This window comes from Colossoma macropomum, unplaced genomic scaffold (assembly GCF_904425465.1).
Source record: "Colossoma macropomum unplaced genomic scaffold, Colossoma_macropomum, whole genome shotgun sequence".
NCBI lineage: Eukaryota > Metazoa > Chordata > Actinopteri > Characiformes > Serrasalmidae > Colossoma > Colossoma macropomum.
In genome coordinates this window covers 31,263,552-31,376,913 of record NW_023494795.1, presented here as the reverse complement: position 1 = coordinate 31,376,913, position 113,362 = coordinate 31,263,552, and the positions used below count along the sequence as shown (strand labels likewise).

Below are 113,362 nucleotides of genomic sequence, written 5' to 3'. Positions count from 1 at the left end.
TGCATGCTTTGTTAGCCCCCTTTTACCCTGTTCTTCAGTGGTCAGGACCCCCATGGACCCTCACAGAGCAGGTACTATGTGAGTGGTGGATCATTCTCAGCACTGCAGTAACACTGACGTGGTGGTGGTGTGTTAGTGTGTGTGGATCAGACACAGCAGTGCTGCTGGAGTTTTTAAATACCTCAGTGTCACTGCTGGACTGAGAATAGTCCACCAACCAAAAATATCCAGCCAACAGCGTCCTGTGACCACTGATGAAGGACTAGAGGATGACCAACACAGCAGCAGCAGATGAGCTATCATCTCTGACTTTACATCTACAAGGTGGACTGACAAGGTAGGAGTGTCTAATAGAGTGGACAGTCAGTGGACACAGTGTTTAAGAACTCCAGCAGCACTGCTGTGTCTGATCCACTCAGACCAGCGCAACACACACTAACACACCACCACATCAGTGTTACTGCAGTGCTGAGAATGATCCACCACCAAAGTAATACATGCTCTGTGGTGGTCCTGAGGGTGTCCTGACCACTGAAGAACAGGGTAAAAGGGGGCTAACAAAGTATGCAGAGAAACAGATGGACTACAGTCTGTAACTGTAGAACTACAAAGTGCTCCTATATGGTCAGTGGAGCTGATAAAATGGACAATGGGTGTAAATAAAAGGTATTTAATAAAGTGGCTGGTCAGTGGATGTGTGTATATTTGGATCATTCTACCAAATTAGTCCAAAGTATCACAAAGTATCAAAGTATTTCAGACTTTTAACTGACTTGGAAATTAGATTAAAATCATTTTGATTTGAGTGACCCTGTACATTAATAATGTTTATGTTATTAAAATAAATAATTGAACATTCCATTTTGAGACTAACAAAATAATCATAACACTAGCAAAACTTTACCAAATGTTTCAGTAGTGACAATATTAGCTCATTTTGAGCAGAACTCAAAAAACACCAGTCAGTACATGACTAGTAAACACAGCTTTTAACAGCTGTACACACATAAAATCATAATCTTTTTTATTAAAATACAAAAAAAAGTTTGCAGAAAATATGGGGCAATTCTTATTGTTACACACTGACTTTCAGACTTTGGGACACATTTACTTGTAATTGTGCATTAAAAAAGTGCAGAGGTGTGTTCTCTGTAGAGGGTGTGTTAACTTCTTTTCACTTTGTAAGTTCAGACCATGCCTTGAACATGGTGGTGGTAGTATGAGGGAAGAATAATTAAGGGAGGGGGGTAAACTCTGAGAACTTGGGCTGGAGTTCTGGGCAGCTTCTGCCTGTAGCTAGAAGGCCAGATCCCCCTCATAGCTTTGGTAGGACTGATGTAGGACTGAAGAGGATTGTGAATACTTGCAAATGGAAACAGATGGTGAGGATGTGAATTTATAGTCGTTACATATGTATATATGGAAAAACATTCTTAACTTTTAGTGGAACTAAGTGGAGAAATATATTTTTCAAGCAATTTTGGACATTTTTTTTGGTCAGTTCATCATGAAATTTTGACACAAACATAATGGTCAACTGCCTTTTTCAAATTATGTCAAAAACTAAAAAATTACAAACTTGGAAATACGAGGTTTTGTTCCAACAACAGCTACATATATATATATATATATATATATATATATACACAAACACATGTGAGTGTGTGAGTGTGTGTGTGTGTGTGTGTGCGTGTCTGCCTGCTCTGTCCTGTTTCGTGTCTGCTGGGTTTTGGTCTCACACTCCTGTGCAGTGTACAGAGGCCATCCCTATTAAAGCGCTGTATTAATAGACCGCTTTGCCATAATGAACTCAATTCCCATCGTTGAGCTTTTAATTGCTTGCCCTGTTCAATTAAGTGTTGATGACATTCTGGCTAATGGAAAATCACACTCTCCAGCGCCACACCATCACAAAGCAGACACACCTGGGCGCTGAGGGCAGGATAACCTGTGGCCTGAAGATGATGAGCGTGTAACAGAGGTCAAAGCTAACGGTTCACACCAGCAGTTCACCTCCAGAGTCTGGAGCTTTACATACTGAACCTGAATCAGCGCTCAGGCCTCTTTCATAGACCTAGGCCTGCCATTATGAATGTTATGTAAATGGCAAACACACTACAGGCCAAAAATATGGAAGCAAGCAGTGACCTTAAAGATTATTTTTAGAATGACATAAATTTGCCAGCAGAAATCACAACATGTTAACTGGCATCTAGTTTCACCAAAGACGTTTTTTCCACCGGGCTGCAGTGATGCGTTATACAGGGAAAACTTTCACAGTGTTTGCTTGTAACAGTTCCTGACAGCAAACCGTTTTGAAGGAGCTGTATCACAGAAAACTTAATTTGACTTTTTACATTTATTTTTATGTTAAAATGATGATGTAAACATTAGAAAAGTTTCAAAACCTACTGTTCACTCTTCAGTCCATATATGGAAAAAAAAACTACAAAAACAGCTAAAATTAATTAAAATTTTTCATGGTTGTGATGTCACAACCACACAACCATGAACAGTTTGATCAGTTTAGCCCCATCCATTAAATTTACAGCAGTTTAGCCCTGGTATTATTAATTTCCTATATCTCTGCAGTAAATGTGTAATTGTTTATTAGAATAAATACAATTAACAATCCATTCTGATTGTTCTGTTTGTGAATATGATTCACAAGAAGTCAACTTCTTATTCTTATTTCCTGTTCCACCTTAAATAATGTATCAGTTACATTTAGACGATTGTTCGGGCGCTAGCATGTAAATGCTGCACTATTTAAGATGGAACAAAAATTCAAATAGGAATCTAACATCAGCCTCGAGAGATTATCAGTTTAAGTGTGATGATGTAGTGCAGACTAACAGAGCAGACAGACAGAGCTCTAATGAGTTTATTACTGTTTTCGCTGCTCTTTCATATTTGAATTATGTGAAGAGGCAAGAACCACAGAAAATCGAGGTATTTAAAAAGCTAGTTAGGGAGGATGAGGACATATTCGAGCAGGTGGGCAGTGAGAAATGTTGACAGCATGTTAAGTTACTTTGCTAACATTAGCATCATTTGTAGCGCATTGACTGTCAGGACTGTCAAATACAAAAATACAAAAAAAGTTTTCATTTCTCCCAACAGAAACTCTGAAAGTTGTAATGAGTTAGCTTTGCGTTCTGGTTGTGGTTGTTGTGGTCATGGTGGGCCAAACAAACAAGTGTTTATCTGAACCCCCACTAGGCCATCTTATTTGAAGGCCTGTTAATGAAGCTCTTTCTTTCAAATTAATTTGATTCCCTCTTTTAAAGTGCAAATAGCATGTAAATGATGCATTCCATTAGGAATTTACACTGTCCACCAGTTACATCATGCAAAACAGAACTAAAAATCTGAAAAAGCTTTAAGATCTCAGTTACTGAACACTGTATGCGGACTAGTTTTGGTGAATTGATTTTTTTTATTGTTGTTGTTGTTGTTCTGCTCCAATCGAGTGATAGACTGATTCTTACATTCCAAATCTATAGATTTTACTGTTTTTACACCTAATTCAACTCTTCAGTGATTTAGTTCTGTTAGAAATCTTTGGGAAATGATTCAGTGCAACATAAATCTCAACTTTTACAGGATTTTAAAGTTTGATTATTTTGGTACGATACAGAATTATTTATGAAAATACACTGAATACATAAATTGTGAGTAAACAATATAAACAATACACAGAGCTTTTTTGAATTTCTATGCTTGAAAATTGCCCAAGAATATTATTTTGCCGAAAATGGGCAACTACTACTTTACATATTCTCTCTCTCTCTCTCTGTGGTGAATACTGGTGGTGTCTCTCTCTCTCTCTCTCTCTCTCTCTCTCTTTCTCTTTCTCTGTGTGGTGAATACTGGTGGTGTCTCTCTCTCTCTCTCTCTCTCTCTCTCTCTCTCTCTCTCTATGTGTGTGTGTGTGTGAGTGTGTGGTGAGTGGTGGTCTTTTCTCTGATGTGGGGGGGCAGAGGGGGGTGCAGAGTTGGAGTAAAGCTGGTTAAGCTCTGCCTGGCACAGACTCTGCTGTGTTAATCCGCTGATGCTGACAGTGTGCAGTCTGGACTGCTTGTGAATCTTTATTCACTTCGGTCCAAGTTTTTCTTCACATGTAAAAATCATAGTATGTGTGTTGTAGTGAAATTCAAACAGGATCCCAGGACTGTGAACAATACAGTTAAATAAAACAACAACATTCAACATTTGAAAATAATTTTAACTCATTATAACTCAAACTTAAATATTGTATTTTTTTTCTGCAAAGCTTAATGTACAATTTCTTTGTATTTGCAGAGTTTAACGTATTGTAACGTTTCTGCTAATGACCGAGGACACAGATCCCGCTCCAGCTGTAGGCTTTATTTAAGGCAGTCTCTGGCTGCAGCCTTGTCTCACAAAGAAGAAATATGCTAACAGTGTGCACCACCCTAAGTTACGTCAAGCTCACTTGGCTGTCAGCTGCAGACGAACTCTGATCTCCCTGAACTCAGCAAAACTCTATCAGAAGGCTTCACAATAAGAGTCCCTGGAAAGAAAAAACTGCTGCAGAAGAATCAGAATAAACAACTTCTGAGCTTGTTACAGTACTGTAAAAAATAAAATGTAAAATATGCCGCATCTTCTGCACACACTGCATTTTATGTTATGTTTTCAGAGTAATTGTAAATGTAATTGTATATTATAAAACTAAATAAAATAAAAGACAAGACACTCCACACAGTCAGTATAGTGTGAGATAAGCAGAGCAGGTCTGATCCCTGCTGTCACTTTAAAAGCCAGAGTTCCAGTCTGTCCATCACATGTTGCTTATCCTCACAGTGCAGATGTTCAGACATCACTACGTTTTCTATTTTTTGAGTGAAATATGATTTATGAAGAAATGCAAGTGTTAAGGATGTGAGGAGCACATCAAAACGCGTCCTCTGGCTGTAACATCATTGTGTTGAGAGATTTTTGACAGACGCTCCATCCCCCGATTCTTTGATCATTTTCTGCTTTTCCTCTGTGTCTGTTTGAGTGTCAGATCAGCCACAGGTTTGTAATGCACTGTTCTGTGTAAACGGCACAAGGCATCAAACCTCAGCAACTCCGGACAGAGAGAGAAGCTGCAGTAGATCAGGTAGATCTCACACATGTGGATGGCTGTTTTATGTGAGTTCTTGTGTGAGCACCTACAGCAGGGGAACATCTGTCGCAGCATGGGGTCTCATGGGGTCTCGGAGGAGCACTTCTGTTCTTTCTAAGGACTAACACACATCCAAACAAACGTGTACAAGCAAACATTCAGACTTACTAAGACGATAATGTAAATTTACACAACTGATCAGTGGGCATGAGAACAATCCTAATGTTTCATGCACTTTACAGGCTTGTAGCTCAGGATTAGTTGAGTAGTTTCTGTTTTTGAGACGTTTTTGAGCTGGGCATGTGTGTGTTTCGGCTATTTAGCCTGATGGTTAAGTTATTCATAGAAGAACAGGGTTCAGCCCCAGCGCAGAGAAGCTCTCATTAGGTTTTTGTTTTCAGACCATGCCTTGAACATGGTGGTTGTAGTGTGAGAGAAGACTATTTGAGAGATGGGAGAGAACTATGAGAACTTGGGCTGGAGTTCTGGGCAGCTTCTGCCTGTAGCTAGAATGCCAGATCCCCCCTCATAGCTATAGTAGGAATGATGTAGGACTGAGGAACAGGGAGGAGATGGGGTGGTGGTGGGGATTGCGAACACTTCATCATGGGAACGGGAGGTGAGGATGTGAAGTTATAGGGTCTGAGATTGGAAGAAGGAGGGGTTTCAGCCATGCTCCTCCCCCACACTTTAGTCATATCATAACTATATGTGCTGGCAATGATATGATACGGAGCCCCTGAAGGGACATGGTGAATTTTTTTCTAGGTAAAAATCTGGTGTGAACCAGATACTGTCCGGTGAGCACCCAGTACTATCAGGTGAGTGATACATACTATGTGGTGAGTACCCGATACTATCAAGTGAATACCAGTAACTATGTGGTGAGCACCAGAGACTATGTAGTGAGAACCCAATACTATGTGGTGAGCACCTGATAGTTTCGGGTGCGCATCACATAGTATCGGGTGCTCACCTGAAAGTATTGGGTGCTCATCTGATAGCATCTGCTGCTCACCACACCATATTGGGTGCTCACCACATAGTCTCTGGTGCTCACTTGATAGTATCTGTTGCTCACCACATAGTCTCTGGTGCTCGCCACATAGTATCTGGTGCTCACTTGATAGTATCTGGTGCTCACCACATAGTCTCTGGTGCTCACTTGATAGTATCTGGTGCTCACCACATAGTCTCTGGTGCTCACCACATAGTCTCTGGTGCTCACTTGATAGTATCTGGTTCTCACTACATAGTCTCTGGTGCTCACCACATAGTTACTGGTACTCACTTGATAGTATCGGGTACACACCACATAGTATGTATTGCTCACCTGATAGTATTGGGTGCTCACCGGACAGTATCTGGTTCACACCAGATTTTTACCTAGAAAAAAATACACCATGTTCCTTCAGGGGCTCCGTAATATGATGTCTCACAGGCTGTGATTTGACTGTTCTGTCATCACAGCTCTCAATAATGTGTTTATCACGCTAACAATACAAATACGACTTATTGTGCAGCCCTACTTGTTATCTACATTAGCCTCGTGACTCCAGTGCAAAAACACAGAAACAAACTTCAGACACCAAACATGTCTTGGGTGATCAACTACATTGGGGGAAAGGGTAAATCAAGGTAAATTGCATTTTTTGCTGAAAAAAAATTGCTATCTTTTTAATATCTAGATGCCCTGCTGTGTTTGGATGTCACAAACAGAACATACACAGGCAGGTCGGTCCCTGGGGAAGTGCTGAATTTACTCCTTGCAAAAGCTCTGACGTCGGCGTCAGCAGGATAAAATATTCATCATGAGCGTGGAGCACAGCAACGGCAGCACAGTGAGGTCTGTTTGTTCGTTTGGAGAGCAGAGAGAGAGTAAACAGCAGTAGGAGTTCAGCGCTGGATGCGTGCCAACACTCTTTTCTTTTCCTGTGCACTGCTAATGAACCCAAATTGGGACACAGGTTAGTACTGACCTGCTGCAGCTCAAAGACGCTGGACAAAAGCAAGGTTTAAAATCAAATTTGCACAGTTTTTCCACTTAGCACAAATACAATCAGCCGAGACCTCTATATGTTTGTATGTAGCTTTCAAGTACTGTAAGCTTAGACTTAAGTATCACTGAATGAACTTCATGCCTAAACATCACAACCTCAAATCGCATTGAGCTCAAACAGACACGCTAATGTGAGTTCTGATACTGTGTGATGTACTACTATCTAGAAAAATGCTGCCTAGCTAAGAACATGCTTGGCTCTCATCTTATCTTCATGAATCAATCCTGTGGAACGTTCTCTCTCAGCCCTCCACAGCCTCACTACTGGAGTCCCCCAGGGCTCAATTCTTGGTCCACTTCTGTTCTCCTTCTATATAAAAACACTGAGACAGGGGATAAGCTCACATAGCTCATCACTGCTGCACTGAGGACACCCTGCTGCGCTTTTTGTGTAAAAACTAGTGGTATTCAAGTTAACGCTTTGATAAAGTGTTAACGATGCCACTAATTGTTTTAACACTGTTAAAGCATTTTCCTAGCTTGAACCTTTGAGCCACCCGTAGTTCCAACCTGAAGCCCAGCTGTTTGCACGCTGCTATAACTCTGTGACTGTACTCTTCACATTCAAATGTAGCTTTTACACATTAAGTTCTGTTAATGGCTCTCCTGAAAAATATGATTTCCAGCTATTTCAGTGTCATGAATTTGTTTATCATTGAAGCACATCAAGTCTATAGCATTAGTGGTTGTACATAATGCTGCTGTTGCTCTCATTGAAGTCTTTTTTAGCAGAACATTAAAATTTCTGTACACTTAAGGCTGGCTTTACAAGGTGGAATTTTCATGCAACAAGCTGCATGCAACATAATTTCCATGCAACTTGACAGTTACATGAAGCAGTAAAACAACGTTGCATGCAAAACAACTAATAAATTCACTAGTTAACCAAGTTAGCAGCTCATATTTTTTATACATCACCCATGAGGTGTTATTTACATATTTGCAGCATCTTTGTACAATTTTTCCAGCTATCATTGCCGTTTTTTTTCAGTATCTATAGATGTCTTTTATCTATCTATGGTTGTTCACTATGTATTTGATTTTAATGTATATTAAGCCTTTGAAAATGAATGTTTCAGTAGCATCAAGGTTGTGCTTGATGTCTCGCTCATCTGGTCTTAGAAGCATTGCAAATTCAGCACAGAGCACATTGCTGTCTCCTCTTCTGTAACCATTTTTATCCTTTGGATCAGAAATAAATCTGAGCCCTATGTAAAATTAGGGGGGCATCAAGACAAGACAAAATGAATCAAGCTAAATAAATCATTTGTTTGTCGTCATGGCTCAGGAAACTGACAAAATGAAAAACTACCACTGTTTCATAAAGTCTTTTCATTAAGCCATCTACTGTTAGATATTATCCGTTGATGTGGTGAAATCACACGTTTGAAATTTTGTCATTTGATGTGGTCATGTGATCCGTTATCAACATTTTGATTGGCTGTTTCATGAAACCTATTCTGCAAAGTTGAGACCTTTTACAACTGTTGCGGCTGCGTTTCAAATGAGTTGCAGGACCCTTTACACCATGCAACTCAAGTGTAACTTAGTTTCCTGTAGGGTTCAAGTGGAAGTTTCACTGTGTAAACCAGCCTAAAGAAATGGAGCATGTGAAAGTAGACAGAAATGGACAGTTAACAAAACAGCCACTATACATTTTAGACTGAGCAGCACACAAATAACTTCATTATTTGGCTGACTGAGAAGGGAAAGAGGGGACAGAGAGCGAGGGAGAGAGAATGAGAGAGAGGGAGGGAGAAAGAGAATAACCTTTCTCTCTTGTCTTCCACAGAAGCTCATCGAGACAGATTGCAAAGGTTATCCCCGAGAAGAGCAGTGAGTCCTCCGAGTTCATTTTTCCCAAACTGACAGCTTCGTGCTGATAGAGACACCGGCCAAATAAACAGCTCTAAATAAGCAGGAGTCCAGTGGAGAGATTCAGGAAGAAGAAAAGGCCTCTTTCTCTGCTGCCTATTGTTTGCACTTTATTATATGCAACATGCAAAGAGTAAAGGGGTGGGTTCAGTTAGATAAACAGATAGATGGATATGTAAAGATCTAGATACAGGTGGGGTGAGGGGATCTGGGGGCTACCTGAAGTGTAGTCTATGTGATTCTGAGGTATTTACTGTATATCTACTAATCATGCATTCACACCATGTAGAGGAAAAAAAATTTGTCACAGCAGTATGTCAAATATGAACTTGAAATATGATCTTGAAATAATCACAAATTCACAAAATATTGACTTAGTGTCTCACAATAATTACTTGTTTTCTTGGGATTTGGAGATAATATTTTGAAGTAATATTACAAATATTTCAAAACAGTAATTATTTTAGGATAATCTGTTTTAAGATAGTAAGTCAATATCTTGAGTAAATAAGATATTATTACTAATGTAATATATTATTGCAAAGTCAATATGTTATTAAAATATTATACCGCAACCCTAGCTGGACTAAGCGGTTAATAATGATGATGATTAATTGCTATTAAATTTGCCTCAAATTAGAGGTGGACTCTACAACTGAATAGAGGTGGCCTCTGCACCCAAATAGAAGTGGACTCTACAGACAAATAGAGGTGGACTTTACAGACAAATAGAAGTGAACTCTACAGTCAAATAGAGGTGGACTCTACAGACAAATAGAGGTGGACTTTACAGCTGAATAGATATGGACTCTACAGTCAAACAGGTGGACTTCACAGTCTTTTTTATTGTAAACTTTACAGTTTTTTACAATCGTGGTTATTACTTTCAGGAATCATGGACTGTGCTAAATAGAACTATAGAAATCTTTCCTGTTATCATGCAAGAAATCTAACTGTGTTCGATTTACAGTGCACATCAAATCATGATCCCATATCAAAAAATGAATATTAACATGTACATTGTGATGCCCCTAATGTACATAGAGTAAATACACAAAGTTACACATTATTTACACAGACACATCAGTGTAAAAAAGAAAGAGCAGAACATTAAACTGAAGCATTCATATTCAGTGGTCTGCCAGATGTGAGTTATGCATTATTCATGAGTTATTAAAAACAGTGTGTAGAGTACTAGAAATATTTCCACCATTCATAAACAAAATATAGATTAAATGAACTGTTACAACCCAGTGCGCCACAGGTTAATCTTGAATTACTATTACTGTTGAAGGAGCAAAACATTAAAGCCAATGTTTTTGGTTTGGTTAACACAAAAGATGACATTTCCATTCTCAACATGATAAGCGTGATTATTTTAGCACTCTAGCTGAAGTGGAGTTTTGGATACTGGACTGTTCGTTTTAACACTGTGAAGTGTTTGTACATTACTTTCCACTCAATCATAAACCCACTCAGAATGCAGTCAGGCTGTCACAGCTTCCCAAAAATCAAACTCAACCAGGACTCCATCTGCATAACAATGTGGGAGAGAGAAAAAAAAAGCTAAAATGACAGCAGTGAGGACTAAAAAATATCTGTCTATGTTTTACAGTGGGCCACAGTGGGATCATTCTCAGCACTGCAGTAACACTAATGTGGTGGTAGTGTGTTAGTGTGTGTTGTGCTGGTCTGAGTGCATCAGACACAGCAGTGCTGCTGGAGTTTTTAAACACCTCAGTGTCACTGCTGGACTCAGAATAGACAACCAACCAAAAATATCCAGCCAACAGTGTCCTGTGGGCAGCGTCCTGTGACCACTGATGAAGGACTAGAGGATGACCAACACAAACTGTGCAGCAGCAGATGAGCTATCGTCTCTGACTTTACATCTACAGGTGGTCTGTCAAGGTAGGAGTGTCAAATACAGTGGACAGTGAGTGGACACAGTGTTTAAAAACTCCAGCAGCACTGCTGTGTCTGATCCACTCAGACCAGCGCAACACACACTAACACACCACCACCACATCAGTGTTACTGCGGTGCTGAGAATGATCCACCACTCACATAGTACCTGCTCTGTGAGGGTCTATGGGGGTCCTGACCACTGAAGAACAGGGTAAAAGGGGGCTAACAAAGTACAGAGAAACAGATGGACTACAGTCTGTAACTGTAGAACTACAAAGTGCACCTATATAGTAAGTGGAGCTGATAAAATGGACAGTGAGCGTAGAAACAAGGAGGTGGTCATAACGTTATGCCTGATCGGTGTATATTTATTTATACTAGCATGTACAATATGTGTGATGTTTTAAAAAATATGCACTAAGCATATTATAAAAGTGTCTTTTAAAGTGTTTCAATACATGCTGATAAACTCATTTATGCACCATAATTGCCAAAAGTATGTGGACACCTGAACATCACACCTATTTAAGCTTGGTGTACATCCCATTCATAAACCTTTGGCCTTAATTACCCCCAGCCCCTTTGTGGCTATAAGAGCCTCCACTGATCTGAGAGGGCTTTCCACAAGATTTTAGAGTGTCTGTTCAGCATTTGTGAAATAAGGCACTGATGTTGGAGAAGTTCATCCCAAAGGCGATAGAGATCCTGCACACCAAATTAATCAAGCCATGTCTTTATGGAGTTGGCTTTGTGCACAGGAGCACAGTCATGAACAGGAAAGGGTCTCCCCCAAAGTTGGAAGCATATAATAATCTAAAACATCTCGGTATGCTGAAGCATTAACCTTCACTGTAACTAAGGGGCCCAAACCCTGAAAAACAGCCCCAGCTCATTATCCCTCCTCCACCAAACTTTACTGTTGGCACTATGTGTTCAGGTAGGTAACGTTCTCCTGGCATCCACCCAGATTGTCCTTCACACTGTCAGATAGTGAAGCGTGATTCATCACTACAGAGAACATGTTTTCCTGTGGCGGCGTGATTTACACCACTCCAGTCGACGCTTGGCATTGCGCATGGTGATCTTAGGCTTGTGTGCAACTGCTCAGCCATTTTATGAAGGTCCTGACTCAAAGTTCTTGTGCTGATGTTGCTTCCAGAGGCAGTTTGGAACTCTGTAGTGAGTGATGCAACAGAGGACAGGCAATTTTTACACACTTCAGCCCCACTTGGCGGCCCCACTCTAAAATAGCACTTACAGCTGCCTGCTGCAAATCTATTACAGTGGAACATTTAAACTCACTGAGCTCTTCAGTATGACCCATTCTACTGCCAGTGTTTGTCTATGGAGACTACATAACCATGTGCTTGATTTTATACACCTATTAGCAATTAGTATGGCTGAATCACCTGAACTCTACATTTAGGTCCACATACTTTTGGCCATGTAGTGTGCGTCAGTATTTTGAAATGTTAACATATATATAGATTACATATGTGCCATTTTTAATATATATATGTTTAATAACATTTTACAAGCTTAACAAATTATGAAAAATATATGGAAAGATATTTTCTCTGTACATGACTCTTTCATTGATAAGAACTTCAGGAGTTGAACTGAAGGCCTGACACGTTAGATGAACCACTAACAAGAAGATGAGAAAAAAACATCACTGTAGGTCTTCTGGATGTTCTGGAACATCAGTTCTAGACTGTGAATATGAGTCATAGGCTAACCAGGTTTTAGATAGTTGTTAGGAATGAAAAACAGTAGCAGAAGCTCTATGCCAGGACTGAGTCACTGTAAAGCTGATACAAGGTAAAATGTTCATGTGGATATTTTCAGCCTAGTGTTAACATACTAATAGAATCCCATAGGTTTGCAGGTGGACATTAGCATGACTTGAGACTAGCATGAGATGATTCAGGCATGTAGTTAGCCCCATACTAATTGGTGGGATTTAAGCTTCTATTACTTGGTACATTAGCCTCGCAGCTCCAGTGCAAGACTAAAGAAGCAAACTTCAGACACCAAACACGTCTTGGTTGATTGACTACATTTAGGTTAAAGGCGGGGGGGGTAAACTGTCAATTTGCGGTAATACTTTATTTTGAGTGGTACTTTGTAGATGATTAATAAACTCGTAATAGATTATCAGTAACACATCAAAAACATATCAGTGAAGTAGCAGTAGTGAAGCATCTGAATACACTGAGGTAAAATATCTTGAAGACGTACTGTTGATACATTGCTGACATTACGTAGCTGTACTGTTGACCTAACCATAAATCTAACCTTAACCTCAACCCAAAACCTAATCCTAACCCTCATATGGTTTAGACCTGTAACTGAGAGTCTGTTTAATGTTTGCTTCATCTAAAAAGACCACTCAAAATAAAGCATCACCAAATTGCTTTTTCCCTAAACTACTCCTTTAATGACCTGTCTGAAATAGGTCATGTTATATTCTCTCTGAATACTGAAATGCTGCACTTTTAAGCTCTAAACAGCTGTAACTTCTCAAAGCAAGGGCTTCTGCAAATCCCTACCGTGCCTCGATCGCACAGCTCTTTGGCATAATGATCCTGCGGAATATTAGTTTAAACACCTTTGTAACTTTGCGGAACACCTGTTCATCTGAGGGGATAATTCTCAGAAGTTCAGTGGCATTTAACAGTCATGGACGTTTCACACGCTTGTGCAGAATAAAAAAGACAGCTGGCCTCTTCAAGCAGGCTTCATTTGAAACCGAGGGAAATGCAATATAAATGAGCCCATTTTCTGCTTCTGTGATGCTCCAGTAAGCTCCAAAGTCATTCTCTACAAGCGTGAGCGTGTATAACGCTGATTTTTATACTACACCCCAGTGATGAGCTCTGTAAAAAAGTACAACTCACAAAATTTCAAATGTTTCCTGGGTAACATTTTGGCTACATTGCAAAAAATGATCCTGGCAAGAAAAATGATCTTAAATTGACGTAATACTGTACATCATTGCTGTGGCACAAAATGATTTTTTTTAATCAATTAACCTGTTTATTTTTGGTATAATTTGAAAATGTGTTAAAATTCCATAATGACTGGACCAACAGAATGTTTTTCCTCCTCCTGTGATATTATATTCTTCAACACTCCTGTACTGAGAAATACTACATATCCTCACCAGAGCCATTTCTAGCTATCAGCAGCATAAGCAGTCACATGTGGCCACAGAGCCACTAGGGGGGCCAATATGTATATATGTATTTATGTATGTATTTATATAAAAATGCAGTCCACTGACTTTCTAATAACACTTCTGTTCTGTTCTTCCACACAGAAGAATATGCCTGGGTTGGGTGGATGTCGCTTAGGGCTCCCCAGTGTTCAGAAATGGCCCTAATCATCACTGTTGCAGCCTCACAGCCTCGTGTCTCTATTTATTTAACTTTATTTTTTTACTCTGTTTGGAGACACTTGCTGCTCTTTACATTGTGTAAATGTTTCATGACTAGACAACAGAATAGGACAGAAATGGTCCACAGTTACCCTGAATAAATGCACTTCACATTAACATGCATCCTCTATAGAGAACAGTTAAATATGGCATATTTCTACTAATTTTATTGCACACTTTATATTTATTTCCTGAATTTACCATACTGGAATGCTTCAAAAACATGACATGTGACAAGCTTTTGCACAGCCTACATTTTATAGCTATAATCTTTCCAATTTGCTAAATTATTAAAAAAAACAGACATAAAACTTTGTGGAATTGTGTTCCCTATAGAGAACATTTTAACTTATTTTCACTTAGAAAACCAACAAACTAGAGGTGGCCAAAACTTTTGCATGAGTCAAAGACCACACTTCATTTGTTTTATTTCCAATCATAATGGCCATAAAATACAAATTGTTCAGTTCTGAGGAGATTCAAAGTTTCCATATTGGAAATACCTAATCTTCTGACAACACTGCGTACATTTCAGATGCTTTTCTTGTTAAGACATGATTTTTTGCAGTGTAATGAGATGAATTATGTATTCCTTTCACTGCAGATCAAATCACCAGGTCTCTCCAAACAATGGATGAACTGAATGAGCAGAGTGCACACAGTAGCAGACCTGATGAGTGGCAATGGTTCCTCTACAAGGTGTGAATTGATTTGGGAAAAATTCATTAGCATGAGTCACACAGCTCAACAGGCTCTCTGCATCAAAACACTTGGGGGTGCTGAAATTTTTAGCAAATGTGGCCAACACTGTGACATCATGCTTTTAGCATGTGTTAACTCAGGTACTCAAGTATGGATGTCTCTGTTACTGTATAAGTGTGGTAGAACTCAGGTATGAATGTCTCTGTCACTGTATAAGTGTGGTAGAACTCAGGTATGAATGTCTCTGTTACTGTATAAGTGTGGTAGAACTCAGGTATGGATGTCTCTGTTACTGTATAAGTGTGGTAGAACTCAGGTATGAATGTCTGAAGTGTGAAGTGCAAAACTTCTATTATAGGTCACATTTGGAAAAGGCCATTATTTTTGACCTCGACACCATAGAGCCCTTCAGATTTTTCTGAAGGAGGTTATAGAGCGTAGGATGCAGGACATAGGCATGATCACTTCCGACTGGAACAGACTGATCTATTTCTGCTGACCTGGACCATGATTACAGCCCTCCCTCCCACCAAGCCAGCAGCTACAGCACTGCATGCAGTGTCATAATCCCCCCCATTCCAGGGCTCAGACCACCACAACCCTAATGCGTCTCAGGCTCCTCAGAGCTGACACTCAGCGCCAGTCACGAAGGGCCAGTTAGCAGCCGTGTAATACTCCGTCTGGACTGGACTCTGGAAAGGACAAAAATAGCACAATACCGTGGACAAAGTGACTGATGAGACGTCTTTAATATATCGTGTTCTGCATGTTCTTGTGAGCCGAAATGAGTGGCAGCTTGACTAATTCATCACAGGGTCACTTTCGACATCCAATATGAAACAAATCAACATCCAATATGAAACAAATTTGCAAATTTGCATTAAATTTACTCAAAGCAATGACGAGCCTCCTTTTTTTTTAAGTGGGACCATGAAGGGGCAACAGTTCTTGTTCAGGGCCCAATAAATACTTTAGGGGAAAATCTTTAGCTTAATGAAGCATCTATATGGCTAGGTAATGTGAAAGACATCTTCGGAGATGAGTGGCTGAGCCACATTTGCAATAAACACTGCCATATTATGATATGTTCTTTATTATTTGATAAAATGTTTGTGAAATTACTGCAATGTACAGCGATGTGTGACTGAACGTTCTGTCAACAGCCCGTGGTTGCTAAAGAATGATAACATATTCTAAAGAATATTTCTCAATGGAAGAATTGTATATCTAGATTATAATAACAACAAATTATTTCTTGAAAGATTTTGTATTTTTAGTCATATTTTGTCACAGGTAAGGGGGGTTTTACTCCACATTGTGCTTAATAACACCTAAAGCCTAAAGTGCCTAAAATCACTGTAACGTATGTCCGATTGTGGCTTATTGGTTTATTACGTCACAGTACAGAAGGGGAATGTGTTATTATGTCGAGTCACACACACATTTTTTTCATTGTTCTAAAGAAGCAAATCTCAGGCTGATCAACTACATTAAAGATAAAGAGTACCCTGAGTACACCGTCTTTCTAATGGACGAAAAAAACGTTTAAGTCTGAAAATGAACATATGCATATTAATGCCGTATTTCACATCGGATCCAAAACCTGACCAACTGTGATGCTGCGTAAAATTTTATTTAGAGCCTGCTTGATTATCTGCGTTGTACAGTTGCATTAAAAATTAAGCTGCCCAATCAGAGCCATGTTGTCATGGTTGCAGGCCAAACAAATGTGCACCATAATGAAGAAGGGGCAACTTGCTCGAAGGGCTTATATGAAAAGCTTAAACAACAAGCAACACTACTACTATAAAAATGCACATGATAAAGAAAATACACAGGTGTTTGCTAAAGTTTGGGAAACAATACTTCTGCAGAAAACCTTAATTAAATATATATATATATATATATATATATATATATATATATATGTATATATATACACACATATATATTTCATATTTTTTGGTAAATGTTAATGCAAAGTTTATAAATATTTTATGTTCAATAAAGTAAAAAATGCAGAGGTTACTTCTATTCACTTAAAAATCAACAAAATACTTCATTTGAAGCCCAAACTTTTGCAAACTGTGTGGCGGACAGTGGATGAAAGGCTGGGGAGTGACAGTGAGTACCTAAAGACAACTTAATGGCTGTTCACAGCCGTTTATTTGTATATCTTGGTGTGTCCTAGTTAAAGATGTGCATGGGCACTGCAGTATTCAATTAATCGCTTGACTGAAATCACTATTTATATATACTGACCAACAACTCAGTAAAACATTGATTTTATATTTTAACAGAACAGTAAAACATTAAAGTTTTGCTTGTACTTGTCAGTATGTTATGTTATGTTATACTTTGCTGTAAAAATGCTGTAGACGAACAGGTTAGCTGCCGTTTTAGCTCATTAGCCCGTCTGAGCCTGTTATGTTTCTCATCCGACAGGAAAACCTGCTAATTTCTTTCTGCTGATCTTGAATAATAAAACATGCTTCGAAATGTATTCATTTGCATGATGTTAAACTTGTGTGCACCACCAGTGCTGTCATCTAAAAAAGGTAAGCACAGATCTACACTGACCTTCTCTGTGGTTAGCGCATATCCCTAATCATAGTCTGTTCAAGTTCAGCCTCTCTGTAGAATGTTTTAGAGCAGTGTGTGCAGCTTTTGGCTGCAGTGTTTAAAAGAAAATAATCACTGCTACTTTTTGAGGAATCCGTATTTCCTTCCTCTTCTGTCATTTTCAGAGCGTTTAAAAACATCACATTGGACTTGATGTGAAGGTTCCACTGCGTTAAACATTGCATCCTTGCAATACTCGGTCTGTCCTTACTTTTGCACCATTTTGGCCTTAAGAGGAAAACTGTGTAAATTAGCTTTTTTGACTTTTCCGTTAACTAAGTGGGTGATGTCAGTGCATTTAGCACCATCTTCTCAAGTAATGACAGCTGAGCAGACACTTTTTCCTAAAGCCTTTACGAGGTTGAGCAGGATTAAGAAACACTGGTATATGGGGATCGCACTGTTAAGAGTCTAACTCTACAGGAGACTGTTTCACTCACACATACACCCACACACACACACACACACACACACACACACACACACACACTCCTGCCGACTCAGGAGTAATGTGTGTGTTAGCTGTGTGGTGGCAGCACCCCCCGCTGAGAGGGAAGATGCTAGGAGGGGATTTATTACCCCTGGCGAGGACACAGCAGGAGAAAACCACTGGAACAAGAATGTTCACATAAGACATGACACACAGACAACAAGAGGAAAAGGCAAAGGAAAAGTGTTTTGTACCCAAACTGCCATCATACCATGTGGTAATGAAATTCAAAGGGTCCAATTTTCTTGTATTTGTTTTCCTGAAGTCCACCTTGAATGTTTGAACATTTCCTCCCCACTAACACTTAATTACAGAGCCCATATGAAGTTACACTTGCTGCTGTGGAGGGCACTCCTAAAGAAGGAATATAAGAAGGGTATAAATACATGGGTGAACTGTGCCACTCTCCAGCAGAAGGTGGAAGCATGTCTATGGATTATTCAGACATTCAAGTCAGGGGAAGCTGCATCTTGCATTTCTTCATGTCAGCTTTGTCAAGTATGTTTTGGATCTTTGTCCTGTTGTAGACGCCAGTCTCTTCTCAGCTTCATTTCATTTTAGAATTTGATCAAGTTATGGAATAACTGAAGTTTAGTGTGAGGAACATGCCTGAAACCCCTCCTCCGTCCAATCTAAACTTCCAAATTTTCACCTTCCATTTCCATTTTTTTTTTTTTTGAAGTTCTTGTAATATCCACCACCACCCCATCTCTTTCCTGTTCTTCAGTCCGGTGACAGTCCTACCACAGTTACTCTGGGGTCTGGCCTTCTAGCTAGAGGCAGAAGTGACCCAGAATTCCAGCCCAAGTTCTCAGAGTTCTCTCCCTTCCCTCAATCAGTCTTCCCTCATACTACACATATTGAAGGCATGGTCCAAACTCACAAACTGATATTTAGTGGAGTCCATTCTTCTATCTACATGATCCACCCCCATGCTTAACAGTTAGCAAGGCGTGCTTTTCATCAAATGCTGCTCATTCTTTTCTCCAAATATAACTTTGGTGACTGTGGCCAAAGAGTTCAAATTTTTACTTCTTCAGTCCACAGCACTTGTTTCCAAATTTCCTCTGGATTACCCAGATGTTGTTTTGCATACTTCAGATGTTGACTTTTGTGATGAAGTTGCAGGTAAGCTCTCCTTCTGATAACTTGTCCCATGCAGATTATGTCTGTGCAAGCAACACTTTGCAATTGAATGGTGCACCACCACTTAGCTAAACCTCCCTGCAGGTCCTTTGTTGTCATATGGGGGTTTCGCTTTGCCTTTCTGGCCAGCATAAGAGCAGTTCTATCTGTGAGTTATCTTATTCTTCCAGATCTTGCCTTGATTTCCACAGTTCCCCTTAACTGCCATTAATTAATGACATTTCCAAGAGTGGAAATGTACACTAGAAACGCAGTGGTATCTTTTTATAGCTTTCCCCTCCTTTGTAGCTATCAGTTAGTTTCATTTTCATATCCTTTGCCAGCTGCTTGGAGGAGCCCATGGTTGTTGAGTATTAACACAAGGGTTGGTGAGTCAGAGAATTGATTACGCTAACCAGCTGACAGTTCTTTATAACAATTCTTGAGTCTTAAAGAGTAAGTTAAGGCCTAATGAGCGCTGGATCGCTAATATTTGGGAACAGCTGAGCAGCACTGACAATTCTAAAACACTGTGCTTCTGTCCAGAAAACAGGCACTGCTACACTTACAGCACTGCAGAGTTTAGCTCTTACTCTAATGAACTCATGGAGGGTGTCCTAATGAGCTGATGAACTGGATCAGGTTTGTAAAATAAAAAAAAACACTAAAGTCTGTCGTGCTTCCAGATTGCAGTCTAACAGCCCTGTGCTAGACCATATTATGGTCTACATAAATTGTCAGTTTAATGGAAATAAGATAAAACTCAAGGACCATTAACAGAATCAATTTATGAGTGACCACCGGTGTGCCATTATTTGATCTTCAAGGGATTCCTCAAATATCAGCTAATTGATTAATTCACTTTGTCATCATATGATTCGGGCCTTGTATTATGTAACTGAGCAGATGCCTCTTAGCCTGAAGCAACATACAGTCAAAACAGACAGCAGGCTAGAGTTTATCTGGTATAATTCCACATAGATGCAGCAAATCAATTTGTGCATTATTTTAGCATTGTAATATAGTCACTAATAACTAATAGTGTCCTGCAATAACAGAAACGTCTTGTGCTCGCTGAACCTTCACCTGGGAATAATATGCTCTTACAGCAAAAAAAAAAAAACAGATTAACAACAATTCCCATCACAATAATAACCATTCAATATTCATTCATTAACTGAATTGAAAACCTCCAACACAGATGGGTTCTGCTGATTTCCCTGCTTAAACATACCAGATTCAACTCATCAGCTAATGACCAGGTTTAGGAGTTGTGCTAAAACAGGAAAATCACCACACTGCTCTAGACTCAAAGTGACGAGGGTTGAATGTTCTATCTCAGTTGAGTAGAACATTCATCCAGGTTGGTCGCACACTAGAGGGCACTCTTGAGAGAGTCCAGAATGAATGGGTTTCTAAGGAGCTTTTGTGCCAAACTGTAATGTGTAATCATTTTTATACAGACAAATGCACTTGTTTTCTCAACATAGGAGAGCGTTGAATATTTCAACACTGCTGAAAATATAGGAATTTCTAACAGTGCCTGATTTACTTTTCTGACCCCTGTAAAACCACTTTACTCGGCCAATGAGCTGCCAGCCACTCAGCACTCAGCAGCAGTAATGCCATCATCACACTGCTCAAAACCTGCTTTGTGTAGAAAAACAGAAAGATACTGACATATTTTTACTTATTTCTTTAAAGCCTTTGTCGACTCATTTTTATAATTTTATTCTAGCAGTTATCTGTAGTTGTTGTGATGCTTTTATTGTGAACTAGTAGACAAAGACTGACGTTGGTATTTTCTGTTGAGAGATGTCTGAAAATACTTCTTTCTACTGTTTCTACCGGACAAAATTTAGTTTAGATGCAGTCTTTTTTGGTATAATTGGAAGAACAGGAGGTTGTGGCCACAACAATCAGGATTTTGCCAGTACATTCTGATCAGATATCCGCACGTCCATGTGTATCCACTCACTTAGAATGGTTTTTATCTGCCTGATGAGAAATACACTTTTGTAAGCATAGAGTATTTCAGAGTAAAATATAGTGTATAGTAAGAATATCTGCCAATGCATACATCAACGCTTTGATGCCTGTGGGTCTTTAGACAATCGCCTGCCTCTATACCTCAATCTAAACAGTAGTCTGTGATTGGTTATTCATGCCAGTCAGACGGCCCTTTCCTGTCAAACTGGGCAGTTCTTGGCTACGCTGAGAAATGAAACCCACAAGACTCTTGAGAAGTCTAGCTTATGAGATCAGCGCTCCCCTTACCCCAAATGCAAGACATTGTTTCATCATGTCTGGGGGTCTGGGGTAGGATGGTCCTCCTTTCTCCCTCCATCACTCAGCGCAGTGCTAGCTACCATGGGCACTTGTTAGCTCCTGTAGCAGAATTAGAAGTTAGTGTTCTCCTCCAAGCATGCTGAGATCCAGTGATGTGTTAGCGGCAGTGTGAAAAGATGCAGTGGAGCTTTACTTGTTTTGGAGGAAATGCATGCTAGCATTTGTCCTCCCAGCTTGGTAGCAGCGCATGAAATGGGGAGACTTAGCTAGCGGGTAGAACTGGACAAAACTAATTTGAAAATTGAGTGAAAATAATAATAATAATAAAAAAAAACTAATAAACTATCAAACATCAGTTATGTTTTGTCTGACATTTGCTTCTTTAGTCTCAAACTGGACCTACAAGGCTAGCTAACAAGTAATGGAATCTGCATAGCATGATGCTAACTGCATGTTAAATTTTTACAGTTACCTCAAACTGTGTGTTGTTCGGTGCTCTCTAATAGATTTAAATGTGGTTTATGAAACTGTATGACTCAGTTATCAATAAACACAGACAAAATTCAGGCGTTGAGAAGACTGTGGCTACTGTTTTCAGCTACACAATGTACTTTCTCCCATTTTTGAGGTAACAGTATGTCATACAGTGTTAACTACACTGTTTCTTAGCTACGTTAGTCTCACTGCTCCAGCGCAAAATGAAAGAAACAAACTTCAAACTTCAAACACCAGGTAAGGGGGAAAATTGTGTAAATGTAATATTTTGCCGATAGTTTCAGCAACTATCATTTTAAATAAGAATGCCGGCACGCATTATAATGACCTGGGTGAAGATTTTCTGCCATTCATACAGATAAATACCAGCGTTTTCTCACAGCTGTAAGCCATGCTGAGCATGTCCCACCAAGCTGTGGGGGTCAGAGTGACCCCCGCGCCCGAGGGCCATCTCTATGTCCACTGCACTCTTCAGCTCACAGCTGCCGTTTCCATTAAAACGGCGCTCCAGAGACAGAGTCAGCATTATGAAAGCTAAGAGGATTAGCCAGTGGACATTTCTGGCGCTACCAGTCAATTATCAAAATGAAAAGCAGCGTCTGGGCTCGGCGAACATCATGCTGTTTCACAGACGAATCCACACTTCTCCATCACAGAAAGGGTTACACAAGTTGACACGCAAAATAAAATAATATATATATATATATATATATATAAATGAAAATGGTGTGTATTTATGGTACGGGGCAGGGGTAGAGGCAGGACAATACTGCGGATTATTAAAAAAGACTTTAAAATTTAATGTCTCCAAAGTGCAAAAATGTATTATGCAAGTTGTCCAGACATGTGAACACTCACGCAATACGTGTGCTCACAGCGCCTGGACCAACTCAGAGCAGCAGCGGAGATGGGAGATCTGTGTACAGTGTTAGTTTGGTAAGAACAAAATGCACACTATTCTCCTCCTGATCTCCACTGGAGCTACATGGCTAATGTAGCTAATGTAGCAAACAGTGGAAGCGTGTGTACACCAATTAGCATGTAAACTGCACTGCTACACACTTAAAAATGATGGTTCTTCAGGGGTTCTTTAGTTAAGAATATGATTCTATATAGAACTATGAACGCTCAAAGAACACTTCACAAGAAAAGAGTTCTTTGCATCGTGAAAGCGTTCTTCAGATTGATGGAGAAAGTGCTGTAGATGTTTCTATATAGAGCCTTTTTGAAAATGGTTCTAAATAGCACCAAAAAGGGTAATTCTATTGTAACATGCTTGACATCGTAACAATAGAAGAACCCTTTTTGGTGCTATATAGAACCATTTTCAAAAAGCTTCTATATATTTAATCATGCAAAGGGTTCTTTGAGTGTTCATGGTTCTATATAGAACCATTTTCTTCTCTAAAGAACCCTTGAAGAACCTTTTTAAGAGTGTTAATCAGACACTTGCATCAAAGCTCAAATATATAGATCATTCTACTGAACCGGCTCAGAGTCAGAACTTAAAACTCATTCCGGACTTTTAAGTGACTTGAACCAAAATCCTTTTGTTTGAGTGATCCTGTCCCTTATTTATGTTAATTCTGTTAAAATAGATGATTTAACATTTCATTGTGTCAACTTTCCCGAATGTTAGTGTTTCAGTAATGACAATTTTACCTCATTTTGAGCAGAACTCAAAAACGCAAGCAAGTATCTGACTAGCAAACACAGTTTTAAACAGCTGTACACACATAAAATCATCATATTTTCCATTGAAACTCAAAAATGTTTACTTAATTGCAGAAAATGTTTCGGTAGTGACAATTCTTAGTGTTCCACACTGATTTTCACACATTTACCTCAAAACAATGAGATCTAACTGCTCACCATGTGGCCTTGAGGGACAGAGATGGATTCTTACTCCCTGCTCTAAAATGCAGGGGCGTGGCTAAAATAAGGCTCCGCCTATTGCCTAAAACTGTGTTTCGGTTATGATATGAAAACATGGGACAGAATTTTTCCAATAAAGTTTTTTATTTATGACATGAACTTATAATAAATCTAAATCTTTTAACTTCACTTTAAAAGAAATTAGATCCTGTAATAAAAAATGAAAAAATGTTTTTAAAAAATTTTAGTATTATTTTCACAAATGTAAATTTAGTTGTTAGGGTATTGTGACAGACCCCTCCCAATAGAAAGTACCCAATAAATGATGATTTTGTATGTGTTTAGCTTAGTACTGTCTCTAATGTCTTGAGTTTTCAGAATTCTTGATTGTTTTTTTAAATAGTTCATTTCACTGTTGAAGTGCAGTTTGAAGAGAAAAGGAGACTTTAGCTTAAGTCTCTCCTGCTACTCAGATGCTTTTTCTGAGCAAAAGAGCCCAGTAATCTCACGTCTCATCTTGAGTTTCAGCTGCGACTTCAGTAAAGCCCACACTATGCTCAGATTATCGATGTGCATTCCAACCAAATTTGATCATCGAGTATCCACAAGAGTTACTGAACAGATACCTGGTTAACTGTGGGTAGGAAAAAAAGTACCTCCGGCCAAAATTAGCTCAAGTGTTGAGAGTCAAAAGAGGTAAAAAACAGCACAACAATTTATAGGAATACATTTGAAAACATTTTTTTAAGTCAGGTTTTAGTGTTTTCATGTGATGAGTAACAGAGGCTGCCTCTTCAGATGAGCTAAACACAGCTAACTGGTACAACACTACGATGCTACGAGAACTCTTTGAGGTCTTTTCTTCTCAGTGGGTGACGTTCTAACATTAGTTTGTCAGAGAAATAAACATGCTTCCACTCATTTGTATGTAATTTCAAATCTGATTCAAACTGGCCAGAAATCTGATTTCTGGACATGCATTGCACTTGACCAGTGTTTTTTTTTCTCTTTTTTTTAATCAGAACAACAAGATTGAAATAAATTTTTATTTACATTACAAAATGGCAATTTTTATGAGAATATGAAGTGCTCTTATCATTTGTTTTAAGAGGTTTAGTTGTAACACTGTTTAAACTAACCCCGCCGTGTAGAGGCTGTGCTTTAGTCTAATTAGTTGTTTGTATGCTTTAAATTAATCCTATATTCCAGCCACAAATACCCCTACTTATGAAATGCCTTTACAACTTTTCTTTAATTTGTGCAATCTTGTATTAGTAATTTTAACTAAAGACTCTCATTATCAAATTCACACTTTGAGTAACAGAACCTACACAAAAAAATGTTTTAAGGCTGTTTCCACCATCAGTGACTGAATAACAGGGTTGAATGCAGAGCTCATATTCCCCATTAAGTTGATATTAGTGCAGTAAAAACATATACCGTATACAACACAGAGAAGAATGAAAGTTACAAAAATTGTTCTAATAAAAATTTCATTTCATTTCATTTCATTAAAACCTTCGTTTCAAGCCATTTTCATTTTATTTCTATCTACAAATAACAGGGCTGTGAATTTAACCTAAAATAAGTGAGCATTTAGGAGTGGTTAGCTTAACAGAGCACACATGTTGCACATGTTTATGGTAACACAAATTATATACATGTATGTACATACATGTGCACAAAATGTGGGACAAAGGCTTTAATTAACCCTTTAATTGTTTAAACTAACCAAATGGCACTGTAATTACAGTGTTACTGGAAGATTTAAATGATTATATTTCATGACAAATTTTAATGTCAGTGAGGTGGGACAGCCCAAAATCACCAAATTAAAGGTGGATACAGACATTTGAAGTGTTTTTGTGATCATTTAAATGCTAAATCTAATCATTTTAATAAGTTTAAGTTGAAGTACAGATCCCTAAATATAAAACAGCAGTCACTTTGTTTTAAAAAGGTAATAGGACATACACTGAATTCTATTCATGGAAAGGGCCATCTGTGCTCATTAGCCGAACTGTAGGTGACCAGACAACCCTGCTGAAAAAAACAGCACCGACCAGCACAAAGTCCATGCTGGTCTAAACAGGTTTGTGTTGGTTTAGCTGGTCACTCAGCATAGCCATGCTGGTTGACCAGCATAAGAGCATCCAAAACCCAACATATGTTGGTTTACGCTGTTTTTTTCTAGCAGGTAAGATGTGTTTGGTGTCTAAAGTCGGTTCCTTTACTTTAGCACTGGAGCTACAAGGCAAATTTAGCTACCATCGATTAGCACTGATAATCACTTTTAAATCGCCCTTCACTCTCCAAAAACACAAAAGTATATAGGTTTCCCAGAAATGCTATTTATAGCTTTGATGTAATTTTCGCGCTTTTGAAGAACAGCCTTTATTTTCATTGTAGTTATTTTTCCAGAGCTAGTTTTTATTAAATGTTAGTCACATTAGAAATTAAAATTACCTCAGAAAAATTCACTAAACAGAGAAGTTGATATGTGAATTGAGATGTGAATTGGGCTGGATTAGCTGGTGACAGTCGGTCAGCTCTGGACTGTTCGGTAGGTCAACACTGGTTTAGACCAGAGAAAGGGGTTTGGTGTAAAAAGAGCCATCTGAAGTTTAGATTCAATGCGTGTTTGTGTTGTGGGAAAACATCCTGTCATCTGTTGATATATTATCTGCTGAGTTTCTCTGTGAGCCATTAAGATGGTGTGATGTTTCAACGCTGGTCTCACTGCACACAAACATGGGGCCAGTGGAGACATCTGAAAAATGGCTCCATCTGCTGTTTGGACACAAACTAAGAACAAGATCAACAAAAAACCTCCCCCCAAGTCTCATCTGTCTCGACAGATGAGACAAACATGACATATACACGTGTTTCATTCCAAAAACTGATTTTTAATCAGACAAAAACAAAAGATAAAAAACAAAACATCCTTAAGTCCTCTTTTCTTAGAACAACAACAACAAAAATGTGTTCTCTACGATCTGGCCAGAGTTCAGAGCTCAGGAGAGGACCTCTGAGGACATCCAAGGTCCTACTGAGCGCGCTCAGGCCGCGAGCATCTGCCACGCACTGCGAGGTAAACAGACAGTAAAAAACTCAGAAAACTACAAAAATAAGAAATAAGGACGCGCCCAGGGCTCAGACAGCTGCAGAGGCCCAGGTTGGCCCCCATCAGAGGCGCTCTCTGCAGAAAACAGTGCTAAACCACAGCATACTGCTGATACAGCAGCTCACGGATCCTGTAGTAGTCCTCACACTGACATCCCTCCAGACCTATACGACCAGCCTCCGTCTGAGAGAGAGAGAGAGAGAGAGAGAGAGATGGAGAGAAGAAAGAGAGAGAGATGGAGAGGAAAGAGGGACAGATGGAGAGGAGAGAGACAAAAAAAGAACAGAAAGAGTGAGTGAGTGAATGAGTGAGAGAGAGAACAGAGAGAACAAAGATAGAAAAAGAGAACAGAGATAGAGGGAAAAAAGAACAAACAGACAAAGAGAGAAAAGGAGAGAACAGAGCAAGGGAGAGAACAAACAGAAACCGAGATAGAGGAAAGAGAGAGAGAGAGCGAGAGAGAGCGCGAGACAGAGTGAGAGGGAGAGGGAGAGAGAGAGAGAGAGAGAGAGAGAGAGAGAGAGAGAGGAGAGGGAGAGAGAGAGAGAGAGAGATGGAGGAAAAGAGAGAGAAAAAGAGAGTGAGAAAAGTAAAACACAAGAGAACGAACATGACATATTTAAAGAAGGAAAACATGTTAGAAAGAAAAGGAAAAAGAGAAGAGAAGAAAGGAAAAAAGAAAAACAGGAGAGAAGAGAGGAAAGAGACAGAGTGAAGAAGAAGAAAGAGAAAGATAGAGAAAAAAGAAAGAAAGATGGGAGACAATAACAGAGAAAGAAGAATAAAAAAAAGATGAAATAGTCGAAGAAAGACAGACGGAGAGACAAAGAGAGAAAGAGAGAGAAAGAAAGACAGAGACAGATAAAGAAAAGAAAGTGAAAGAAAAGGAAAGAGAAGCAAAAAATAAAGAAAGAGAGAAAAGATTTAAAAGAGATCAGCAAAGTCATCACAAACTCTGATCAGCTCTAATGACAGTGTTTCGTGTTTTTAGCTCCCAACAGAAACTCGTTCAGCTGCCGCAATCAGAAACACAAAGCAAGGCCCTCATTCATCTTCTGTACTTTAAATATAACATCAAGGCAAAGGTCATTTAATAAAAAATTAATTCCAAAAAAATTAACATAGTAATAATAAAACAACAGCTGATCAGGTGAGGCAGGAGACAGAAGTGATGACACCGAGGTGTGAACTTACTCTGCGTACGGCCACCAGGTTATTACAGACGAGGACTCCACCCACAAACTCAGCCTGGATGCCCTCCCGCAGCAGAACCTGCTTAAAGTCCGACAGCCGCGGCTCGTTGATGAAGACGGCCTGGTGACCTGGAGTCTGCAGGAACAAAGAACGCAAACAGTGAAAGGGGAATTGCACCAATTTTTCTAATTTTCTGCACAATTAAATGATTAAGATCTAAACGAAGTTATTCTGATTGATCTGATGTGAAATTCTCAGTTGTTCAGTGGTGATAGGAACCAGACGTCTGAAGAGTTTAATGCCTTCTTAAAAGCTCCCTCACAGAAAATTATCACATTAAATGGTTATGAACACACAACCTGATGCCCGAGACTTGTTTTATGATTGTTTTAAAAAGGTCTTGGAGAGGTACATGAAGGGCATTATCACTATTTTACTAACATCGACATTAAATACAAAAGACACATGTAGGTTCACTGGTGGTTTTGGAGAGTAAATAAAAGGTCTATATTTGTGTTTATAGTCATGGTGACCCCAGGTTCCTATCACCACCACTGTAAAGAAATCTGAGTCTCTACAATCAACCACTTCACACCAAACCACTCTGAATGACTTTGTTTACAACCCAACAACTGAACTGTGCAGAAATCTTTTTAAAAATCACTGGAATTCTCCTTTAAGTAATTATAGCTAAATGGGTTATCAAAGCTACCTCAAAGGACACAAAGAACCACCCTGGACAAACATGACTCTGAGATCTTTCAAAATATCTGCATAATCAAATGGTAAAGTTGTAAACAAAGGCTTTCCGAGTGTTGATGCGAAATGCTATGTTCTAGATTGACTTGCTGAGAAACTACCAGACGTCTGAAGAGTTTAATGCCTCTAAAAGCTCCCTCATAGAAATTTATTAAAATGGTTATGAAAACGCTGCCTGATGCCTGAGGCACAGTTTACGACAGTTTTGCAATAAGCTTTTGGCTACAAACGTATTTTTAATGTGTTTAGGCCCAAACAATGAGGTGCAAGTAATACTTCAAGATTTATTTACTGTGCCAAGACTTCTTTGAAGTAACATTTTAATGTAGCATGTTAACAATGTTAAAGTCTCAAAACATACCCTTCTGTCTATACAGTCCACATATGGAAATGAATCCACAGAAACAGCTCGCCTTGATTTTTTTGTTTTTGTGAAGTCACAAAAACCCATCAATTTACATACACTCACTTATTCGGCCTACAGCAGCTTAACCCCGTCCATTTAAGCTGCGGTTATAAGGAGCATTTCAGATCTGACTGCTTTTAGAATGAGGCATGATACAGTACAGCCAAACAGAACAGAGCTCCTTTACATATAGCAGTCTTAAAAGCACAGTAGCAAAAAAAAAGGTTTCTTTAATTCAAGGGTATAAACAAACAGAGGTCTCCTCGTCTACTCACAAACAAATGTTTTCCGGATATAAAGTTTAGAGTCTGCACTTTAAACACAGATCCAATAAATTAATCTGATGGGTAAAAATTAAAATGCAAGAAAAATGTAGTATCTGAGCCCTTTGATGGCTGCCTAGAGCCTAGAGTCTGCTAAGAACACTTTCCACTTCACACATCTCCTGGCTCAGTGTTGATGCACACAGCTCAGTGCAGAGGCAGTAACTGGCTGGATTTGGAGAGTACAGTAGTGAAGAGCCTTTAGCTTTGCAGCGTTTTATCCGCCCCACTCTGTGCTGCAGTCTCTGAGCGCCGTCCTACAGCTCAGAACGCTGCGTCTGTTCGCTGCTCTCTTAAGGTCAGCACATCTATTTTAATCTCTCCACAGTTCTGGCATCTCTCTCTCGTGCGCGCTTTTGTCTCTCGTTCACCCACGCTGTCCCAACGTAAACTCCACATTATCCTGCTTTCTCCTGAGGGGTCCACCTCCACCCCCTACACTTCTGTCACGAGTTCAGCACCCCCGCGCTCTTTCTCTCTGTTCTCCCTCTTTCCCCTCTCCATTCTCTCTACCTCTCCCTTTTTCCCCTCCTCCTCCTCTCCTTCTGTCGACTCTATTACCTCCATTTCTGCAGCTGCTCTATGCAAAAGCGTCTGTCTCTCTACATGTGTTCTGCTCCCTCCACTGACTACCTCAGGTTTCATCGCATCATCATTGTGGTAACAAAACCAGCTCCATCTGTAAAACTTTAACTTTACAGGAGATTCAAATCAGAACTTTTAATGCAAGTTCATGTAAAGAGATTTTGGACCTTTTCTATTGGCCCATTTATCCTTAAGTGTTCACACTATGTAAAGGGTGGCTGGTTTTACCAAATGGTGTTAAATAAATAAATAAATAAATAAATAAATAAATAAATGATAAATAAATAAAGAAGGTTTTGATTATGACACTAACATGAAAATGTTCAGTTGCATACAAGCACACATTTGTGTTGATCAGAGTTTAATTCTCAGGTAAGGTCATTTTTTGATAGTTTAAAATTATATACGTCATTTTTTGCCACTGTAACTCATTCCTGTGAATAACTTCCCTGTGCGAGTAGTTGACTTCCTTCCTTCCATCATTACTTCCTTCCTTTAATCCATCGTTCCTCCCATCCTTTTATCTACCCTTCCTTCCTTTGATCCTTCCTTCCTTTCTCCCATCCTTTTATCCTTCATTCTATCCTTCAAGCCTTTTATTCTTTCTTCCTTCCTTTCATTCCATTCTTTCTTTCTTCCTTCCTTTTATCCATCGTTCCTTCCTTCCTTTTATCCACCCTTTCCTGTATGTCTCCCTGTCCACCTGTCTTATGTTTATCTCTTTATCTGTCTGTCCTACCTCTCTATTCCTGTGAGTCTGTCAGTCTGTCCATCTGTCAGTCAATCTGTTTGCCTATCTCCATTTGCTATTGCTGTGACTTTGCAAATTCCTTTGTACAATAAACTGTCTATCTGTATCCATTTGTTACTGCTGCTACTCTGCAATTCCTTTTGAGTAATAAACCATCCATCCATCCATCCATCCATGCGCAAACATTTAAACACCCCCTGGTCAAATTACATCGTTTAGTTGTTTTCCTGAGTTATACATTACCACATCCTCTACAGGGAAGAAATAAATGTTTTTCTGCAAATTTTAGTGCAACATTTCTATTTGCCGAGTTTAACATAAAAATAAAACATAAAATATTCACAGATGCTGTGAATTTATCTTCAACAAAACATGTCATTTGACCAGGGGTGCCCAAACTTTTGCCTACAACTGTATATACATTTTTTTACTGCTGTTATTCTGCAGTTCCCTTTGAGTAAAAGATCTTTTTTCTGTATGTCTGTCTGTCTGTCTGTCTATCTATCCATCCACTACTCCCAGTCCCTCTTTTCTCTCTCTCACCTCAGTCAGAGGCAGGGGCTCCAGTGTGGGGATGACGTCACTCTCTTCTGAAATCTCCTTCTCGTCCTCTCCGAACAGAGTCTTCATGGCCCGCTGCGTTGCCATGGCGCTGGGCTCGGTCGCCAGGTCGGAGGTCACGTCCATGGCGAGTTCACTGTCCTCGGTCTCATCCTTGGTCTCACCTTCCTCTGGCAGCACTCCCGTGTCCACCTTTACCACCCGCATGTCCAGCACACCATCGATCCAGGCCAGCTCAGTGTCTCTGGCCTTACAGAACTGCAGAGAGCTGACCAGAGAGTCCTTCAACCTCACCTACAGAGGACAGCAAGCAATAACACTGGGGTGAGGACAGCTGCTTTACACATGCACAGTAACAAACAGGGCTGTCACTAACAATGGCATTAGCAGTTGACTAATCTACCAATTATTCTGACAATTAATCGAGTTACCAGAGCCTCAAAACGGTCAAACAAAATAAAAAAAACAGACTTAACTGAACAATAACAAACGATGCAGTGACTTAAAGATTCAACAATACACTATAGGAAACAGGAACTTTAAAAAGGTATTTAAGAATACTATGTAGCAAATAATATGCATATGAATGGGTGTGTCCATTAGGCTTAATTTCTTACTACATAAGAGAGCAGAAGGAGAAACTAAAATGTGCAATATAATAACTGCCAACTAATAACTGCTAATTCATCACATTCATGTTCTTAACACAACAATTGAGTTTATTGTCATGACAGCTGTACTGGCAACCAAGGTTTACTCTAATAGTAGATTAGTCTATAGATCACATTTGTCAGAATAACCGTTTGGATAATACTAACATTATAAAGCATTACGGCGTGAATTTGTATTCAGCCTTTTACTGCATAGTGTTGTCTACTGGCAACAAATAATTAATATGTTAATATGTGTTTTTCATGACTCATGCAGAAAAGGTTTAGGTAAATAACGTTTTTGCCATAACTGACATTGTCTTCAACTAACTGACTTTGCCAACCAAATGCTGCAGCCCTAATATCACCTATAATCAAAGAACTGCTGAAGGAAACAAGCAACTGTGTAAAAGCTTAGACAAAAGACAATTTCCATTAGAACTGTACGGCTCTCGGGGACAAAGAGACAAATATGAGTTCAGTTCCTCTATAGAAACATACTGAGGTCCTGAACAGAGAAATGGACATTTCAGCATTGAGCGAGATGAAAGGTGGGATTTAATGCCAAAGTGCTTTTCAGCCAATCAAATTTGAAGAATGTGTCCTGAATTACTCAATCAGATTCTCTATTCAAGTCTACGTTTAGGTTTCTTGGTTGCTGGGCATCACTGCAGATCTGCTGACATGCACAAAAAGTTGTACTTCCGATTTTTTTTCTTTAGAAAAGTTTTTCTTTAGGAAAAGTAAAAAGCCTTTATTCCTTATAAGGTACCTACTGTACATACCTCTTCTTTGCTCTACATTTAACATGAGCACTGGCCCAGAAACAGTCTTTACTTCTCTATAGGTTGAATCTCTTTCTCGCTGGGCAATACATCATAATGACAGAATCAATTCTACAGCCTGCATTCGTGACCTGCAGTGCTAAAAGCACCAGCAGCAGCAGGGAAGGAAGAAAGAAGACTGCAGTTACACCACATTCAGAGCAGATTTAAATACACATTCTGCTCCAACTGCTTTAACTCATTTGTTAACTTGACTGCACTTTTCAGTATCTGTACGTAACATTCTTAGTTCATAATTGTATTTTATACATTATTATTATTTGCTCAAGCATACAGAGATGAGATTTATAAGGGCTGCCGAATAACAGCATCACAGGAGCCATCATGAAGCTTCACTGACTGACAGCTGGGCTCTTTACCCAGAATAAGTTCGAGCTTGCCGTAAAAAGGGCACAGTCACTTCTTTGGTTCGTGTCGTCGGATTCTTTAAACTTTGCTTTCAGACTTTTAACTGTTCTTCGACACAGCAGCCCAAGTTCGGCCATATCTTTCAAAATCTCTTGAAACACGGAGGTGTTTTGGATAGGTCTCTTCTAATTTTTGTACAGAAACATCACCCCAGATGTTTATGAGGTCTCAGCAGCACAAGAAATGACAAATATCAAGTTGGAATGACATAAAAGTCACATGAATTCCAATCTGGCTGTTCAGACTGAGTCACATCGCCGCATATCAGGTGTGTATCGGATTTCAGTACCACAAATGAAAGCGTCTCAAAGCAGAATTGAAAATGTCAGATTCAGTGTGTTTTTTTGCTGTTCACACTGCCACACAGATGACACATCTGTTTCGCATATGAAGAAAAAGATTGAATTTGGGCCACTTTTAACTGCTGTGTAAACAAAGCCTTAGTTTGCCGCTTGTTTGTTTATCAATAGTTCTCCTGTAAGCACGGTCCAGGGCACTCTGCTGAAGGTGCTGCTTTAAAAGTCATTTAAATGCTATATTTGAATGAAAGGGCTGCAATCGTGGATTCTATCGTAGAACCATATAGCTGGGCTTCAGTCTACACTACTACAGATGAGTCAAAGAGTCAAACTGGAAAATTGTGTGGTGTTAATAACTGATTATGTTAACATATTATTAGCTATTATATTACTACTCATTCTTCAATGTTGTTATAAATATAATAAACAGTAACAAATACAATAATTATTACCTGGTAGATGTGTGTTTCACTGGTGGCATCCACAGTCTCCTGAAGCTTGGGAGTGTACACTTTGATGTCTTTCCCGCTAAAGGCCTTGCAGGACTCTGCCAGGTCCTGGCTGGCTTCTGGAGGCCCGTGCACTATGACCAGCTGCCTGGGCTTCATCTGGTTTATAATCTTCTTAATGGAGTCTCCATCTGAACGGCCCTCATAGTCTATGTATGTGACTCGAGCTCTGGTGATTGACAAATAAACAGTCCCATGAAAATCATTGGTAAAATGATTCCAACTAGGGTTATCTAAAATAGGGTTAAAATTAATAGTTTTTGTATGGCAATTAAGTGGCGATTTGAAAGAGTTTTTGCAAGAGCTGCAATTTTAATTATAGCCTACATAATCAACAAAGTTGTCTTAAGTTTTAAGGGGGAAACTTAACCTAATATCACAGAGCTTGTGAATCGCCTGGAAATGAGTTAGACCAATCAGAGGCAACCAAATACCCATGTTGTGACATCATAACCACAGCTAACTGGCAGTCTGTCAGTGTTCAAAAAAATAAATAAATAAATAAATAGTGTATGCCTTCTTGACAAAATAAAAGCTTAATTTATAGAAAGTAATCACAATTTAAATCACAGTCACAATACTGGTCAAAATAAATTGCGATTAGATATCTTCCCTCTATTGTTTAGCCCTAAGTCTAGTCAATTATTCACAGCTCTTTCAAATTTACATTAGGAAAACATTTCAAATGCTGCATTTTGACAAAGCTGTTTATAATTTGCCAATAATAACATTATAATGTGATATAACTGTTAATAGTTTGATTAAATGTTTTTAAAATGATATCAACTTTTCAAAAATCTAAAATATTGATATGATAAGATAAGAATGCTATTTTACAAAACTGGTTTATTATGTTGTGATTGTTTATGATATTTCATTCATTGTCCTGTTACTTTGTTATGTTCTTAGTTGTAAGCATAAATGTACCCATGAATAAAAACAGCAGTAAATGCCGACTCTTATCAATTACTTGTTTTTCTCTTTGAACTGTTTAGACTTTTTGACTTCCATTTTTTGTCGTTTTAACCTGGAAGATATTTTACACTAAAAAGAGAGGTGAAAGGATAAATACCTGATCTCCAGGGTCTCTGTGGTGCAAGTGCACTTGGTGGGTACGTCAGAAAGGTCCTGGTCCATCGGCTCATCTCCATTAGCCAAACCCGACTCCAGCTTACTCTTCTCCTCTTCTGTGGCCTGGAGCTCTGGAACCAGGAATTCCTCCGGCCTGAATGCAGTCACAAACACACATGAGCGATACGGATTATTACACACGCACACAAATAATAATAATAAATAAATAAATAAATAATAATAGGCAGACATTTTAAAAATGACATGGAAATTAGGAAAAGAATTTTAAATGAAAAAATTCAGAGCTTATTTAGCTTCCTTTTCAGTACCCAATATTGCAAGAGTTCTCCATAAGGCATTAAAACTCTTTAACAAACACCTCACACCTTGCTAACGACATCTTTAAACCACTTCACTCCAGCAGAGGATGAGTCCAAACTATTAAACAGGATCTGTTCTCATGCCATATGGCTCCTGAATGAAACCATGGCTGCTGTTAAAGAGTAGTAAGGATTAAAATGGGTCTGAGTGTGAATAGTTGAACAGAACTTTCTTTCCTATCTGTCTTACCTGATTTAGACATTTTTCAGTGTTGCAGTTGTGTTTAATTTATATATAAAAAAATGTGATCTAACAAACCCAAAACTTCTATATTTTTAATACCTTCTTGAATTTTCTGATTTAATGTTTTTACAGTGTTGCGCATCTCTTGCTTTTACGCATTTTATAAACTCAATATGTGTTGCTTCATATTTTGGGTTTATGTAACGTCTCTGTGAGCCGCAACGCAACAAATTAATCAGTTTCACTGATTTGGCAGTAAAGCATCCTGACTTCTTGTTTCTGGAGGGGAGTCTGTAGTTCTGATGGTAGCTTACCTGATGATTTCTCCATACTCGTCCCATTTGATCCTTTCCTCGTGTGTGGGGAACATGGGGTACGATTTTTTGGCCTGTTTGAAGAAGCTTCCCTTGCGGCTCCCCTCACCCTTCATCATCAGGTCATGGTGTTTGGTCTTCATCACAGCAGGCTGCTCCAGATCGTCCTCCATATCGCTCTCATCACTCGAGTCCACATCCACCCTGAGCAACAGCAAAGAGCAGCATTAAATTGCCTAAATCACCACACTTGCCTTAAACTCTACTGAGAACAAAGCCAGTAGAGGAAATATTCCAGATGGAAAAAATGTATTTTACATAGAAAATAGGAAAATTGGCAAAAATGGATGCTGCTGACGAATAAATATTTAACTCTAAAGGCCTTATTTATTTATTTTTCTTTTTTCTGTCTTCCCGGAAACCAATTAAACAACACAGTGATAAAAAAGAAACACTAACATTAAAATAAATGTGATAAATCCACTGTGATAGTTCTGTGCGTGAGTGTTAGTTAATTTTCAGATCTCATTTTCAGTATCTCGTTTGATACATCATCCAATAAGAAAAGCAATGACTCAAAAGAATTCAATAAATTAAGTAAAAGCAGCATCAGTCATGAATCAGAAGACTGTCTCACTTATTTGAATGAACTAAAACAAAAAAGGTTCTTGACTTTTGCGGTTTGCGCACCACTGCTGAAAAGTTCCTTGCCGCAGCGTATTGGTTATAATAAGTATTGCCAATAATGCAGAATGTACAGTCCTTGGAATACTTGTTTTGGTTTATGAATGCAGTTTCTCAAATTCATTTGTGACAAATGAGAAATCATGAAATCTTAGTCATACACTGCCTGACAAACAAACAGCAACAGCACAGTATGACTCACTCTTTTGCTTGTTCCAGTTTTTTAGCAGCTTCTTTCTTCATTTTCTCCTTCTCCAAGTAGTCCTCCAGCTCACGACCCTCCAGCTTGATCCTTTTCTTGATCTGGATTTCAATCAATGAAGGTATCAATAAAATTTTTTTGCAATCAAAAATATGCTTGAAACAAGCAAAGTTATCTGCCAAAACAGTAACTCTGACTAACAGTAAGTCTGACTTAATAAAATCACTTATAACAAGTACAAATGTCAAGAAATAAGTTAAATAATTTTATAATAAACTTACAACAATCTCAAAATGAGAAATATTAAGATCTATCCACTAGATTTAAGACACTTTCACTTGCCAAGATTCCATTTATTGCAGTGTAAGTCTCACCTCCAGGTCTATCATCTTCTCTCCAGGGTTGTCTATGAGGTAGCGGGCCAGTGTACCCGGGGTAGTGCGATAGGTGAGAATGATAGAGTTTTTGGAGTCCTGGCACCACTGGATGAAGAGTTCCCGGGAGAAACCCGACTCCAGATCAGGCTGACTGCACAGAACCACTTTTGGACTGGGCACCCGCGCCAGGTCAGCCAGGCTGTGGCACAGAGAGAGGTGGCGGAACTGGAACGGGTTGTTCCTCTTGTCTTCAAAGCATCGCATCAGCTTGTCACTCATCCACTCCACCTGTGAGGAAAAGAAGTGGCTGAGATGAGATAAAGCAGAAACTCATCATTACAGCCTGCTAATGACTGAATGAATCAAATTAAACTACACGCACAGTGCAAGAGTAGCATGATAAGATTGAAGTAAATGCAGCGTCTGGAGCTGGGACTTACAATGCACACTCATGCAGAGTGAGTGATTTAATCACTTGGCTATAGAGACGATTGCAAAACACAAAGACATGGGCACAGTTAAAAGAAACTCCATCCTAAACTAACCAACCCATGACTACCAAAGCCCTAAACGGCCATGGATTCAAAAGATTTTACTTAATTTTTCCTTTGTTGATGAGTTCATTTATTCATTCATTTATTATATTGAGATATCAAGATATTTATGCCATTATCAAAACACAATGAACTACACACACAATTTACCATTTTTGATATTGTTGATACAATTTAAGGACTGATATAAAAGTCAATATGATATAAATAATCTAAAGTTTAATTAATATAACATACAAGCTAACTTGCAAATATGAGCAAAAATACATAAAATGGTATTCTGCGTCAAAGAATGACCATGGCTGCAAAATAAAAGTGAGCAACTTAGAAGCACAAATGTGCAATAAAAGCGGCAGAAAGTTTCATTGATTTAGAAAAAATGAATGTTTCTATTTATACCCAAATGTACTGAACCATCTTGTTTAAATGGGCCACAGTGCATAAAACCTCACAAAGAGTGAACCCCAATTCTTCTCCTGGACAGTTTAACAACAACTCTGATATAAAACACACGACTTCTAATTCCTAGAGCTCTCTCAGTTGGATGTGCTACATTAGTACTAGAACTAAACTGCAGGGTGGCAGATGTCAAGCAGCAGTGAGCACAGAGCTACTGTTTTAAACGGTCAGACCTGTGACTTGGAGAACTCCACCACATTGTAGCTGACGTTGTTGAGCAGAGCGAGGGAATACACTCCCAGCCCTGCGTCTTTGGTCCTCCAAATTTGATCGAGCAGCTGGGCCAGCTCCAACACACGACCCGCCGTATCCACGGCGATCAGCACGTTACCATCACCACGGAGAGTCTCCATGATATTTGCTGTAGGGGGAATACAGTTCAAATTGCAGCAACAAAACACAGCAGATACCCTCAGAAACAAACAAACAGACCTCTATAAAGAAAAGCTATTATTATAATAAGTATTAATATACTCAATAATAAAATGTGAAGTATTGAGGAATTCGAATTAGGCCTGTTGAGAAAGAATGACATTTTCAGGGGGCTAAGACAAAAATAAATAAATAAAATAAATATAAATAAAATTAAAAAAACTAGAATCGCCCCAGTTACTCTGATTAAACAAATCAATATTAAGAGCTCACTGAACTGAACTGCACTCTGACAGAGTACAATCACATAAAAACAAAAAACCAAAACAAAAAAAAACAAAAATACAGCCAACAATAAAGGATACTTTGTGCATCTTTTATACATTGACAGGACAGGTTACACACAGAAAGATGATAATTAGTAAACAGTACAATTAGTAAGCTAGTAAAATTTTACCAGTCTGTATTTTTTGTCCATATAAAATTATATCAGCCAATATTATTGGTTATCACAATATTAGCACCCTTATATCGGCATCAGTGACAAAGTGTAATAACAGTTAGGCCCTAACAGACCTAACATACCCCTGTTAAAGGTTTCAGAAAAATCCTTTGTCTCCCTAAAAAGTTCACTATATGATAACGTTGTTTTGAATTTAGCTGGCTGAGAGGCTGGAGGATTGTGAGGATCACTGGAACTTACTGAGGAGTTGCTCATCACGCTGTTTTCTGCGAGGCTGAACGTAAGTGGCATTGAAGGAGTCGGTGATGAGCAGAGAGGGTCGGCTGATTGTCTCGAGGGAGCAACCGTTTAAATGACTGCAAGGGTCAAGAAAATGGCAGGTCATTTCATAAACAGAACTCAAATATCATTGGGTCAACCAAGGACCCTTTCAGAACTTTTCACCCACTTACATTTCTCTCTTGTGGTTAAAGTCCACAGCGTAAATAATCTCCTCTTCTCCGTCTTTCACTATTTTCCAAATGGTCCCACCGATCATATGACCAGCAGGAAGCGGAGTGATGGACAGACCATGTCCTTTCCCTGTGAAAATAATAAGACAAGAGATACAGCAAGTAATCAAACTGCTTGTCTACAGTGCTGTGAAAAAGTCAGAGAGCAGCCTTCATTTATTTAATATCCAGTTAAAATGGCTTTAAAGTACAAGTGACTCATTTTTCAGTGTCAGAGTAAAAAAACAAAAACCTATTTAATAGAAGCCTCAACAACTAAATATAAATGCTTATTTTTATTATAGCTTGCATTCTTTTTAGGAGACCATCTTTCAGTTTTCCAAAGAAATCTGAGGGATATTTTTCCCTACATGTCTTAGAAGTTGGTTGATCATTTTCTGAAGTAATCAAACACATTCAGTGATGTTGAGGTCTGGACTCTGGGGTGGTCAGTCCATTGTTCAGCTTCTTTGTTTGATGTGTCCGTCTCCTCTTCTCAGTAAGGTTCTTCTTGACAGCTACACATCCTTTCAGACCCATAGCGCTGAGTTGTCTTCTCACAGTGGAAGGATGGACAGAAACACCTGTGGATGTTTTCAAATCTGAAGCAGCTTGATTTTCTCCTCTCTCTCAAAGATGAAAGCTTTAAGTGTTGTTTATCTGTTGGGGGCAGTTTTGGTGGTATATCAGGTCTTGTATGGTCCCATTTTCACTGTAGCTTCTGATAGTTTTTAACTCGACTTTTGGAAACTCCTGTTTTTCACTTATTTTACATTCACTATTGCCCATCTTAAGTTAGTGGATTATCTGACATCTCAAAAATGAATGGCTTGTACTTTATGGCCCTTTTGAACGGAAATAAAAAAAAAAATTAATGAAGAACATAAAACAATAACAAACCATGCCTAGCATCTCAAAGGTTCTAAAATATGTTACTGGAAAATAGTAAACTGGGAGGCATAAATAATTGGAGGACAAAAAATAAATAAATAATTCAATCAACCATTTATCAATGACAGAAGTGCAATCTTTATCAGCATAAGTCAATGCGTCAAGATTTTAACTTTACATTTACGTCAACATTTACCTTTCAGGTTCACAATCTGTGAATATTTCAGCTGCTGGATCTTGTCAAAAGCTGAGTCCACATCATCCAGTGTGAACAAGGTAAAGTCTTCTGTGTTGTGACGAGACTGTGAGAAACAAAAACGTGTGTCCAGAGCTATTAGATTAGATTTGATTCCCTGCCCAAAGCCCTCTGTCCCAAATGGGATTACCCTTCCGTACCTGATAGAGGTCATACATGAACATCTGTCCCATCTTGTACACAGGAATGGTGGCATAGATGGTGCAGTTGAGGCCCAGTTTGCCAACAGCATACGGCAGAGCACCCAGGTGAAGAGGGTCTGGATGGGAGAGAAGCACTGCATCGACTTGATGGACATACCTGCAAAGCAAGAGGGAAAAAAAGACCAGATTTTTCTCTTGTTTGTTTATTTAAATTCCACATTAAGGTGAGAAAGGTTGGGCAATATGTGTCATATGTTTTGTTTTTCACAGTTTGGATCTTAATAAAGACAGATTAAGACCAATTATAACGAGACTGTAAATAGCCGGTGCATAGTAAACTGCACCGGCCAAACTGCATGGTAATCTGCATCTATTTTTCTCTCCAATTCCTTCTTTAAATTGTCTAATTTGGAGATGCTGAAAAACACAGTTTCATATCATTTTTTAAGATTTGTCAGTACTGTTTTGCTTTTCATCTGCTTTAAGTTGTTCACATCACTGAATATCATGATACATAGCATATGAGATATTGTGACAATGTCTTTAAAGGGCCATATCATAGAAAATTGACTGTTTCTTGCCTTAAAAAAAATTAGTTTGATGTGGGATGTAAACAGTGGTAAAGTTGCAAAACAAGTCATTCACTGCCCAGCCCATACAGTCCATATACGGTAACTATGCCGCAAAAAAACAAATCTTTTTACAACAAAAAAATTGTTTTTGTGATGTCATGAAAATCCACACATTCATATATACCCGCCTGTTCAGCCTACAGCCATCTAGCCCCACCCATTCATGTTGAAATTAAAACAAGCGTTTCAGCACAGACCGTTTTTCTAACAAGCCCCAATAAAGGACAGCCAGTCAGAAGAGAGCTCATTTAAATACATCAGTCTTGAAGGCACAGTAACAAAAACCTTTCTGTTTAAGGGATAAAGAGAGGTTGGAAAACTGCCATGTAAAAAAGAATTATGGTTTTGGTACATGAACCCACAGAAATGTTATAAATGCAACAAAAAAATGTAAGATATTGGCCCTTTAAGTAATATCTGTGATTTTTGCCACATCTACCACCTTCAAAGGGCCCATATTCTATGTTTTCTTGTTGTTTTTACTGTTTTCACTGCGATCCATGTATGAGTAGGTTTATGTAAACCAGACACACACTACATAAAAAATCCCAACAGGTTCTCAAAGCAGAGAACATCACACACATAACATCATCCTTTTAGAGAGCTTGTTTTTTTTGTTTTTTTTTCAGTGAGGATGCCCACACTGGACAGCAAAGCAAAAAAAGGGTACCTGTTTGTACTTTTACACACATAAGAGAAGCAAAAGCGCAAACTGAGGATGAACAAGTCGTTGAGAAATACAGATATTACAGTGAGAAATATTTTACTACAAACTGTCCACTGAACTGAAATTATAAAAGAGAGTGACTCCTCTTTTTTTTACTGTCTGTTGCATGAATTACTCATTGAATGACCACGCTGACCATCTCCCACTGCAGGACTCATAAAACATTTTTGAGTCATAAAAACCAAACATGTTTGAAAATATCAGAAGATCTCAGATCACACCAGGAGCCGGATTCCCAAAGTGCCTTAAGAAAGAAATTCTTAAATGTGTGTTTTTTTTTCCCTTAACTTAATTCTTAAGAAAACAGTTACGAGAAATTGTTCTTCAAATAGTAAGAGTTGACAAGGTGAGCATCTCTGCTGCTTCTGCCCATCATCATTCATCACCTAACAACTATCTTATTTTCCACGGAAGATTTTTTTCCTCTTGGCTGTTTCTTTCTCTATCACCTCTAGTTCTTGTTTGCTTAAATTTTTTTTAAATGCTTGGTTTGATGTTTTTTCTCCATTTTTGCTCTTCTGAGGTGATTAAACTAAATAACAGAAATAACAGTTAACCCAAATTCAAAATGTATCTTGTGTCGGTTATGGTACATATTACAATGCAATGTAGCTTATATAAGAAAACAATGAATTCGGCCCCAGAGTTCGATCATAAGGCTAAAGACTGACTTGATTTCTCCTCTCACACTACCAGGTCATCTGCACCATCAATCACAGTCATTCTTATCTAGCTCAAAACCTGAAATGAAAATTTGTCAGAAGGGGCAAATTGGGGTTAAAGTCAGGCTATAAATCATGTAGTATAGGCCCAGCTTAACAACAGTGATAACAGTCATAATTCATTTTTCCATAACCATTTTACAACCTTTCTTTATTCCTTAAAATTAAACAGACTGTTTTTGTTATTGTGCTTTTAAAACAGATGTTTGTAAATGAGCTCTGTTCTAACTGGCTGTCCTGAATTTTGCCTTGTTCAAAAAGTAGCTAAAGCTGAAACTGTCCTTATAACTTTTATGTGAATGGCCGGGGCTAAACTACTAAAATATAAAATGGCTAAATACGAAATATGTTTAGCGAACGACACATTTTTAAACTTTAAGAATGTTTACACACATTATCTACTGTTATTTCAAAAGTATAATTCTGTTTCCCATGACGTATAAATTTGTTTTAATTCCTGCATTGTAGGGCAAAGCTTTTCACACTAAAATGCCCGAGAATGAGAGCGAACCAGGTTTCTATTCACCTTTTCATAGCATCTATGATGTCCATCGAGAAGCTCTCATCCCAGCCGCAGTCCAAAAGGAAACGGAACTCATCTACCTGTAACAGGTAGCAGAGAGCGGACTCCTCCTGCACGCCGGACACGGCGGTCAGCTTGATGATGGAGGTCATCCTCAAGACCCAGATTTGTCTACGCTGAGGAGAGAGCAAGTGAAGAAGAAGCTTCACACCTTTTTGTCTACTATACATAACTCATCCTTAAAAGAAAGTGGTTCTTTAAGAGTTTTGTGGGAAAGGCAATATTATATTAATAAATTTACATAACTAAATGGTTAAGATGTAAACAAAGTCATTCCAAGTGGGTTGATGTGAAATGCTCCACTCTAGAGAAACATACAGAATTTATTCACAGTGGTGGTGATAGGAACCAGATGTCTGAAGAGTTTAATGCCTCTGAAATCTCCCACACAGAAAGATATTATGCACGTGAGACATCGTTTTAAAACAGGCAGGCTGTTGTGAGGCTAAATATTCCACACAGAAAGAAATATCACTATTGGCAACATTACATATCACTGCTGTTGACACAAAACCTTCTTATCTCTAAAATAATAACTTTTTCAGGAGAAGGAAAAAACCTACTTTTAATGTAAATCAATGGAACCAGACTTTTCTCCATGTAATGTTGGACCATTTCTTTTGGTCCATTCACCATGAAATTTAAAGACAATTTAAAGGGCAACAGGTACATATATATACATGGTTTTTGAAAAGGGTTCTACATAGCACCCAAAAGCGTTCTTCTATTGTTACAAGCGTGAAATCATAACAGTTGAAGAACCCTTTTGTGTGCTATATGGAATCATTTTGAAAAAGGTTTTATATATAACCATCTACAGCACATTCTCCATCAACGTGAAGAACCCTTTCACGATGCAAAAAACTTTAATCAGAGAACCCTTTTATATACTCACCGACATGCAAAATAAACACTTCTCGCTTTTGTATTGCAGATTACTAATTCACTAACTTACAGCTCAGCAAAAATCACCACACACTGAAAGAACTGCATGTTTTGACTTTGGTAAATCAATAACGTTAAACTGGCTGATTGTACGAAGCTGAAGTTGGTTTATTGTTTGAATTCTCCGTTCCACCTTAAATCGCGCAGCCTCCAGCGCCACAATGTAACTGCTGCACCATTTAAGGTGGAACAGGAAAATTCGAATAAGAAGCTGACTTTAGCTTCGTGCTGTTGTCTAGTTTGCTTTGCCACCGAATTAAACTTCGGAGAAGAGAGCACTATCCAGTTTTGCAACACAAAACAAAGAAAAATGGCTGTCTACAATAAAAAAGAAAAAAAAGTTAAAGGAAAAAAGTGATATTTAGTCAAAAATGTATCCATACAAACATTTCGCCGGTGGGCTCAGACTGTGAGCAAGTGAATGCTAGCGAACTAGCTAACAGCAAAACTGTCAAATTAAACCGTATACATGAAAAGCAGCATACCGGTCGACGTGCTAATGGTACTGTTTTGCCTTCACACGAACGTGTGTCCCGATAAACATCTCCAAAACTTTTCCAACATCATTTTTTATTCACTTTTTAGGAGCTGCGCGGTTCGCTTCAATCTAGCCGCGCGCCGTCATTACAGAGCAGGGTCGGGGGAACGTACCACATGCAATGCATTTAAGGGGGGGCATTACAATTATTCTACTTTGTTTAAAATATACTTCACAAACCTGCTGTCGAGCTTATAACACGTTTTTAAAATAGTGTAATTAATTACACGGACATTGTATTTTTTAAAATAAAAACACAAACATTAAGAACAAAGAATTAACTTACCCTACGATTTGGGAGTTGGTATCGCTCTGTGCCCTCTGAACATCTCTCCACGGCGAAGTGAGAAACGAGGAGAAGGTGACGACAAATTTTGTTATTTTTATACCTAATGTGGGAATAAAGTGGACATTTTTAGATCACTGGTGTTCTCTCATGTAGTTTTGAATGTTTGTGCAGTGAAGGGCTTTGTAAGCACCTTCCGCGATGAGATTTTTAGCTTGCATTTAAATTGTAGCCTAGCTTAGCGGCCTAAAGATGTCGTTGGTTTGTTTGTTTCTGAAACGGGGACTTTAATGTGAAATATACATTGCATATACATTATACATCTTAAGTTTAGTGTACTGCCTGTAGTGGAACCTCTGTTCCTTTACAGCAGGACATGAGTTTGATTACAGCGCTGTTAGTTTTAGTTCAGTGCTGTATTAATCTTAGTAAGAAATGAAAGGGCAATTCCACCAATTTTTCAGTTTTTCTGCATAATTGAGATGTAAACAAAGTCATTCAGTGGTTTGATGTGAAATGGTTCATTGTAGAGAAACTTACAGACTCCTTTCTTTACAATTGTGGTGGTAGAAACCAAGTTAGCCAGATAACTTAAATCCAAAGACGAGGATTGTCCAGTAGGATTGTGCCTTAACTCTTTTCCTATTGCACAAGCTTGACTTTGGGCTTATGTTATCTGGATAAACTGAGAAATCCTGCTTTGTGAAATACCCTCCATGTGTTAAAATCTCTATACCACGGATATAGCCATTTTATTTTAAAATTAAAATAATTTTTTTGAATAATGTTTCAGTGGGTGCTGTTTTTATTTTGTCTTACAGTGCCTAGTTTGCATCTCTCCACCATGAATGGGGTTTAAAAGTTACGTTTTGGGGCAAAATCTTATCTCAGAATGAACATAAGCGTTGCCTTAGACATCACTTTTAGAGGCGTTAAACTCTAGATGTCAGGTTCCTGTCACTACCATTGTGAACAACTCTGTCTCAGTAAGTTCCTCTACAACGGAGCATTTCACATTAAACTACTCTGAATGTTGTTAAAGTCTTGACGATTTAATTATACAGAACTTTTGAAAAAAATTGGAATTCCCTTTTAATGTACTAATTTATTTAGAATATATTTACAATACACACAATATCTAGTTCTCCCAAAACAGCCAGGTCAAAAAATGTGAACTCTGCAGTAAAGCAGTATTGTTATATTGGGTTATGTGGAACAGCTTGATTTCTCAGTTAGCCAGATACATTAAGCCCACACTTAAGGATTGTCCAGTGGGAATGTTTATCAGCTCTTTTCCTTTTGGACAGACTTGACTTAAAGTGAGAATTCTTGCTTTGTAAAACACCCACCTGGAGGTTTAGCACTGAAAACCTGTCCATTACCACATTGCAGCCCACAAACAGGTTTGCCTTTGTAGTCTGGTTATAAACTAGGTAATAGTTTGGACTGTCAGCACCGTTCGCTGCTCTTCTCTGGGTCACTGCAGTGCTGGGAATTAGGACGGAACGATTTGGAGGAAATATCTAATCGTGATCTTTGTGACTAGTATTGTGACAGCAATTTAAATTATGATTATTTTCTACAAAAAATATAATTAAAATATTTTCTGTTATGACCTATATTTTGGTCAAAAAATTATCTTTTTTCTGGCCTGAGGCTTGAACACTGTGTAGTGTGCCAGATTCCAAATTAGTTGTGGTTGTGATGTCACACAACCACAACTAACACATCAGTGTTTGGTTGCTTGTATTGGTGTAACTCACCTACAAGCAATTTAAAAATCTTTGTGTTATTGGGTTACGTTTTCCTGTTCAGAACACAACAACATTGAGTGCGTTTATGTGTATATTCTGATCATAATTGGATTTCTGCAGTTGTCTGATTATTCAAATGGTCATGTAAACAGCACACTCTGATTTCTTAGATCAGAGTAAGGTCTAGAAATCCAATAAAGAGAGCTGGATTTCTTTGGGATTTCTCTGTCTGCATCCGTGTGAATATAGACAATGATACCGGAAATAGGCAGCCAACTACATGCTTGACAAAATGAAGGATTTAAACATTCTGATGTTCTAGATGACGTATGTTCATATTTTCAGATAAATTGGCGTGATGTTTTTAAAAAAATGGCCGCAGAAAAAAAAAGTTTATTGACTGGTTGCAAAGCAGAAATCTGATTACTGTCTGACTCATGTAGACCCAGATTTTCCCATTATCTTCAAATAAATCTTCAAAACAAACACTGTCAGGGCTTGTTTATTAACTGTTTTAAAATCAGCACACAGCATGTGGTAAACATGCTCGTTAGACAAATTCTAAAGAGGATTTCAACAAATAAAAGTTCCTACTAAAGCCTGAGTAGACTGATAAACGAATGTGATCAGTTATTAATCTGTTACTGAGCTCTGCTAAAGCCTGAGTAGACTGATTAATCAGTGTGATCAGATATTAATCTTAGTCTTAATTAACTCCTTTGACAGATATTCAAACTAATAATCTTCTCAGTAGTGGACAAATTTGTGAGTGATAAGTTGAGCAGTTTAGCACCGGTGTTGTACTGGACTCCTGCTCTGGGGATTGTGGGAATAGTCTTTGTGTGTGAGAGATTGCATAGCAATGGCCTAGCAACACCTTAGCAACCACCTGGGATACCATGGCAGTGGTTTAGCAACACCCTATTTTGATATAAAAAGAATTAGTCTTTTGACTCTGTACCCTCTTCTTACAGGCATCATGGTGAACTTTGCGGCATTGGTGCGAGAGCACTGGGTCAACATCCTGGTTCCACTAGGTTTTGTTGCTGGCATCTACCTGGACAGGTGGAACGATCAGAAGTTGACAGCATTCAGGAACAAGAGTGCGTTGTACAGCAGGTACGTGTCACATGTTGCGCTCTATTTTACTCAGTTGAAATGACTAGTCCATTTATTTGTTTCTGTGTTTGTCTTAAAGGAATGTTTCAGCGAAAAATCTAATTTACACAATTTTCCACTAACCCAGATGTAGTTCTTCAGCCAAGACACATTTGGAGTCCAGTTTTTTGCTTCTTTAGTTTAGAACTGGAGTGGCAAGGCTAACATTGTTAACAAACACTAGAACACAATAGTAACACATCATCCAAACCGCGTCTATAAAAATGCCTCACCAAAACTTCTCTCTACTTGCTCAGACCACATCCAGGTCATCCAGGTCAGTTCATTAAGGACACACAGACTTGTCAATGTGGTTTGGACACAGTATGACTCACTGTGAACAGAACTGTGGGCACATAGACAACATGGGTCTGACCATCATAAATACGAGGAATCTGATCCGAGATCAGTTCTACTTTGAGTATCAACTCTAAAGTGGCTGTGTGAAGTTTTGTTCACATTTATAGTTCACAGAAAGTCGTACTGTGCTCTAAACCACATTGGCAAGTCTGCACCTCCTTAATGAAGACCTGGGGGGTAAACCACACAGCAAGATTTCTCAGTTTAAGTAGATAACTTAAGCCCAAAGTCAAGCCCATCCAGCTGAAGAGCTGAGGGACATTCCCATTGTACAGTCCTCATATTTGGGCTTAAGTTATCTGGCTGAGAAATGCTTTGTGGAATACACCCCAGGATGTGGGTTGAGCAGGTTGAGAGAAGTTTCGGGAATGTACTTACCAAAAAAAAATAAATAAATAAAAAAAAATGGGTGACTATTGACTTCTGCTGCTTGTTGGCAATGTTAGCCTCATAGGTCCAGTTCTGAACTAAACAAGCAAAATTTGGACAGTAAACATATCTTGGCTAATCAACCACATGTGGGGTAAGTCGTGGACATTGTGGTTATAAAACGTGGGACAAGCAATAAAACCAGTTCTGATTCTGAGAAATGCCTGATATCAAAGTTGATCTGAACAAAGTTTGAGTGAAGTGACAACTAATGCAAAAATAATGACGTGTAATTACAGGGAGCTGAAGCCCGGTGAGGAATACACCTGGAAGTGAAGTCTCCCTCCAGATGATATTTATTGGACCTCCTGCTCTGTTCATTTAGACATTCTGTCTTCAAACCTGTAAATGACTTTTCAGTAACGTTTGATGTAAAATATATTGACACAAGAAAGAGCGCCTCTGTTGTATTTTTCATTATCAGTTCATTCTAAATGTTTTTATTATTGTTACTAACCTCTTTAAAAAGATGGTTCTTCAAGGGTTCTCTAGTTCTCTATGGAACCATGAACACAAAGAACGCTTTGCATGATTAAAGGGTTCTTTGCATCACAAAATGGTTCTTCAGATTGTTGGAGAATTTGTATTTAGTTCTATATAGATCCTTTTTGAAAAGGATTCTCCTATTGTTACAATATCAAGCTTGTTACAATAGAAGAACCCTTTTTGATGCTATATAGAACCATCCACTGCACATTCTCCATCAATGTGAAGAACACTTTCACGATGCAAAGAACCCTTTAATCATGCTAAAGGTTCTTTGAGTGTTTATGGTTCTATATAGAACCATTTTCTTCAAAATGAACTGTTCTATAACATTTTTGCGAAATGCATTCTGGGTAGTGTAACAATACTGATGGACGGAAACACAAAAAGGATACAAAATCATGAAATCTGTCAAACTGATTAATCTGAGGGATGCAATGTTGTGCTACAGAATAGTGCATAACACAATCACATTAAATTCTAGTTTAAGGGTGGAATGCCCCAAGTTGTGATTTGATATTTATACTTGTATAATTGTATGTTTTCTCAAATGGCATCATAATGAAAACACACAAAAGCCTTCTGTCCATGTAAATCATTTACTAAAGATGTAGAGGTCAAACAGCCGTGCATCAAATATGCTAAATTTTATTCTTACATTCGCTGTATGAAATGGCAGTACTTTTTTCATAACAGAGAAAAAAAAAAGTTGGAACAATTTTTTCTGATCACATTTCATTTATAGCCAACAAATGAACTTCACTTTGTCATCAAAGGTTCAGACGTGTGGATTATTCCTTTCTCAAACAGCAACTCCGCCAATGATTCCTGAAAAACAAGAGTTAAACCCGAACATGACAAAGGAATAAATAATAACTGCAAAGTGTAAACATGCAGTGATGCATCAAGCTTAAGGTGATGATTCAGTTTTAATAGGTCAAAATCAATTACAATAATATCCAATAACATGTGCTTGTGTTTTTTTTTGCCAAAACAAAATTCTCAGACTATATTTAGACATAAAAAGAGATGGGGTATTGTTTTTATTGTCTAGATTGCATAACTCAGTATGTAGTTCCTCCAGATCCATTTATATATCTTTAGAAGTTATATTATGATGAAATTTGAGATTTCAGAATGTGCTGAATTGTTTCCTAAGGCTGGCTTTACATGGTGAAACTTTCATGCAACTAGTTGCATGTTGTGAGTTGCCTGCTTGACAGTTGCACATGGCAATTCAGATACAAATATACCTACAAAACATTCAGTTACTCCACTAGTGAGCCAAATTATCAGTTACTGTTTTTGATACAACACAGCCCCTAGAACCACGTTGGTGAGCGGGCATTTGGCCCACCACTTTTCAAAGTTCTGCAGTGACAACCCCACGACTTTTTGAGTTCAGGACATAACATTAAAACCTCTGCTTTCCCTAAACTGCATGAAGCGCTGACCAGCACGAAAAGAGCCGATCAGAATCTCCATTTCAGCTGGGAGGCGCTTTTAGAGCTGCCTTGGTTGGGGCGCTTTAGTTTGGTTTAGACATGCAACTCCACCCGTATTCAAGTCTGCACCAAACACCTGAACCGCGCTAATTCATGAGGGAATTAAACAACAGAGCTCGTTTTTCCAGAGCACATTTTCTCTACTGTCTGCACAACCTACTGCTTTAACATTTCACTCTTTACAAACGCTCATTTCCTTTCAGCACTGCGAGCTGCTGTAAATAAACAGAGACAAGCAATAAAATAATGATATAGTTAGATTTAGGCACATGGACTGTGGAGCATTTTTTTAACAAATACTGCTATCTGAGGCTGCACCTACTGAAGCAGCATCAAAACAAACACTGACACTGTTCATAATAAGGCTCAGAGGTGGGTAGAGGAGCCTAAACCAGCACTTAAGTACAAGTATTGATACTTGCATAAAATAATTACATAAGTAAAATTACCCAAAACAAGTGAGTAGAAATACAAAAGAAGCAGGTTAAAAATCTTGTCCTGAAATCAAAGTTCTGAGTACTGCAGTGGAACTTCTTACTACATCGAGCATTTATCAGCACAGGAACTGAAGATTGTGCAGCTCCGTTCTTCTCTGTTTGGGATTTTTTTAGTCTAAAATACAAAGCTCCAAAGTCAGAGATGTAACCAATCACAGAGCAGTACAAATATTGTAACTGGTTACTACCCACCTCTGTATGGGTTTATAAAGACGTGTCATGAAATGAAAGGCAATTGTAGCCAGTGGCCTAATTGCATTTCGTCACTGAGCTGAGTCTAAACAATATGTTTTGCCCCACCACTCCTGGAGGTGTGGCATCCCCCTGATACATGTCACTCTCACTATAAAGCTGGAGCGCACAACTCTGGTTCGAGAAGGCCAGTGTCCAGCACTGGTTTCCCTACTCAGACACACCCAATAACCTGGCAATTAACAGCTAAGTGTAAGGAGATGTTGTAAGTAGGTAAAACACCAAACTGCTGGATACCAGCCCTCCAGGACTGGAGTTGTGCACCCCTGTTTTATAGCGAGAGCGATATGTTGTGTCAAAAACAAGGTGTAATTTACATATTTGCAGCATTTTTATCTTTGTACACTATCCCAAAATCTATAATATATACCGTTATCTGTCATTTATCTGTTTGTCTGAGTATTATCTGTCTGTCTTTAGAATATATTTGAATGTTTATCTACTGTTTGTACATTAAGCCTTTAAGAATTAATGTTTATGCAGCCAGTATGGTTATCCTGAACGTCTCACTCATCCTGTACTTATAACATGGCTAGTTCAACATAGAACGCATCTCTGTCCCCTCTTCTGTAACAATTTTCATCCTTTAGATCTTAAATGATCTGATCTTTGTGGAAATTTAGGAGAAAATGAATCTAGCTACATAGATCATGATAACAGCAGGTTAAAGAAGAATAAACGTTGGCACAAGCAGCTGTTAGCGTTAGCTGGCTAGTTAACACAGCCTGTTACGGAAAGGTTAGCTTTTAGAAACTCACGTTTGTTGTCATGGCTCAGAAACTGAGAAAATGAAAAATTCTCAAGCTTGACAGAGTCAGAGAGGAATTCTTATTTTCCACCACCTAATAATTCACCTTCTGTTTTATTTTTTTATGCACTGATCCGGTGAAATCAATTGGTTGATAGTATGTCACACGCCGTTGTCACTTGATGTTATCGCATTTTGTTTGGCTGTTTCATGAAACTTGTTCCATGACGTTGAAACACTTGCAACTGTGTTTCAAATGAGTTGTAGGATGCTTTATAATTATACACCTCAAGTGAAACCTGGTTACATGTGGATGTGTAAAGATGTGTGAATGTTTCACTGTATAAATCCAGCCTACAGAATCACACATGAGCTGAAGAGATTTACATCCCTAATTTTTGATGATGGAATGCAATACCTTGTCTTCTGCGGAGTCGCACGGTAAACTAGCGACCGTGATGAACTTTGGGTAATTGTGGATCAGGTACTCCACGGCGTCTGTGTGCTACAGAGGAAAAGAATAAACCTGACTAAAGCAAAGCCTGAACATTCCTTTCAATAAAGACGATAACATGGTATCTATGTAAAGTTCTTAAGCAAGATCACCGCGTTTACCTCTGCTTTAATCTCAATGCTCTTGGGTTCCTGTTTATGGTAAACTCTGGAGTTCTCAGTTGTGTAGTAAAGATGAACAGCCTCTCCATCACTGCACAGTCTACACAGAGAGAAAATCAGTGATAAATATGTAAAAGCGATTCTTTCATCAATCTGACAGTTGTTATTATGAATCTGTGTAATTATTCAAATATACAGATACACATCATTTTTGTGTTCTTTTTCTTAATGAGGTATTTTAATAAGTCGTCTAGTTTGGAATTTTAATAGTAAAATAAGTTCTCTGCTGTATTGCACAGAATGGAGACACAGTGTAGCTGTATATATAAATAATGAAAAAAAACACACACACACACACACACATTATCTAAGCCGCTTATCCTCCTGAGTCGTGGAGGGTGCTGGAGCCTATTCCAGCGGTCATTGGGCAGAAGGCAAGAAACACTCTGGACAGGCTGCTGGTCCATCACAGTGCAGATACACAGACACATACATTCACACCTGGGGGCAATTTAGCATGTCCAGTTAGCCTGACTGCATGTCTTTGGACTGTGGGAGGAAACCCACACAGACACGGTGAAAACATGCAAACTCAGCTGGGGAACTGAACCCAGACCCTTCTTGCAGTGAAATTTGTATAGTTATCCAAGTTATTGTTCAGTAAGTCGACTGATCTTACAATCTTCTAAAATAGAGGCATAACGATCCGCAAATTCAGGACTCAATACAACATGCAACATTTGAATGTATGAGACTTTAGGATGGTGGACACAGTGGAGTTCTTTTTTTTGGCAGCACCGAAACACTAAACAAAAAAAAAAACTTTTTGGGCTTTATAGCTTTGTCAAACACACTATTTAATATGTTAGCTGTGACCTAAAACATCAAGATAAATTACCAAATCTACTAAATGATCAAGTTCGAATTAACTAATTATTGCTGGCTTATACACAATAAACTAATGTTAAATCTTTTTCAGTATTTTTTATTCATAACAATATATTTTCTCATTGGCATGTCTTAACACCATTAGCAGCAAAAATGATCCAAATTGCTGCTAAACATAATTATGCATGAGTCACCGTCACCCCTTACTTTTCATGTAGCACTTTATTTGATCCAAGCTGCTTAAACAGGCAACCGATTTTTTTTTGTTTAAGAATTTAAAATGTCAGTTTGGCTCATTAAAAAGAAACAAAAATGTTATCTATATTGCAACTTTGGCTAATAAATATAAATAAATAATAACAACCTGAAATGACGAAGGACTAAATTGAAATACACTGACAGTAGTGTTTTGCGTGTTTTATACACACCTGGCAACTCCTGCCCGGATGAGTCTGATTTTGGTCTGACCCTTCATATGTACAGCCACATCCACAGCTTCTCCATCCTCCCACCGAGCAGACGCTCCATACACACTGCTGCTTTTCTCCTCTACACCAGACACACACACACAAACACACACACAACACACACACACACACACATTAGTGCTCATTTTACTTTCATATCTGAACATTACACTAAAGGTAAATTAGATTATGCAAATGTCTGATCCATAATTCATTTCTGAATGTTTATTTCAAACACAGATAATAATCCTCCACCTAGGATACTTTAATACACTGTTTATGGGATAATCTAAAAGCACAGCAACCAGAGTATCAAACACCAGAGACAGGAAACATTACATCTGTTTTAGCATCACTATACTATAGCATGTCACGCTTGGAAAACGCACTGGTGAATCAATAATGTGACAAGGTTAAAGATTGGCCTTATTTTGACCAAAGTAAATCATTTTTGTTGGATTACAAGAATACTTTGATTCATCAAAACACCCACAGAAACTCATCTGGAACTGTGATTGTTCAGGATGCTCAGAGCACACAGTGAAAAACACTGCGACTGGTTACAGACTCATTTCTTTAATACTGCAGCCAATATCACAATAACAATTAACAAAGGATATCTTACAAAGCCCTAATAAACACAGTAGTAAAACAGTATAGAGCAGCTTACCTTCAGACAGCGCAGGTGGAAGACAGTCATGGAGGAATTCTCTGGCTTTCTGATCCACAGCAGCGTCCACTGGAGCATACGACGTGAGCTTCTTTATCAAGCCCTCCATGTGGGACAAAAATTTATCTCTGCGTGGATCCTCCTGTTTACATACAAACACAATATATATGTGTAAGCAGAATGCATATAATTACGGCTTATTTCTCTCGAGTATTTGGTTGTGTCAATGAAATAAAAGGATAAGTCACCTTGTCAGAGTTCTGCACTCCCATGAAAGTGAGGTAATCAATCGGCAGACCCTTTCTAAACTCCACATTTTCCTCCATCGCCATTTCCAAAGCCGCTGGCATGACCTGCCAATCGAACAGATAAACAACGCTGTGCTAACTTCCACACAAAGTGATTACACCACGCACTGCTCCAGACGCAGCATCAGACCATACAGAGAACATGAAGCAGAAAGTGAGCTGAAAGACCAGAGACGAAATTTGGGCTTTTAGGCGAAAGAGTAAAAACAACAAAAATTCTGAAGCATGAAATTACTTTTTACTTTATTTGTTGATTTTCTATGTGAAAATAAGTTAGCACGTCCTCTACAGAAAACACACTTCTGCACATTTTTCTACACAATTACTTTTTATTTGCTGAATTTAGCACATTTAATAAAAAAAAACATAAAATGTGGTACGATAAAATATTTCGAATATGTATATTTTGGCTTTTATTTTTTTCCAGTATGTTAAACTCAGCAAATACACTGAAACTGTGCAATAAGTGCACTAAACTGTACAGAAATGTGTTATATTTAAGTGTGTTCTCTGTAGAGGATGTGTTAACTTATTTTAACTGAGAAAATCAAAAAACGTAATTTGAAACTTTCATATATGCCTGTCAGTTACAATCTATTTTGTTTTAAGACTAAATAGGCCTGCAACAAAGAGAAAATGGTATTAAAAAACACACACACACACACACACACACACACACACACACACACACACCTCAAATAATAAACAACCAAAATTATAAAACCAAATAAATATAAATGCAAACAGCAGGCACGTTAAACACAAACATCAAGTGAAATAAAATCTAGTTGTGCACATTCTGCTGTTTTCTCTGCCCGAAGAACACAAAAATGTTCAGGACAGACAGTCGTCCAGCACCAGGGTTGGAAATCCGTTCCCTACAGTTTGAAATGGGCGCAAAACTAAAGCAGTGAATAAACCTTTTGGCTTTGTTACTACTTGAGTGTGGTCAGAGGGAGGGGAGAGTTTTGCATCGAACACTGCTGGAACATTTAGCTGTGATCGTACACAGAGCAGTGCACCTCTCGGCAAGACCAAAACAAATAAATAAAATAAAATAAATGAATTCTGCACTGTGAGCTGAAACATACATACTTCGGTTTTGGTTCAGAACTATAATATTACTTGTAAAGAGAATTAGGAATCAAAATAGTAAAAGACACTGCTTACTCATCATTATAGAACACACTAGCAGCTGTGTAAGTTATTTTTTTATCTTACAATTTTTCCAATTATGTTTTACTCAAAAAATGTAAAAACGAAAGACTAATTTAAAAAAGTTTTGGTTTTGTGCAGTTATTCTAATTTTGGTTCATCGCTAATGAAAGCCCACCTTGAGGAGCAGGTCGCCCCAGCTGTTCCTCTGGAAGGAGGAAATGGTGATGTGCAGTGAGTGAGCGTCAGGCAGACAGTCGCCCTGGTGAATGAAACCTCTGGGTAAATACAGCAGGTCACCCGCTTCCAGAACAACGTCCATTACGGGCTTCCCAATCTCTGCCTGACTGAAATTAGCTTAAAGAAGCAATACATAATATTAAAATAACAAAATAAATAAATAAATAAGTAAAAATAAAAAAGTAGAAATGTAGAAGCATCTACGTGCAACTCTATGTAACTGAAGAAGCACTGTGATGTTTGACTTACGACTCGGCACAAGAGGTAAAACTTCATCTTCAGACCTAAAGAACAGCAGAAACATTGTACCAGTTGTAACAGCATGTAGATTTTCCAACAGTTTTCTCAGAAGCTTCTTTATCAAGGGAGCAGATTCATAGTTTTGATACTGATGGTGATACTTTTAAAATATACTTTACACACTGAGGTCACTGTCATGGACTGTTTTTGTTTTTTGAATGAGACACAAAACAGGACAGCCAATCAGAAAAGAGCTTATTTACATATACTTGCCTTAAACACAATAAAAACAAGAAAAATAAATGTTAGAAAAATGTAGGATTACCCCCTCAAATATTATAATTCTATATTTAAATTGGATACATCTAAAGAAAATACTTTAATATCATTGAAATAAATCTAAAATACATTGGGATGAAATTATTCCAAGAATTGTAGCAGCAGTGCTACTTACTTTCACTGTGACTTTTTAAACAGGAGTTAATCACACAAACTCATTCAAATCTGAGACAGTATGATTATCACTGGGCTATATACAGCTGTATATTATTAAAACAGTGATTGTCCCATCCCTAGCTCATTGGTGTTGTAGTGGGATATATCTGGTGACTCACCGTGGGTTATACACTCTCCAGTGCTTCTTCCCTTCTAACTGCACAATAAATGCTTCTATATCATCATAATGAGGAGCAAAGCCTTGTGTTCCTGCTGGAGTTAGATACCTGCACATATATAAAACTGAATTAAAGACAATAACAGACAGTAATGACTGATATTTGAAATTTAATAGTGCTCTGCAGTCCAGCTGAAGTCAGACATACGATAAAACACCACAATCCATTGTGCTTTAAATGAGATTAGTGAGCATGAAAAGGGAAATCCATCAATAAAAAAATATATCCAAAATTCAGTCTTTGAGATGTAAAGTCATTCAGAGTGGTTTGATGGGAAATGGTTCATTGTAGATAAAATTACTGATTTCTTTAGAATGGTGGTGATAGGAACCAGGAGTCGCCACGTCTACAACACAAATATTTTATTAACTTTCCAAAATAACCAGTGAACCTACATATAATGTTGAGGGTAAAACAGTGAAAAACCTGGAAAAATGTTTGGTTTTCTTTTAGGGACTATCTGCCTTACAACATCCTGCATGTACCCCTCAGCCATTAACAAACTGACGTCAAAATCCTCTTAAAACTATGGCAAAGTGTCTCAGACATCTCTGGCAGTAATACCTTTCTGTGAGGGAGCTTTTAGAGGCATTAAGCTCTTCAGACGTCTGGTCATCACCACCACTGTAAACAATTCTGACTCTATACCGTTATAAATGAAGGTTCTGTGCAGGTACATTTTTCGTTCATCGAGGTACAAACGATGTAAATGTTCCCTCAAAGGTACAACAGTGGTTTTAAGGTCCAACTGTGAACCTTAAATAATTTTTTTTCCAGGTGAAAAGTACATATTTGTACTTTTTTATAACCTAATGTTTTAAAACAGAACAATAAAATAAAGATGAGATGGTGTGTGGAGTCAATACAACTTAGAAAATTTCATTTCAACGGATTATTGTACAATTATGTTCCCTGATTAAAGGTACTGAGATGTACCCTTGAGGGGACCACCCCAGTGACAGTTTAATACCTTTTTTTCTGAGAGTGTAGAACAGAGCATTTCACATCAAACCACTTTGAATGACTGTTTACATCTTAACTATCTAATTATGCAGAAATTCTGAAAAATCAGTGGAGGTCCCCTTCTGCATATTCTCTTACACGTTGGCTCCTGCCATGCTGCCGAACTTCTCCTGCAGGATGGACAGAACGTTCCATACAGTGGAAGAGAAAGCCTGAGGGTTCAGCATGCGGAGAGAGCATCCACTCTGAAAGTAAACAAAAAAACACTGTCGTATCGCTGCTGTCGGGACAAAACAGTGTATCTCCATTTTGACATCATTTGAAAATGCCTGTTTTCCTTTAAACTGTGTCTAAATTTCATGATGAATAGACCAAAGTAAACGTCCCAAAATTACTTGGAAAAAACTCTGGTTCCACTGACTTTTGACACTGGTTTTTCCCTCTCCTGTAAAGTTATAATTTTGGAGATATGAGGTTTGGTTCCAACAACAGTGATATACTAGGACTGCATAGTAATGACAGAAAAACATGATTGCTCTTGCTACTCTGAATGAACCTCTCCCTTATTATGAACCATTACGCCGACTTAGATCACAAGGTGCTGGTTTACTATTAGTACCTAGAATTAATAAAGTTACATTGGGGGGAGAACCTTCTCATACAAAGCCCCCCAGCTTTGGAATAATCTTCCTGTTAACATTCAGGACTCAGACACAGCCTCAGTCTTTAAGTCTGGGCTAAAAACTTACTTGTTTAGTCGAGCCTTTGGTAATTAGTTTTCCCTGTCAGATAAAAGGTGCAGATCTGGGGGTTCATGGTCATACAGTATTATGGTAAACTGGGAGTGTTGGTGCTGTCGTCTCGCTGCTCTCACACGTTCACTCAGGTTTGTTGATGGTGGAGCAGATGGGCGCTGACATCTCAGGAAGCCCTCATGTCTCTGTCACCTTCTGGCTCTCCCTCTTAGATAGGCTGTAATAACTAGACCTGCCGCTGTCTCTGCTGCTCTGTTAACCCTGTAAACTGTAATCAGTCTCTATTTACAGGACTAACTCTCTGTGTGTTTTCTTTTTCTTTGCTGAGTTGAACAGCTGCCCGTCCTGTGTGGTGTGAGGCTGTTGCATGATCCCCCCCCCGATCGGGTGCCCACTGCTCACCCATCTCCTGGACCAGTTTGACCGCCATGGAGCTTCCAGCTGTACAATACTCTGCAAACCTCACTTGCATGAACTGACCCTGCTGATGATGCTGCTGCATTTTTCAATCATAGACAATTCTTCTGCTGCTTTTCCCTTTTCTGTATGTTATACTTTGACTGATGATCAAACCTCATTCTCAGCTGTTTTTTTGTTTTGTTATGATTGCTATTCAGCGTCGACCAGAGAACACCAGATAGCAATCACCACTGGCAACACTCATGGGGGCTTATCTGTTGTAAAAAAGCGCTATATATATATATATATATATATAAATGAACCTTGACTTCTGACTTCTGACAGAGAACATTACAGTGAAATTTACATTTAACGCGTTCATTGTTATTGACACGGCGATCTCTGCTCTGTAATAAAAGGAGCTGAAAGAGGTTTTCTCTCGCTCTCTAATTCTACTCCAAACATGCTCTTTACACACTCTGTCCTCAGCATCTCACTACAGCCTTTACAACAGGAGACCTTCCAGTAATTAGCTTCCCAAATAGACCCCTGAGGTTTCTCATCAAACCACAGTCCTAAAATATCAGCCCTCCGTCTGCTTCGGTCGTTCCAACAAACCACGCTTAAAACTGCTCGCGAGGAAAGAAACAATGTTGTTTCTCTGGTAGGTGCATTTTTGTTTTTGTGTCCTTTTTTATAGATAAAAAAAATGTAGTTTGATTGTGAGCATAATTAACTGTCTAGTTCACAAATAGACACAAAGCTGCAAAAAAAAGTTTGAATTTGTTTTTTTTTTAGTGAGGTCAGGAAAACCAGTACATTTACATGCATGTGTCTATTGGGCCCAGACCGTTCACCATTCATGTTGTTACAAGAAGCTGTAAGAAGTGTTTTAGCCCAGACCGCATTTTGAGGGATACAAAATACAGATCAGCCCATCAGAACAAAAAACATTTGCATAGATCACTCTTAAAGGCACAGTAACACAAACTGCCTTTCTGTTGTGGTTCTCACACTCCATGCCTACATGCAGCCTAATAATCCGTTAATAATCCAACTAATAGCTCAATCGGAATAGAACACATCCATGTATTAAACCTCAATTGGAATAGACTAGTCCGAGGCCATTCAGAATACAATTTCTGAATACAAAATCTGATTGAACGAGGTGGGTAATCCTGTAAATAATCCGTTAAATAGAAGAATAATATCCCTGTAAACGCCTGTATCTGATTACATTCCCAATTGGAAAGTTTAAGTATGTTCTGCGCATGTGCGTCACGTCATAGTGAAAGTTTATAATGTTCAACATGACGGCGCAGAAACTGGTCTACAAAGAAGACGAAGTTTATGCTGTGAGTTTTAAAAGGCAGTGGTGGGACGGGTGTCCAGCTTACATGTCTCAGATCACGACGTCTCCCTCCCAGCCTTCTTTAATAAGCACATGTGAAGTATGTTTTCCTGAGTCTGACACCATTTCAAAGGAATTAAAAACACAAGCACTGCTTACTCTCTGTCTCACTCTGACGGGACTCAAGTGATGCTCGTTGTCATGGTAACGTCTACACTAAGTGGTTCTCTGCGCATGTTTCTAAGTTTGAATCGGATCACTTGCAGTTTGAGTGTAAACAGAGATTTTCATCAGATTGTTGAGTAGAGTGAGCATATAAACACCTCAGTCTTAATCTATAATCGGAATGTATTGAATCAGATCGGCAAAAATCTTTGCGTGTAAACACAGCCATTATCTGGGATATCCACACTTGCTGCTTGCGCGCTGTGCTTATTTGCTTGGTTGCGACGGAGACCTGCCTGATGATGAGTGCAGCATACTGAGCGACTGACAGAGTCAGAATTAGTTAGCATCACCGGAAGCTGGATGATGAGATGGCTGGTTTCATTTATAAAACAATATCATCATGATCTATAATTCAGGTTGACAACCTCAAAATGAGTCCCAAGACTGTTTGGCCTGTGAAGTCTGCAGTTAAAGCCTAACAGTGTGGCATCTTCATCAGGATGCAGCGCAAAAGGAACAGCAACTATTAGGCCATTAATTAGAAAGATATAGAAATCTATACAGGAATACCATAAATTAAAGCAAGGCATGGGTGTTCTATGTATGTGACAAATAAGGCATCTTTATGGGTATGGAAAGTCCTTACAGCAACTAATACACTGCAAATAAATAATTACTTGGCAAGTGAAAAAACTCACCGTATATCTAGGTAATAAATAAACCAACTCTAGTTATAAGATTGCTACAAGAATATTCTTCAGTTAATAATAGTTCTTATTTTATATTGTTAACTTATTTCAAACAAAAGGTTTGAATAAGTTTGAATAAGCTTATAATATTCTTAAAACAATGTCATAATGGAAACATTAGAAATGCTGTTCATATTTATGACGATTTCACTCGCCAAGAGATCTTCTGCCATGTAATTCAGGTTCATGAGAACTGTACTGTACCTCATAGAAATCCCACACTGTGTACGGCAGAGCCCTTCCAGGAGGATTGTGTGTCTCTCTTTTGCCATTTGTGTAGCTCGTCACATCGAGGTTGACCCCATACTGGACATCATCCTGTAGGTCAACATACAGTGGTAACTACTGATAACCAACATTTTTCCAATTTAAATCATACACCGGCAATGTTTACATGCTGTCTACTAAGACTTTAATAATCACAAATGTTTATATATTTTGAAAAAAAGTAACTGAAATTAATCAGAATTAAAATCCTATCCAATCAGAGTCAGAATACGCAAAAACTTTAGCCCTGTTTCAGTTCTTTTTTTAACATGCCCTCATCCACTTCAACTAACATACATATGAACAGTTCACTCAGAATGCGTAATTGGAATCAGTTCATTCAGACAGACCCACAGCTGTCCGCTTTCAAAAAGACTGCAGACCATCAGGTTCATAACTACACACAGACCTACTTACAGTTCTTAAAATGCGATCAAACTCAGCTGTTGAGAAAAGTCCCTGGTAATAGTCTGGATTCTGGCGTCTAATCAACAGCGGCTTCTTCTCCCAATAGTCTCTATGAGACAAAAGGTTGATATTACATCTCACATTATTATTCGTTTAACATTTCACATAAAACTGGTAGCTGGTTGGCTAATTTATATATATTACGTGAGCAGAGTTGTACCTAAAGAAGGTTTTGGCCTGATTTGGACATATCAGCCACTGAAACATCCTGCTGGCTCTCTCCCTGCTGTTGTTGACTTTCGTCAGGTCAGTGAGAAGCGTGTGAAGCGTCTCGGCACCCACTCCTTCAGCCTCATTTGATGGACACTGCTTTTCCTATAAGGTACTTACATCAATAAGTTTTATGTTTCCAGAGCGCTTCTGAGAGCTCAAAGCCTGCAGAATTACAAACACTTACATCAACAGTTTGTTCCTGGTTCTCCTCCTCTTTCATCTTTTTGTCCACAGGGCTCTTTTTCATCTTTTTTTTCTTGGCTGTCACAGCTGGTGCTGCACCATTCTCCTTTCTTTTCTTCTTCTTGACCTGTGGAGCAGAAACCTGCAAATAAAAATTTATTATTCTGATTTCTGATAAATGCTGTGTAGTAGAAGCTGAATAACTAAAGCAAGATCAGCATCTCAAAGGCGTTTTAAATGCAGATTTAAGGTTTCTGCACTATTTCTCTATCTAGCTTCGTTCTGATGAACATACACATGTAAATACATGAATATTAAATAAGTGTTAATAATTACAAATGTTGAAAAATACTGAACTTGACTTGCAAAAGCAGAAAATGAAGGATTTTGTAGTTGAAGTGGAGGTAGACTGTAGTGGTACACTCTTAAAAAGATGGTTCTTTTTAGAACCGTTTTATACTTGAATGGTTCTTTGCGTACTGAAACAGTTCTTGAGCTTGATGGAGAATGTGTTGCGTATGGTTCCATATAGCACCAAACCAGGTTCTTGTTTTGTTACAAGCTTGACATCGTCACAACAGCAGAGCCCTTTTTGCTGTTAGAACCAATAGAACCAAATATGACACATTCTCAATCAATCTGAAGAACCATTTCACCATGCAAAGAACCATTTCAGCATAAAATGGTGCCATATAGAACTCATGGTTCTAAATAAAACCCTTTCCCTGTACTGCAGAAGCATTGAGGAACCATCTTGGAACAGTTAATATTTCTCTCGAAATTTCAAATGATGATATTTTTACTGTTATGTACATTAGTGAGAAAATTAATATGCCTATTAATATGTCATCAGATTCGTTTTAATCATTAAAATTCAGTTCCTAATTCCCTGATTTGTGTTTAGTTTGTTGTGTTGCTGGACTACTTTACTCACTTTGGAGCTTTACCATTTTATTTTAGACCAAAAGGATCCAGAAAGAGAAAAACAGACAAACAAACTTTAGTTTACATACTGATAGATTCAGGAAGGACTCAGTTCTGTAGAGAATTCAGTACTTGGGATTTTTTTTTAAACTTTTTTGCTGAACTTTTTTCTGAGCTTTTGTGACTTACATTCATCATTACATTAAATAAACACTGCTCCTCCTTCAGTTTGCTGTTATGCTACTTTAGCAGCTTCTATTTGACAAAATAACGCACAGCAACTAATTTCCAGTTCTACAGGCTGAAGGACTGTTAGCTCGGGTCGCCTGGCTAAAAACCACATTTCTCCACTAAAGAACAGCCAAATTCCCGCACCGAGTAGTTCACAACTTAAAAAGCCAACCGTCAGATTACATGTTGTATAATGTGGGTTAAAACCGTAGGTTAAATACCTGCGTTTGTTCTGATTTTTTCGCTACTGTCTGATAAAAAGCAAACGCTGACATGTTTCTCTCCATGTTGCCATTAGCACCAGCACGAGCAGAAGGGATTGAGGTTGCCAGAGAGCGCCAACTAATCACCCCTGCGGGATTTGTCCTCCTCTGCAGATTTGCAGTTTTGAAGCAATGGGATTAAAAACGTGGATAAGCTCTGAAATGAAAACAAAGTCATTCATTCCTGTATGTTTACCCGTTCAAACCAACTGTATAAGACCGTACATCTTTTTTATATATTAATTGATATCGCAATATTTTTTTTACAATTTTATTTTATGTGTATGACTCTTTGGGTCTGAACTACTCCGAATTTTTTAAAAATAGGTGGAACTCCCCTTTAGTGATATAGTTAAACTATTAGTTTGCATAGTTTAAGTAATTTACAGCAAAGCACTACTGGGGCCCATAAGATCCCAGTTACGTCACTGGTTCTGCAAATAATCTCCCGCAAATGAGGGATTCGCTTCGCAAACATGGCAACACAATCTGTGATTTGCTCTACGCGTAATAGAGCCTAAACTGCACTCTTACTGCCACCTGCAGTATTGGAGCCTGACGAGCGGGCAATTTTAGATACAAAACGCGTCAAAACTATTATTTTACTTTACTTTCCACCAAATAGAACACGCTGAGATATGACTGTATAGCATTAAAAATAAAATTAAACTCATATCAGTCCTGATATGCGCTAATCGTGCTTTGGCTGTCGAGATGTTCTGATTTACGGCCACCAGGTGGCGATAGTGCTCTATAACGCAAAGCAACCAATGCAAACAGTGGCTGTTCCCAGCATGCACCACCGCTAGTAGTGTTTGCAGAGCTGGAGGTAACAATGCAGCGCTGATTCGGGCCGATTAGACTGCCAGTGCAGCCCACAGGAGGTGGAAGAACACATGTTTGAAGATTCGGTGTGCCAGTCGTGCCACATGCCGCCTGCGTCAGTCATCTGTGGCTGGTGTTAAGGTGTTTAGGTTCGGATCCGCCGCCGCAGCTGCAGAGCTCCGCACAGACGCTCCGCTCCGGGTAAGAAGCGCAGTTAACAGACCTTCCTCGGCTCGGCTAGCTGGGTTAGCTGGCTGTGCTAGTCGCGGCTAAAGGGCTGGTTGTTGTTTGTTATTGAGCGCGTGAGACATTAACGTTCGCGGATTTGGCGTTTCGCGCTGCCTGGATCAGCCCGATCAGCCTGATCAGCCTGATCGATCAGCCCTCAGGTCTGATACAGTCAGCGGCGGTTTGTTTAAGCGCAGTGTTAAATAATCAGACTCGGCTCTGCTCAACTTCTCACTCTCTGTCTGTGGGTCTGTTATCAGCCTTCTGCTCTGTGGAGCTCATTCTGACACTAATGTAACACGATCAGCACCTCATTATTATTTACATCTCTAACTCCGTCTCTGGGCCGGTATTTCGTCATACTAAGTTATTATTTTGAAATACTACCTCGCTTATTTTGTGCTGCTAGGCTAAGTCTTAATTTTGAGATACTATCTCATTATTTTGAGATATTGAATTATTATTTTGAGATATTGAATTATTATTTTGAGATATTAAATTATTATTTTGAGATACTAAGTCATCGTTTTGAAGTGTTACCTCATTATTCTTACCATGTCATTTGTTTTTAATCTAATTTGAAATACTATTTCATTTTGTGATACTAACTCATTATTGTGAGATACTGTCTTATTGTTTTGAGAAATGTTCTCGTCATTTATAGTTTAATATATGTTTATGTTTTTGTCTCAGAAGCATAAAGCATCTGAAAATAACGAGAGAGCATCTCAGAATAATGAGAGCATCTCAGAATAATGAGAGTATCTCAGAATGATGAGAGTATCTCAGAATAATGAGAGTATTTTGAAATAATAACCGTGATTCTCTTCATAATAAAAACAATAATCCGGTGCTGGATTTCTTATTTTAAGTGGTGGAATGAGCTTCAGTGCTCTTCCACTGAGGCGTGATGACTGATGGGTTTGTTCGCTCTGCTCTGCGTTTGAGGCAGAAAGAGTCGGCGGTTCAGTCAGAACTCAGTGTTCAGTGTTGAGCGTTCAGTGTTCAGTGTTCAGTGTTGAGCGTTCAGTGTTCAGTGTTGAGCGTTCAGTGTTCAGTGTTCAGTGTTCAGTGTTCAGGACTGATAAACAGATCAGATGATGCATCATTAATGATAGTGTTACAGCCTCAGTACAGCAGGGCGGCTCACAGGTCTCACTGGACTGAGTGACGTTAAAACACACGGTGACAAGAAAACACAGGAGGGTTCTGTTAGAAACACGAGGGTTCTGTTAGAAACAGGAGGGTTCTGTTAGAAATATGAGGGTTCTGTTAGAAACAGGAGGGTTCTGTTAGAAACAGGAGGGTTCTGTTAGAAATATGAGGGTTCTGTTAGAAACAGGAGGGTTCTGTTAGAAACACGAGGGTTCTGTTAGAAACACGAGGGTTCTGTTAGAAACAGGAGGGTTCTGTTAGAAATATGAGGGTTCTGTTAGAAACAGGAGGGTTCTGTTAGAAACAGGAGGGTTCTGTTAAAAACAGGAGGGTTCTGTTAGAAACAGGAGGGTTCTGTTAGAAACAGGAGGGTTCTGTTAGAAACACGAGGGTTCTGTTAGAAACACGAGGGTTCTGTTAGAAACAGGAGGGTTCTGTTAGAAACAGGAGGGTTTTATGAGTGGTCTGTTAGAACTGGGAGTGTTCTGTTATAAACGTGAGGGTTCTGTTAAAATGAGAGGGTTCTATTAGAACCGTGAGGGTTTTATGTGAGTGGTCTGTTAGAACTGAGAGGGTTCTATTAGAAATTTAAGGTTTCTATTAGAAATGAGTGTTCTTTTAGACATTAGTGTTCTATTAGAAACACGAGGGTTCTATTAGAAACGTGAGGGTTCTATTAGAAATGTGAAGATTCTATTAGAACTGAGAGGGTTCTATTAGAAATGTGAGGGTTCTATTAGAAATGAAAGGTTTCTATTAGTAGTAAGAGGGTTCTTTTTAGAAACGTATGGTTTTTATGTGCGTTCTGTTAGAGACATGAGGGTCCTATTAGAACTTTGAGTGTTCTATTAGAACCGTGTTCATTCTGTTAGAAATGTGACTGTTGTATTCTGAGCTTTCATTATTAATCAGTGTGTTCATGATAACGTGGTGGTTACACTAACAGTGTTCTGTTCAGTGTCTGTGCCATTCGAATGTTCAGAATCCCTCAGTCTGTCTGTTCTATTAAAGGGCCCACAGCCGACGTTTTCTTGTTGTAAATGAAAGTTGAGTAATGTGTTTGGACTGTTATACATCTGAGCCTCATTTTGGAGTTTAGTCTCAGTGCTCTGCTCACAATTCCAGCATTCCTTTTGAAATTTGAGCATCAGACGTTGCTGAAAATTGAGTGTTTTATTCAGAATCCCTCCCTTAGAGTTTGAGTGTTCCACTTAAGCAAAGTGTTCCTGGCTTTAGAAGTTAGTGCAGAAAATAACAGCCCTCTGATACAACCCCCCTCCCCCGGGGGGGGGAACGTAAAGATCACTGTGCCAGAGCTGCTGGTCCAACTGAACCTGTTTAATGGGATAGGAAAGTGCTGACACCTTCAGCTGGGAAACAAATTTGGTAAAAATGTGAGCACAGATCTGTGAAATATGTGTGGAATTTAGATGTCAGTGTTTCACAGCGGAGCCTTTATTTTTGATGACTTGTTAAGAGGCAGCAAGCTTTGTACTGCTCTTGTAGTAAAAAGTAAAGAGGTTTGCCCTTTAAAAGCTGTCACTTCAGTGTCAAAGCATGTCAGAGGTGTAATCATATCAGTGGGCAGGAGATTTTAGCAGCACAGCAGATGAAGAGTTGGGACATCATTTGTCTGAAAAGGACGGACGACATCTGTGCAAATACGGATGATTGAGAAAAGAGCAGCTGTGGATGAGCATGTATGAGATGAATGGTGGTCTTGTGGTGCTGGCGTGGGCTCAGCAGTGGTGACGTGTATGATGAATCGAGGCTTCAACTTTGGTTTGAATATTCAAAACTGCTTAGGCCACTTTTTTGTTTTTTTTTGGTTCCCTCAACCTCCGTTCTACTTTCTCAGTATTCCAAACACGTGCTCATCATATGTGTGAGCTTCAGAGTGAAACTATGCTTGGCTTTGCACTGTTAAGCAGTCGTGTTGTTTTCAGAAGAGTGCAAAAAAGTCCGGAACAGCACACAGTCTCCCTGTTTCCTTGTTATTAATGCAAATATATAGTAGTTAATTTTACCATATAGGCTAGCAAACTTGGTATGTTGATGTGTTGTACACTCGGGCTGGGAAATATGACAATAAAGATGGTTATCATGATAAATCGTCACAATACGATGTGCTTTTTCTGAACATGGCGTGGATATTTGTATACATATATAGGTATACATATACACAACCCTGTTTCCAAAAAAGTTGGGACACTGTGCAAAATGTAAATAAAAACAGAATGTAATGATGTGCAAATCATTTAAACCCTATATTTAATTGAAAATTATACAAAGACAATATATCAGATGTTGAAACTGAGAAATCTTGTTGTTTTTGGACAAATATATGCTCTTTTTTGATTTCATACCAAACATGATTAAAAACAGTTGAGACTGGCATGTTTACCACCGTGTTGCGTCACCACTTCTTTTTCCCACACTTTGTAAGTGTTTAGAAACTGAGGAGACCGACTGCTGTAGTTTTGAAAGTGAAATGTTTTCCATTCTTGTTTGATGTAGCACTCAACAGTTTGGGGTTTCTTTTGACGTATTTTTCATTTCAAAATGCGCCAAATGTTATCAGTGGTGACAGGTCTGGACTGCAGGCAGGTCAGTTTAGCACCCAGACTCTTTTGCTATGAAGCCATGCTGTTGTAATACTTGCAAAATGTGGTTTGACATTGTCCTGTCGAAATAATCAAGGTGTCCCCTGAAAAAGACGTCATCTGGATGGCAGCATTCACAGATGTGAAAGTCACCCATGCCATGTGCACTAACGCACCCCTATACCATTGTGAATACTGGCTTTTAAACTGTCCACTGATAACAAGCTGGTCTTTAGCCCGGAGGACACAGTGTCCATGATTTCCAAAAAAAACTTAAAATTTTGATGCGTCAGACCACAGGACACTTCTCCACTTCCCCTCAGTCCATCTTAAATGAGCTCAGGCCCCAGGAAGGCAGCGGTGTTTCTGGATCCTGTTTATATATGGTTTCTTCTTTGTATGGTTGAGTTTTAAGCTGAGTTGTGTATGTAGCTGAATTGTGAAGTGTTGCTGAGCCCCTGCAGTGATTTCCACCACAGCATCTTGTCTGTTTTTAATGTAGTGCTGCCTGAGGGCCCGAAGATCACAGCCAGCCAATATTGGTTTGGTCTTGTCCCTTACATACAGAGATTTCTCTGGATTGTCTGAATCTTTTAATGATATTATGTACTGTAGATGATAAAAACCTCTGGTTCTTTTGTATTTTCCGTTGAGAAATGTTATTTTTGAATTTTTGCACCATTTGCACACTCTTTCAAAGAGTGGTGACCCCCTCCCCATCTTTACTTCTGAAAGACTCTTTTTATACCCAGTCATGTTACTGATGTGTTGCCGATTAACCGCCAGGTGTTTTTTTTTATTAAGGATTAGACTGTCTTTTGTTGCCCCGTCCCAACTTTTTTTGAAATGTGTTGTTGACATCGAATTCAAAATTCAAAATGGGCATATGTGTTTAAAAACACAATCAAATTTCTCAGTTTCAACATTTGATATGTTGTCTTTGTACTATTTTCAGTGAAATATAGGGTTTAAATGATTTTCAAAAAATTGCATTCTGTTTTTATTTACATTTTGCACAGCGTCCCAACTTTTTTGGAATAGAGCTGTATATATGAGAGAGACACAGAGAGAGAGTTATTTTTTTATTAGCAATGGGCTGGGATACCATGGCAGTGCCCTAGCAACACCTTAGCAACCACCTGAGATACCATAGCAACAGCCTAGCAACACCTTAGCAACCACCTGAGATACCATAGCAACAGCCAAGCAACCACCTGGGATACCATGGCAGTGCCCTAGCAACACCTTAGTGACCAGCTGGGATTCCATAGCAATGGCCTAGCAACATCTTAGCAACCACCTGAAATAAAATGGTAACACTTAAACAACCACCTGGGATACCACAGCAATGGCCTAGCAACACTTTAGCAACCGCTTAAGATTTCATAGCAACTGCTTTATTAAGCCTACTTAATATTTCTTAATCTTCCAGTTACTCATATATGATGCTTAATGCTAATATCTAGTCTAGAATGCTCTGTATATCAATATATTACGTATTATTGTTTATTTGTGTTGCCAGTGCTAAACTGTAATGCTTAACATTAATATATACACTGTGGTGCCAATGCACAATGATAAATATGAATGTACAGACTAGCATATTCAGCGTAGTGTTAGGTTCATTGCCAATACAAAAATATAGTGCCTAAATTTAATAAGACTGAATTATTATGTAATGATAGTAGCTAATATAGTGCATATTAGACTGTTTTAATAATATTCTCAGTCCTACTATATTATGGTTAATGTTAAGACTGTGATACTAAGTGCTATATACTAGCATACTAAAGTATATATTAGCATTGTTTATTTTGTTTTCTCAATGTAAAAATATACTGTTTAATGTTCATATAGATCATAGTGCTGTGTACAGTATTAATGCCAGTAGATAGACTAAAATACTTAGTATGTGGTATTATATATATTAAAATTGTAGGTTAGCATTGTCAGTTTTAATACATAATGCTTACTTCAAGTTTTTAGACTGGCATTGTCAGGTATATTACTGTACGTTAGCATAATAAATGTGAAAATACAATGCTTAATATGTAGACTGTAGTGCTTTAATGTAGACTGTAGTGCTGTAATATTGTGTTGTATAGACTCATTTGCTAGTACAATCCAAATTAGCAGTGTCAGTGCTAATATATCCTGCTTAATGTTAATATAACAGCTGTAGTGCTTGATGCTTATATATAGACTAGCAGACTCAGTTTGCCAAAACTCTTAGGAGCAGCACACAAGCTCACTGTTTCCCCATTGTTAATGCTAATATGCAGGCGAGGCCTGTGTGCTACACCTGTTGTTGAGGGTTTGAGGCTGCAGTGTCGAAGGAAATTCTTGGCACAGTTCTGTCAGGCTGGGATTTTAATAGTCGCACAGACGTCCCTTATATCTGTGATGATATAACAAGACATATTCAGTCCATAGCTCTGGAACGTAGCTAGAACATAAGTGGCCAGGAAAGACCTTGAGATTTTAACGGGGTGGCACACTGCAAGAAAATAAATAAATTAAAATAACTGGATAAAAGAGCCTTGCTGTTATTTATTAAAGTTAACATAAACAATGGTGTGGTGTTTTTTTTTCTCTGTATAATTGAATCTGTCCATCATTTCCACATGAAGAAAATATTGCATTAACACAATTATTGCAGAAAGTAAATTGGAAGATAACTGCGCTCATGGAATGCGTGAAACGTTGATGTATTTTAGTCATTTTTGAGAAAATTGTTTTTGAATTAAATTAAATTCATATAAAATATTTTTTTTCTCTTGCTGCAGGTTTTACATGAGTCTAATGATTAGAAAGATAGACTGCACTGTATAAGGGAACCTGCAACATTTACACATATTCATCTGCAAAAAGTAATCAGTCAGCGTAATAAATGAGTTTAGCAGACTAATTTTTGATAGTTAACTCATCTCACCATCACGTAGCCTATTTCATGTTTTAGCTCACAGAGCAGCACTGCTGAAGAGACCCAGTGTGCATTCACTGACCTGTGTGCTGAGTAGACTAACCTCTATGACCGATTGGTATCAACTCTTATAACTAGTTGGTAACTGCCCCATTGACTTTCACCATAAGCGTAATTGATGTTTATTGATAATGGCTGATTGTCATGGTCTCACTTTCCATAACTGGGGTGTCCAGACAGACGTCCGTGCTTCACTCTAGGGTGGCATTGGCCACTGCTTGGCTTCACCTCTGCTGTAGCTCCTGTGTAGCCTGTATGGAAGTAGTGAGTTCTGGCTTTAGCTCTGCTTCTTGCTAAAGTGCTAACAGGGCAAAATATCAGATTGACACAATTTTGTCCTCACCTTAGATCTTTGGTTTTACGCTGGAGCTAAGATGCTAATGAAGCTAACAAGTTGAAGTTAGCATTATGCAAACTGCATGCCTTAATAATCTCAGCCTCAATGCTAGAAAAAACAGCCTAGAGCAGCATGGCTAGTCACCAGCAAAACCAGCATATGTTGTGTTTTCGATGCTGGTATGGTCATGCTGGTTGACCAGCTAATTCAGCACTAGACCAGCATTGAAATCGTACTGTACATCTGTGCTGCTTTTTTTCAGCAGGGATACCTTTAGTCACGTCAAAAAAAGCTTGACCAGATTTGCTAAGGAGGAATTTAATAAATGGAAAGTAGTCGTCAGGGCTCCAAACACCATCCCAGCGACAAAAATAACACATGGGTGCAATGTTTGAACCACTTTTGGGGTGATTACTTGTGTGCATAAATTTAACATTTGATGTCTGTAGAATGTGGTCATAAAATTATGACCATGCCCGTCGTCCACACCCTCCCTAAATATAGCCAAGTTTAGTCCAAAAACTGTGTTTACTTTATTAGTAGCATTCTTCAATTCTACCGCTCACATTATGCTAATTTTCATTAGCCCATCAATGGGTATTCCCATGTAAAATTAGCGTCAAGCTAACAATTCTGTCTGTTCATGTTTTTCAGGATGCTGTTATACATTGACGTTTAAAGCTTGCAACAGACGTTTAAGTAGCTTTTTTTTGTTTTTTTTACTTTATTGGAGTTTTACAGTTTATCTGAAATCGGTCTGAATATGGCTGTTTACAGACTGTGGTGGAGTCAGATAGAGAAGTTAAATTGCTGGAGTTCCCCTTTAATAAACCAAAGACTCTCTTCTAACTGTGCCTGAGGAGATTTTGGCCTTGGCGGAAGCTGCATTTCTGGTCTTCGTTCCTGCTGTTCTGTGTTCTTGCGCCCCTCCAGCTGCATCCCTCGTTCCGCAGGGCAGCATTGTTGTTCCTCCGCAGTATTCGAATGCACTTTTCCCCTTGGGGGAAGCAAATCATGCTTCTGTCTCACAATCCGGCAGGGCTGAGCTGCACGGGCATGCAGCGGGCTGGCAGCCGAATTAGCTGGGTCAGGAATTGACTGGCTTGGCCGGGGCTGAGAAAGGGCCTTTAGGAGCCAGCCTGGATTTGGGCTGCTGTGAGGAGATAACACATGGTGGATTTGACTCCTTTAGATGGCCGCTTTGGTCGAGCCCGTGAATGCCGTCACATTCCACAGCGCTCGTACTGATCCAGAGTTCGTCAGCTCCTGCCAACTGTGGGACGGAAAGTTCACTGATGATGAGGATGAGCTAGATAAAGTGGTGGACGGTGGTGAAATGGATTATGGTTGAGTTTATCAAAAGACTAAAATCAGAGCTCAGGGCTCAGTAATATCCCAGTATGTTTTTCCATGTTTTTTATATTATATATTATATCTCTGGATCATAGATATGCGTATTAATGCATTGATATATTTTGGAAGTCAAATGCCATCAGCAGACTCTGCATGCAGTATAACTTCGTTAAACCTGATTCAAAAAAAAACTAACTTCTCACGGCAAAGGACGTGTCTGGGGCTGGGCAATATAACAATATTCATCATTATCATGATAAATTATGTCAGAATACGTCACAATGGGCCTGGGCCGGGCCTGGGCCGGGCCTGGGCCGGGCCTGGGCTGGGCCCGATGATATTTCAACCCTAACTGTATCTCACAATCTCAATTTGGTTGTGTCGAGTGGACTGCAGGACCAAAGCCACTAATTCTCTTTTACCTTTTGTCCTGCGGTCCACACGACACAGCCAAGCTGAGATTGTGACCAAAACAGTTTAAACACACACAGTGCAGCAGTTTGCTAGCAGCTGCAGTGTTAGCGCTGTTTTCCATAGTTATGGCAGAGAGTTTATTCTCATTTCGTTGCTGTTCTTGAAGTGCATCACCTAGAGCATCAGCAGTATGAGCAGCTGTGTGACTTTTGGGGGGGAAAAAAGTAGTTTCAGCACATTTAGATTGTAATTTCCAGTGGAGCCTGATGAAGTTGACAGTCAAGGACGTGTTTGGTGTCATGTTCAGTGACGACTACATATTTGTTGTCAAGGAATGGCTGTCTACCTTCGACAGCAGCATGTGTACATCGTGATGAACTTTGTTGTACAAATCTAGAATGGAAGTTTTAGAAAAGTGTTTCCTTCCAGGCAACTCGTACTGGCGATCAAGTGTCAGGATCACAGCTTTAAAAGACAATTTTTCCATGTGGAATGTCACCATGGCTGTGTTCGAAATAGCACACTGTGTCCTACATCAGTGTGTACTGAATACTGCATGCTACTCTTTATACCAGTATAATGTATAGTACCAGTATCAGGGACTGAGCCAGTCAGACCCAGCTCAAAACCCACCCCATTTTCCTCAGCCCTCCAGTCAATGCTCAGCAACCGTTGCTAGCCGCTTTTCAGCATATACGTTTATATTTTGGTCGAGAGATGTACCTGTGTGAGTTCTAAAATACACCCCAGACGATGACAGAGGGCAGGACGGTGCTTTCTGTCCATCTCCAAAGCTACAAATAAACTTTAATAAATGTCAGCTTTGGATTGGTCTGTGTGCTAAACCTGTGTGGTTTCCTAACACACCTGGTTTCCTCCATTTGTGAGTCATTTCATTTTTATTACACTCGTAGTTGGTAATATGGGCCAGTTTCTGTAATAAGCCCTGTGACTCCACAGCGTTGTTCAGCTCAGTTATTGTGTTATCCGCGTCATCTATGCGTTATCTGTGTAATTTAACATTGTTAAAAAGACAAAGCAAGCAAACTTGAATACTGAATACCAGCAGAGAGAGCTGGTGTGGCACTGAGTGCAGCAGCAGGGCAAATTTCTTTCATTTTGTTGTTGTTAATGTATTGAAAGGCTGAATTCAGGGATATTAAAGATATTCAGGTGTTTACATCATTGCTTACTTAATTCTGAAATGACTGCATTGCATTTTGGGATGCAGTGTATGATAAAGATAGCTCTGGCTGCCTACTGGAATATTTGGCCGGAGTAGTGAATCATCCAGGTGTCTTTGACGTTCTGGAGAAATTCCTGTTGGTCACGTACTGCATACAACTGACTACTTTTGGGCTCAATCAGTACACGGGCAGTATGTAGCCTATTTCCAACACAGCCCATCTCACCATGGCTGTGACTCTTTAGCGAGAAATTTTGTTATTGCTGATCTACGTGCCTTCCGCCACGCAATTGAAGGGTGCTTCATTTATAGATGGGAGTGCATGTTTGACATGTTTCCATCTTTGGCTGTGAATATTCAGGCTAGTTGTTCAGACTCGTTAATCAAGGTTTGCTGTTCTTCTTGTTCATTTGGAACAAACCCAAAATGCTGTCAGATAGCAACCGTTTTTCTTTGGAACTAGCTCGCTAAACCCGTGGCTACCACTGGTTTCTGTCAGTGTGTAACACCAACAAACTGGAGCTCCCCCACCAATCAGTGAATATCAAATAGAATTTCATAAATAATATCATTAAAATATTAAAAAAGTTCCAAAAGCAGTTTAGATAACTAGTATTTTTTACCTGTTTTAATGAAAGTGCGTTTCTGTTTTTATCAGTCTGAAAGAAAACAAAGTTTGGTTTATAAAGCTGAACGCTAGCGAGTTCACAGTAGCGCTTGGCAGCTGTGCATCTGTAACAGCGAGAATTATCTGCCTGCTCGTCACACAATAACAGTGTTTTATGGATAGATTTTTGTCAGTAAAGCGTTTTTTTCAGGGTGATATCGCAGCAGTGGTCAAAGGTCAGGATATCAAGACTCTGTTTTTAACTGTCTGTATTAGAACTCCAATCTGAGGTGATAATGTTGGTTTTAATCAGCCATTTTAGTCCAGATGTGTCTCCTGCTGGTCTGGATTGGCAGCTACTCTCCACTGCATTTATTTACAGGAATGAATGACAGTGTGCTGGTTGGGAAGCTGTCTGTACAGAGCAGAATGAACTTATTAAACTGGACAATAAGACTAATACAGCTGAGTGTGTGTGTGTGTGTGTGTATATATATATATATATATATATATATATATATATATATAATATATATATATATATGATTTCAAGAATAATAAAATTAATAAAAAATAAAATAAAACAAATATAACAACAGTAATGATACATTTACAAATCATTTCTCATTTAATAATTTAATTATTTTCACTTTGAGCGTTCCTTGTTCTTATAGAAAATCTGAATATTCAACATTTTGAGAAATTGCTTGCAGCCCTGGATTTGTGATAGTAATATGTTTCCCACACACTGGTGGCATAATCAAAAACGAGAAGACATTTTAGAGACGGAGCAAAAGGCATTTAGTTCTGATGGAAGATTGTAGAAAAACAAGCATCTGATATGATGAGTCGTGCTTAATGTGACCTGAGACACAAACAAGGAAAGCAAGATCAGTTCTGTTTTCGGTTTGTCTTTAAATGCAGCACTTCCTTCCCTGCAGTCTCAGCCTCTGACTAACATATTGTTCTGCATCTGGCTAACATATTCACTCATCACTTCTCTCTGACTTGTAGAACTGGAAGCTGCTAAATTGTAGCTACCTCTGACCCTCTCTGACCTTGTGCCGCTTACCTGAACCCCCCTCCAACCCCTCCATCTCCTCTCAGGCAGTCCACACTGATCCTTTTCTTGCTCTCGGCCAACGTCTGTACTCTTGTTTCAACACGTTAGCTGTGCTGATCTTGTCGTTTGTAGTCGCTCTGAAATGAAAATGAAGTTCAGTTCTGAAATGAAGCATAGCTGGTTTAAGGGAAGGTTCAGACAAACTGTGGATGCCATGCTCACAAACAGCACTTGCTGTCTCTCAGTGTAGGCCGTGTTATTGTTGATATCTAGGTTGCGGATGCTACATAGCTGGTGCATGACTCTGGAATGAAATTTAATGACTGCAGTCATCGGACCAGAAGAAAGCAGCGCAGACGTTTGCTTTTATTGAAACTCAAAGTTCCAGAGGGAAAAAAATATGATTCTGAAATATTGTTTATATAATGTTATATTAAACAAATTTGATATGCACCCATGATTCACAGGCCCTTGGTCCAACACTCCCTGCCTGCTATACCACCAAAGCAGAGCTAAACACCACAGAGCAAGAGGAGAAATGAGTGAATCCGGTGGTGTGGAGACCCCACTGTGTCCACACAGTTGTTATCTAGCCTTTACCCCATGTTCACACTGGCAGCGCCGCAATAAGACAAGGCAGCCGGAGGTCATTCATTTTACATGAGAGCTGGCGATTTCCGGCGACAGGAGGCAGCATGAACGTTGGCAATGTGACAAACTTTAGCCTTTTCACATTTCCACAGTTTTTCTGCAGGAAGTAGTCGATGCAGGGTAACACTGCTTCCGCTAAGCAATTACAATAATAGCAATGACGAGTTGAGCGTGTACAGCTCACTCAAGTGTTGAAGCAAAAACAGCCTTATCTCAGTTTCAGAGGTTTGTCAGCTACGCAATTAATAAAGAAATAAACTTTGTCACACGGAGTAAAAGCACCTCTGTGTCAGCATCTCATCACGGCTGACTAATATTACACTGAATGCAGTTTGTGCTTTAAAGTTGCTGCTACAGCCACTTTCAGAGGAACAGTTTTCATTTTCTTCCTCAAAAATGATCAGCAGCTGAGAGCAGATGTTCGTTCACTGGTGCTGGTGGTTCCACCTTAAGTGGTGCCTGAGCCTCCAGAAAGAAATTGCTGCACCATTTAAGGTGGAACAGGAGAATTCGAACAAGAAACTGACCAGCCATACAATTTTTTTTTAGTGTTTGACAGTTTCTCGTTGCAGATTTAAACCAGCTGAGTGATTATAAATGCAAATAAGAAGAAAGTCTTACAGTGTCGCTATGGACTCTGATGAACTGGCACACCCCCTGCCGGGATGTGCACGTGTTTAACTTGTTGTGGCTTTAAATAGTTTATTGTTAGTGAGCTGTTTCAACATCTCCAGCTAATATGGCTTATCTTATCTATTTTCATGTTAGCTGATGTTTTTTTGTACTCTGATAGCTGTGAAGAGGTTTTTCCACTAATCACTTACATCCTTTAGTTTGGACGTATTGTTGTGTGTTTGGTTCTCCAACAGTTATGGACGCATCCTTGGATTTCAGACAACTATACAAAGATTTCTGAGCCTTTCTGAGCTGAAGTGATACGAATGCCTGTATTTCTGAGGTTAATAACTGTTCGTAAGGCAGTAGCGAACTTGTTGTACCCAGTGTTTATGCACTCCCATTTCTTGTGAAAAGGGTCTATTGAGCATTCAGCAGCGTAGTAGCACTTTATCTCCACCACTGTGAAACAGTGCACTCCGTTTTTGGTTCTTAGATAATTGTTCCTACTAGAGATGATATAACGGCGGCGGTGCCTTCGCTGCAAATAGACTCACATACTGACTGCGCAGACACGGGGAGTAAATAAAAATAAACACACAAGCGATTTCTCACCAGGATCTTTCATTTTAGCGGGAATGCATCTGCTTTGTGCCTGGCGTCAGTGAAACCATGGCAACCAACGGTCAGTAGGTGTTCAGAAACGCCCATAGGCGATGAGTGGTCAGCGATTTGGGCGACGAGGTGAAAAGTCACTGCCAGTGTGAACGCAGGGTTATATAGCCACATCTTAAAGATTCTTATTCACTTAACTCTCAGATGTGTGTCCAGGTAATGTTGTTGTGGACAGTTGAACAAGTGGAAGGAAGAACAGTTTTCACCTGGTGGTTAGTTTTTCACCTGGTGGTTTGTTTTTCACCTGGTGGATTAGCATTGACTTAAGGGTTTGCTTTTGCTTGGCGGTTAGCTTTCGCTTGGCGGTTAGCTTTCGCTTGGCGGTTAGCTTTTGCTTGATGGTTGGCTTTCGCTTGGCTGTTAGCTTTCGCTTGGCTGTTAGCTTTCGCTTATGGGGGTTAGCTTTTGCTTGGGGGTTAGCTTTTAAAGTTTCTCTGACTTTAACACAGAGAGACTGTTTTATTAAAGCAACAAACCACACTAGCCTTTTGATTGGTAAGGATACTGCTTACATATGCATGACCCAAGATTAGAGGCACCAAGCTTTTGTAGTGGGCATTAGAAAGTTATTCACAGGACATGCTTTGTACACTTAGATTGTGTTTTCACAAAAGCAAGATTAACCTGCAGTTTTAGGTTTTCTTTACACTTATACAGTTTTACCCAGGAGTTTTAACGGAATTAAACAGGAGCAGGTAAAGTGGGGATGTAAGATGAAATCCTGGTAAAGTTGACGTGGCCAAAACGAGCCAGTAAAATTACTGGGCGGGATCTTATGTGAACAGAAGTCAATATATTTTTGGGAAATACAGCGATGTCTGGATTACAGCTAGCAAAGCCAAACATTTCTGTGTTTGCTTTTGCAGTTAGCTTTGTGTGGAGTGTATTTTACACATGATTCTGAAAAGAACTGCAAAACGTTCCCGAGATTGTCTGCCTGGTGCCTGGCTTCTGCGTTTCTGTGCAAAAAATGTCGTGACATGGCCAGCAAAGCAAAACGTTTCTGTGCCACATTTGTTTTCACACACGCGTTGTCAGTTTTGATGAGATCACGGGAGTGTATTCCTGTGTATGAATTCATAAATGAAGGAGCAGTTGGTCGTGCACACTCAGGACATCACATCCTGTTTACCGGGCATTTCATGGCATGTATGAACCTGCGTCATTGTAAATATACAGAGATACAGTATAGAGAAACACATTTGGGCTGCTTCTCTGGTGCATAAATAATAAGACAAGGACATGAGTGCACATGCACTAGTGAGGTAACAGACAACATAGATATACACGAAGTACAAAAACAATACATAAACAGTAAAGAATAAACTAGAGAAACAGGTATTTGCGCAAAGTGTGTACAATATGCTAAATCTCAAGTCCAGTGTGTAAGTCATACTTACTGTTCATTAAACAGTGTTATGAATGTTTGTTCGAGTCAGAAGTCAGTCGGCAGTAACATGGAGAGAGTTCAGAAAAAGGTTAACATGCAGTGAACATATAGTTGGAGTAGTGCTGTATTCATGATGTGGTGGCTGTGACCGGTTTAACAGCTCAAGGGTTCAGCTGTTTTTGAATTTGCTGGTTCTGGCTTGAATGTCCTGCTCTCTCTTCCCAGATGGCCGCATGTAGTACAGGGAGTGGCTGGGGTGTGTGGGGTCTGAGGTGATGCTGCTGGCTTTCCTCAGGCATCTTTTTATTGTAAACGTGCTGTATGGGTGGGGGGACAGCTGCAGTGATGTACTGGGCTGTTTTCCCCACCCTTTGCAGGGCCTTCTGTTCTGCTCCCCACTGTGGACCTGTAGAAGTTGTAGAGGAGCCGATGTGGCGTGTTGACCCTCCTCTACCTCCCGAGGCAATGTTGGGCCTTTTTGATATATAAAATCATAACTGACCATCATAAGTTTGTGGGTGCTGCTCTTCATAATAAGTAGGCACAGTTCTTCAAGTTGTCATGGTGTGTGTGTGTGAGTGTGTGAGTGTGTGTGTGTGTGTGTGTGTGTGTGTGTGTATACATACACCGATCAGGCATAACATTATGACCACCTCCTTGTTTCTACGCTCATTGTCTATTTTATCAGCTCCACTTACTATATAGGAGCACTTTGTAGTTCTACAGTTACAGACTGTAGTCCATCTGTTTCTCTACATACTTTGTTAGCCCCCTTTTACCCTGTTCTTCAGTGGTCAGGACCCCCATGGACCCACACAGAGCAGGTACTATTCGGGTGGTGGATCATTCTCAGCACTGTGGTAACACTGACGTGGTGGTGTTGTGTTCGAATTATGTCAAAAACTGAAAAACATCAAAAATGGAGGAAAACAACAACAGCGGTATAGTGCAGCTTATTGGTTGCATATATGTCTCTTCTTATTCTTATGGAATACTCAGTTTCGTGCAGTAGCTCAGCGTCCCGTAAACATTCTGCTCTTCCAGAGTTTTTAATTAATTATATTTTGAAAATAAAGAACAGTTACAAATAAAGGTGGACAGTATGGCTAAAATCACAATACTTGAAGAGGATTTTCTCGATGCCCAATATGCATCACAATATTTAGTTTACATATGCTGTGCTGCACTAAATCCTTTTAAACGGACTAATTATGCTTACTTTGGAATGAACCCTTACTGACCATATCCATGGTGTGCTCAGAGAAGCAGCTGTACTTTATCACAGTTATAATATCAGCGTTTGCCCACCTCTAGTTACAATCACAATCACTGGCACAGGACTAGAACCTGGGTATTATAAAGGATGCAGGCGCGTGTTTGGTGTTTCCTGAAGTTTTCTGGACTGTGAAAGGTGTTTCTGATGGTCACCAGCGTTATTTTAGGCCTCTGTGCTGACATCACCTGGAAAAGCAGCTAGGCCTGCAGCTGTGGAACACAAATGCAGCCTTGACTTGTCACCTTGACTTGTGACCCCTTTGACCAGTTTCACTGAAAACTGCTCATGCACGTTTGGAGTGGTCGTTCAGCTGAGCTAAGACGGTTCTTTTAAGGGTTCTTACATAAAGAACATGGTTCTGTAAAGAACCATGAACACTTGAAGAACCATTTGCATGATTAAAGGGTTCTACATTATGAAAGCGTTCTTCAGAATGTGTTGTAGATGTTACTGTATAGAAACTTTTTGAAAAGGGTTCTATATATCACCTAATGTAAAGCTTGTAACAATAGAAGAACCCTTTTGGGTGCTATATAGAACCCTTTTTGTAAAGGTTCTATATAGAACTGTCTACAGCACATTCTCCCTCAATCTGAAGAACTGACTTTTATCATGCAAATGTTTTTATATAGAACCATTTTCTTTACTGAAGTGCTGTAGTAGTCTGTCTCACTTTCTGTTCAGGTGTAATATGAGCATAAATTCAGGGCAGCTTTCTTTTTTCAAATTTATAATCAGATTATGCTTTGCACAAACTCATAAATGTTCACATTTTTTGATTTATAAATATATTTAAATAAATACACTTGGAAATGTGTCAATTATGCTGAAGTTTACTTCTGTATCTTTGTAACAGAATGGAAAAAGTCTTTTATTGTATCACCCAACACAGCTTGCTTACCTTACATTTAGTCCCAGTTTTCATGAACAGAAGCAAATTTTCAGGTCGGGAGCTCAGCTGGAAGCGATGGAAGGCACAGATGATCTGGTGAGGGGAACCAATCGGCATCAGACAGACGTTTACATTTCAAACTGATATTTGATGATCTGTTTATTGAACTTGCGATGAGCGGTTTAAGTGATGCTGGGCTACAGTACTAAAATATCTGCGTTTTATTCATTTTAACCCTACAGTAGATATGCTGGCGTTCAGTAAAATAGTACACCGTGACAATAAACACGCACATTTGGTCTGATCATGTAATGTGGTCCCTCCTCTGAGCAGAGCTTGTAATCTCTCACAGCCGCAGGACAGCAGAAGGAGGAGCAGACAGAGACCTTTTTCTCTCTCAGGAAAATGAAAACATATAACGGAAAATCTCTTATTCCCGATAGCAGAAATAAGCGTTCTCATTGCAGGTGTGTTTTGATAAACAGATGGGGCTAATAAAGTAAAGGTTTCCACATTAAGCACTGTTATAATGTAATGCCTGGCTGTAACTGACATGTTCATGATGATTATATGATAAAGCTCAGTGTTTTGCATATTCTATGCTGTAATTTATGTTGGAGGAACTGCGTTTAAGGTAGCACTGAATTTAAGGTAGAACTGCATTTAAGATAGCACCTAACAACACATTACCGGCCGCCTTGGTATACGGTTGCAACCGCCTAGCAAGATTTTAGCAACACTTTAACAACCATTAGCAGTCTTCAAACATTTTAATGTTTTAACGCAATTAGTTGGATTTTTCAAAGTTTGTTCATGAATTTTCCCTTTCAGATTATCATCTAAACTTGTGTTGGTGCTTTAGTTAGCCAGATTCAAACATGATGTGATGAGCAGAGCTGTTATCGTGCAAGCTAAGCTAACGCTAACCAGCTTCTGTCTCATAGTTAGCAGCAGTGTTGGATATTTATTAAATAATGGCTGAAAAATCGTGCGCAGCGTTCGCTTATTTGATGACCATTATTATTATTTTTGTTTATTTCTGAAAACAGTATATGAGATGAGTGGATACCACCCAACCCCAAAGGACCTCTTTTGAGGAACAATAAGTAGTTTCAAATCACCTCTGCTGACACGTAGGAGCTGCAGTAGCAGAGATACGCCTCCTGTAAGTGATTCTTGGCAGCTCAAAACAGCATATTTTCCAAATATTAGCAGCTCTGTCTGCCAACAGTGATCCTCTGTGGAAAAACAATTTAATGAATTCCATAAAGATGACTAGACAAAACCATCTCCTATTCCGAGCTGATAAACTGAAAGCATAACTTGTTTGATTTGCCAGTTCCTCTTTTTATCGTGCATTTCTGACAGAAGCAGTGTGCAGGATTGTTTTCTGAATGTGGCCACAGTGCGGATGTAGAGTTTCAGGGCTCAGATGTTCAATGTTCCTTCATGAGCGTAAAGGTAATTAACATAAATCCAATAAGACACGTCTCTGATGAGGATTTAGGCCCTGGTGCATCAGTCTGGGTACACAAATACAGGATGTCTGTTATACTGTAAAGCATATTATATTTCTGTGGGCTGGACTGATGAAAATGGTCATCAATACCAATTTTAAGGAAATAGTTCAGCAAAAAATTTGTATTCCTCTTACTCCAGGTGTAGTTAATCATGTTTGGTGTCCAAATTTTGTTTCTTTAGTTTAGCGCTGGAGCTATGAGGCTAATGTAGCTAACAAACACTAGAAGTCAATAGTCACCCAAATATTTTCTGTCAAATCTTCTTTCAAACCTACATAGCCCTGCTGGTGACATCCTGTATAACGAAAAAAAACATGTGGCTGTGACTTAGTAAGGTGTGGGAACGAGATCCTAATGTGGGACCACAACTTAGTAAGGCGTTGGGATGAGATAAATAAGCCTTGACCACAGCTTAACAAGGCATGATCTCGTTTCCACGCTTTACTAAGTCATGGCTGCGACTTCATTATTTTGTTCCCACGCCTTAATAAGTCATGGCCACGCATTAGGATCTCATTCCCACGTGTTAATACGGTGTGGCCATGTGTTATTTATATGTGTACAGGATGTCACCAGCAGGGCTCCATACAAACCGCATCCAGGTCTTCACTGAAGTGGTGTAGTTGTTATATGTAATGTTGTTGATGGTAAAATAGTGATAAATCTGATAGTTTGGAACTGCTTTGCCCTGCATGTATGAAATGATGGTTCTTCAAGGGTTCTTTAATAAAGAAAATGATTCTACATAGAACTATGAACACTTAACGAATCCTTTTCTTGAGTAAAGAGTTCTCTGCATTGTGAAAGCGTTCTTTGAATTGATGGAGAATGTGCTGTAGATGGTTCTTTATAGAACCTTTTCGAAAATAGTTCTATACAGCACCAAAAAGGGGTCTTCTACTGTTACGATGCCAGGCTTGTAATAAGAGAAGAACCCTTTTTGGTGCTATACAGAACCCTTTTTAAAAAGGTTTATATAGAACCATCTACAGCACATTCTCCATCAATCTGAAGAGCCCTTTCACAATGCAAAGAACCCTTTAATCATGCAAAACCTTCTTTGAGTGTTCATGGCTCTATATAGAACCATTTTCTTTACTAAAGAACCCTTGAAGAACCATCATTTGTAAGTGTGTACCCTTTCACCGTGAGTGGATTTCAAAAATAAGCCCCAGGCCAAAACCTTTTCAAAACTTTTACAAAACAGTGTCTCAGACATCAGGCAGCATATTCATAATTATTTCATGTAATAACTTTCTGTGAGGGAGCTTTTAGAGGCATTAAACTCTTCAGACGTCTGGTTCCTGTCACTACGACTGTGAACAATTCTGACACGATAAGTTTCTCTAGAACAGAGCGTTTCATATCCGACTACTCTGAATGGCTTTGTTTACCTCTTAACCGTTTAATTATGCAGAAATTTAGAAAAATCAGTGGAATTCCCCTTTAAGCCCAGAGTAATTGCTGTATCTCAGAGCTGGAGAACGGACAGCAGCCACAAACGCCTTCATTGTTATTGACACGGCGATCTCTGCTCTGTAATAAAAGGAGCTGAAAGAGGTTTTCTCTCACTCTCTAATTCTACTCCAAACATGCTCTTTACACACTCTGTCCTCAGCATCTCACTACAGCCTTTACAACAGGAGACCTTCCAGTAATTAGCTTTCCAAATAGACCCCTGAGGTTTCCCATCAAACCACAGTCCTAAAATATCAGCCCTCCGTCTGTTTAACCCATTCCAATGAATCACACTTAAAACTGCTTGCAGGGAATGAAATAGAGCTCTACCAATACTGTAGTATAGGGGCCCTTTAATTCAATATCTAATATTAAATTAAAGAGCTTATATCATGGATAACTGACTTTGCTTGTTTGATGTAGTATGTAAACATTGAGTTTCAAAATGTACCATTCACTCCCCAGTCTATACATCCCCTATATGAAAACTCATATAGGTGGCACCACTTTGTGATATTATAACAGTCAGCTCATTTGCATGTATCCAGTACCCTGTTCAGCCTACAGCAATTTAGCTCCACTCGTTCACGCTGAAGTTATAAGGAGTGTTTCAGCCCAGACTGCTTTTTGAATGAGGTATAATTCAGGGCAGCCAATCAGAGTAGAGCTCATTTACATATATTAATCTTAAAGGCACAGCCTGTTTTATTCTAAGGGATAAAAAGAGTTCACATGCAAATGAATAATGGTTCATAAAACCACACATATATTTTAAGAGGAAAATATGGTGATGTGACAAGAGACATTAAGGCTTTGGGAGCATCAATAACTGAGTACTAAGCCTGCTATTTATAGGGCTTAAGAGGAGTGAAATACTTAAGAAATAAACCCATGTCAACTACTGATGTCACTCATCAATGACAAAACAAAATGCCAGATATTTATTGGCTATAGATGCCACAATGCCAGTTGGTGTACATTACAAGTTAGCTACATGAGCCTTGTCGCTCAAACCAAAGAAGAAACATGTCACTGCTGTCGGACCAAAACCTCATTTTTCTTTTTTTGTCATTTTTCAGTTTTTGACATAATTTGAAAATGCATGTTGCATTTTACATTGTGTGTAAATTACATGATAAATGGACCAAAAGAAACAGCCCAAAATTACTTGGAAAAAAGTCTGGTTCCCTTGACTTACATAGTAAGTAAAATATGTTTTTTCCTTCTCCTGTAAAGTTACCAATTTTTGATAAAAAAAAAAGGTTTTGTTCCGACAGCAGAAATGTCTTGATTATATATGGTTATATTGACAATGTAAAGATGCTGCATTTTATTTTTCGCCAAATTATCGCTTTAAAGTTTTAGTCCGGCAGTCACCCATCTCTCATCACTTTTCTAAAGCTTTAAAAACCTCCGAGGGGGAAATACATTTCCAAATGGAACAGCTCATCCTTTAAGCTCCTTCTGAAACGAGTCCATTAGAATGTCAAGTAAAGTCAGAGAAGAAGTAGCAGATAGATGTATGTACAACAGAAAAGCCTCTTCTAGCTGTTTCCCTACCTAGTGGAGAAAGGCCCTGGGGGCCCTTTGAACTCAGTAGAGAGAGAGAGAGAAAGAAAGAGAGAGGCAGAGATAACAGCTGCTCCCAGCCTCAGCCCTCTGCTGCACTCCTACAGCTGCCCCCTCCACTCCTGCACTCGTCTCAGTGTGGTGGGAGCAGAGCTAATTAAAAATACAGGACGTGTACGCGTGCGTGTCTCATCTCTGTGTATCGGACCACGGTTACCCGTCCTGTGGAGATGTCGAGGTATTTGGCAGCGGCGCATGAAATATGCATCCTGCGTGCATGAGAGTGTTGCGGTGAGAGTGTTGGGCCTCGCTGAGCTGCTCAGCAACAGCCACACGGGCTAAACCTGCCTTTCACACAGCTGGTTAAACACTGGCTGATGGTCAATTTGCTTCCAGTCTAATCTTAACATGGGCAGCCGAGCCAGAGCTGGAGGCACTGTCAGCTGCATTAACAGCCCCTCTCTCTCCTTCTCTCTCTCTCTCTCTCTCTCTCTCTCTCTCTCTCTCTCTGTCTATATCCCCCCCACTCTCTTTCTCTCTTTCTTTTTCTCTTTCTCTTTCTTTCTATCTCCTCTCCTATCTTTCTCTCTTTATATCTCTCCTTCATTTTATCTTCTTTTCTGTCTCTTTTCTCTCTGTCCTCTTGTTTTCTGTTTTTCTCTACGTGTCTCTCTCTTATTCTCTTTCTCTTTCTTTATCTTTCTCCTCCCTCCATCTTTCTCATTCTGTCTTTCTTATTTTTCACTTTCTCTCTTTTTCTCTCTCTCTCTCTCTCTCTCTGTATTTCTCTTTTTCTGTATCTTTTTTCTCTCATCTCTCTTGCTTTCTGCTTTTCTCTCATCTCTTTCTCCTCTCCCTGTCTCTCTCTCTTATTCTATCTTTCACTCTGTCTCTCTCTCTCTTTCTCTTCTCCTGTCTTTCTATCTCTCTCTGTATTTCTAGCTCTCAGATTCACTTGCTTTCTCTCTTTGTCTTTGTCTCTTTTTCCTTTCTCTCTCTCTGTTTCTCTTTCATGATAGTTTGGAGCTGCAGTAGGGATGTTAATGAGTAATTGGTGGTTAATTAACTAGTTTTGAATTTAGTCACTTACGTTATAAATTCTCTGTTAACATCTTTTGGTCTCCTGTTTGGCTCATTTAAATAAAGGTCTCTGCTAAATTTGTCATGATTTAAATTCTACACACAGAGAATTCTTCTAATTGTTAAGCACGTAATGCAGTGAAGCAGCGAGACATGAGTCACGCCTGGGAGCCTTTTACAGAGAAAGATAACAGTGTGCACTGCCGATACTGTGACTCTGAAATATAATTCACTATTCATTAAAGGGTAATACCACAGATTTTTCAAAATTCCTGCACAGTTCAGTCATTGAGATGTAAACGGAGTGATCTGGAGTGAAATGCTCCATACTAGAGAAACTTAGCAACTCAGATTCGTTCACAGTGGTGGTGCCAACGCCGATGGCCATGTTCGTCTGAGAGTTCATGTTGCCACAAAAGCTTGCAAAATTCAAACAGAGCTCGATTTGAGCAGCGATGAAGTGCAACAGCATTTTGCATTATTAAAGGAGAAGAGTGGATTAGACAGCTTTTTTGAGTTGGTCTTAAAGGGTTAATCGGATATAATATAAGTGATTATAGAAAGTGCTGCTTGTTGCGAGCCTGGACTGCTCACCAGAATCGAGGTGAATGCATGAAGTGAGTGTTCAAAAATTTAGAGAGTCTGGTCTTGTTACTGCTTGTGGTTATGTTTCCATTTATATCTCCCCCCCACCCCCCCCTCAGTCAGAGAGCACACGGCCTGCTCCCAGCGCTGCCTATACCAGGTGGTGTTCCGCTCTCCCCCCGACCCCACGCTCGTCACCTTTCACATGGCTGCCAGTTCCCAGTCTGGGCCTGCTGCTTCTCGTCTTCCTGCAGTGTGGAGGCTTTGCACCATCCCGGCTAAACTCATACGCTCATCGTGCCTGCTGTGCAGTGGGCTGACGGCAAACATGACCTGAAATATAAAACATGTTTGATTTAGTTTGCTTAAAGGTGGTTCGCTGAGAAATTGTATTTAAACTGTTTTCCCCATACGCAGGAGTAGACTGTAGGGGTGTGTGTGTGTGTGTGTGTGTGTGTGTGTGTAATGTGTGTAATGTGTGTATATATATATATGTAGTGCTAAATTTAGTGTTCTTCACCTGTCTTTCTCAACTCTAATCAAACAGAAGAAAACGGCAGAAAGGTCTGCATGCTGTGATCAGAAATGTCCATGTACAGCCTGGAATGAGCTGCAGAGTGTATGTTAAAAAGATGGTTTGGAAATAAGGGTGTGAAAAAGCGTCCTAGCTGTTCTTTCCAACATAATGGTTTACTGATACACAGCCTGTCAGTGTCCAGGACTGAGAGATCTGTAACCTCTGACTTCTGTAGGATAGACTGGCATTTTTCTGGCTCAGTGTCATCTGTGAATATGTATCAACACTGAAACAATCAGGACTAAAAAGGTAAAAATGAGTAGGTGCATCTGAAAGTGACTGTTCATCTCCATTGGTTTGGGTATGTTCGCAGTGATGATGACTGTCACTGGGGCAGTACCCCTCTTGTCACTGGGATGGTTCCCTCAAGGATACATCTCAGTACCTTTAGTCCTTTTGTCAGGGAACATAGTTGTACCATAATCCATTGAAATGATAAGTTCCACACATCCCATCTCATCTCCAGACTTTATATTTTATTGTTCTGATTTTTGAATGGTAAGGTACAAATACATACTTTTCACCTGGGAAAACTTATTTAAGGTACACAATTGGACATTAAACCACTGTTTGTACCTTGATGAATGAAAATGTACCTGCACAGCACCTTTATTTCTAACAGTGTATGCATCCAGCATGCACTGGCCTCTTGTTTTTGTTGCTGTTTTAAGATCATAGATTGAGTTGTTTACTAAAGAATTGCAATGGGATCATGGTGAGGTCATGCATCTGTCAGTACCATACAGATTTCGTTGATTTTCTGAGTGAAAATAAGTTAAAACATTCTCTACAGAGACCACACATCTAGAGTTAGAGGCAGGGTAGATACATATTTTTCCTTGAATTTAACATATTGGAAATATAAAATGTGGCCTGTGAAAAAGTCATGGCACATTTCATATTTTTGTGTTTCCACTCAACAAATAGATCGAAATTGTGAGCTTAACTTTGCAGTTCTCTGTACAGGATGTGTTATTTTCATTTAGAAAATCCACGAAACGTAATTAGACTGAGGCGCCTAAACCCTTCCACACTACTGTATATGGCCATCTGCGACTGGCCTGTGTTGTTTTTAATTGCCTTTTTTTAAATCTAGCCTGTGTTTACTAATGATTGCAGCCCTCATGTTTGTGAACACCACTTGCACTGCTTCAATCTAATGACCACGTCTACTATAATAATGCGTCTACATTCTTGACACATGTCGAAAATGGGTGCCCTGTTGCGACTAAATGTCAGTTTGTGTCTGAAACACCGGCTCTGAACGTCTAGCCGAGTCTGACGTTGTGTTTGCTCAGTTCTAGATAACCCCCTGTCTCTATCTAGGTCATCCAGCAGAGTGTGTTTTTGCAATCGCTCTCTCTGGAGAGCAGATTCCTCCTGATTTGATTATGTGACGCCCAGCGTTGCTTTTTCTCTCACTATTACAAGTGTTAGCTCTAGTGCTTAGATCCAGAAGGCAGATTTGGCCTGATGTGCCTGTTTTAAGGATTTTTTTTATCTGTAAGGTTTTTACTACATGAAAATGAACCAAGATTAAATGATATGGTAAAAACATTATATCACCAGAGTTTTCACGATACTATTTCCACGATATGCTCAGGAAACATATTGCGACTGGAGTTGAGCAGTAGCCACTTGTTAAACAGTGCTGCTAAATAGGCGAGATGGACTGGTTAGCATTAGCTTAGCTAACATGAAAAGAGCTCTACTCACCACAGAACGGGTTCTAGCTAACTAAAGTACTGACAAATTTAGATGATATTGATTCGCACATGAGAGAGTGAAGTCGAGCAACTGCTGAAGGGAGAGAAAGGAGAACTTAAACCTGTTCTGTGGTGTGTGGATCTGTAACTTAACATTAGCTTAGCAAGCAGCTACAGACCCAAACAGTGTCAAACACCACAGTACAGGCTTGATTCTGACCAACAGCTGCTCTGCTGAAACACCTTTAGATGTTAACTAATGTCTGAGAGAGTAAAAGTGGGGTGACTGGTTGCTGTAATTGAGCCAGTTCTGTTGTTTTTGGGTCTGTGGCATTTTGGCTGCGCTAACGAGAGCTTAGTTAGCAGGCTAAACATGCCACACCGCACAGGCTCTGCTCCAGCTAACTGATGCTAAAGTGACCCCTGTTTAGAGGATCTCTGGGAGTGCAGAGTGGAGTGACTGGTGTTACAGTGACAGCTGAGCGTGTTGTTGAGCCACTGTCATGCTCAGTTTTACTGAGGATTTTCCTGCCTCTAAAATCTAAATATTTGCAGGGTTGAAAGAAAAATTGGACATCTTCATTCTTAAACAGCGCGATATCCCTGATACCACCCGGCACTGATTGCAATGACATTTCCATGTAATTGTCCACCCCAAATGAACATTTTACTTCATAGCTTAGTAGGATGCGTTTTTAATAAGGCAGAGTCTGTTTACTGTTTTTTTTGTTTTGTTTTTTTTGGGTTTTTTTTCCGTTTTAGCAGCTGTGATGTGAGAAACAGATGGTCACTTATCTAACATACCAACCAAATAGGAAAAAAGTTAATGAGGTTCTAATACAGTTTGTTAATTAACTCCAAGTGCCTCAGGTATCTTTTCAGTGCAGTCTTATGAAGAGATTGTGTTAAGTAGAGACTAAAGTACCCCCCTCAGATTGAACACCTAGGATATTGAGGGCTGTAGAAGCTTCATTAACTGACTCAGGTGTACTGGGAGTTTGAATTGAAGGGTCCTTGAGGAGGTATTTGAAGACCTCTGCCCTGGCACAATTAATCTAAACATGCAGCTCGCTCATAATTTCTTAAGCCTGGCCAATAAGCTCGGGCACAATGTATTGAAAGTGCAGTGCTTTTTCATACTACAGCATAATTTGGGAAGAAAAATACATGGAAAAATATCGTCATCAGCCCACAATCAAAATTCTAACTTCTGAAAATCATCACAGAAATTGCTTCATATTATCCATGTTCTCCACTGTTAAACAACACTGTATCGATAATAATAATAATAATAATAATAAAAATAACAACAATAATAATATGTTTGATAAAAAGGTACTAATGGCACCACTTCTTCACTCCTACTTCTTCAGTACTTCCAGTTAGGGAATATGATTTTACTGTATTCCACTGTAGTAAAATTTTAAAAGTTGCATTTTACTCTATACAAACTGTGTTGGCTCCTGGCTTTTTTTTATTTTTCCATATAAAGCAAGTAGTTTATGAAAAGGTACAAATATGCTGTTTTCCACTGTTGTACCTTTGAGGATGCACTTACGTTGTTTGTACCTTGGTAAACAATAATATATACTTGTACAGTAGAGGTGGGCGATATGGTGAAACTTCAAGAAATATTCCTGATACACAATATGTGGTGATATTTATTTTTTTCTGACATCTGATATGTTGGAACAGGCAAATAAAGAGCCAGCAGCACCACATTAAAACATTGCTTTCGAAAACTGAGTAAAGTATTAACACTAAATCCAATTAAACAGGACTAGTTACGCTCTCTTTATAATGAAGCATGCTGTTGGTAAGTAATGACGACATCCACAATATGCTCAGAAAAGCTTTGTGTCACATAATTCATCACAATAACGAGAAATACTGTCACGATGCCTAGCTCTACTGCGCAGTACAGTGTAGCACTGAGTGATGTTCAAGATATTGCTGGTCGCTCATGGTTACCTTATGAACACAAAGCAGTGACTTATGACTGTTCTCCTGGCTCATTATAATGGACTGTCACACTGTATAAGCTGAGACTGGACTCTCATCTTGCATTTATGTCATGGACGCTCGGTGTGGCGTGAGTAATGAGTTCGGTGAGGCTGCGTGGCTCCGTCCAGCGGGGGAGCAGGTGCAGCCGCCATGTTACAAGCTGCTCTGCTAGAGAGAAATTCATCTGCTCACCCAAAGCTGATAAATCAGTTTAAAGTCTTTTGGATTTCACTAATGGCTGTCTGGCATTCTCAGGAGATTCTCTGACTGTAATGCCTCTTTTTTGTGTCTTATTTTAAGGTAAAGCTAAGTAGTTTGCTTCGGCTTAAAAGGCAAACATGCTTAAGCTTCTCTGAAAATCTGTTTGACTTATTCATTTATTATTTATTTGTGTATTTCCTTAATTTCCAACTTTCTTGAAAATGTCTCCATGTGTATTTGACTAGTGTTCGAAAGCTAGACAGAAGCCATTAGTAGTGCTAAAAAATAATGAAGAGAAAGAAAACGTAGGCGATGGATGATGCAAAAGGAGAGCAAGGAGTAGATGCTAACGAAACTTGTGCTCATGCATGCAGTGATGCCAAAAAGTATTTGGACATACTAAAAAGTGTACAGTTATTGTGTTAGGAAGCAAAATAACAAACGAAAGTGGCACTTTTTTTTTAACAGATCATTCCAAGACCATATAAAAAGTTGGCCGGTTGTTATTGTTGTTATTGTTTTAGTTGTTTATTTGCAGACTTTTGCAGGTTTGCGTCCAAAATGTCTTTATACTCCTCTGAGTTTATGATTTCTTCAGTGAACACAAGTTCACTGATAGCACTATAAGAAAACCAGCCAAATTTCTTACCCTAATTCTCATTATGACAGTGTGTCCACATGTTTGTTTTGCATTATTGATACTTATGTTTTAGCTTTTTTCACAAAAAGTTTCCTTATAAACTCAAAAACATTTGATGTGCCACAAGTAAGGAGAAAAAAACGCAGGTGCCTGTAAACATGTTAAAATTATGTGGTGTATGTTTTAAAATATATTTTGATAACTAGCTTCACTGCTTGGATGGATTAAAGTATATAGATTATGAAAAGACTTAGAGTGGGAAAAAAACTTTGGGCCTCATTCACCAATCGTTCTTAAAAGGAAATTTCGTCTTAAGACACACTTATGCAGTTTTTGCGAAGATTCTGACATTTACCAGTGTTTTCTTCTTTTGGATTTGTTCTTCGGTGAGAACAGAATCTACACACACTCGAGCACAAAGGTGTGAACAGTTTTGCAGTTTAAGAACACATCACGAATCACATTTAAGAAAAAAAATGAAGATATTGGTGAATGAGGCCCATTATCTACACGTTAATCTTCAAATCTTATTGTGTTGCAGTAATGAGATTTTGGTCACTTGAATTGGAAAATGTTGGTAAAAATGATGTAAAATCACTCAAATCATTCAGGTTTACCTTTAATTAACAGGCAGCGCTGGTTGTGTATCAAAAAAGAGGAAACAATATGTTTGTCATTTAAGTCAAGTTGGATTGCGGTTCTTGTCATGTCGCTGAGAATAACCTACTCTGGTTGGAATTTTCCTCCAGGCCTCTCCACACAAGGAGTCTTTAGTCTGTTTAATGTTGTGATGAAAGTGTTTTTCTCTGGAACAAATGCTATTCTGAGAAGTAGCCTGCAAAATCTTAATTTAGTAGCAGTTACATTAAAAGACTTTTGTAATAGCTATTACACTGTATCTCTCTCTCTCTCTCTCTTTGTTCTAGACTGGACATTGGATTAAAGGCATTCTAGATGGCCCATAGTCCATCATGCAGAAGCTGGCCCGAGGGCACACCATAGACCCTATTATGGCTTCATACTGAACAGAAGAATGGCTTTGGGAAACAGAGTGCCTCATAGGAAAATATACACAAGCCATGTCCTCAGCTGGCATTTCAGCAAGGGAAACTCTGTTCTTGCCACTGTTCAAGGCCTCTTCTGTACCCTGGGATAGTTCTGGAGTACGCTTACATAACACAGAGTAAAACAGCGTTATGATTGGACTGTATGCTCTTGAAAATGAAGTTTCCGTTTTTTTAAAACCTCAATGAAGTTGGTGACCTGCATTTCTTTTTTTAAAAGATATTAAGTAAGGGATGATCTGTTGTATGTTGACCTGTGCTTACACAATGCAGGCGAGATTGCATTATGGCTGCTGAATCCCCCCAAGAACTTCATTTACCTGTTTGGTGTGGTGGAGAGTGACATTTGGACGATGCAGCGAAACGGAGGTGTTGTGGGGAACGGCAGCCAGTCATGGGTGCTTCGGCGGGTACGACTGACCTGGCTCAGTTTCATGCTCTTCTTCATCTTGGTCTTCTTCCCACTCATTGCACATTACTACCTCACCACGATTGATGAGACAAGTGGGCCGGACAAACGCATCTTCGGCCCGAGGCCTGGTGGCGAACTTTGTGAAGCGAAGCATGTACAGGACCTGTGTCGAATACGGGAATCGGTGAGCGAAGAGCTGCTTCAGCTGGAAGCCAAGCGGCAGGAACTCAACGGCGAGATTGCCCGTCTCAACCTGCGTATCGAAGCCTGTAAGCGTAGTATTGACAGTGCCAAACAGGACTTGCTACAACTCAAAAATGTCATCAGCCAGACAGAACACTCTTATAAGGAACTCATGGCACAGAACCAGCCCAAATTATCTTTGCCAGTCAGATTGTTACCAGACAAAGACGATCCAGGACTGCCACCTCCAAGGTCTGTACAGTCCTGTCGCTTGCATACTTGCTTTGATTACGCCAGGTGTCCCCTTACGTCTGGGTTCCCAGTCTATGTGTATGACACAGGGTCATATCCTTGGGGTGAGAATATTGACCCATTGGTCAAACAAGCCTTTGCATCATCTGTTAAGAGCAGTGTCTATGTTACAGATAATCCGAGTATCGCATGTCTATATGTGGTGCTTGTTGGAGAGGTACATGATTCCTCACCCCCTCCTCTCCCTTGGACCTGGAAAAGCAACTAAAGGCTTTGCCATACTGGAGGTCAGATGGCCATAATCACCTGCTGGTCCACCTGTCCAGAAAATCCTTGACTCAGAATTTCTTGTACAATGTAAGCACAGGCCGAGCAGCTATAGCACAGTCTACCTTTTTGGAACGACAGTACAGGGAAGGTTTCGACCTGGTGGTGTCTCCCCTTGTCCATGCTCTATCTGAGCCTAACTTTCTGGAGGTGCCTCCTCAGGTCCCGGTGAAGAGGAAGTATCTCTTCACCTTCCAGGGTGAAAAAGTGGAGTCTCTGAGGAGCAGTTTGCTGGAAGCACCACCACAGTCCTTTGAGGAAGAAATGGAGGGAGATCCACCAGCCGATTATGATGATCGCATCATTGGCACCCTTAAAGCTGTGCAAGATAGTCATCTAGACCAAGTACTTGTGGAATTCACCTGCAAGAACCGGCCAAAACCAAGCCTGCCAACTGAATGGGCCCTGTGTGGGGAGCGGGAAGATCGTTTAGAGGTACTAAAGGCATCTACATTTGCCTTGGTGATTTCTCCAGGTGATGGACAACTTGTGGCATCTGCTGGATGTAACATGCGCCTGTTTGAGGCCCTGGAGGTTGGGGCAATCCCTGTGGTGCTTGGGGACCACTCAAAGTTGCCTTATCACCAGCTCATACGTTGGAATGAAGCAGCTATCATGGTACCCAAGCCTCGCATAACAGAGTTGCACTTTCTTTTAAGAAGCCTCTCTGACAATGACTTACTAGCCATGCGACGGCAGGGTCGATTCCTTTGGGAGACATATTTTTCCACTTCAGAGAGTATTTTCAACACCATTCTTGCTAGTGTCCGAACTAGCATTCAGATACCAGCAGCCCCCATAAAAGAGGAACCTGCCCAGGAGATTCCACACAAAGCTGGGAAGATGGCAGGAACGGATGCCAATATGGCTGACAATGGTGATCTGGATCTTGGTCCAGTAGAAACAGAGCCTCCTTATGCTTCACCCAGATTTTTGCGAAATTTCACATATACTGTGTCGGATGTCTACCGAACCTGGAATCATGCTCCCGGACCTTTCCATCTCTTCCCCCACACTCCTTTGGACCCAGTTCTTCCTTCCGAGGCAAAGTTCCTAGGCTCAGGAACCGGCTTCCGCCCAATTGGTGGAGGTTCTGGAGGCTCTGGAAAGGAGTTTCAGGCTGCACTTGGAGGTAACGTCCCACGAGAGCAGTTTACAGTGGTCATGCTGACATATGAGCGAGAGGAGGTGCTCATGAACTCCCTGGAGAGGCTGAATGGCCTTCCCTATCTCAACAAGGTGGTAGTAGTCTGGAATTCCCCCAAACCACCCTCAGATGACCTCCTCTGGCCAGACATCGGGCTGCCCATTGTGGTGAGTTTGTTTCCTCTCGTTGGTTTTGGTTGAACTAAGAAATGGTCATTAAGAGTTGAGTGTTATAAATTGAAAGAGCTGGCAAACGAGCTTGAAAAATACGCATATCCTGTTATTATTCTGAGATGATATAGGTGTGGAAAAACCGTCATGCTGTTTGACCTCCTGGAGCAGGTTTTATTTATTTTCTCCCTTCACTTTGAAGCAGAATGTTCAGCTGTGCAGGCCAAGCCAAGTTGCGCAAGCCAAATTACTGTTGCAGCTTTTACAGGAAATAGATAAGCGTTAAGAGCATGGAAAGACTGTGCTTTGAAATGGAAACCTAAATGGAATTGTGAACAATGCTAAAATCCTCACTGTCTGACTGTGATGAATCTTTTATACAGTTCTGGAATCTTTATTTGCTTAAGTAACTGTGAATAGGGGATGGAGAACAGCTGAGCAAACCTCTAAAGATATTTCCCCAGAGTAACTGTCAAATGGAAAGCCAATATTGGTAATTACTTAAATCACATTCCTGTTAGAGATTAGACTTTCAGTTTTAGTGAAATTTGGTATTTCAATTTATAAGGTATTATTTAAAAAATATTTTTTTAAAAAATTCCCCCTGCCAGAAAAAAAGACTACAGGCTACTGCAGGCTACTTGTATTAGATGGACACATAGCATCCAAAAAAGAGCTACTGGATATCTTACTCTTACAAACCTTCTCCCCAGACCACAAATCCATGTTAGGCCCAAAATTTACAACGAGAAAGTAGCAAAGTCTTTAAGATAAGGAAATAAATGCAGCCTAGCCACGTTGTGACTTATTTCACCTCGTACCAATAAAAAAACAAGTTTGTGAAGAGTTAGCTGATACCAAATGTAATAAATTCACCACATTATTCAATTCAGTTCAATTCCATTTAATTAGGGATGCACTAGAATTTCAGCAATTTGTTGGCTGAAAATGGTAAAGTGGTAAAAGCATTTGTGACTTTTTCACCAGAAATGCTTCATTGTATAATGAGACTTTTCATTTGTCTCATTATATTGTAATTTATTGAGTAATTTGCTTATGTGGGCACCAAATAAGTGAATTCAGTGCACAAATTTCAAGCCATCGTTCAAAAAATGTCAAACTTGTGCCTGTATCCATTGTTTCAATTTAAAAGTCCTCTGCAGAGTTTTGTAATTGTGACTTCCTGACATTTTATAAAATTCTGAAGCAGTGGTGGCAATAATTGTACACATTGTGACAATAATAAACGCTGCTGTAAAATATATGTAGCGGCAACACTGCTGTAGACATTTCTGTGAGTGTGTGCAGTATTAATTCAACCGTACAACCGGTGTTAGCTCCTAAGTAACCATAGCTATCAAGTAAGGTGGCTACTCAGTAGAGATTGGCGATATTGCAAAAAATATAATATCGTGATACTTCAGGAATTTTTCACGATATTTATGTTACAATATTTATTTTTCAGACATCTGATCAGTTTGGAACTGAGCAAAAAGGACCAGTAGCACTACATAAAAAAGAAAAATATGATTGCAGTGATTTTTATTCAGTATTTGGCACACTGTGTTGCACTAAATCCAGTTAAACAAGATTTATTTTGCTCTCTTTATAATGAAACATGCAGATGGTCAGTGTTTCGGAAGAACTGATGATGTACACAGTCTGTTCAGAAAAGCATATTGTATTGTACAGTGATGAAATTTATCATAATAATGATATATGTTGTCACATTGCCCAGCCCTCAGCCAGTTTGTCCACTTTAGGCTTGTATTTGAATAGTTGTAAACAATGAATAAGAAAAGACAATCAAATGGTTAATTGCAATTAATTAAATGAAAATGAATCAGCTAAAATTTCATGATTGTGGCAGCCCTAGTTGAGATGCCTCATGGCTCTTTTAATATGAGTGTGTAACGTTAGAGAGAAGCTAAATTGCTTAGCAAAAAAATCACATTTACTATTTGTATTTTAAACATTCATAATTATTTTAAAATTCGGACTCGTTCCGTGTTTTAAATGAATTGTTTTGGCTTGTAATTGCTGGATGTCTGTATTGCTCGAGCCAGGACGTTTTCTGTGCCCCTGTGATAGCTAAAAATATGGCGTTTTGACTCAGCATATGTCCCTGTGCTTGTAGGTGGTGCGGACAGAGAAGAACAGCTTGAACAATCGTTTTCTTCCCTGGGACGCAGTGGAAACGGAAGCCATCCTGTCCATCGATGACGACGCCCATCTTCGACATGACGAAATCATGTTTGGCTTCAGGTGAGTTTTAGTCATTTTAGTCATTAAGAAAATTGTAAATTGTTTTCTTTAAATAATTTATGCGTTACTCTACGGGTCTCTCTCCAGAATAACCAATATAAATAATTCATCTTTGCTTTAGGAAAGGCTAGTATGACCGTTTCTTGACCAACCATAAACATTTAGCACATTGAGAGGCAGCGTGATTACTTTGGCTAATGGGTGTGGATTTTTTTTTTTTCCTCGCTGTGTCTGTAAGACAATAAAAACAGGTCGTTAGGAAAGGCCTGATGTCACGAAAGGAGAAGTTCCAGCAGAATGAAGGGTATTGTTTGGCTCTTTTTCTCCTGGAAAGGCACATTGTCAGGGGTGTAATTATATATATATTTTTAAGGTTTGTTAGAGTTTTTGATTCTGAAGATTTAGTTTGATTTTTGTTATTTTGTTAAAAATAAAAAGGCCTGTCATTTGAGTGTATGTCTATCATAAACCCCGCCTCCCCCTTTACTCTGTTGGAACACATTCAGATCAGTATTCACATTTACGACACTTGGCAGACGCTCTTATCCAGAGCGACTTACGGTTTTTCAACATCTTACACAGGTGGGCGAAGGCAATGTTAGGAGTCTTGCCCAAAGACGTTGCATGAGCGGCAGTTCGAAAAGATGCGGTGGCGCTTCACAAGACTCGGAGGAAGCCTGAGCTAGCCTTCACCCTCCAAGTGTTAGTGGTATCGTGAGAGTCCTAACTAGTAGGTGGAATTGGATGTGACTAAATCAGGAAGAAAAATTGGGAAAGAAGTCCAGTTGCATGCAGAGTGGAGGTGGTTAAAAAGTAAAAGCCATTATATGTATAATGGCATTATAATGGCCTCTACATGTATGAAGCACTTTAGTAAAGCATTACTTTATACGCGGTGAAAAAGGTGAAGAGATGTGCATGAACAGCGGAGCGGAGATGGAGGAGCTGCATATAAAACACAGGCAGATAAGAACCGATATAATGCATAAAAGCACAAACAGGTCCGGTTCAGTAAGTTGAGGTCAGTTTGTATCATGTGATCTGAGGAGATCTGGGAGTTTGAGTTTTTATTCGTAGCCCAAACTCGTTATGTGTGTTATACTCTCTCTTTGCCTTGTCGTCTAGTGTGAGCCCCCTCGTGACAAAAAGACAAGAAATTCTGTGACAAACTGATGTTAAGTGTGTGGTGCTCTCCGTTTTAGAAATCTGGTAAGATTTTAAGTCATGTAGTGTTCGCCCAGCCTACGGAGATGTATGTATTTTTCTTTTTAAACAGATGTTCCCCTGATAAACTGTTCCAGTCTAAATAGGGCTATAGACTAACTTTCCTTTCAAAGTGGGCCCAAGTGTTATTTTGAGCACAACACTCCAGAGCGTCCCTGTCCAGGCACGCACGCGGCAGCTCTGTGTCAACATGGTCATTTGACATTAATTTCACAAAGCACCCTTGGAATGTCTCCACCTGGACTCGGCCTCAGTAGCATCTCCCCCTGAACCTACTTCAACAGGGAGTTGTTTTTAGAGAACGTTTTGTTTTTTTGCCTGCGAGTAGGCGCTAGATGTGCTAGGTTGTAGGTGTTTGAGTATTGGTACGGTACAGTCAGGTCAGTTGGACTTTAGAGTATCTGATCGGTTCGGCCTCATCTCTCTACCTCCGCACTCCTGCCTGTGTGACCAGTTTTGGAGCTGAATTATTAAATAACCTTTACACTAAAGGTGGGTAAACACATGAGATCATGGTACATGTTTAAGATTTCCTACAATACACAAGATGAGTTATGATATTTTGTTTTTTGTTGTTTGCAAACACATTTGGTATAGACAAAATCCACAAAACAGTTTAAAAATGCTGGTCAGTTTTTAAATCAGCATTTGCAGAAGTTTATCGTTCGAGAAGGAACTGGGGAAAAAAAGAAACCTAAAATAATAAAGTAAGATTAGTGGTGAAATTGGAGGTGGTAGTATTAAAGTGAATGCCAGTATAACGTTGCCTGATCATTTGGATTTAGCCCTCTAAACTGCCTCCTGGGCAATTAAAAATAAACTCGAACAACTTAATTCATTCTTCTAATTTAGGACCCTTTAGTTTTTGTAAGATTCTTCTTGTTGTTCTAGTTCTGCCCTAAAACAAATCATGCAGACTGAACCATACTGCATCTTTGAGCCTAATTCAGGAAGAAACATAAGGACTGAAGGGAGGGGGCACTACTAATGCCAATTTTGGTGCGCTGGGTCCCCAGTGGAACTTTTAAGAGCCTAGAAACTGTTTGAGCAAGTACTTGTCATACCTAGATCAAACCTGGCATGTCGCATCCATTTAAGGGTCAAAACCAAGATTTCAAATAAAAGTATTTTCTTTTAGTAGAATTAAGACAGGGTTACTTTGGACCAAAATGCATGAATCTTAAATGTTATGTCTAGCTTTATATAATATTCAAAATCTTACGTAAACTAGCAATACAGCATGCATATCAAATGTTTAAGCTCTGACAGCTTAATAACTTTGCATGCACAACTATCTGAAAATGCATCATTTGTCTTATTTTGACTGCTTTATTATAAATCTGCTGCATATTATACAAGGGTCAAAGGATCAGTATATATGAACTTTAGCATAAATCATTTTAAAGACCTCTTCTCAAATATTAAGACAGATGGAGGCCTTTAGGTAACTGTCAATTTTCTTCTGTTTCTGACTCTTAAAAAGATCCAAATTGGTGCCAGAAATGTGCTTGGACCCCTGAATTGCCACTTGCAGCTATTATTATTATTATTATTATTATTATCATTATTATTATTATCATTGTTATTATTATCATTGTTATTATTATTGTGATGTGATATATTGTGGTTCAAATAGTCAGAAAAATTGCGATATAAATTGAGTTCATATCACCCACCCATGTGCCATAATTTAGCCACTCAGCTGCTAATTTATGCAGTTACATCTGGTTGTTGTTGTTGTTGTCGTTTACAGGCTCTCTGCAGTTAGTCTTAATCTGTCTTTTTATGATTCATACATTTGTTCAGTTTTCCTTAAACAATGACCATATCATCATATTGCCCACAATAAAAAGCTTTACACTACAGAATATTAAGAGGAAGATTCGTTATGTCAGATTCAGAGTAGTGAATTTAATGATTATATTTGAATGTTCACAGGCTTTCAAAGCTGTTTTGTATGGACTGAAGTTTAAAGCTGCAGATTCTTATTGTTCAGCCTTGTGCAATATCTGTTTCTGATTACTTTAGGAATTCTAGAGCAGACGTGAACTTTTGCTCAGGTCATGCGCACAAAAAAATCTGAACATATTACTCTTATTCTTTGTCATCACACTGGATCCATGCTTTATACTGAGTGCAGTGCAAACCTCTCATTTTAAAGCCGCACAGGCCTCCATCCTTCCTGTTTAGCTAAACTCCTCCAACAGGACAGCGTTAGAGTGTAACGTCTCTCTCTCTGCCTGTCTTTTGCATTTCTATCCATTCCTTTGTCAGTTTTTTAATAAATTCAAAATAGTATCAGAATGTCAGCAAGATCAAAATATTCACTAGATTTAAAACAGTAGTTTGGATCAGTGCAACTTCTCAAGCTTCTCTGGTTCTTTTCTTTCGAATCCCAGATTAGCTTAATAGGAGCTTCTCTGTATGTCTTGCTTGTTGTCTTCAGTTAATGGTTCTGTGTCTTATTGCTTCTTGTTTTTGGTTGGTTTGTATTATTTGATCGTCTGGTGATCCTGTGGGTTTGGGAAAGGCACTGTCATTTATTTATTTGTTTCAGCTTTGAGTATCTGACCTTATATTGTGAAAGTTCACCATAGTTCAATTTAACAAAAATGTTTGTGACAAAAATACATTGAATATGGAAATGTGAGTGAAGAAACTGTTTACCCTGTAGTGAACTACAAACTAGAAAAACAACAAAGCTGTTTGTTTGTAAGTTTCAAAATAGCCAAAGCGTTTTATTTTGAATATTATAACCAATTCCTTTGAATAGTCGTGTCAGATGGATGCATTAATGCATTTTTACATCTCTATTATTATTATTAGTAGTAGTAGTAGTGGTGGTGTTTTTGGTAGTGGTAATAACATTATGAGTAGCAGTATTGTAAGTAGTATTTGTAGTAGTAGAAGAATTATTAGTGGTAGTAGTAGTATCAGTATTAGTATTAGAAGTAATAGTGGTAGTTAGGGATGCTCGATTATATCAAGAGTCATATCAGTATTTGCAATGTAAGTTTTATAGATTTGGCGACCTCTCTGGTGGAAGTGTGTTACTGCACACAAAATGCGGAAGAACATTTTGTAATGTGGGTAATGCTTGGGACTCCTCCCTTGAGCAGATGAATCTGAGGACTGCGATTGATTTGCAAGACTATTCAAAGAGAACTCAGTCAAAACCTGGTGAAGGACGCGTTTTCTGACGATGTGGGTGAATTATCTATCATCATATCTTTATCAGTATAATGCCAATTTTGCATTTGAGACCTAAACATTGAGCCGGACCTTCTTTCTGAGCCTGTGTGTGTGACGTCAGTACGTAAAGACATACGACATGGTCCGAAAAACTCCTGACCCGACGCCTCTGACATTTAAATGATTATTACAGGCTTAACAGGGAGAGTCACAGCAGCGCTAACTCACCATATTTAGCCTGTTTTTATTCCCGTGACTCAGTAATGCTGCTTCTTTGATAAAGCAAGCTTGCAGAAGTGCTGCTTTAGAAAGCAATTTATCAGCATTAGACATCATTTAGATTTAATTGATATTTCAGACTGATATTTCAGACTGATTGTTTTCTAAAAGATGCGAAGCACCACTCGCTCACTCACTCACTCATTCATTCATTCATTCATTCATTCATTCATTCAGAACAGGATTATCCACAAGGGGGAGCTACCGGCATGCTAGTAACATCTGTGTGTGTCCAGACAGCCAGTCCTGTGTTTGCAGCACATATGTTTGCATTTACAAATCAATATTTACTTCGTTATTGTGGGTAAAAGGATCTAATCCAACCCTCTAACTTTGTGAATGCAGGGAACATTTAGTGCTGCTACCGTGGTAGGAAAAACTGTTTACTTACCTCAATCTAGGAGTGTCCACTGCTATGTTGAGCTTATTTGCTAGGTGCAACACTTGTGTTTAGCTGGCTGTGTCTATTGAATGTTGTGGACATATAAGAAGAGCATGCTTTATAGGACTTTATAGGCTACCAAAGTCATCCAAATCTGAACAGAATTGCCTCTTGCTATGTTACAGTTAGCCTAAAATGTACAATTGAACATTCATTTAGCTACTTGCATAAAGAACAAACAAAGGGAAAACAAACAGCTCACATGCCTTTAATGTTACTTTGTAAAACTTTACTTTTTTCTTCATTACTGTTCATTTGACTGGGTTCTGATACAGAAAGCTCATATTAATGACTGTGTCCTTGTTTGAAGGGATAAATCTCTCTCTCTCTCTCTCTCTCTCTCTCTCTCTCTCTCTCTCTCTCTTTCTTTCATTCTTTCTTTCTTTCTTTCTTTCTTTCTATCTATCTATCTTTCTTTCATTCTTTTTCTTTCTTTTGTTCTTTCTTTCTTTCTATCTTTCTTTCTTTCTTTCTGTCTTTCTTTCTTTCTTTCTCTCTTTCAGGGTGTGGCGTGAGGCCCGGGATCGTATCGTGGGTTTTCCAGGGAGGTTTCATGCCTGGGACGTAAACCACCAGTCCTGGCTCTACAACTCCAACTACTCCTGTGAACTCTCCATGGTGCTGACAGGCGCCGCCTTCTTCCACAAGGTAAATCCCCAGGGTCTCTTCTGGACCTCCGCCAAAGCCTGGTAATGCGAAGGGGGTTATATAAACACAGCTCAGTTTAAAGATGATCTCCAGTGTCACATTTCGTCAATAAGTTGTAATGACATTCTGGTAGATTAATAAATTATTTAAGAAAATACTGAAGGGTCCAAATACTGAAATTCACACAGTAATTAGTTATTAGTAAATTTGATGGCGGTGGTCTGTTACCGTTTGTAGAGTTTGAATGCATTAAAACAAGAATTTGGTATCAGTCACAAGTGAAAATCAGAGTTTTAGTAAATAAAGAAATGATGTTGAAATTTCTGTTAAAGGTTTTACTACTCTGAATAATAAAGTTACTCCACAGCAACAGTAATGCATTTAAAAAAAAAAAAAACAGAGACAACTAAATAGCAGATATTTTATGAAGATGGAAAATAATGCTTATCTCTGTTTGTTTGTTTGTTTGTTTGTGCAGTACTACGCATACCTGTATTCATATGTGATGCCCCAGGCCATTCGAGACATGGTGGACGAGTATGTTAACTGTGAGGACATTGCCATGAACTTCCTGGTGTCACATATCACACGCAAACCCCCTATTAAGGTTAGTATATCAATTGCAGTAATATTTATGAAATTCCCAGGTTATTTTTAAACAAGAGATACACGTCGGTCACTCACTCAGTCGGTCATTTACAGAGAACACTTCTGCACATTTTAATACACAATACACAATTACTGTTTATTTGCTGAATTTTGAATATGTTAGGGGGGGCCTGTGCCAAAGTTATGGCACATTACATTTTACATATTTTCCTCCAATATATTAAACTCAGCAAATACATGCAAGTCATGCACTAAAGTTTGAAGAAAGCAATATTCAGTGTGACCTGGGGTGTTCAGACTTTTGCATATGAGTGTAAGTGTATTTGAATGCTGTATTTGAATGCTGATGCTACACCTGAACCAAACTGTCTTAACATAGTTATACACGCCTCATTGTGTAACTAAACAGCCAGTCACACTTTGTTTTATGGTTTATTCATGGTATTTAAACAGGAAACTGATTCCTCATTTAGAGACAATAAATTGCCAGTTTGTCACTAAAGAGCAAGTAATGATATTTACACTGTGACATTTCCAAAATCTATGTATTGAAAGTGTAATATACTACATTGTGACATTTCATGTGTTTAATTAGCTCACACAATCTGAGCTTCGGGTAAAAACAACATTTTTAAAATGGCTCATAATAATCAGCCGTAAAGAATTTGGAATCAGCCATAAAAATGTGATCACTTTATCTCTGTTTAAAACATAAAAGTAAAAGATAGCATTGTTATTGTCTGTGTTTCACCACTGTGTAAGTAATTCTTTCAGCCACACATTTGTAATCTCTGTATTTAAAATAATAAATGCTTGAATTGCTCAGTGTGGTGTGTAAATATTTGTCGGATTTCAGTCAGCGATGGTTCACGGCCCTGTTGGTGCTGCTGTTCGGTCAGCAGTTAATTAAGAAATTGTCCTGGCGTTCATGTTTATGAGGAGCGAACTATCTGAAACAGTTCTAACATGTGAAATGTTACTGGTAGAGAGTTACACAGCGCTGTTTAACTCATTTCCCAATCATAACTAATTTTGAAAGGGGATTATATGGCTGGATTATGTTAAGCTCCAGCAAGTCTTTGATGTTATACTCTCGCAGGCGTATTGCACTGAATAAAGCATCTAATGAAATTTTCTATACTGTGCGTGATGTTATTAGTCTGTGGAGTGATATATCCCACCCTTAAAATTTATAAGATCCATTATTGAATCACTCATATCTCTCTCTCTCTCTCTCCCACCCTCCAGCCCACAGCCTTTTGTGTGAAACTTTGGCAGTAGATTAGAGGAGTCAGCAGCATTTGCTTTGTCATTAAAAATATGGACAGACAGTGAAATAAATGGGGATCTCTTTGCTCATACAAACATGATGGCGTAATTTGTGAGAAATGAAGGTCTCAGTACTGCATTGACCGACCCAGAAAGATTAATCTTGGGGGTAATTGTGAGGTTACAGCAGCCACAAGAAGTGGGCAAAAACACTCGTCATTGTCATAATAAAAACCTCATAACTACACTAATTGAAAAGGCCAGTTGTCCTTTACATTGTGTGAACATTTATTATGAATGGACTGATAGAAATGGTCCAGAATTACTTGGAATAAATTCTGTATTATTACATGAACATAGATCAACAATAAGAGGGCTTCGCCTAATGGACAGAACTGACCTTTCACTCAGGGAGCTGTAGGCTAGTAAATGTGTGCTTGAAGTGTTCTGGGTTAGGATTGGGAGAAGTTTTGTCACAATAAATTACTTGATGATCTGACAGGCTAGACACAAACAAGCTAAGCTAATGCCTTCTAGGCACACGCTAAAGCCAGACGAAACTGGAGAAAATAAATTGTTTTTGGTATGTTTGGTTGTTCTCAGTGTGGTTTGGTAGTTTTGGTATGTTTAGTAGTTCTCTGTATGATTTTGTAGTTTTTTGGTATGCTTAGTTGGTTTGAATATGGTTTGGTAGGTCTCACTATAGTTTGGTAGTATTTTGTATAGTTTGGTAGTTCTTGGTGTGGTAATTTGGTAGTATTTTGTTTGGTTGTATTTGGTATAGTTTGGTAGATCTTGGTATGGTTTGGTAGTTCTTATTATGGTTTGTTAGTATTTGGTATGATTTCGTAGTTCTCAATATGATTTGGTAGTTCTGTATGGTTTGGTAGTTCTCTGTGTGGTTTGGTAGTTCTCAATATGATTTGGTATGATTTGATAGTTCTCAATACATACATACATACATACATCATCTAAACCGCTTATCCTACTGGGTCACGGTGGGGTGCTGAAGCCTATCCCAGCTGTCATTGGGCGGAAGGCAGGATACACCCTGGACAGGTCGCCAGTCCATCGCAGGGCAGACAAACAGACATACACAGTCACACACTCATTCACACCTAGGGGCAATTTAGCATGTCCAATCAGCCTGACTGCATGTTTTTGGACCGTGGGAGGAAACCGGAGTACCCGGAGTTCTCAATACAGTTTGGTAGTTTTTGGTATGTTTGGCTGTTTTGAATATGGTTTTGTATGTCTGACTATTGTTTGGTAGAATTTTGTATAGTCTGGTATTTCTTGGTGTGGTGATTTGGTAGTATATTGGTTGGTTGTATTTGGTATAGTTTGGTAGTTCTTGGTATGGTTTGGAAGTATTTGGTATGATTTCATAGCTCTCAGTATGGTTTGGTAGTTCTCTGTATGGTTTGGTAGTTTTTGGTATGTTTAGTTTTAAACATGGTTTGGTAGGTCTCACTATAGTTTGGTAGTACTTTGTATAGTCAGGTAGTTCTTGGTGTGGTGATTTGGTAGTATTTTGTTTGGTTGTATTTGGTATAGTTTGGTAGTTCTTGGTATGGCTTTTTAGTATTTGGTATGATTTTGTAGTTCTCAGTATGGTTTGGTAGTTTCTGTATAGTTTGTTACTTCTTGGTATGGTTTGTTAGTATTTGGTATGATTTGAGTTCTCAATATAGTTTGGTAGTTATCTATGTGGCTTGGTAGTTATCAATATAGTTCGGTAATTCTGTGTGTGGTTTGGTAGTTCTCAGTATGGTTTGATAGTATTTGGTATGGTTTGGTAGTTCTCTGTAAGGTTTGGTAGTTCTCACTGTGGTTTGATGGTATTTGGTATGATTTGGCTTTTGTTGATGCAGTGATTTGGTAGTATTTTGTGTGGTATGGTAGTTCTTGGTGTGGTGGTTTGGTAGCGTTTGAAATTGGTTTAATAATTGCATGTTTACAGCCTGTATATCTCTTCTTGTTAAAACAATAAAACAGTAAAGGTTTGACCATGTAAAGGAGGCTAAAGGCTACTTCTAGCTATGCATTGCCTTGTTTGTTTAATCATTACTGTAATCATAAGGTAAAAATCTTTTAAGCCTCTGTTCATGTTTCGTAAGGGAAGCCATTCCTTGCTGCTATATCAATTCAACAAGCACAACGAGTGAGAACAAAAACAGGTCTAGGCCAGGCAGCATATCAGGGCTGATTGAGGACAAGGCCGAATGTTACACATCAAAAGAAACTTATAATACTGTTGTGCATCATAAAAAGCCATGGATGGTGTATTTTCAGCTATTGAAATTGTCCAGCTTAATTAGCAGCTGTGATAGATGGAATCTACAAGCAACTGACGATACCATCGGTTGATTTTAAACCTTTTTGTCTCCCTTTTTTCCTCTCTGATCAGGTGACGTCTCGCTGGACCTTCCGCTGTCCCGGCTGCCCGCAGGCCCTCTCGCACGACGACTCGCACTTCCACGAGCGCCACAAGTGCATCAACTTCTTTGTGAAGGTGTATGGTTACATGCCGCTGCTCTACACGCAGTTCCGTGTGGACTCAGTCCTGTTTAAGACACGACTTCCACACGACAAGACTAAGTGCTTCAAGTTCATTTAGCAGCGCAGCACAAACAGGGAGAGAGTGGGCTGGGACTGAAAGCATAAACCTGGGCAGCTCTGTGGGCAGCTCGTAGCCAGCAGGACATTTCATTACAGACTGGAGATTTTTACCTGAAACTTGACGGGCTTCAAGCTGAGGGAGACCTGCTGAACTCTTACTATTAAAAAAAAAAAAGGCTTTTATTTTAGTTTAATCGTGTGTGTGTGTGACCCATCAGCAACCACTACTGGTCTCATTTGCACCACTTTCTGACAGTCTCTGGAAAAACGTAAACTAAACGGTGTGGGAGAAGAGGACACTTTAACCGATCTCAAACGGAACATTTGAGCTTTAGAACTGACAGACTGGCTGGACATACAGTCAAGGAAAAAAAAAACTCTGGGCAGATGGTCACCGCTCCTCTTGAAAGAGATTTCTCAGAGAATTGTGGGGGAACAGGGGAGCAAAGACGTTCTTGTGTCGTTGCACTCTTTTATTTTTAACTCATTTTGCATTTATATATATTATATATATATATATATATTCTCTTGTATATGGAAGCACTGATGGTCACAGAAGTTTTATTTGTGTGTTTTGTGTGCGAGAGAAATAGAGAGAGAATGTGAGAAACAGGTCAAGTAGGGCTGCACGATATGGCCACAACATTGGCATCGCGATTATATTCTTACATATTTCGGTTCCGATACTTTTTATGATATAGTGGACAAAGAACAGCACTGTTCTTGAGTAAAATTAGAAATACTTGGTAAATATTACTTTAGTAATATAGTAATAAAGTGAAATGAGAAGTATTCTATCTATATTTGTACTCAAGTATCCAAAATAACATTACTGAGATATTGCAGGTATCGTGTTATTCTGTTTTGATTATAAGGAGACTTGGATGCTGACATGAAGAACGATCTCCTCAATAGATCATCATCAAAAAACATAATTGCAATAACTCAGTCCTTTTTTGACCCTTGAGTACATTTTAAAGAAAGTACTTCTGTACTTTTACTCAGTTAGAAATGTGAAAACGTGACGCTTCTTTTTTACTTAAGTGATATTTGACCATTTTTGTATTTTTTACTCAAGTACAGAAGTACTGTCCATTGTCCACCCTGCTAATTCACACTGATGAATCAATAACGCACGTTGTTAAAGACTGGCCTGCATTTCTTTGACCAAAACACCCACAGAAACTCATCTGGAATTGTGATTGGTCATAAGCACACAGTAAAACAATCTGTATTTTAAATTACATAAAAATACATTGTGCAGCCCTAGTTTAAATCACCAAACCTCTAGGATTCACCGACTAGATTCTCCAAAATAAGAGGACAAAAATCATTTCCCAAAGCCCTCTCAGCCCAGCCATCGTCGTTATTCAGCAGGGCGGGTGATAATGACTTTCTGACCGCTTTCTCCGCTCTGTAATGATGATCATTAGGCTGGGAAAGGCTCCAGCAGCCCGTGTAAATTGAAGTACTGAGACATGCTGGCCTTAACAGTGAGCGAAAGGGATTTGTTCATAAAGCCTGAGAGGAACACGGTAAATGTAAACCATTACTGAAAGGAGCGGTTCAGTCCATAAGGCTGGCAGCAGTGAATGAAACTGAATAGCATGGAATACTATTGACATCATAGTGACATCATGCTGATTGGAGGCTGCCTGTTTTTGTTGATTGTTAGCAGCGTTAGTGGGTGTTCGGACGACTCGTATTCAAAAGCAGGACGCACTTCTTGAAGCCGCTGATAGAACGTTTGGTTGGCGTGCCAGACCCCTGTTTTATTGCTGGAAGTCTTACGTGAGCTCTGCTTCATAACACTGACGTAAACAAAGCATATCACTGCTGCTGAAACAAAACCTCGTATCTCCATTTTGGTCATTTTTTGGTTTTTGACATAATTTGAAACTACCTGTTGCCCTTTACGTTGTATCTAAATTCCATGATGAAGGGACCAAAAGAAACGGCACAGAATTACTTGGAAAAAAGTCTGGTTCCATTGACTAACATTTTGGACATGCAAGGTTTTGTTCCGACAGCAGTGATAAACATGTTGTGGCAGAGGGCATCTGCCGTCATGTGTTGTCATGTTTGGTGTCATTATAGCTTATGATGTCCACCAGGCTCATATCACATGCTAATTTTTGCTGAGTGGACTGTAGGCAACTGTCTCGAGAGCAGTAATGGTAACATAACACTGTTATATGAGTTAATATATGGCTGTGTCAGTGTTTTGTAGCAGAGTTCATGTTAAGTGCGGTCCTCTTTACATTCACTCTAGTACGTTTTACTTGTCAGTTCTTTTTGTGAACATTTTGAGGACGGTGTTTCGAATGTACAGTCGCATGCAAAAGTTTAGGCGCCCCGGTCAAATGATTTTCTGAGTGAAAATAAGTGAACACATTCTCTACAGGGAAGACACATCTGCACATTTTAATCCGCAATGAGTGTTTATATGCTGAATTTAACCTGCTGGAAACAAAAATAAAACATAAAATGCAGCCTGGGCATAAGTGATATTGAAGTGTGTTAACTTATTTTTACTTAGAAAATTAAGACATGTAAAAGTGACCAAAGGCGTTCAAACTT

At 39.1% G+C, this 113,362-nt stretch overlaps 4 protein-coding genes across 5 annotated transcripts; 2 read left to right on the top strand and 2 right to left on the bottom strand.

Annotated features, from left to right (window-relative positions):
* Positions 1-26,917: 26,917 nt before the first annotated feature.
* On the bottom strand, positions 26,918-45,535 carry cpsf2 (cleavage and polyadenylation specific factor 2). 2 transcript variants are annotated; one of them, XM_036582192.1, is made up of 15 exons: positions 45,366-45,535; positions 43,879-44,051; positions 41,269-41,428; positions 41,069-41,174; positions 39,943-40,072; positions 39,731-39,846; positions 38,829-39,016; positions 37,640-37,930; positions 37,266-37,366; positions 36,380-36,583; positions 35,503-35,655; positions 34,374-34,599; positions 31,702-32,013; positions 28,335-28,469; positions 26,918-27,323 (listed from the first exon to the last, which is right to left on the bottom strand). In XM_036582192.1, the coding sequence occupies exons 2-15, from the start codon at positions 44,025-44,027 to the stop codon at positions 27,231-27,233; spliced, it is 2,364 nt and encodes a 787-aa protein (XP_036438085.1). In that variant the 5' UTR covers positions 44,028-44,051; positions 45,366-45,535; the 3' UTR covers positions 26,918-27,230. The 2 variants fall into 2 exon arrangements, with proteins under 2 accessions (XP_036438085.1, XP_036438084.1); XM_036582191.1 differs by lacking the exon at positions 45,366-45,535 and adding an exon at positions 44,831-44,847.
* Positions 45,536-45,674: 139 nt separating this feature from the next.
* Positions 45,675-49,802, top strand: LOC118815816 (NADH dehydrogenase [ubiquinone] 1 beta subcomplex subunit 1-like). The gene is made up of 3 exons (XM_036582193.1): positions 45,675-45,779; positions 48,433-48,577; positions 49,645-49,802. The coding sequence occupies exons 2-3, from the start codon at positions 48,438-48,440 to the stop codon at positions 49,679-49,681; spliced, it is 177 nt and encodes a 58-aa protein (XP_036438086.1). The 5' UTR covers positions 45,675-45,779; positions 48,433-48,437; the 3' UTR covers positions 49,682-49,802.
* Positions 49,803-50,474: 672 nt separating this feature from the next.
* Positions 50,475-65,165, bottom strand: riox1 (ribosomal oxygenase 1). The gene is made up of 15 exons (XM_036582190.1): positions 65,043-65,165; positions 63,668-63,808; positions 63,431-63,585; positions 63,220-63,319; positions 62,740-62,853; positions 59,252-59,358; positions 58,091-58,198; positions 57,486-57,520; positions 57,175-57,353; positions 55,782-55,886; positions 55,534-55,675; positions 54,825-54,945; positions 53,509-53,608; positions 53,312-53,398; positions 50,475-50,719 (listed from the first exon to the last, which is right to left on the bottom strand). Exons 1-15 carry the CDS (start codon positions 65,106-65,108, stop codon positions 50,651-50,653), a joined length of 1,629 nt encoding a protein of 542 aa, XP_036438083.1. The 5' UTR covers positions 65,109-65,165; the 3' UTR covers positions 50,475-50,650.
* Positions 65,166-65,909: 744 nt separating this feature from the next.
* Positions 65,910-111,183, top strand: extl3 (exostosin-like glycosyltransferase 3). Its single transcript, XM_036582189.1, is given in 7 exon segments — positions 65,910-66,110; positions 95,604-96,827; positions 96,830-98,229; positions 100,370-100,497; positions 106,138-106,282; positions 106,761-106,889; positions 110,571-111,183. Coding segments are annotated over 6 exon segments (2,745 nt in total). The 5' UTR covers positions 65,910-66,110; positions 95,604-96,094; the 3' UTR covers positions 110,781-111,183.
* The last annotated feature ends 2,179 nt before the right edge of the window (positions 111,184-113,362 follow it).

Coding starts and splice junctions, on each gene's coding strand:
- LOC118815816 (XM_036582193.1), top strand. CDS start 48,438: ATGGTGAACTTTGCGGCATTGGTGCGAGAGCACTGGGTCAACATCCTG. Junction 48,578..49,644: donor AAGAGTGCGTTGTACAGCAG/GTACGTGTCACA, acceptor GTGTAATTACAG/GGAGCTGAAGCCCGGTGAGG.
- riox1 (XM_036582190.1), bottom strand. CDS start 65,108: ATGGAGAGAAACATGTCAGCGTTTGCTTTTTATCAGACAGTAGCGAAA. Junction 57,521..58,090: donor TGGAGAGTGTATAACCCACG/GTGAGTCACCAG, acceptor GCTGTTCTTTAG/GTCTGAAGATGAAGTTTTAC. Junction 53,609..54,824: donor ATCCGGGCAGGAGTTGCCAG/GTGTGTATAAAA, acceptor CTCTCTGTGTAG/ACTGTGCAGTGATGGAGAGG.
- cpsf2 (XM_036582191.1), bottom strand. Junction 40,073..41,068: donor ACAGATTGTGAACCTGAAAG/GTAAATGTTGAC, acceptor TTATTTTCACAG/GGAAAGGACATGGTCTGTCC. Junction 39,017..39,730: donor GCGTGATGAGCAACTCCTCA/GTAAGTTCCAGT, acceptor TTCCCCCTACAG/CAAATATCATGGAGACTCTC.